Below are 144,179 nucleotides of genomic sequence, written 5' to 3' on the forward strand. Positions count from 1 at the left end.
TTATCCTGAGTCCCAGAACAAGAGGACATACAATCTCCATAGAATGAGAATAAGAAACTTTTACTGTAAACCACCGAGAATTGGGGGTTGTTCGTTATTGCATAGAAATAGATTGATAGCGATGGAAGAGAGAAATTTCATTTTACTGGCAGATCTTCAGTAATTATTCTGGGAGCATGTGTAATTTTGAGGCATAATTAAGATTTCAGTGGACAGAAAAAGCAGAGGAGAGAGTATATGAATGTATGCAAAGAAATAGATGTGGAAAAATTCAGGCAATTCGGGGCATAGGATAGAGAACAACAAGTAATCTGATCTAGAAAATATGGTATGAATGGAGGGAAGTGGAAGATAAGGTTGGGAAAATGTCAACCATATTTACAGGGACTTGAACATCATGCTCAGAGGTTCAACAATTCTTGAAGTAGACATTGAAGTAGGTCTCTGGAGAAGATAGCAGTCAATGGAGATGTTTCTAGATTTAAGAATATATGTAGGATGAGGGGAAAGGGCCAATTCAGAGGTAATGTTTGAAGATACAAGACAGAAGAAATTGAGATCAAAGATGGAGACTTGGAAAGTTTTTCTGAAGCCAGGAAAGAAAAACAACAACAAATACAAGTGAAGATAATGAGAAATTGGGTGGGGGAGTGAGTCACAGAAGACAGCTCTGACCTCAGTGAAGGGAGGGGAGATTGTTGAAGGTGAGGGAGGGGAGTTGGTGAACAAGCTTTGGGAGGGAGAGCCATTGCCCCAGATGAGGAGACAGGCTCAGAGGCATCAAATGACTTGCCATGAGGGTGGTGCAAAGTACATGGACCAACAAGTAAGGTACCTAGAAAGATTCCTGGCACACACTTAACTGGTGTTCAGTAAATGTGTAACTCCTCTTTTATTTTTCCTTACATAATTTACCAGGTCCTTGAATAGGGACTGTTTTCAGGCCAGAGCCCACAGGTCAGTGGCTGCTCTGCCAATGTGTTCTCTCTCCTTGGCCCACCACTTTCCACTGTGAGATCTTGTAGGCACCACCCCATCCCAGAAAATCTCATGGTTCGCAGGCTGGCATCCCTCTATAAATCCCAATCTCAGAGTCTGTGATGTCAGTTTTGAGTAAATTTCATGTATACTTTATCTCAGCCCTTTTACATGCTTGTTGACTCATTGTGGCTTCTTGAAAATCTATTTACAGAATTAGACATTTGAGAAGTGGCAAATCGGTTTGCATGTAGACACTGAATCAAAGATTTATCTCAAACCCAACAAAATAAATGAAGCCAGAATGAAGCTTCGGCTTGGCATTTAGCAGAGCTGGCAGAGATTTCTGCAGTATAGCACATGGAGGAGCAAGTGAACAGCACTCCCTGAAGTACTACCAGGAGCTCTAAGCTACAGAGTCAAGCCAAATCAGGCTGCTAACCCGATGGAGAAAACTTGGTGTGAATATACACATATATGTTATATATCTCTGTGAGCACATAATGTGTATCTATATATAGTCAGCTAAGGCTGGCACTGAAAACAAAACTCTGTACTTTCTTGGTTTATTGGACTGCATAAAAATAGAGAACAATGTGCATGCCACTGCTACTTAAAGGGTGTGTGCACATCCCTTGAAAGAATCTCTTAAGAATTTTGAAGTCTGACTGCCTGCTTGGTTTGGAAACTAGAGGCCAGCTCTTTGTCCTGTTCTGTGCTAATTTAACAGGGATGACTTCAAGGAGGGCTTTATGCTCAGGCACGATTTATGTGGCAGAGAAGAAGAGTTTTCTCTAAGCTAGTCCAAGTTAGATTATGTCTCCGAGTAAAGAGCCGAACAAATATGTAAGTGCTGGTGAGATGGATGCAGGGACTCTGGGGTGAGTGAATGCACAAAAAATGTGTGTATACATTTGCATGATTAAATGTATATGCAGATAGAGAAGTACTGCCATCTGTTATGTGCATTTTTGAGAATTCATAGAGTTTGAGGCACTGGACAAACCTTTCTGATGATTATAAATATAAATTATATTATAATTTAATATTATTTGACATCTGTACCCTCTAAGAAATAATTTATTCCACAACATATTGAGTATCATGTGCCAGGTACCATATTTGGCACTAGGCATACTAAGATGAATGAAGCAGAGTTCCTGCTTTGGGGGAGCTCACAATCCAGTGAGTGGGACAAATAAAAATCATTATTCTGCAATGTTATTGAGTACTATAATATTAGTATATACAAAGTCTTTTGGAATCATAGAAAATTGTTCCAGTTACTTTGTGTAATAAATTAGCTCAGGACTTAGTGGCATAAAGCAATGATTTTATTATTCTCACAGATTCAGTGGGTTAGGAATTTGGAGAGGGCACAGAAGAGATAGAGATGGCTTGCCTGTATTCCATAATGTCTGGGACTTTCTCTGGGAAGACATGGTGACTAGGACTGCCAACCAGAGCGCATCCACATGGCCCTTCCATAGAGCCAGGTTTCCTCACAGCATGGCAGCCTCAGGCTCCAAGCGCCTGTGTTCCAGCAAACAAGGTGGAAGCCACATCACCTTTTATGACCCAGCCTCATGAGACACCAGGGTCACTTCTGCCACATACTCTATTGGATGAAGCAGCTACAAACCCACCCAGAAGCAAGGGGAAGGGCCTTAGACCCTAACTGTTATGAAAGGAATGCTAAAGAATCTTGTGGTCATTTAAGAAAACTGTTGTGAAAAGAGAGTGCCCTACCAGCTTAGGGAGTCAGGGGAAGCTTCACAGAACAGGAGTTATTGAAAGAGGAGAGAAAGTTTGCCAGGAGAAGTGGAGTGGGTGAGAAGTGATTCTTCAGAGGGAACAACATCTTTCAGGCTCACACATACACAGGGAATACAGAAATACAAGAAGGAATACGAGGGGTGACTATGAAGCGGATCAAGCATCGAAGGAACATTAGTCTCTTTGCTGTCAGACAACTTGAAGGCATCAACGTGTCTGCACTTGTAACTCAACTCAACTATTATCCATTGATTCTTTTTTTTTCTTCTTCTTTTTTAGGCAATGAAAGTAAACTACAGTGGGAGAAGGCGTAAGAATTCCTTTTTTTTTTTAAAGATGTGCACCTGCGCTAAGATCTGTTGCCAACCTTTTTTCTTCTTCTTCCTCTTCTTCTTCTTCTTCTCCCCAAAGCCCCCAGTACATAGTTGTATATTTCTAGTTGTGAGTGCCTCTGGTTGTGCTATGTGGAATGCCGCCTCAGCACCGGCCGATGAGCGGTGCCATGTCCGCGCCCCCCCAGGATCCCAACCGACGAAACCCTGCGCCGCTGAAGCGGAGCCGCGAACTTCACCTCTTGGCCACGGGGATGGCGCTGTCCCCTGATTCTTAAACCATGCATTTATTTGGGAAAGTATTGTGGAGCAGATGGGTTTCAAGTCAGGGTTTAAAGTGAAGGGACCACTTTTTCTTTGACAAACACATAGCACTTACTGTTTGTCAGGTACCATACTAAAGACATGATAGTTTCGACTCACAAAATCCTTACCACAGCCCTACAAGGTAGCTGTTGTTATTATCTCTCATTTACAGATCAGGAAATTGAGTCCCAGAGAGATTAAGTAACTTGCCTAGGGTCACACAGCTGGCCAGTGGCAGACCTAGGATTCAAAGCAGGTAGTCTGGTTGCAGAGTCTGGACACCTTACCAGGACACGAGGTCACTCCTCAAACAGTTTGAGAACAGTGACTGAAATTGAAGCCCACAGTAGCACCTTGAATTTCGTCTGTGTGGCAACTGGTAGCTACCTAGGGCATCTAAAATGGCAATAAATGTGATCAAAATTGGGTTCACATAGCTAGTTATTGGCTGAGCCAGATAAGAAAACAAGTCTCTTGCTTCTTAGTTCAATGTTCTTTGCTATTCCCTGAAGTTCTTGTGCCTGGAGAGAGTATTTTATGGTTCAGTACCACTTCTGAATCTCTTAAATGTTTATTTCAGAGCCTAGACTCTTAGAGAAGCAAGCAATGAGAGTAACTGATGCCTCGGCATTCAGGATTTGTCTGCAGGATGCTCCCCAGATTACGTCAAATCAGTTGACTTACATGAGACGTTTTAAGACGAATCTACAACACTGCAAAGCATATTTCTGTAGTTTGACTCTCAAAGATAAAACACAATATGTAATTAGCAGCAGTTTAATTTCTCCATCAATTCAGCACTGTTTTTTACTGCCATAGCTGTGGCTCACCTAATATTTTGCTGCTCAGTGTGGTGCCATTTAAACATACACGCTGACGTCAGGACAGACAGCATTAATGTAGGCAATACATCTGAATAAAAACACCATTATATTATCAAACTGAAAAGTGGCTATCTCAGCAAAGTATTAGGGATGGAGGCTGAGTAAAAGAACATTAACCTTGCACTCAGTTTTAGTCTCACATCTCTGACTCTCTTGTGTACTTATTAGAGAACCTAAGATGCATAATGGTTAAAAAAAGTGGGAGGAGGCACGCTATAATGGCTACCTCAGAAAAATGGTAAGAGCAGTTGGCAGCTTAATTTTGGGTTTTGTGCAGTGATTTTTAAATGGACATTGTGCTAATCATTTTGTATAAAAAGTTTAAGCCTTTTACTTTGTGATGACTTTATACTTTCAGTGGAATAAATTAGAAAGTGATACGAACAACAAAAACAATGAAAACCATAACATCAAGCCCCTGTCTCAAAAATACCCGCCAAGCAGACTCTTGAAAAAAGACTAGACTGGGTTAAATTGATCATTTTGAAATTGAAGGTAGTTTAAAAGAGCAAAGCAACAGTGCTGGAAGTTGTATGTAGAGTCTATAAGGACATGACATGGGAGAAAAGTCAGGCTCATCTTGGTGGGAGGGGAGGAATCACTGGGATGGGACTTGGTGGGACCAAAGTCACGTGGCCTTAATCTTACAAATCATCTCTGGTGAGTTTAAGTGGACACACAAAATGTCTATTTTTGGTGAGTTTTCTAAAAAGCGGTTAATCAAATAAACAACTCTAAAAACTATGCTTACTGCACGTATATATGTGTGTATGCATGGATGTATGCATTTCACTCCATGTCTTTTTCTCCAGTGAAATGATCTGCATGGTTCCCTACGCTGACTCTCTATACCCACCTCCAGCTGACACGGAAATGGAGAAATCAGAGTATCCAGTACGGGTTTGTCAATCAGACCAATGGCCAGCATAAGGACCTCCTTTGTTTCTTTCTTGAGCATATTATATATATATTTTTTGTACAGAGTAAAAGAGAGCTGAGAATACACATTTATATGCCACAAGCCTTCTCTACAGACTGTTATTTAAAAAGGACATTCACACACACTGTACTCAACTCTTGGAAAAGCTAGTGAGAATTTTCACTGATTTCTAAGCTGTCATTTCAGACACAGTAGTGGGAAAATTGGTCTACAAGTATTAAGGAGTTCTTGGTTTTGTGTCATTTAGGTGACCTGAAAAAGATCACATATTCTCTTCTAGACTAGAATCTATTAAGTACTTATTTGGATCTATTATAGAAATTTTCATTTCTCTTGAGGAAATCTTTCATGCAGACAAAATTAGGGTGTCATAACAATGGACTGTCAAAAGTTCCACTTAGACTGCAGATAGAAAAGGGAATATTGAGCATTTCTTTTTATTTGTAAGTTATCTTGATAACCAGGGGTTGAAGAAGGGTGTATCACACGACCAGGCATTTAAATCATCACTGTTGTCAGCTCTTACACTCCAAGTTTTTCATACATATAAAACTTGGCTACTAGCATGGTTTTTCGACACCGAGATCACACATGGGATGTTTGGAAACAGATTACTATTTAATAGGTTGAGTTTTGGGAAGGAGTTTGTTTTACCTTCCAGACTGAATTGCTTGTAAGAAAATGAGGCTATTTTTGGATTCCTTTTTATTCTATAAATGTCAGCTCTCTTGAAGCTCTTTGATTCTTCTACGCTGTTGCTTAGAAACATTTTATTAAATATTGTCAATGCTTCAATCTGATCTGATCTAAAATGTTACTTTTATTTGTCACTGTAGAATGAGCTCTTAGCTTTGCCATGTTTTTCAGTAACAGCATTCTAAGTTACTTTTCGTTACTAATATTTTATTGACAGAAGAATGATAGGTCAGAGTGAGCCAGTGTCTCTGGCTTGTCTGTCTTAAGGGCATTGGTGGGGGGTTGGTCTGGTGAAAGTTTGTGACAAGCAAAAACGGGAATGATGGGGTGTTCTTAACATTCTTCATCTCTGACCTTCAGAACCTAAGAGTAGGCAGATGGGAGATTCAAAATCCCCGTTCCAAATTCCTTGCAACCACTCCTCCTGGGTCCAACTGCCTATCACCATCTGCCTGAAATTCCACAATTCGTGATATTTCTTTGATCTTGTTTAAAAAGCTATCAGGTTCAAACTTACTTGGAGATTGGCCGAATAGCTGGATGAGCATAAACCTAGTAGAAATGGGTATAAGACAGGAAGTTAGTGGAAGCAGGGGCATTAGGAACGAGGGGAAAAATGAAAGGGAAAATGGGAAAGTGACAAGACCAAGATTACATATTTTACCTCCCCCCCATACACACACACACACACACACACATGAATGCACATGCACACACACACACATGTTTAATTTGGCCTGATTTCCTCAAACAGCTACTTCATAAAAGGATTAATTGGGCCAGTGACTCATGTTAACTCTGAACTGCTAGTCTGGGAAAACACCAAATATTGTCTTTAAGATTTACACACTAACCCAGACCTTCTAAATAATGAAACACTATTTATTATTACAGGTACATTTCAAATTAATATATTTACATTATGTCCACAAATAGAAAGGATTTTAGGTGGTTTAGAATTATTACCTTAAGACTTGAAGCTTATTTAAAACCAAGTGAAACAAAACTTCCAAAATGATCACTCCAATTAAATACATGCACACACTTCACATTTATATAGTGATCCCTGTACTTTATGCTCTCTGTTAGATAAAGGGCATTGTCATGTTATGCCAAAGATTTGACCATTCTGATTGTAATACTCAGTACAATATGTAATTCTAACTGTTTCAGAATCTCTTATCCTGCTGGGTAATTGGCTTCCACTTTAGAGCTTTAGACATAAAATAATAGTAGCCACATCTCATACCAATGTTTTATAATTAAAAAGCTTGTTACTGTAACATACCCAGTAGGTCAGACTTCCCTAACGGTTCAAGTTTTATTGGTAAACTGATAATGCTTAAGAAAGGCTACTTTGTTCATTTGTGAGAGAATTTCTAACTGAGAGTTGCTAATAGGGGTACAAGCTAGGAAGAAAATATTCAAATTGGCTGTAATTTGATTATGTCAATATCACTTGTAAAAACGAATAGATCTTAGCTATGATTCAGGCAGCACAAGCTAATAATAACTTGGTGTGGAATTACTATTTTTGCTCATATGCGTCTGGGTGGTTGAAGCAAATCTGATTGTATGATTAGGCACAAGTCCAATCTGGAGAAATACTACGGTCTAAAATAGTTATGTGGGAAACCATTGGAAACATGTCTCAGTCTCTGAGAGATTTCAACTTGGTGAATCAGTACATTATTTCCCTGATATTTGACATTTATACTTCACTGGCAAACACACAAAGAAACAGAGAAAGCATGTTTTCCATCATTTTATATTAATGGCCACCATCGTGGCTGATAATATTATATACCTCTAATATTCTGGGGAGCTCATCATGTTTGACAGTTATGTTTACTCACTGATTCTTAAGACAGCTGGAAAGTACAAGGTAATGGCAAGATGCTATTTCCAGACAAAACTTAGGCCATCTAAGTGGAAAGCTATTCATAAATAATAAATCTATAGCTAGATGGGATTTAAAAACCTGAGGCTCCCTATAAAATTTTGTTTGTATATGATAACTTCAGCTTTTAAATTTCATGAATAGTCAAGACATACAGCATGTATTCTTAGTTTCCTTTTTTTCTTTTTTTTTCTGTTGTTTTAACTGATTGCCAGTTTCAGTGCCCTTAGACATAGTAGACTGAAAAATAACCGTCCCTTGACAGCTCTAGAGAGGTGGCTTGCTTGTGTAGCCTGACATACTGAAAATGGATGAAGGTTTCAAATCCGGCAGGGACTTCTGGAATTTTTTTCTCTTTAGCAGCAATTGAGGCAGTCAAAATGCTAAATCAGAGAAAAGAAAAAGAAATGAATATAATTTTTACAGACTCAAGGTTCTATGGTTATTGACTTGTCTGGGGGGATAAGTATTCAGGTGAGGGTGGTGTTTGTGCCAGAGCTGGTAGAGGCTAGCAAATAAAACGAACTCTGGATAATTTAACCAGAGAAAGAATTTATTAGAGGATATTGGGTAGCTCATAGAATTTCTGAGAATGCCTAAATACCCAGGCTTAGGGACTGCACAGCCAGGAAAAACCTCATGGCACATGGTTTAATAGACACCTGTAGTGATTTTTAAATATGGCTGCAAGTTCTTTGACATTCTTCTCATCAACAGATGGATTCTATGCCTCTTCCTCTTGAATCTTGGTAGGTTTGTGACTGCTTTGAAAATTAGAGTATGGCAGAAGTGATGCTATGTGACTTCCTAGGCTAGATCATTTGCTCTTGGAGGCCTGAGCCACCATTTACAAAGTCCGACTTCCCCAAGGTTTTGTAGAGAGACCGTAAGGCGAGGTCTCCATATGACTACAGACAGAAGGAGATGGTCAATAAATTCATAGTTGTTTGAGTCATATCAGCCAAACACCAAACATGTGAGTGAAGAAGTCACCAGATGATTCCCACCCCCAGACATTAGAGTCACTCCCAGATATTTTGGTTCTCCCATTCCATGGGGCCAGGTATCATGGAACGAGAACAAGCCATCCCCATTGTGCTTTGTCCAATTCCTGACTCACGGAATCTTTGCCTATAGTCAAATAGTTGTTAAGGGGTGGTTTTTTGTGCAGCAATAGATAACCAAAACAACACACTGCCTCTGTTTCTGGGTACAGACCCCGCCACTTGTACCACTACAATCGTATGGGCCACCATGGAGAGGATGACAGAACCTCTGCCACTGCTGGCTCTGGAGGAAGAAAGGATAGAGGGTGCATGTCTTCTGCTTCCAGTGGTCACTACCCTCCTATTCAACATCTAGGGAGGGTATGTCTTATTTGTAGAGCCATGTCCTAGCTATGAGGGAAGCTGGTAGGGTATTAGGCATTTTGAGCTTCTAAAGTGAGAGCTAGGCTTTGTCTCAAGGGGTAGGGGGTTCTTCAAACACACGAAGGGGGGTTAGATACTGAGCTGTCTAAAAGAATGGCACACGACCACCACAGGCTGCACTGCCAAAGCCAGAGCGGGAATGGTCAGCGTGAGCTACTCCAGGCCTGATGCCACAGACAGCACAGGCTCAGTACCGTAGAAGAGCGGTACAAGGGGATGGGACTCCGAGATGAGGTGCTGTGTCTACTGAAGCCAAGACTTTAGCGTCACTACACCACACAATTTCGTTTTAATCCTTGGACTTTAAGTTAGTACTTACGTTACTTCCTCATTTTGCAGATTCCCTAGAGCATGCCATTCCTGTGATCAAAGTCCTCCAATGGCATCCCATCTCAAATTAAAGTCACGGTTCTTAAAATTACTGACAAGGGCCTGCGTGATCTGCTTCTCCTCCCTGGTCTTACCTCCTGCTGCTCCCACACAACTAACTCATGCGGGATCCTTGTGGTTCCTGGAACACACCAAGCACTCTCCTCGCCAGGGATTTTGCACTTCTTCTTCCCTCTGCTTAGAAAGTTCCTTCTTCAGATATCCATTTTAGCTTGCTCCCTCACTTCCCTCAGGGTTCTGCTCAAATGTTACCATATTATTGAGGCCTTCATATAAAGATCACTATGTATGGAACAGGGATCTGTCCCCACCTATCATGCTTCTTTTTCTCTTTACACTGCGTTATTTTTCACCTTAGCACTTATCACCATCTGATAGACTACATATTTGTCTATTTGTGTATTGTCTGTTTCCTCCCCCTAGAACATTAGCTACATGAGGGAAGGGACATGATTTTGTCAGCTGCTGAATCTCCAGTGCCCAGCACCATGCCTGCCTGGTACATAGCAGGTGCTCATGAAATATTTGTTGGATAAGTTAAAGAATTGTTAGGTTTGATGCCTTTGGTCTGATGCAACTTGTTATTGTTGTAAAATATAGTCTTGGACTTTGGCCAACTAAGAGAGGTCTCTGAGTGGACGCGTGTACATCTATAACAAGACTTTTAGTAATAATTTCTGAAAAAGTGTGTGTGTGTGTGTGAGAGAGAGAGACATATACACATATAACAAGTTGTGTTTATACTATAACTTTATACACAAATATACTGATTTATTTTCTTCATAGCACTTAAATTTCTAAAATTATTTTATTCAATTGGTTGCATGTCTGTGCTCTAAGATTGCAAGCCCCATCAGGGCAGGGACTTCGTCTTGTTCTCTGCTGCATTCCCAACACCTAGAATAGTACCTGACATAGGCATTAGTAGGCAGTTACTAACATTTGTTAAATGAACGATAATTGTCATCATCATCACCATCATTATTATTTGCTGTGATACCATATGTTGATTTTGGTATTTTGATACATATTCTTCATATTGATTGATAAGAACCTGAGTAGAGGAGAATGGAAAACGGTCCAGCCAACAAATAGGCCAGGGTGTGCTTGCTCACCTGGCTGTGGTTGTTTGTAGACGAGCCAGTGAGTTGAGACAGGGTGGTCTATTACTTGCTGGTAAGAATTGGCGTCCGGTCAGTTGGATTTGGACACTTAGGAATGAATTTTTCAAGGCTTTCTTATTGCCTAGTGATGGAAAATGCACGAATCTATCAACTTGACCTGCTATAAGTACCACATGCGCTGACATGAAGATACCAAGAGCTCAGCTGTGTATGCAATATTTATCTTACCCAAACTTTAGATGGGTATCAACCATCCCTAATCAAGTAAGAAAAGTCCCAGAGGCACAACAACTGGAAATGAAAATTGGATTCATGGGTAAATACTTTCATGAATCTGAGATGGATGAGTTTAAATAAACCCAACAGTCCAATTTATTGGGATGCTTTTATCAAGCGAGTGTAAATGGAACATCACAGGAGATAGGTCTGCTGGTTCTTTAGGTTGCAGAACTTGTATTTCAATTCTAAACCACACCACAATGATTATTAGTCATTCATGGTAGAAATCAATGCTTCCACTCTTTGAACAGCGTTTTTTGCTGTTCCCAGGAACTGCCTTCTCTCTTCTCTCAAGAGGGCATTTGGAAGTTGAAGCTCTTTCCCTCGGCTTGTTTATTGTGTTCTGTTCATTCGCAGAGTGGCGATGGCATCCCGTGCCAGTTTGGCAGCATGAGGAGGGTTCACTCTCACATTCTCCCAAGAATAAGCAGTAGCTCTCTGGTGACTTAGAATTCCCTTCCAAATGAGGGCTGCGGCTGGAGAGGCCAAGAACTTTATTCCAATCAGTCCTAGTTTCTATGGCTACAGAAGTCCCCTGAAACAGCGACAGAAAATAAGGGCAGATTGTTTTCAATTTCTGAATTCATTGATATTAAATATTTTTAAAAATCCACCCTCTGAATCCTCTCTCAAGTCGATTCTTCTCTCTCTGTGTCTTCCTCTCTCCACCTCTCCCCTTCTCTTTCTCTCTCTTCTACCATTGGGATTATAGCAAATTCCACTGGTTGCCCCCCAACCACCATTCATCTGTACTGTCTTCCTTTCCAATATAACCCTGATTTTGTTCAGCCCTTTTAACAGTTGTGGATTTCAGGGGAGACTGGCCCTATTGACAGGGTGTTTATTATGATTGATATAAACCAGTGACTGATTTAGGGATGGGCATTTCACTCAGCCCTGGACAATGAGACATGAGAGGAAGCCTGCTCAGTGTACTTATGAGAAAGATTTCCCTTCTTTAAAACAAAACAAATAAACCAACAAAAGAGAATAAGAAGAAATAGCCCTTTCGTATTTTCTGTTTCCAGATGACAAGTGTGAACAGACAATGCCTGCAGTTGCCACCTGAAGACCATGAGGGAACCCACTGACGGTCCAAGGAGAAAATGGGACTGTTGAAGTCTGGAGAAAACCTTGGTACGCAATCATGTGGATGATTTAATCTATATGGGAAACTCCCCACCTTTGGAGTTCTTATTATGTAAGAAAAAAAAATCCTAATGTTGTTTAAGTCATTCTGAATTGAGTTTTCTCCCACCGGCAGCCAAAAGCATCCTAACTAAGCCATTTCATTTCTAATTGTTTGCACAACATGTCTTTATAATTCCCTTCTCTTCACTGGTTTGGGGACTTTAAGACTTTCTGGTAATTAATAAGTCATGATACCAAATATTATGAGCCTGTATTCCCAACAAAAGATAAATTATTGATTCTAATTTTAAGTGCTAGAAAATTCAGTTATTTGCATTTTAGTTTCAATATACAAGATGCCATTATATATTTTCATATCACAACAGGCTTTTAAAGTCCTATCGTGTGAAGGAGTCCAAGGACAAGAAGATATTCAATAATTCCAAACATCCTGGAGAAAACATCTTTGTTAATTTACATGTTTATATAGATAAATATGTCAATCTTAAGGAGCTAAAATGGACTTTAAAAAATCACAATATTAACAATTATAATTGTTCTAAACATCCTATTTTCTTTATGTTCTCCTCCCTATTTCTGCTAATGGCACTATAATTCTCTTAGTCATCTGGACTTAAAATCTCTGATTTATTTTTGGTTCCTCCTACTCTAAAAGGGATCTGTCGCCAAGCCCTCAATGATGCCATCTTAGAAATATCTCTTACATCCCTTCCATTTGCTCTGTCCTCACTGCCACTAACACAGTTCAGACCCTCATGAAAAGCCTTCTGAATTGCTTTATGGAGAACTTCCACTTTCTCCCCATTCATCTTTCTAAAGAAGAAGTCTGCCATGCCACTCTGTCCTTAGTGAGTCTGCACTGTCCAAGGAGAAAGCCTGAACGCTGTATACTGGCATTCAAGGTCCCAAGAGCGGGCTCCAACCAACTTCTCAACCTTCCTTCTCACTGCCACCAACCTCACATTCTCTATACTAGCCCAATAGAAAGTCCTTTGTTTTCGTTTATTGCCTCGACCCGTCATCTCACATTGAGTGTCTTCCTTGGAAATATCCTCCCTTATCTTCCTGTGTTCGAATCCTAACAACCTTCCACAGATTATCTGAAATTATTCTTTTCTTCACAAAGTTTTCCTGATTTCTCCCAGCCAAAAGTATATTATTCCTCCTTTGAATTTTACTATGATTACGTCTCTCTATTAATGAAGGCATTTGTTACTTTTTTTTTTACCCTCTATTACAGTTATTTACTACGTATCTTATGCACTTTCTAAAAAGATGAAGTTCTTGAGGACAGGAACCAGGTCTTGTTCATTTTTATGTTCTTTATGGAGCCTAATATTTCTGTGACTGTTACAAACACCCAATAAATAAAGTTGAATTATTAAAGAGTGAATGGTTTTCTGTTGAATCCTGTTTTGCATGTCCAAATCTTATCATTATCTGATTAATTAAAATATAATAAAATTTTGAAAGAAAAGGGAAATTATTTGCTTCTGCTGGTTAGTAATTGACTACAAGAGGGAGAATTCTTTAATGAATGATGATTCACAATCATATTAACTACAAAACAGGATATATACTTTTGTTTTCTATTTCAGAGATATTCTTAATCTGAAAGAAAGTTTGAATAACATATATACTTCAGGATTATTCTCCAAATTTATAAGTACTTTTTGGCCTTTCATCTGAAAATTATCATTTGACCTTTACAAAAGAGTGTTTTGCTTTATTGAAAAACACCACTTTTCAATGAGTCAAGAGATCATATGCATCAATATCAAGAAGAAGGATACTTTTATTTAAAAAAATGGCTATTTCTTCCCTGGGTAGACTTCTCTACTTATCAAGGTTGGTTCACTGCTGTTCCTTGTAGGCATTATGATGAGATGCACAATTACCTAGTTACCGATTAACACAAGGACATCCTGTTGAACATCAGGAATCTCTAATCAGCTGGTCTGAAGAGAAACAACGTAACACACACCAATGCATGGGGAATTCTGAGAAATACCTAGGATTACTCTTCACACTTTCTTACTCTTAATTTTTTTTCCTGCTATTTAGCTTAAATTTAATACACAGTGTAAAACAGAAGTAGATCCAGAGATTATTAGGTCAGGAAAACTGTATAGTAAATACACTCTACTCATTTTCATGAACTTATTGCTTATTGGGTAATAAGATAAGGTAACTCAATACCATAATAAGAATTGTTTTGGCACAGTTAGTTTAAGAACAGATTACAAAGTAAGCACTTGATAACTGGTAAAATTAAATTCCTGAGTATTTAGCAAGAACAATTAAGATTTTCACAGTATTCTCAGAAAAGTAAAAACCCACTGGGCCCACCTTCGATCTTTACCTGGATCTAACAGTGCCTTTATCAGGTGGTGATAGAGAGGTCAAGTGGAGTTCAGAGAGACACAGCAAATAAGTAGAGAAGTGATTTACAAAGAGGGTCAAAAGGCTTTCTACCCTGTAGTTAAATAATACCTAGGGTCCAACCTCTCCTGACTCTGCAAATGCTAGAAAAGAGGATTTACAATGAGATTGGGCAGGGCTGATGTTACATAAGAAAGCAGCAGCTGAGCCACTGCCAGATGCCAGGTCAATGGAGAGCTCTGAGATTCAAGACCCTTCTTAGATTCATGTAGCAGCGATTATGAAACTAGGTCATTCAGGGGAGTGCAACAGAGTGGCCGCAAGTGGACTCTGGCAGGAAAAAGTCTGGAATCTGGCTCTGAATTCCACCTTCACCACTATCTCTAGAATATTATTAAACTTTAGGATGGGAGGGTCATATTATTACCAAGACAAAGAACTGGTTGATGTGGTTACGAGTGTGTTTCTGTCTGTATGGGGTGTCGTGGAGGATGTGAGACGGGCTAGGTTCATGGTTGCAGTTATTAGTCCCACTATTGCAAGATCACATGTATGTCATGTTGTGATGTGGTTCTGCTATTATAAGACCTGTCCTCTTGATTTTCCATACTTACTATTTCTGAGAATGATCAGAATGGCTCACAACCCTGTAGCACTTTTTCCTCCTCGTCTGCCTCTGGTAGCCAGTGGCGTGCTGGGTTGTGTGTATGTGTGTGTGCATGCACATGTGAATACATGTGCAGTTGTGACAGGGGGAGCAGTTCAGGGCCCAACAGCTCGAGGCTTCTAAGACGAGTTTGCTCAGTGTCTTGGAGAGCAAGGATGAACAATGATGATGATGTTCTGATGGTGGTGACAACATCAGAGGGCAGGTCAGTGGAGGGTAGATTCAAGAAGAGGAGAATGTGAGTGAGTTTATGAGGTCCAGGGATCAGGACAGTAAGGAGGAGTCAGCCTAGTGGAGATAAATTAGGCCTGACCAGTTGTGAAGTTTGGAAAGAGAGGTGGAATCAAGGAAGCATGCAGTCTTACCTTTCAAAGGCCCTTGTAAAATATGAGGGGAAAGTTAACCCACAGCATTGAAAGCAATTAATATTTGGACATTTTTATGCATCTTAGTGGATGCACACCATGGCCAAGAATGGCTGGAAGGAGCAAGAGATAATTATGGTGAAAATGTGACAACCAATAAAGTCCAGTATCTCCTGGGGTGTATTGAGTAGTTGCCTGTGCGAATTTGAGCGCCAGGCTACCTGTGGAGCATCTGGCTAACTTCAAGATAGGAGGAAAACAAAGGTATTCATTACCCGCTGGGGGCTGAGGCCAAGGCGAGATAATGGTCCAGCCTGCCCCATAACAAGACCAAGATGGAGAGGAAAAAGACAAGGGGAAAGTGGATTCCTCTGAGGAAGGAGGAAGGGGTAGGGGAGAAAATGGTGAGTCCTTGAGAAAATGAAGCAGCAGCAAGCTGCAGAAGCCCTTTACCTCCCCAGGAATGGTGTGAATGGCAGCCCTTCACAAACAAAGGCACTGGCTGTGCAAAGCGCAACACATATGGGCAACACCAGAATGTGCAGGTGCAGGATTGTGGAGTCAATAAACGTTCAAGTTGGTATATTGTGCCAGTTATGTTTCTCTCGCTCCCTTCTCAATCTTGGAATAATTCCCTCACTTAAGGAGTTGCATTTTCCTGCTCCTACGAAGAGAGGTCCATGGGCAGTGCTGCCCTGTTTGTGCCCTGAAAACAAGTCAGAGAAGAGAAACACCCTATCACTTAGGAAATAAAAATTTAAACTCATCAGCTCTTTGTGGATTAATTTTCCATTGGAGGCAGTCTGCCTTGGTGAAGATTAAGGAGAAGGCAGCACAGGCTCCAGAAACCAGATTCTCCAGTCCCACTTGTCACTCGAATGTTGTTTTGTTTCTTCCGCAGTAAAAGAAACCCAGAACAAAGGCAAGGCCATCTCAACAGTTATTGTATTAACCTATGACTGGGATGCCCTGTCCCCACCAATATCTGTGCTGCAGAAAGGATGTGGTTTTATTCTTCTCCATCTTCCACTGACTGTAAAGTGCTCGCAGAGAACAGGACACATAATGGCATGGAAGTAATTTCAATGTCACAATTCATTTTTCTTGAATTCACTGATGATTTCTAATTGTAGAAAATTGTCTCAGCAGGACACCACTAGAGTGGACAAAAGACTTTTAAAGAGCTCTTTCAAATATTAGGTGAAAGTGTGAAAGAAGAGAAAATGGGAAGAAATGTAAAGTTATATTTTATTCCAGAAAAAAGAAATCCATCCAGAAAAACTGTCCAGAGAATGGAGGAGTCTGTACAAGTATGGTTTTAGGTTCAAAAAGATTCTTCAACATGTCCTTTTTACCCTTCACTGAGCCCTATGAATGAACACATTTAATCCAATTCCAATAAATTCTAATTAGCTAGAAGACATATTTGTTTTCATTTAATTAACACTTACTAAAGGCCAGTAACCTTTAAGGTTCTGCGGGAAGCACTGTAGTGAAATGGATGTCCTTCCTGTCTGTATGGAGCTCACAGTGCAGTAGCTGAGGAATCTATTATGGTCTTGGGAAAATTACTTAACTTTCTGTTCTTTAGAACATGGGATCATCTATGAGGCTAAAGTGCCTGGAAGACAGAGAGGAAGAGGGTGTGTATGGTTACAGAGCGGAAACCAAGGAAAAGACTTAAGGGTTTACTCGGCTTTATCTAAATACTTTTTGATACGAAAAAATGACAGGAAATGTTACATCCCACTGTTGATAATCAACTATAAACAATTTTGTAAGACTCTGAGATACAGCATGTGCAAAGAAAACAGAGCAAAACTATTGAATTAAAGAATTATAGAATAAAATGAAAGATTATAGTTAGAGTACAGTGTATAGATTTTGTGCTTTAGTCTTGAGTTTTGAGTGGAAAATACAGAACTTCAATGTTACCAAAGCGGCAGTTAAAGAACAGTTTTGAACTTGATGGAAATAAAGTATCCTAATTAATGTAACACATTTTAAACAAACAGGTATTTGAAAGATGCTTTAATGTTGCTACTTTACTGAAAGTCTGCCCTCCACTATCACTGGGAATCATTTCTTAGGAATGATTTAATAACTTGATTTTTGTAACGGGACACTGCTGATTAGCTTAGACCAAAATGCTTTAAGCATTGTGGTTCATGTCAGTGAGAAGACAACCAGGACTAAAACGGGAGGGATTTCTCAACTAGCAATTAGATAATGAGTAGACTTTCCTATGACTTGAATAACTGACTCACACAAGCTAACACACACTACTTACCATATTTTTAAAATTCACTGATATCTGGGCATGGCTGGTCTTGGGTAACAGGACGAGGTAGAAGTTATTTTTCAGTTTTCTCATGCTTGCCTTAGGCAAGTCCTCTTATGCTTCCAAGATGTCAGTAGGCATGAGATGCTTTCTGGACGCTCAGGACCTCCACGCAGGCCTGCCCTCCTGGAAGTCGCCTTGGAGTCAACATCACTCTTCTCCACCCTCTTCGACACTTCTGCCCCATAGGTGCTCAGATTTCAGCTGGATGTTAGGTAGAGTCATAGAGTTAAACCAGTTCATGCTATGCATTCATAATACCTGACAGAGGCTAAATGTAGTTACAAGTCTAGCGTATTTGCATAGTGTGAAAAAAATGTTACTCTGAAGGAATGACTCTTTCTTGGTGGCAATTCAGCGGCTTTGAATGAGGACTCAAGACTCCTCCAGTGACCCTGTTCAGGAATGTGCCTCCTGCACTTTCTGTTGAGTTGGGCAGAATTGCTTTTCCCTCAACACTGTGGCCGGTTGTCTTAATTTTAATACTTGAGATCGTATAACCGGTATTAGGTTTTTACTAAGGCCCTTAATACTTTAATACAACGTCAGAACTGATAGATATTTCCTTATGGCCTTGGTGCTGGGCACTAAATTCTAAGTCGCATCTTACCCAAGGGAGAAAAATGCAAGGCTCACAAGGTCACCAGTATCAGAGGTTGTTTGGGTCTTTACTCATTATTTTTTACCACTTTGTGCCCTTAGTTTTGGAACTTCTGGAGTGGTAGTGAGTCCTAGGCATTCTAGACACTGGATGGAGTACTTTCTCTTTCCTTGAGACCTTTAAAGGCCTGTAGAAATCATGCCTTTGTTCTCTGTTCTGCATCTTTAGGCTGCAAGAGCACTGTGGGGTGTGAATTGAATGTCCAAGAGTTCCTCCACCAAGACACTGACTTATTCCTGCCTCAGATCCCCTGCTTCTCAAGGATTTTCTAGGATTTCAAAAATATGGCTGTACTTCCTTTCTGTTTCAGAAAACATCTGTCTTCATTGTGTAAGTCCTTCTAAAGCGACAGGAAATCACACATTAAGAAACTGATGGTTTGAACATATTTCCATGGAAAAACCCACTTACTACAATTAGTTCCAGATAAGCTTCACTTCTTTTACTCTAATTGAGTTTACTGATTTAAAAAATATGTTCTAGGGCGAGAGGTGGTTATAAAAGAGCAACATGGAGGATCCTTGTGGTGATCCTTGTGGTTCTGTATCTTGACTATCGTGGTGGATATAAAAACTTGGATATGATAAAATCGTGTAGAATGAAATACACGCAAATGAGTACATATAAAACTGGAGAAATCTGATTAAGATTGGGAATTGTATCAATGTTGGTACCCTGATTGTGAAAGTATACTATAGTTTTGCAAAATCTTACTATTGAAGGGAACTGGGTAAAGGGTACATGAGATCTCTCTGTACTACTTTTTACCACTTCAAGTGAATCTACAATTATCTCAAAATAAAAAGTCTAATTAAAGATGTATTTTATGTTCTAGGCTCAGAGCATTTAGAAAGATAAAATTCATACATGCAACATATAACCAAACACACATGTTCACAAACAGCAGTCAAGGTTCAGCCCACCATAGTGGGTACATAGACATTTTTGGTACCAGTTGGAGCAAGACAACTTCATGTTTAGGTAATGGACTGAATCTAAATTTGGTGTCATAAAGCATAGCCATCCTCTTTAGATCTCACACAAACAGGACAGTCAGGACTATAATTTTTCTATGATGGTGAATGTAAATATTAAATGAAGAAGGAAAATAATCTGAAAGTTTAGAATTCTCTATTTGTATTGATTTTTATATTGAGGTGTTTAAAAAAATCTTGTAAGGAAAATCTTGAAAAAGACAATCCAAATACATATGTAAGAAATTGGAAGAAACGTGTTACCTGTTTTATGTGTTCTTGCACTATTTTCCACTATGCACTCTGTCTTCATCCATTTGGGCTGCTACGACAAAAATACCATAGACTGCGTGGCTTGAACAATGAAGATTTCTTTCTTAATGTTCTGGAGGCTGGGAAGTCAAAGATCAAGGTATTGAAAGATTTAGTGTCTGGTGAGAGTCCACTTCCCGGTTTATAGACCAGGTTCTTCTTCTTGCTAGGTCCTCGCATGGCAGAAGAGGTGAGGGAGCTTTGTGGGGTCTTTTTTATAAGGGCACTAATCCCATTCACGAGGGGTCCACTCTTCAAGACCCTAATCACCTACCAAAGGCCCCACCTCCAAATACCATCACACTGGGGATTAGGATTTCAACACAGGAATTTTGGGTGGACACAAACATTTAGTCTGTGAGCATAACAACAGAAAGTCTTCCATTTTTAGCTATAAAGAAAAACATAGATCATCCAGCTGTTCTGCTTTATACTCATATACATACATAATCATACAATCATACCTACTTTACATAAATCTCTCATTGATTCAAAATATTGGGAGTAAAATGTTTGATTAATAAAGTAGTCCGTTTATTGAGAGTTAGTGAGCTTGAATGAAATCCAATTTCAAAGGATTCACAGAAAGTAAAATACATTTAACTCAATCACCTCAAATCCATTATGGAATGAGAGAAGGTAACATAAGATATTTAACATGATACAAGAAAAATACATATATATTTTAAAATTTGGCTTAAATTTGGGTTTTCTTTTTTTCAGGATCTGGCAGAGTTTCAGAAATATTATTAATGTATCTCAATAATTACCGTGATGACAAAAAAATTAGGAAAGTTATATTCTGCACATTGAAAACTTTAATGCTTACAGATTCCTCATATCAGCTGTCATCTTTCTTCTTTCCTACAAATAGAATGTATTTAAATTTTCTGCAATTCCTGAGGTCTTAACACTTTCAATTTCCTTCTTCATTAGACAAACACATTTCTACAAACATGATGCCAGGTCATAATTTTTGTAATGTTTCAGTTTTAAAATAATTTCAAACATACCATTAAAATTTACCGCTTTTATGTTAAACTGATAAAATGTCTACTACATGGCAGATGAGTTTTCTACTACAATCTATCCCATAATCAAGCATTTTACTTCATGCATAATAACCTGGTCTGCTGGCTGAACAGCTGAGGTAACGCTGGCAGGGAAGAGAGTAAGAAACGTCATCTGACAACAAGGGCAATCTGTATAGCTGGTACAGAGAATTTTACCGCTTTCTTCAGACAAACTTATTTTTTCCCCTTCATGCAAAAGCCTTGATGTTTAGAATGAAGAACCTTCTTAAAGCTTTGGGACAACTTTGTCCTCCTCATCAGAAGCCTACGTGGAAGAACTGTGCAGCACCCAGAGACACAATAATCAATCAGACTTAAAACCAGAGGCACCCATCACTGCAGGGGTCTCTGATACACATCAGCTGCACATGAATCATGAAAATTTTCAGAAAATAGATGCTATACAGCATTTACACTGAACAACAAAAAGTCCCTAATTTTGTTAGAGTTTTATGTGCAGGTATTTTTTGCATTATTCCCTAGGATTCCTATTCCATATTAAATTTTAAAACATGAGTCAATTACAAGAAAACCCACTCCATTGGTAGTGAGAAATTTGTGTTTTGAAAAATTCATATTGCTGTATCAACCATCATCCATATTTTTTAGCTTAACATTTATTAGTTATTTAGTATGAGGAAGAGAGTTATTTTACCCCTGGTATCTTCATTTTACCTAAGAGTGTAAATGCAATTGGTGCCTAATTCAATTGCTATTTAAAAATACCTCAATAGGCCATGTAATGCATACATATACTTCTTTCAGTATGTCAATTCTAACGGTCCTTGAAAAACATACTAATCTACTGAGGCAATTAATCTGCAACTTCATTTTTTTTTTTTCTGGCGGTTGAACCATCCTTGATTTAATGAGCTGTAGCCTTAAGGCATCTGAGGGGCTGGGAGGAGCACCTGATTCACCTGACTTCTACCTCTAACACCCTGTTGGCAGAACCTATTCCCTCTAAAGGGTCTGTGCCACATGGTGTGTAATCAATGCAGTAGTATCAGGAGCACCCCAAATTTTTGTAATCCTCTCTTTTACAGAAATGTGTTTATAGTTTTAGTTTTGTGTTGGCAGTAAAAAGACAATTTTATTGTGGCAGGACTAACTCATGTTTTTAGCTTGAGAGAGCCTAAGGACCAGTGTGCTACTACTTTTAAGATTTTGACTCAGCACTCACAACCTGTCAACAAGAGAACACGTGGCTGCGTAAGGTAATGAGCTCCCTATTTTTCAGAGATCTGCAAGCAGAGCTGATACGAATTAGGCACTTTGTAGAAAAAGACACATAAAGCAGATAACCTCACACTTTCTTCCAACTCTATGACTATACATGTCTTTGACAATCACTCAGATTAATATTAAGTCTTACTTAGCTCCTTTGATTAAGGCCCATGAAGAACACGGCATTCCAAAACCTGCAAAGAAATCTAGCAATTGTTTGTTCTGGGTCTGAAAAAAGGCACCAGTCAAAATTACCTCGTTAGGATGGAAGTTTCCCACTTCCTCTTTCATGATGATACAATTGTTAATTTTTCCATTAATGGCAGTATAATTCTCTTAAGCCCTTTTTTGCTTGAGAGAACCTATGGATGGTTAATTATACGCATAGTTCATTGGATAACTCACTCAGTTATTTTGCTTGGCTCTTTAGTCTACAGTAAAATACTGACTTTCTGCCTTGTTTGTTCCTCTTACTTTCCCATTTGGTAGTCTCCTTTCTCATTTGGTAGTCTCCTTTCTCATTTGGTAGTTTTGCTTACACACCCCACATTTTATCTTATCTGAGAGGAATTCAGCTTTCGAAGTTCACTTACTCATTGTCAAAGGAACCTACTTAGCCTGTTTTGGGATTTGGCCTAGATTTGGTGTTGTTGAGGTGTATTGTGGCAGATTACTATGCATGCCTTCTCCCATGGAATGTTCTTGGTATGTGAGTTTCCTGGTCTTTTTGAATTATCTACAGTAAGCTTGATATTATGTGTTAAAAATTATTTCTTGATATAGGTAAAAATATTGCTATAATGTTTGTCAGGACAGAGTTCAGGTGTCTGCATTTGGATAAATTTGTAGTTTTACATAAAAATTATTTCATTTTTCCCAAGATATGCTACAGATGCAAAAACGTAGGGATAAGCATTGACCACAGATTTCTTATCAATGGAACGAGTAAATAAGGCCACAATCATGCACCCATCAGGTGGGACATAACACACATTCCACATACCAGCGCAAACCCTTTATTAAAGCAATAATCAAAATACAGGATGGATCACGTTTTTTGTGTTTTTTTGCTACTATAACATCAACTTAAATATTAGTTATTTGTTTACATTTTTATTTTTTTAAAAAAGTGAACAATTATAGTTCAAAGAATCATCAGTTTCACATTTCCGCCCAGATAAACTTTTTCATCTTATTTTCTGATTTTAACAAAGGACATCCAGAACCAGAGATACAGCAAACCAAACATGAGTGCAAGCATCTTCTTTGACCCTAACTCACTCTAGTCACTCTATGGCGACTGAGAGATACATTTGAAGTCTTTTATTACTGGTTAAATAAAAATAATTTATGCCAGAATATTCTTTGAACTACTTGCTTTCTAATTTTGCATTCTCTAAGAGCTTCAATTTTGATTGTGGTATTCTAAGTATTAGTCCCCTTAAAAACGAAATCTCTAAAAAAATCTCAAAGATCATTATCACCTTCATATGATATTTTCTTGTATAACTGATCATTGGAAAAGATAATAAGCAATTCTGTTTTGTTTGATTTTTTCCCACCACTGATTCATTTAATCTCAATCTTATTTATCACTGTAGAAACCCTAAAAAAGTCATTAGGAAAATGAACTTTGTTATCTACTGAAGGATTTTTATATGAATAGGTAGGTGAATGTAAAAATGACCAAGATCTTGAAGCTTATCAGGTGCTCGAAATATGTGCATGAATATACAATGAGATTTGGTAGATATTTAAAGAGTAGCAATAAATTAGTTTAAAAAGCAAGAATAGAAACATGGATTTTAATCTTAAGGGACTGCCAAAAGGATATGTGAAGACAGGTAGAGGACAGTAGTTGAACTGTGCTGAGTATAAAATAGGGTTTTGGAAAGATAAGTTAAACGCTCCAATTTCTTACCAAATGAAACACTGAGAGGAAATATCCCATTAACAGAACCATAGGGGCTGCTGTTGAAGAGTTTTAGCACTGATATAACACTCTATTTCAATTTGCAAATAAAGGCGTCAGCTCTGCCTTCTGAAACGGTTCCTTCAGTGGCTGGGGTTGGTGTTCCTAAGCTGATCTGTGTTGGCTGCACTACATTTGGAGTGTGTCTGTTCAAAACATGCATATATTCTTTGTGCCTTACATTTTCTTCCTGTGCTAAAGAGCTGAGCAGATCCTAGATTACCAATAAGTAACAATCCAAGCATTAGAACATGTTATCAGTCGACTGAATAATTTACAGAGCCACAGTTCAGTTCAGTCTTTCCATCAAGTTGCTTTCTTATCTCACATTTGCCCTTCAAACAGAAGTTTAGACAACATAGACTTCTACAATTAAAAATGAAACCAACAACAAAAAGATAAAGAAGGAAAGAAGATTCAGAATCGATTGTGCATGATGTCAGATCTTTTAGCCTTAGTTTTGAAATAAGGGATGCTCATAAGCATCTGAGACAAATCATTCTGGACGTAACTGACGGCACAATGATGCTTGGGACAGGTAAGAACATTCAGAGATTTTAGAGTGATTTCTATGCGTTATGTATCACATTTGGTTCCTAGAGATTTTAGTCAAGTATTAGTAGTTCTTTTGCCAAGTATGATATACAAAAAGATGAGAAGAGCAGATGTGCCCTAAAGATATGAAAATATAATATATAAAACAAAGCCATTATAAATTACATAGATTTTCAGTATAAAATTTTTTTCCATTTAGAATAAATACCATCCAAGTTTACAGATCATCTAAGTGAATTAAATATGTACACGTATCTGAATCATTTTCAGAATTTCAAGGAAAAAACTGCTAGAGATATGACCAGATGACTCAGAAACCAGAAATGGTCTAATTTTGAGAATGCTTACATAAGACCCAAAGGACATGGCTTGGGATTTAGTGTTAAGCTTTTAAAACTTCCCAAATGAGTCTGACGTGCATGTGCGCACACACACACAGCCATACTTCTATGAATTTCTAAGAAGCTGAACAGTTTATCTTTGAAAAATCAGCCGAAAGTCACAAGGTCTTCCACATTTCATATTCTAGCAGGAAAGCCTTTCTCATTTCATAAAGACGCTGTAGGATAGGGAGAGTGTAGAATTTCTGGAAGGAAAAATTTCCATCATGAGCCAACCTCCTTTTAGGTTGGCATTTTATCAAGAGTTTTTTGATGCCTTAAAGAGGGGTAAAGTTTTGAAAATCTATATGATCTCCCCAGTATAAAGAAGTTAAAACCAACCTGGAAACATTCTTTGGTCACAAATTTCTGCTCCTGCTTCAAAAAAACTCTGCTCATTTTAAACTTTTTACCCCTCGTCAACATCTAGATGGAACAGATGCCTTCTCTTATAGTTTCCATGTGGAAATATGCACAACGGTTTATGTGGAAGGACAACTGAATAGAATGGGAAAAAGTTCACACAATATCACAAAATGAGCTTAAGTCTCTGTTGTTGTTTTGGGCGTATAGATCCATGGTAAGAATTTGCTGACCTCCATAACAAGTGGAAAATATCTATATTCTAAGAGTTGGAGATAAAACTTTTCTGTAACTCAAATACATAAAATCCTAGTCCAGACAGCCCAAACAGGAGTCATGGTTTCTCTTGATTGCTCACTACTAATTTCTTTACGTGACCACCAAAGACACTTCAAACTAGATGCCAACAGTTCATCCTGGCCAAGAGATGTTTGATCAAACTCCATGTCTTGTCAGATTGTCTTCCACACCAGTTATTTATGAATAAAGAAACTGTCAGGGGCACCCCGGAAGCCAAACCCTCTGCCCTCAGCTACAGAGCCAGACCCATTTGCTGTAAAGTTTCAACAGCAAAAGCATCCGATCTCATGCACCCATTTTTGCTCCCAATGTTGCCTGTCTCTTGCAACGGGGACCAACATGGATGATTACAAACTTTCCATAAAACTATAAATGTCTGAGCTAGAAGGGATCTTGTGGCCCATCAAGTACAACCCCATATTTTGTAGATGCAAAAGATTAAACCCCAGAGAGGGGAAGAGAGTTGTCCAAGGTCACTTATCCAGATAGTGACAGAGTAAGAACTAAGCATCTGGGTCTGCTGTCTCATGACTAACATGGTCCATGTAACCTCCAATGTCATGACCCCATCACTTGATGTGACCATGACCCTTAGAATTTCTTTAAGCTTAGTGTCTCCCCTGTTCCTAAGTGAAAATGAAATAACAACACTCATTCTCACCACAATTCAATCTACACTGTGGAAGGGGTCCTAAGGAAGTCTTGGGGGAGAAGATCCACAACTTGCTTAAAATGCTATGATTATTTGAAACTGATCCACTTTGTCTGAATAAGTAATATGTATAAAAAATGTTAGGTGAACCCAGAGACGAAAGTGAAAATCTTGAACGTAACTCAGAAAAAGAGCAAGGGTGATAATATTGGTTTGGATCTGTGAGAGAGTGAGACCATTTAAATGGTGCTCAGAGCTCATCTAGTCTGCCACCTCTGCCAGATAAGGAAACTGAGACCCAGACTTGCCCAAAGCCAGGCAGCTGGTTATTGGCACAGTCAGGTAAGGTGTTGGCCTTTGGATGCCTAGCTTTGTCTTCTTTCCACAGCATCATTCTGCCTCACGTATAACTCCTTTCTTGTGAGACTACAAACTAATTCAATACTTTGGCATCAAATGTGATGGTACAGTTATGCCACTATTCTAACCTTTCACTCTCCCCTTCAAGGACCAACAAGTCAGCTACGCAGTTTACAAAAGCAGACCTGGTCACACAACTTCACAGATCCCGACATTTGCTGCCCCAAATCAAGCTGGAGTCACCTGATGGCATCTGGTCCTTGCAAACCCTTCTGGGAAGCCAATATTCTACAACCTGCAGGCATTCAACGAATGCCCCCGTCTTTGGAAGCAACAAATTTCCCAGATAAAGCATCAGTCTCTGTTTGGAGGGTGATGGTCCTTAAATGTAAAAACAGCAATTTTCATGGGTAGAATGGGTATATTCAACCTTTCACAATCTCCCTCCAACCTCGGTTGAGCTCACCAAAATGCTCTCAGAAATGGACACGTAAACACATTTTTATTTGGCTATTAAAGTGCTATTCCTGGGCAAAGCTTTTCTCAGTTTCACAACAGCAGCTTCATTGGAAACAAAAATAGCAGTGTACGGAGAGAGGCCTGGGAAATGACAAAAAGAACGAGCCTACTAACTACTTTGGAACATTATAAATGACTTGTAGATATCAGTCCTCGTACGGGTGACTGACACCAAAGCCTCTGAGGTAAATGTTCTAGGGAGAAATAAGGACAAAGGGGCAAAGAGGACTAAACCAGAAAAACAATTAATATTAATACAACAAGTACTCCAACATAAAGGGACCATGAAAGGAACAAAAACTGAGAAGAAAGTGCAACAAACCCACGTACGTGCATTTACTATTGTAGCAGACCTATAATTTTTCAAAGGAAAAGCAATGCAGTGTGCATTGGAGAGGGCTCTTGAACTCGGAATATCTTACAGTAGTGTACTCTTTGCCAAAAGGGCATCGCCAATTAAGGTATTTGGCAGAGAAGAGCCTCTAAAATTCGTATCACATGGACACTTTCTGTCCAGTAGTATCAATTCTGCACCCTGATGTTCCCCGCATCCTTTTCTACTGGGGAAATTCCAGTCACAGAAACTGCACACAAGTGCTTCCCCTTTTGAAATGGCATGTCTCCTACCTAAGGGATGAGCGTCTCCTGGTAAGGCTTAGCGGCAAGTGCGTACTACATCGGTACTACAAGGAGCAGCCCCTGATTTTCTTGATATGCATAGCTTTTTGGAGTTGATATTAGACATGGCTTTCGTAAATTATGCAGGTGTTTCTGTCACGTGCCATTACTGGCTCTGTAGTTTCCAGGTGAGCTGGCGGCAGGACTCTATCTGATACCTCAACAGGTGTCGGCTCTTCCGACGTTAGCTCCGTGGATGTTACATCTGTAGAAGGCTCCGCAGTTTCTGGAGAACGTTCAGCGGACGGTTCTGTTTCCTCTTCATCTTTGACTTCAAATGGTATACCCTCTTGGTCGTCCATGTGATCTTTTTTGGACTGCGGGTGAATGGACACCTTGATGGCAATCTGCTGAGGCTGTTCATGCAGCGATGAGCCGTCTGAGTCGGCAGTGGGGGAGTCACTTCTCTTCAGGGAGTTTGGGATCGTGTACACCTCATCCCTGTCGGCGGCCTCCTGGCCTTCTGGAGTGTGCCGCACAAAATTCTGCCCTTGCTCCTCCAGCCCAACCACTTCCATGATCTCTTCCATGATAGTTCTGCAGTTCATAATGAGGGGAGGCAGAGGCACACTCCTGGCAAGCTCTTCAATATAGCGGGCAAACTCCATGGTTTTGAACTGGGTGACTTTGGCAAGCTCTAGAGTTTTGGCTGAGGTGATGATGGGGATCCGCTTGGCGATCTCAAATGCCTTTTGCAGCTTCTCCGCGCCTTCTGTCCTAAAGAACTCGTTGATGGCTTTCTCGGTCTTCTTCAGGTGGCTGCTCATCATGCACAGGCGAGTGATGTTGAGAATCATGACGATGGTGAAAGCCACGAGGCAAACGACCATGTAGTAGACTCCCATGTCTCCAGAGGTAAAGATGACTCTCAGGGTCACTGTGTTGTTCACAGTGCCATAGGCATTAGAAGCAACACATGTGTATTTACCTCGGTCTGAAAAAGACACCTTGGTGATGTTCAGGAGGCCACTGTCGTGCATCTGCCATTTTCCTGCTGGAAGGGAGAGGAGAGAATTCAGACAACTTCCTATTGAAGTGACTACAAACTCGCACATTACTATTACTACTGTTACTACTCATACTAATGATAACGACAGCAAACATTTACTTAATGTGCTTGCTATGTGCTAGACAATGGCGTGTATTACCTCACTGAATCTTCACAACAACTCTGTGAGGTAGGCACTAATACTAGCCCTATTTTACAGGGTGAAGAAACTGAGGCAGAGTTAGATTAAACCACCTTCCCAGCATCATCAGTTTGGGAGCAGTAGAGCTACAAGATGACCTTAAGTCAAGAGGCTGTATTCTTAACTACCGAACTACACTGTGTAATTCCACATCCTAGTGAAAAATATAGAAAACCAACCACCTGGAAAATACTGTGCTCTTACTAGAGAATTCCTTGACTGTAGCATGTGATTTTCTAAGCTGCCTGTGAGCACGCCTCTACTGCATATACGTTTGCTGAGGAGCTTAATGCTTCTCAGAATATAAAGTATTTTAGGATCAACACAGAATCTGGAATAAATCAATTAAATTATAATTGTTTATCTGGGTTTCTCACATTTGCGATGGAAGTTATCCTTGTACGACCTCAGTTAATTAAAACATAACTTCTATCATTAATTTTGAGACTCCACAATGAACTGTCTATACTACCTCAAGTTACAACCTAACAATGTGCAGATTCAGAGGCTGGATATGAATTCATATCAATTTGTTTTAGCCTTGCAAATAAATTACAGACCCATTAGGTTGAAAATAAGCCTCAGACGATGGAGAATGCATGTTGATAAGCGCAATTCTTCTTTCCCCTTCTGGCCTGGAAAGGATCTAGCTTTGCCCTGGAAATAAGGTTCTAAATCGGGCGAAACTCTCGAATTGGGATTAATTCTCGGTCTGCCTGTGCACCTGCAGGTCAGAGGAATCTTGGGAAGCTTAATACTGGATTTGGCTTCTGGATCTTGGGTCTGAGCCTTTATGAAATCCTACCACCTTCCTAGACTGTCCTATAGAGAAAGGAGGGTCCAGCTCAGGCCTCTTGGGAGCTCTAAGGAGCAGGCAGATATTTCTCTAGTAGTTCCGTAAGCCAAATTAGAGGAACCTCTCCTGAGAGATGGGGCAACTTAACATGTAGTCTCCTTTTAAGTATCTATGATTGCATTGTATCTTTACTTGTTTCTTCCCCTTCTGGCAGTGACCTTTAATTCTAATTAAGAGTCTGATATTTCCCAAGAACAACAAGGAACATTTTCTTTTTTTTTTTTTTTTCAAACTTGAGAGCACATAAGTGACCAAGATTTCAAGGGCCTGTGGAATGAGGTAACAGAGGGCCTTCTTTATTCCAGCATCCTCTGCTCCAAGGAACATTCTTAAGGCAGCTAGATGGAGCAGGGAGGTGCCTTCTGGGGGCCCACAGGCCCTCCTACTTGCTAGCCACGGTGAATCTGGCAGGATGCGTCTCGTAGATGCTGTCACATTACTTTGCTTTCTGAAAGAACATCTGTGAAGAGTGGTTCTTGGTGTCCCTGGGTAACCCTTTTCCAACAATTCAGCCAGTGTGTTTTCCCTAAGAGTAGAAAACACTGGTTCGGGGAATCTAGTGAATTCTCAGTCTCTTGTGAATGTCCATGAACAGATCAACCTAGCAGCTGATCTATGAAGTTTCCTCCCATTCAGACGGTTCAGGGGCAAGCCTTCTACCCCTTTCATTCCCTGAACATGAATTTTGATACTTCAGCTGCAGATTTATAATACATACATAAATCTGAATACATAATGACCTGAGGCAAGGGAAACTGTCAACTTATTTTCTTAAAATTTGCATGTTTCATAAAAGTAGACTACAGCAGGTAAAAAAAAAAAAAAACCTTCTATTTGACTGAAAGCTTATTATATAGAGAAGGTATTGGGTTCCAGAGAATTATAAACTATACTTATAATAGTTTCTCATATTTACCTTCCTTCCTTTGTTGGAGAAATATAACAAGAAACAGGGTGGAAGAGGGTGAGAAGGTGAGGTTATTTGTATGGGGAATAGTTAGAATCAATTTGTTCACCCCCTCACCCCCCACCACTCCTTTTATGGAGGAATTATCTGTAAACACAAGGCTAGGGTAGTCTGAACCTGGGTGTAGAAGAAGAAAAGCAGACAAGCACATTAGATTAAGAAGGCAGGCATCTGATAGCTATATAAACAGCTTTCTCCCCACACCTAAATAACAGTTTCAGTCATAATGGTATTCTAATTGTTATAGAAAAAAGAAACGTGAAAATACATACTTTCCTCTGCTGACTATTTAAAAACATTTCTAAACTTGAACTTTACAGTTATTTCCAGACACACTTTTAATTGTCTATTGACATGTATTTATGTATCCTGGACCCAAATGATTCAACTCAGATAACAACTTAGACACTTCAAAAGTTTCTTGTCACATTGTCAAGAGATATTGTTTGGAATCAAATATAACATTATTAGGTGACACGTGGTTCATTTTGGGGAAACTTGTGTGATGTTCAGCAGATCAATCATTACTTAGGAGGATATTCTGCTTCTTCGCCCAGGATAGTGGGTCCTTAGAGTAACATCTTTTACATATTGTATCCAATAATTAATCTCACTTGTTCTTAAAGTCTGAAGCCCAGCCCATGTATCTGCAAGGTGACTCTATCTGCTTAACTATCAACCACGACAAATATGAATCTATATATTATGATCCTAAAACAGTTGGGTTATTATCTATAATCTGAGCTACAACACCCTAGTTAAGTGATTGTGATCACATTTCTCTCTGCCAGCAATTTCCTGTTTCCAATTTACGACAAGGACACCAAGACATCTCTGTAGTTTTCAGTCCTTTTCTAGATTCCTCTTATAACAAATATCATATTTATTTACGGATTAAGGTAATATTAATGCCACTTAGGCTTCCTCTCAGATTTGATATGATAAAATGAATATGTGACCTGGATTAAACATTCTATTACCAGATCACAAGTCTTTGGAACTCAAGACATACCCACATATCTACCCAAGTCAGAAGGGCTAAGATTCACATCTCCAGGTGATCTATGTCTATATCGCTTCTTTTTAAAAGGCTGACACATTCATTCCTTCCCAGAAACTAAGATTCTAAATATTTCCTCTCATCCTCAGCTTGACATTTCTTTTGAGGAAGATTAGCCCTGAGCTAACATCTGCTGCCAATCCTCCTCTTTTTGCTGAGGAAGACTGGCCCTGAGCTAACATCCATGCCCATCTTCCTCTACTTTATATGTGGGACACCTGCCCCAGCATGGCTTGATAAGTGGTGCCATGTCCATACCCGGGATCTGAACTGGTGAACCCTGGGCCGCCGAAGTGGAACGCGTGCACTTAACTGCTGCACCACCGGGCCGGCCCCTCAGCTTGACTTTTGATTAGGGGAAAATAAAGATTTCTGCATTTTCTACTACCATATGCAGCCCTGAAAACCATGAAGATGGCACAAATTCCACTCTGGGGGTCTCTTCTCACATCAGGTTTGGGCCCAGGCTCACGAAGAATCTCCTTATGGTACCCGCCCAGCCGGGATCATCTTGAGAACATTTTCTGTGCTGCGTGTTGCCCTTCACCTCAGTCTGTAAATACCTTGCCCCAAGACTCGTTCTGGTATGGTCCTGACTTGAGCTGTCAGAAAGTTAAAGAAGTAAAAACCACCACCACTGACTGTCACAGGAAACCTTCAGTGACATATACACAAAGCGGTATACGCGGTGCTGTCCCTGTGTATTTTAAACTGTAACTGAGTGGGAATGTCAAAGGTATGTGTTGAATTTTCATTAAGCTGCATCATTTTGGCACAAATAACCATCTAACATGTCAGCAGCTGATGCCAAGTCAGTTCTACACGCAATGATTTCGGAGGAGATCAAAGAGGCAGATGTTTAACGACGACTTTCTGAATATATATGAAAGATTATGTGTAAAATATTTCCCTAAGACTCTTGATGCTCGTTCACTTATTCCAATTCTGTCCTGGCTCAGACTGTAGCTCCGCCCTTGGGATGCCCTCCCCATGTCCTCTCTTCCCACTCTGGTCCTGTAAGGTGACACACACCTGCAGGTTTCAGGCTAAAACACGGACACACGCAGGAGGAGGAGATCTCTTCTGGAGACTAGAGTTTGCCCAGGAATCTGTCACAGTCTTCCCCAAGAAACTCAAGGTGCAAGAATCACACGTGAGCATCTCTCATGTGTGAATGGAAGTGTTGTGGTGACAGCCTCTCCTTTGCAAAGAGAAAAGCTAACAGATGTTATTTCTTAGCTGTACCGCAGCGTGTACGCTACGCTCTACAACAAGCTGACGTTTTTAGAACGGCAGTGATCTTTTTTAATCTTGTTCATGTGTTCAGTCAACAAATATTATTGAATAAATTGTCTACATACCAGGCTCCATGCTGCACTATGTCAATACAAAGCTGAGTAAGACATGACCCCCGACTGTAAGAACCATCCAGCCCAAGGAGGGACACAGACTCCAAGAAACAACCGAAGGATCATGTGGCAAACACACTGGCAGGGGGCAGTGGGCGGGAATGGGGAACAGCGAGGATGGGCTTCTTAGAGTGCTGAGCAGTACTAAGCCAGGGTGGGCTGGCATGGTGCTGGTGGGAAGAGGCATGGAAGTACAAGGAAAGGACTGTTAAGGCCACAGGAGGATGGGGAAGGGGAGAGCATTTGAGCAAAAGAGGTAAGCCAGTGTGTGCTGCTGCAGTTGACAGACCATGTTTAAAACAAGAAGGGCTTGAGTGGAGACAGTGCTTGAGAGGAATGCAGGGCCAGAAGGTTCAAGAGCTTGACATTTACCCTGTGGGAGAACAGGAGTCCCTCACTTTACAGGACTTTTCCCCTGACGGATCCACATTACTTCACGTCTTACAGGTGTCCCAGGACCTATGCACATGCCTCCTCTGCCTGGAAAGCTCTCCTTCCTCCGTACTCCAAGCCCCCTATCTCACACATGCTTAGCCCAGTTAAGACACCACCCTTGCATCTCCCCTCCTTCCCTGAGAAAGCCTTCTCTGACCCTTGATAAAATCACGGGAGGAAACCTGAACATCCAGAAGCAGAGGCTAGTAAGCGTGGGAATTTTAAAAATAAATAAGTCATTTCAAATCAGTGGAGAAAGCATATTGAGATAATTGACTATTCATGTGAAAGAAAATAAAGTTCAATTCTTACTTTATGTGATACATAAAAATAAATTCCAGGTAATCTGAAGATCTAAATGTAAAATTAAAAGTATAAAATTAGTAGAGAATATAAAAACATTTCATAGCCTTGGGAGGAAGGCCTTTTTAAGTATTTCTAGAATTCCAGAAACTGTAAAGGATAACATTGACGGATCGGATTTCTCCCAAACTAAAATTTCTTACACTATAAAATATGCCACACTAAAGTTAAAAGCAACTGACAGAGTGGGAGAAAATTCAAGAATATTTGACAAACAATAACTATAAAACATAAAGAACTCCTATAAATCAAGAGAAATAACCCAAAAGAAAAACACGGGAAAAATATATGAATGGATAAATTACAGAAAAAAGGAATACAAATGACATCTATGTGTACAACTAACGATTGTATTATAATACACTAACGATTAAATTTTAATTAAATTTTAAAGTAGTTTTAAAAGACTTAACTTTTTCACTGTTCAGAGCGCTAAAGAAAGGGGAAGGCATTGATTATATGCTATGTTGCTACAAGAGCCCATGAAGGGACACTCCCACACACTGAAGTGGGAATTGGGTTGGTAAAACACTTGGAAGGTTGACTTGGAGGCATCTATCAAAATTTAAAGTGAATATAATCTATGACCCACTTTTAGAAATCTTGAACCTCTTCAAAATGGGCAAGCCTAGGCTGACTGGAAAAATACTAATGAACATAAGAAAATCAAGGTAATGAAAACGATCTCCTTTTCAGAATAGTTTTTCTCCTCAGGGATGTGGTTCTAGAGCTTTCTTCCCCTGCCAACATTCTCTGGGAGAAGCCATAACCTTGGTCCCATGCCAGGAAGGTGGCTGACCCGGTGCCAGTGTGCCCACCATGGGCCATGCACACATGGAAGAGGAAGTCACTCAAGGCAGCACGATGTCATGTCAATAGGCCAGTGTCAGGTAGACTGTCTAACAATTAGGGATGCAGATCAACAGCATCGTACGGCTACAGTTAAACCTGTAAACATCAAGAAATTCTATGGTACAGGGGTTACTATGACTCAATGTGAAACCAGCATATGGCACCAGATCAGAACTATTGCTCATGCAAACATCTTTTGACAAATTATTGCTATCTAGGAAGGAGCAGCATCAACACCCTCTGGAACTGAACCACAGGAAAGTGAGAGCACAAAGTACAATGATTCTGCAACTACAGCTTTTCTCCAAACACCATCTCTACTGAAACCCTAAATCCTTCTTGCTTTTCCTGAGGATCACTAAGCATTAAAAATTAACATTAGACCCAAACGCTAAGCTCTCAGAATTTCCCTCAAATTATTTATAAGCAGAAAAGGATTTCCTTTTCCTTGGTGATATCTTCCTGTGAATGTGTAAACAAACTGATGTATGGTTTGTCTATATCTCCAATGAATAGGGTAAAAAGATTAAAACTCTGTTCACAAACCTGTTTAGATACTTAGGCTCTTAAGCTCCACGGTGTTCAAGGAGGAGGGTTCAATCTGCCAAAACAAATAGGTTCTTTTCTTGAAACCAACTTAAAAGTTTTCAGGTGGTGAGAGTTCCAATCAACGTTTATGCAAATGTAAACGAAGTACAACATCCACTTGAATGGGTGTCGCATTGAATCGACACTCTCTAAATAATAACCAAATGTGCATGTGCGTGTGTCTATAAATGTGGTGCTTATCTTCCAATATGGGAAATACAGGCTACTGAAGAGAAAGGATCCATGCCTTTTTACAAAACATAATTGAAAACAAAACGAGCCCTGCATGGCTGCACCTGTTACCGGGCTTATGCAGTAGACGACAGCTCCTTGAAGCCAAGGCAAAGAGTCAGGTTATAAACCTCTCACACTGCTGCAAGGGCCCTTGTGCAGCCCCTCCCCTATCCTCCCAAGAGACCTCTTCAGAGAGTACCAGGGCAGCCCTAACAAGCGATTTCCTACAACACGTGGAGCAAAGGTGGCCTGGGATAACACAGGCTTAGCACCGCTTTCAGCTCAGGAAGGTGGGGGTGGAAGGGCTGCGCTGTTCGGAGCCTGCAGCTCTGCTCTGCTTCAAGGTATAAATAATATCCAAAAAGAACCCACTGTCTTCCCATTTCCTGGTAAAGGAAACATCTGACCCTCCAGCTAATTTGATTTGGTAATCTTAATTTTTTAAAAAGTGCCAAGCATGTAATTCCATGTGGGCTAGCAATAGCGATAGTCTTTTCTGACAGTAGCACAGGTGGTCTTTCAAGACAAGAGAACCCTACACTCAGTTAATATAAATAACTTCCACTTTGGGAATCTCAGCTGTCACCCTTATCTGAGATGGATCTAGAAGGGTCTTTTCACTGCTAAGATTAAAGTATTCTGGGCTCACATCCCAAATGGAGCACAACTCATTAAAGAAACACTACAAATGGTGGTTTGTTACCAAGTTGGCCCTTAATCTGACTCGCTTTGGAAAATGAACCAAAGTACCATAAATTAACCACGTTTATGGGAAAATACCTTATGGATGCAAACAACCGACTTGAAGACCTACTTTGGAATGATTCTTTAGGTAGCTGAGGGGTGCTTCTCTGGGTTAGACCAGGATTTCTCAGCTTTGGCACTACTGACATTTTGCACCAAATAACTCCCTGTAGGGGTCTCTCGTGGGTGTTGTAGGATGTTTAGCAGCATCCCTGGCCTCTTCCCACTCGATGCCAGCAGCATAATCTCTCTTTTCCTTCTCCTCCTCCTCTCCATTATGACAACCAAAAATGTCTCCAGATTTTGCCAAATGTCCTCTGGGGGGAAAATAGGCCCCCGTTGAGAATGACAGGGTTAGGCAAATGTAAAGTTCATCCTGTGCATAATATACTTTGCAATTTCCACATACACTGCTTTTTCAGAGGTAGAAGCATATTGGATATCAATGGACCCTCTGTACACAAAAGTGATGTGCTGGGGAAGGAGATGCCTCTGATGGAGGACAGGATTCCAAACTTGCTATTATATAGCAGGCACACATTATTTTGAAATTTCAAACAACACTTAAGGGATACAAATTTTTTTGTACTTCTGAAATGTCTTTTTAAAAAGGTGGAGAAATTGAGACAGAGAATAAGATACTGCCCAGAAAATTATTTCCTTTCTTTAAAAAATGCCATGTATTATGAAACAGAGATTTAAGCACTTGGAATCTATGATTGTGACAATATAGGACGTTGGCAATATGACCAATAACAATGACAGCGGTTGCTGTTTCCTGATGGGTTGTGGCATGTTCCAGGTACTATACTAAGCATTTAATACACAAGAGTTTAAGACTCACAACCCCACCTCATAGTAAAAAAGGACTGTCTCTATTTTACAGATAGGAAAACTGTGGCTCAGAAAAGTCTAAGGAACTTACTCAAAGAAAGAATATTGTGGGAGTCTTCTGAATTTCCAAGAATATATTCATAATTACATAAACTTTCTTTAATGCTCTTTTGATAAGTTGATTTTTTTAATCTCAAATACTGAATGTACTAAAAGAGGAATTCAGTACAGTAGTTTTATAAGTTAATGCACTACTGCACGCTGATCTTAGAGGCAACGGATAAGTTACATGCAGTGCTGTGGGAACGGACGTCCCCCTAAGTATACAGATTAGGGAGGCGACGCACTACGGTCTTAGAACTTGGCTGCCACAGCTTGTTGTTGTCCCTTGCAGAAGTAGTTAAGGGGCATTTCACAGTCTACTCAAAAAATTTGCAAAAGCAGAGTGATGAAAACAAGAGAGCAATGTAAACTAAATTTGCAAAAAATCATAATAATGAATTCCACGAAGCTAGAGTAGTAGTTGTGACAATTGCGAACTTTGTGCAATTCAGTTCCGTTTACTCTGTGCATGTTTATGTTCAAAGAGAATTCTTAATTGTTTTCGGTGACAGGACGCTACAAGAGTTTGGAAAACAAATTGACAGAAAAGTCTAAAACCTACCTTTAAGGGAGAATTTCAAAGTTAATCACTAACAAGCCAGATGTGTTTACAAAGGGCTATACTGGCTGACTTTCTTGAAATGCTTGTTATTTATCATCTGATAAAAGGACTAATGTACATTCAAATGGTTTAAAGTCAGAGTAAGAAGCCACAGCAAATATACACTGGATAATAAGTACTTGAAATAACTGGGACTTTTTCATAATACTTTCTGGCAACTCTATATTTCTACTTACTTTTAGCAAAAGGAAAATTGAAACAGTACATTTCACAGCCATTTGTGGCTATTCACGTTGTTTGTATTCTGAGTTATTTCTGTAACATGGTTGGTGGACCACCCCAAACATGTCCTTTGGTGAACTACCAAAAAAAGTCTTCCTCCAGAAATAGATTACACGTTAGCCTCTCCTGATCTTGTGGAATTGAAGTGACAAGAATCAGGGAAGCAAAGCGAAGGAGCTGCTGCTCCTGCCCCTGACAGGAAATAGCCCCATTCTTTCTAGGACCGGCAGGGCTGACATGAACAACAGCTGCCTCACTTTTTCAGCACAAACAAGAAATGAAATTGTTCCTTTCCAGGCTTATCACAAAGTGATTGGTAGTGTGCTCCCGGAGAAACTCCCCAGATGATTTTTGAATACATTTGTTTGTGTGTTCGTGCCATGTACACACATCACAGCACACATCCTAATGCCATTGAACTGTGACGGTGGTTACAACACCTTTTCCATCCAGGAAGTCTTCTCTCATTCACTCAGTCTGGGGTAGATGCTTATCAAGTTTTTACCCACAGACACCTGAAGATGAGCAGATGCTGGTTGGGTGCAGAGGGAGAATAAACACCAGCTTGGCCGCTCTCTGTGTAATATCCTCTCCATTATACCTGGTTTCTCATCTGAATACATGAGGATTAATAATACCTAACTATCGTGCTTATTCTAAGGATTAGAAATAATATCTGTAACTTGCTACAGGGGCTTAATCAATGGTAGTGGTTGTTAATGAAAATTACCTTATTAGTTTGGTTTTAACAGTAGTCTACTGTATCTAGGTAATGCCAGGATATTAGCATCATTTTTCATATTATATTCAGTCACCTCTTTGTTGGGTTATAAATGAAACACAGCTCCATTTATACTTCTAGCCTTTTAGCCTAAAAACTGAAATCTATGTCTGTGCTTATAATATGGGCATTTTCCCCATCAGAAATGAAGAGTTAAAGATTATGGGTCCTCGAATAGGCCATTCTAACACTAAAATTCTAATATTTTATGATGAGGAGTCTCATCTCTGCAATTTCCTATGTCTTGCTGGGCTGTTAGGTATAGTGTTTTGTACACTACCCTGTGTTACTTATGTGCTGAAATTACTATTATTATGCACGGCAATTACAAAAGCTGAGCTGGAACATCAAGTACCAGTATCACGAGTTCTTTTTGAAAATCTACAGTGCATCTTCCTTGAGAGATTTAAAAACAGCTAACTGATTTACCAGCAAGGCTGCTGGCTACACATATGAGAGTGCTGAGTTCTGATGGAGCAGTTCTCTGTGCCAAAGGCTTTCCATTGCCTACCACAGACCACCAGGGCACCCACAAAACCAAAGAAAACTCAGCCAAATGTGACTTCCATCTAGTCTAACTTCCCAATAAACAGATGAAGAAGGCAAGGTACAGAGCCTGCTTGCCAAGACTGAGTCAATAGTTACAAGGACTTTTTCAATTAAGACATCATGTGGGCTAGCCCCGGTGGCCTAGGAGTTAAGTTCAGTGCACTCTGCATCAGTGGCCCAAGTTGGGTTCCTAGGTGCAGATCTATACCATTCTGTTAGCGGCCATGCTGTGCTGGTGGCCCACATACTAAAAAATAGAGGAAGATTGGCATGGATGTTAGCTCAGGGCAAATTTTCCTCAGCAAAAAAAAACCCAACAAAACAAACCAGACAGACATCACATGATCTCTTTGAAGCAGCAAGGACAGTGCTCAAAATGCTGCGACTGAAACTCAGGCCCTGATACTATGCTGTTTCTACGGTTTTCTTCCTCTCTAGGACTCAGGGGTTCAGTGCCCCAGCCCCAACTCTTTAATACCCAGGATAACCTTTGCTTCAGGGTCCATGCGAAAGGTAGATTCAGGTCTAGAGTCCTTGTTCCCTTCAAATTCAGTCACCTTGATATTCCTTGCAGGGGCCCAGCCCTGTAGAAAGACCTAATGAATTACAGGAACCTGAGAGTGTCTATGTTCCCATGGTTACTGGCCCCCTTCACAAGTGTGATGTCACTTCCTTTTGACTTGTAGTCTGGGAGGAAGGAACTGTAGGAATGGAAACCAATTGTGGGCTAGTGGTGGTCGTGTCTCATCTTTCCACTGTCGATAGTGAAGGTTCTAGTCACGGCCACTTAATAACATCAGGACCTTGGGAAAAGGTGAAAAAAAGAGGGATTTGGATTACCTTGTCTCTAAGGTCCCTTCTAATTTAAAAATTCTGGGGTCCCATGAGTTTACTCGGTAGGGGAAGGGTTCCACTCTACCAGGTTAAACAAATACACATATGATACATAATATATACTATTTTCATTAAAGGGCAGAAACTTTATTATGGTGTGCCTCCTTGAACGGCTAAATAAGAGCAATGTAAGTGGTAGCGCCCCAGTGAAATCCTACATCCCAGGTGGTTAGACTTCCAGCAGCCTTCACCAAGAGGAACACAGCTGTGAACCAGAAGTATGTAATTGCAAGAAAACTCCATTCACTCAGCTCCTAAGGAGACATAGGGCATTAGCTTCTATTGGTTTTCTCAGCAATTAAGATAAATGAGAGAAAGAGATTAAAAACGCAGGTTTTCTTGGAGCAGAAACTCTACTGGGGATTGCTCATTGGTTAAAGGGCTGTGGACGGGGAAGGGCAAGATGAATGAAAGAGTGACAGAAATTAATAAGCTGCTACTTCAGAACAATGGTCTTTTTACTCCCCTGCCCCCAATCCCCTATTCATCACACAGTAAATTCTTAGGAAAGTACATTAACTCCTTCAGGTCAATTGGATCAGGCTTGGGTTTTCAGACAATTACTTCTTACATCTAAAACAAGAAATGTACTGATTCCCAGTGACCCAGTCAATCCTCTCTCTGGCTGGAGTCTTTCCTGGAGTAAACTCAGGGCTCAGGTAGGTGACTCACACTTTTTGGCCAGAAACTCATTCATTAGAAACCAAGCATTCCCCCATTGCCACATGTTATTTCTTGCTAGTGCGTCCTCCCTCCCTCTTGGCCTCAGCTGCAACAGTCTATAAACTTCAGCCAGGTGTCCAGGAGCACAGAATGATCTCTAGTTGGTGGCTGAGAACTTAACACAGAGACTTCTTTTAAGAAGTGTGGTCTTTGAATCCACAGTCAATGAACTAAACTGGTATTTTAGGATAAACTGCTATATTGTTTATTCGAGTTAGTTCCATGAAACATGGCAAAACTTCCTTATAAATGGACTATATACTTAAGGAAAATCCATTTTATATTCATTCCTATAACATTTTGGATGCATTATATTACAAAATTCCAAGACATCTTCTGAAAGAATCTAATGTTTGCCCTTTGTCTTCTGAGTCAGAGTGGAAAGAACTGAATAATTACTGCTTTGAATCCTTAAGTATATATGTTTCTCTCTCTTGCCTTAGAAAAAGAAGACAAAATGAGATCTTTAAATGAAAAAGGCCAACCAACATTCAGGGTGCTGGCTCCAAGTCGGCGTTTATATTTTATGACATTCGACACAACTTTACAGCCTACCTCCTCCTCTCGCCTTCTCCTCCTCCTCTTCTTTCAGCAGCTTGCCAATGGAATTATACCACTTGAATTGTGGATCAGGGGTGCCATAAACACTACAATTAATCAAGGCACTGTTTCCTTCCTTGACTATGATATGGTCAGTTCTGGCAATGATTACAGGCACAGAGCCCAAGACCATGTCAGTGCCATTTAAAGTGCTGTTAGTCGCACTCTTAGCAGTTGCTAGAGTGGATGCTATGATTAAAAAGGGCACAGAAGGTAGAAAGCACACAGGCAGATGGCTCTTCAATCGCTCCATCTTCTTTGCTTGCTCTGTAAGGCAAGAGAGATGGTTTGCCAACGGAATCTTTTATCAGACAACTCGCTGTTCAGAGCAGGCCTTGGGACAAACCCGTCCTGGATCCACAGAGTTGGTTCTTGATTAAGAACCTGTCAAAAAGACACAAAACCATACACACATAAATACTAGCCTTCAGACTTTAAAAACATTATTTATGAAATGTTAGAAACCCAGCTAAAATACAAACCTATGCAATTTTTAACCAAGACACAAATTCAGAAGACGTTCCAAATATTAAGTTACATTTTTCAAAGAAATCATAACAATATAATTGTGTTACTTTTGCTATCGAAACATATAGCTCTTAGCAGGAACAAATAAATATTTCTTATGTTAAAGTTGTATCACATTACTTCAGAGAGTTCAAAAACCAGTTCAGGCTTCTTTCATTTAGCATTACAAGCTCTCCTCCTACTCCATTCGCCTGTCTTCCTCATGGATGACCTGACTGTTCATCCAGCGTGTCTTAACCTCTTCTCTTCCAGTGAACACGACTTCCAGTCTATGCCAGTGCTCACGGTTTGGGCTCTGTCAGCATTTGAAAAGGGCTCCACCAGAATCAGTCCAGCCTTCTCCTAACACCCCATAATGGCTTCCAAGATACTCCTTCCACTCTTTCATGCAATTGCCCATGCTACTCTGAGCTTCACACCATCTAGCTCTCTCTGCTCCATGTAATTGTTATCTACTAACTCCTGCTCACTCACTCAATTCCTTGGTTTCCATCTTCACCAGCCTCCCAGAGGCTAGGGAACATCAGTATGTATGGGGTGATGTTATAGGCGTCTGCACTTCCATGTCCAAAGATCTAACCGTCACCTACACCTCTATCCTCCATTTCACCCACTAATCTGGATGGCCACATCCTGCCCTTTTTGTCTCTCTGAATTCTAAGTTCTGAAGTTCCAAGTAATTCTGAAGTTCTAAACAACCATCTTTAATGCACCCTATCATTCTTCTAGATCTCATACTCCTCTCACTGGACTTTCTAGTGCTTCAAGTTTTCTCAGTTTCTATTTTCCTCCCTATCCTCACCGGCATGCTCCATTTCTGTTTCAGTCTAGACCCAATCATGTAGACCACAATCCCCAAAATCCTTACCCCTAGTCCTCGGCCACCATTCCTCCGCCAGTATTGGAATCACAATTGTGATCAAGCCTATCACTTGTCCTGGCTCCTACATCCAGGAGGCTGGAGCATGGTTGGAGAGAATCACACAGACATGTAATTATTGCCAAAATAAAGGAACCACCTCCAAACCTAGCCAGACCCTTGGCAACCTGTTTATAGGTGCTTCATTGGTTCAGTATCCTCTTTTCACAATGCTTATACACACCTTTAGCTTTCACATCAAGCATCTTAGCCCAATGGTATTCCCACCTTTCTCAAAAGACACCTTTCTCCTACTAGGGCTTGCAGGCATGAATTCCACTTTCCCACCTTTTGGAAAGAATCCTGAATCTTATCCTAAATTCCTCCCCTGCCATTTACTCCTCAAACTACCACATTCTGTATTTTTTTTTTAAAGATTTTTTATTATTTTTTCCTTTTTCTCCCCAAAGCCCCCCAGTACACAGTTGTGTATTCTTCGTTGTGGGTTCCTCTAGTTGTGGCATGTGGGACGCCGCCTCAGCGTGGTCCGACGAGCAGTGCCATGTCCGCGCCCAGGATTCGAACCGACGAAACACTGGGCCGCCTGCAGCGGAGCGCGCGAACTCAACCACTCGGCCACGGGGGCAGCCACTACCACATTCTGTATTTTGCCTGCTCTTTATTGAAACAGCTCTCGCACACGTCACCAGTCACTCTTAGTTGCCAAGTTTTCAGTCTTTCTCTGTGGCAACTGCCACTATTAACTGTTCTTTGTCAAAACTCTCTCTGTCCATGGCTTCTGCACTCTGCTCCTCCTAACTGCTCTCACTATTCTTTACTAATTCTTCTTCTTCTTCCCAGTCCTTAAAAGTTAGTTAACTCTTAGAGCTTCATCATTGGCCCTCTTTTCTCCTTTTACCCATAGCTCTTTCTAATGCTTCATTTTCATGCCTTTATTAGCACCTACAACCTAATAAGTCTCAAATGCATGTTCTCAGTCCTGACTCTTTCCTGAGTTTCAGACTGGTATTACCAAATGTCCACTGGACATCTCTACCAGGATATTCTGCAGGTAACTCAAAGTTAACATTTCCAAACCAAACTCATCTGCTAACCATCCTACATTTCCTGGATCCCTTACTCCAGTTCAGGGTAGCACCATCTATGCAGATATGCATGGGTATAATTCTCAGTTTGACTATTGCCCTCATCCCCTCAGAACATCAGTACCTATATGTTGTTGATTCCACCTCTTCAATGTTGCTTGGATCGTTCCATCCTTTCCGTCTCCTCTGAGTGAGCCTCAGTTAAGGCCTCCCTCTCTTCTTACCGGAAGTGGTGTGGTACCCTTCTCCATGATCTGCCTGCCTTCCATCTTTCCCCAATTCCCAGTCCAATCCCTATAATCATTCTACAACACAAATTATATGGTGCCATTTCTTTACTTAGCAGCCTTCAATGTTTCTGCATTGTCTACATTACAGAATCTGAATTCTTTACCCTTTTTATTCACTTAAAAAATAATTATTGAACATCTATTATTAGGAAGACATTATTCTAGGTCCTAGAGATAGAAGAGTAAACAAGACAGATCTTTCCTCTTATTTGGAGATTATATTCTCAAGGGGAAAAGCAGACAGTAAGTAAATACCATGTAAATAAGAATTTCAGCTAACGATGCATGCTTTGAAAAACACACCATGATGTGCTTGAGTGCTCAGTTAGGCAATCAGGGAGGAGTCTACTGAGGAGGAGGCCCAGATCACATGGGGCTTTGTAGGACAGGGTAAGGAATCTGGACTGTATCTAACGTTCACTGGAAAAGTTTAAGCCAGGGAGTGATAGGATATGATTTCTTTTTTAAAATCAACTTTACTGTGGCATAACTTACAAACAATAAGATGTGCCCATTTTAGGTGGTATATATTTTCATGGGTTTTGACAAATTTCTACACCCATGGAACCACCACAATAAACAAGATATGGAATGTTTCCATCACCACCAAAAGTTCCCTTGTGCCCCTTCCGATTAGTAGCTTTTACACTGATTCACTCCAGTTCCTTTTGTGTACAGCAAGAGGTAAGGACTGCGGTGCATTTTTTCCCATATGGATATCCAGTTGTTTCAGCACTGTTTGTAGAAAACACTGTCCTTTCCCCAATGGATTATCTTGCCTTCTTGTCAAATACAATGAACTATATGAGTCTATTTTTAAACTTTTTATTCTGTTCCACTGATCTTTATGTCTATCCTTATGCCAGCACCATACTGACCATACTGTCTGCCTCATTTATCTTTGTATTTGCCGTGTCTAAACTTGTCCCTGACCCTTTAGATACTCAATGAATTGCTGAAGGAATCTCTCTCCAAAGGCAGACATTTGTATTCCAATTCTTTAGACCATGAAACTGAAGAGCTACCCTGGGGTAATAACTTAGTTGTAGACCACATATTTCCTCAGTGGCAAAGACGACAGTTTTCTTAGTGCCATAGACTTCCAAACTGCCCCCTGGACTTGACTGCTTTCCTGCCCACAGAGGCCAACATGTTACTCCACCAACAGGAATCACTGGCTAAGGGAGATAGCATAGGCTGCAACCACATGACAGACACCGTGCTATGACTTTGTAAATGTTTCTCCTTACTCGGCTAAACTTGTGGTTTCTTTTAACAGAGAAGTTGTAAAGCTGATCTCTTCAATAGAGAATGGTTGTTAAGAGCACAGCCCCGGGTTTTAGACAGACTGGGCCAGGATCCTGGATCTCACCACCTTAATCACTGTGTGTTTCTGGCCAAGTACTTACCAAGTACAGGACAAGTATAAGGATTCGTGATCAAATATACATAATGTATTTACACACTGCTCAGTGTGATGTATAAGAATTATTAACATAAGATATAAAGTACCTTTTACTGAAATCATGCTTCTCTGGTTGATTTTAACTTAGATCATTTAAAAGCCATACCTTGTTTTTGGTTTTAAGACATTATTGATTGCCATCCCATCACCAGAAATAATTACAAATGATTTTCAGACTGGGTCCTTTTGCAGGGACTCAGGTCTGAAAATACACGAGCTGCTCCTCCAGACAGACACTGGGCTCAGGGGCTGGGGTGTCTCATCTGACTCCCTGATGCCTACAGCAGAGCAGACACCTGACGAAATGGTTGGGAGAGAATCAGAGACAAGACAAAGTGGGACATAGGTTCTAATAAATATGTGTAATAAATATACTGTAACTTTTTTTTCACAATTAGAGAGACTGAAGCAAATAGAAGATACAACTGAGTTTTAAAATGCATAACTCGAGAGCTGTTTTCTAACAAAGGCGAGCCAAACTGGTTTCCCACTTTCAAACACATTGTGTTAGCAAGAATAAAGAGGAGGGAGGGGATACTGCTGTTCTCTTATATTCTAATAATGTCAGTAGGTGCTTTGGGCTAGAAACTTAGCAACTGTTCTGAAACTGTATCTAGTTCCCTTAGAGACCTTAAGATGCACAGAGGCAGAGATTTTCATTTTAATGCAGGAATGGCAGTTAGCAAACCCATTCTTCCCTCCCCCCATTCTCACTCCCATCCTTTCCCATTTCGAAAAGTTACTAAGGTACAGAAAACATAAGGTGTAAATATAAAAAATTTATAGGTTGCTTCAATCAAAGCATTTTCACTCTAAAACACCGTGAACATTTATTTTTGAAAATGAATCACTGAACTGATTAACATTAATCAATTAATAGCTTTTAGTAAGAATTCACCACATCTCATATCATGCCCTTTCAGTTCAGATTTTTTAAAAAAGTATTTATTATGTGCTGGGTGCACTGCCAGGGGTTTGGGGTAGACTGGGAATGCCACAAAATCCATTTATAATCTAGTAGGGAAGAGAGAGACGGCTAATTTCCATATGTTCTGCAGGTGCTATGAGCTTAGGGTCCGGTAAATAGAAGGAGAACCAGCCGGTCTGGGTGACACTAGGAGATGTTTGTTGATTGCCTATCCAGCATCCATTCCCAATTCCACCTTTGGCTTCCCACGAGTCCCAGAGCTCAGAGACTCCAGTCCTTCTAAACTTCCCACAGCACTTGCAGCTTTTACCAAACTTTTTTTTTTTTGAGAATGATTACTCCTGAGCTAACATCCGTGCCCATCTTCCTCTACTTTATATGTGGGACACCTACCACAGCATGGCTTGCCAAGCGGTGCCATATCTGCACCTGGGATCGGGACCGGTGAACCCCCGGCTGCCGAAGCGGAACATGCGCACTTAACCGCTGCGCCACCGGGGCGGCCCACTAAACTTCTGACACTCCTCCCTGGCCTATGATCTTGCATTTTTCTCAGTTTTGTGTTGAGAAAACTTCTCAACTACAAAGAGAGCTCCATGATGCAGGAACTCTGGCATACAGTTCCGTAGAATTTCCTTAATGCTGGGCCCCCACAGCAATGCTTACACACTTGCTGTTAGGAGCCGTCCTCACGTGGACTCCAATGGCAATCGTTTAAGAATAAACTCACAGTGAGCTGCCGGAAGAACATAAAGACGTCGTGTCACTTTAGTCATTGGGGAAAAATTCTACCAATCTACTTTGCTCAGCTTGTCAGATTTTACCGAGAGCATCATGAAAAGTTCAGTTAATAACACTATAACATTGTGAAAGACATTTTAGCCCCTAAAGAATAAACCGCCAGTACTATAATCCAGCAGCTTAAAATGCAGTCCTTCAAAACAGAAGAACAAAGGCCACAGATTCCCAAACCAGGGTTTAACAAAAGCTACAATGGACAAATTGTTAAGCTTCATGTGTTTGCTCACGGCCTTTGGGAAAACGGTCATAGAATACTTTTTTTCTATAAAGAAAGGGAAAATATTTAGCAAACATCAAATGTCCTTTCTTTAACTTGATCCCTTCCCTAACTCCCAACAACTGTATTAAATGTTTAATAAAATGCCTTGTTGAGTGTTATCTTTTGTTTTTCCATCTATAATAAGACATGACTATGGACCACGTATTTCTGGAGATGGGAGGAAAAGAGCCTCCTGTTTAAGGGCGTTTTGAACTAAATGAATATACATTATTGTTGTTTCTTGGCAGTGTTCATGCTGGCATTTTCCCACCAACTATGATGAATAATTTTAGAGTTACACAACTGGATTTTATAACAACATCTGCTGACAGCTACTACTATTTTCATTTGTGCATAAATGATGCCACTGGCACAAAGGCTGCCTTTCAGTGTAAGCCACATTCTTGATAGGTTTCTACTCAGGAAGCAAGGTGGGGAAATCTTCACTTCACGTGAAATGGAGACAGGCACTGAAACACTCATTACATCATAAAGGCTAACTTCTCCAAACTGGTGGCCTGCTGTGGCCATTTTAGTTATGGATATATTTCTGCAACTTCCTCTCCCATATGTCATAATTAATGAAAAATATCCATACTAGTCTCTTTTTTAAAACAGTATTTTAAAATGAGTTTCCTTTGCAATTTTTAAGAAAAAGTATAACAACAAAATTCTCACTAGCCCATTCTTTCTCCCCTAACTTCTTTCAAAATCAACGTACACTGGTTTTTAGGGAGTCAAGGTGAGGCCTGAATATGGACTATGGGAATCCAAAGTCAAAGGCCCAGAAATCTGTGGAACAAGAATTTCCCATAGCAATTACTGCTGTCCAGAATCAAATCATTTAAGTGCTAAATCAGCTAAGTGTTATCTCGATGTCCAGTCATAATACAGAAAGAGATTTATGCTGTCCTTCTTTCTTCCCAATACATGTTCTGGGAATTCATGTATCAATTGTCTGGGATTCTGGATGCCTCTAATCACACAAAAGTAATTCCTGACTCAGATGGCAAATGGGATCATTACATGAAATTATGGAAGAGCATCGCTTTTAGGTTACTTTTAGAAGCATCCAGACAGATCAATTCAAGTCAATACACATTAACGGAGAAATATCTCTGTGCCAAGCACAGAGGAGTGCCAAGGGTGAGGAATACAAAGGTAAGACACAGTCTCTCTTATCCAAGCGTCTAGTAGGGAGAGAGAGAAAAGTAAATCAACAATTAAAGACAGTGTGTAATTGCCCCATCAGAAAGGTGTCAAGGATCCTCTGTGATACAGGATAGGAGACCCAAGCAGTCTGGAAGGGCCAGGAAGAACTTTCTAGAAGAAGTGACCCTTAGTTTAATTATAAAGGAGTTCACCAGGTAGACCAGGGGAGAGAAGCTGACTCCAAAAGAGGAAGAGCATATTCAAAGACATGGCGATTAGAGAGAACCTACCAAAATTGGGGAAATGTATGTAATTAGGCACCACTGGGTGGTGTGTAGAAGAAAGGAGGAGGAAGTAGGCTGGTCCAGATAATGAAGGGAATGGTATGGAATATTGAGGAGGGGGTACACCCACAGGCTCTGGAAGTGGGAAGTGACACTTCCAGTTTTGTGTTTAGAAAGATCACCTTGCTCACAGTGTGACTGATGATGGAGAGGTGGCTAGGAACCTACTACAATATCCAGGAGGGAAAGAAAGAACAGGGGCCTGAACTAAAAGCAGTGGGGAAGGCAAGAAGTGGGCAGATCCAAAAGAGGTACAGGAATTAGAATGTAGAGGATTTAATGATTGACCATACAGCAGGCTAAAGTAACACCAGACCTGAGCAGTGGTGCCTCGGGTTATAGCGACAGTTCTCTGAGGAGAGGAGTGTCTCATTCGCCGAGAACCAGCGCCTGGCACTGTGAGTGGAATACACATGAATACATGAATTAGGAATTTCAACTAACAACTCCCTTGGGCAGCACTGCCTTCTTGCTGCTGCACTTGAATAAAGGCCTGTCTGCTGGCAGTGGCAGAGCAGAATCCATGGTGGCCCCTGCCTGGTCCCCTCACCTCTTCTAGCTTCGCTCTCTCCTCTCTGCAACTCCTGGCTGATGGAAGGAGTTGTGATGACAAGCAGGAGCAGTGCCACTTAAATTTATGAATTGTCACAAGTTGAGAGCTCTATGGCAGCATGTCATGGAAAGAATTAGGCCTGTCTTATGAAAGCAGTCGGCCCCTAGAAGGATAAATAGACCAAGGGAAGGTGACCTCATGGCATTCTTGGTACATCGTTTGTTTATTAACTATGTGGTATTAGGATAATTTCCAGCTACTTAATGGGTAGAACGAAATACATATCCTGACTTGCTGGACTGCTGTGAATGATTACCAGATGAGCTCTTTCAGCTCACTGAACAATTTAGAAGGAACTAGAACAAAAAGTCTCATTCCTACTCTATCAACTACACTAATGCGGAGGCCTCTACAAAATTTTATGCTCTGTTATTTTTTTGATCCACAAAAGGCACATACTTTTCAAAAACTGATCTGTTTAAAATCACTGTTTTTCAAACCTAAAAATGAACTATAGGCCCAGAGATGCCATCTTTGTAATACTTTATTTTTGATGGTGTATAACATTAAGAAACCATTCTTGGATCTTCATTACATTTTTTCCACATGGTACGTTTTTCTGATTAAAACTAAGAATGATACAAAATAAAGGTCTCAGAAATATAATGATTCATAAAGGAGGAAGAGAAAAAGAATTATATTAAAGGCTTTCCTGTATAGATATAATGATTATCTAATTAGGCAAGATAAAAACAGGTCTACCACACATATTGGTTCACAGAACTAGAATATCAGATCTGGAAAAACTTGGATGTCTTTTCATAAAGTTTTTTCTTCATATAACATGAGAAAGGGAGGCCCACAGAAGGTAAGTGATTGCCCAGTCATACAATTTAGTGGCTCAGAACCAGGATAAAAAGCTCAACGCCCAGATCAGGCCTGACATTATATGAAAATCTCTTGGTTCCATAAAGGCAATTTTTAAGTTGTTCCAGTAGTCTGAGACATGCAACAAGGGTTATTCTAAGTGCAGGTCTATCTTTTAGAAGAGTTTATTGATGTTTTTGTGTGTATTTAATTTCTTCAAATTCTCATTCTAAACGAACAGTCTAAAATAGTTTTGGGCCCAATTAATGTAAAACCTTAATTGATCAGAGAGACATTTCCTCAGAAATCTGATGATCTAGGGAATAATCAAAATCTGGTAACTGAATACCAATGAGGTAGTTGCTCTGGTGGATGGTGCCTTCATGATACCACGCCAATCCCCAAAACACACCATGATGCAGACAAAAGGGTTAGGATGCTGTCTTGGCATTTTTCTTTCATCTTTGACACCATCATTATCAGATTCCATATTGAACCTAAGGCTGGTTCAGAAGCTGTTTCTGTCTTTCTCTGCCTGTCTCCACCACTAGATATTTTTTCCAGCATCTCTCCTTTAAAAAATTATGTCCTTTCAAAACATTCTCCCTACTCATTTACAGGGTGTATATAGTGAGATTAAATTTTCATTCTAGTCCAATTAATTTATGTTACCTGCTAATCTACAGCACTACTTCTGCCAATTTTCAATGTGCCTTATTTTAATTTCATCTCAAACCCATTTCCAGAGAAGTTCCTGATGTATTTAGTATACAAGCTCCTATACTCAGAGTGAAGCCAGGCAGGAGCAGATGGATATGTGGAAGCCTGGACACATCAGTGAGTCAGAACTCTCCTCTGGCCAGAGGATCCCATGTATCGGGGAGGTGTTTTGTGAGGTGCTGACCCCTAGCTGCCTGCCTGCAAGTCCAGGTCGGCCGGCACTCTGCCTGGATGGAGGAGGCAAACACATGTGCCCTGTGCAGCCTGCAGAACACACTGGTCAATAAGTCAGAGGGCAATATTCTTAATTTCCTAAATATGATTCATGGTTGGAAGCAATTGTGAATTTACACTTTCTTGCTGTTTCTGGCATACTTCGTCAACTCTTACGGCTTTGATAGTGAAAGGACCTTTCTCAATTCCCCCATCTGATCGTACTCAGATGGGTTCCCAACTGGCCATGTATAATGCCCCTGTCTGGAACTGGAGGGCAATTTTCCACAGAAACAATTTTATAAAGGTTGGTCGATTATTTTGTGGTCAGACAGTCCACGATAAAACTACTTCATTATGAGTGTGAAGGACAGCATTAATGGTACCCAAGCAAGACACAGAGGAACATCTAAGAGGAATACATCCAGTATTCCAAGTGACAACCAGTGTGAAGAGGAACTTGCTACGGGTCTCCTTGTAGCCAGGGAGCAGAGATCCTATTACAGCAAAGGTTCCTGGGATAAGAAATGGCATGGGCCCTGAGGTTAAGGTCATGAACAAAAATTTTGGGGTGGAGTGTGAAGAGGAGACCCGTTTAGCATTTTAGCATTAAGTCCCACAAACTGGGAGTGAGGATACTAGCTCCTTTCCTCAGTTTTGCCATTTACTAGTAGGTGACCTCTGGGAGTCAGCTGATCCCTCTGAGCTGCAGACCCTTCCAAATCTGGCATGCTATGACCACAACAACCTGGGGTGTGATGGGGCAGATGAACGGAAGAAACGGTGAGGGGTAGAGAGAAGAGAGAAAGAGCAAGGAAGTTTTTCATGTACACATGAAGATCTCATTGCAGGAAATTCAACCAGGGTAAAGCACTGCGATCACCAAGCCATTTGTGATATGGCAGATGGTCCAGGAACTGGCTTATGCACCATAAAGCACATGGTAACTTGTTCTCCATAGGGAATGCAACCTCTTTTGTGTTCCTTCCATCCTGGACAACATTATGAAGGAGAAAATTGACTCATGCTACCAAAGCCTTTGGACCCCCCCATCCAAACCCTCCAGATACCCTCACTGCAGTGCAGAGGTGAGTCAGCTCAGATTCCTGTAGGGCTCCTGTAGAGCTGGGCAGGATGGGTCAGCGGGGAGGCTGCCAGGCAGGGATGCTCCTCAGGGCTACAGCTGCAGGCTTCTCCCCTCTCCTCAACCCTGCTCCAGGGGCAGCTCAGAGCAAGGACAGAGCCTCACTGCTCTCACCTTGCTACCTGGACTAAGAGCAGGTGATTACCTTAGTGCCTGTGGCCACACCACTGACCCAATCTTTCCTCTTCAGAACAAGCACCACTGGCTGGGTAAAGCTTTGCTGTACCACTGACAGGCTGACCAAGGCGCACCATCACCCCTGTTAAAATCTTCATTTCACTTGATTATTCATTACAGATTGGTCTGCTCTTGCAATTTGAGGGTATAATTTTTATCATTAACAAATTTCCACTATACAAAAATGTGCTTGGTGCTCAAATATCTGTTGACTGTCTAGGCACCAGGCATTCATTACTTATTGTTTCAAATGACTAGTAACAATCTGTGCATGGGGAAGCCTCAAAGGAAATTAAAATAAAGCAATTACGCTCTTCAGTTATTACAATGTATACTTCCAGGGGTTCCTCATTCAGGGGTAAAAGCCGGAGAATGCCTTCCCATGGCCTCTATGATGTCCGGCCCCTGGCTGCGTCGCAGTCTTCATTTCTGACCTCTCAACCCCTTGCCCACTCCCCACCAGGCACCCTGGGCTCCGCTAATCCTGGAAGGTGCCAGGTACACTGGAACCCTTGCACTTACAATTCCATCTGTCTGGTATGAGTTCCTGGATACCTGCAAGGCTCACTCCCACGCTTCCTTTCTCTCAGGCCTCTGCTCAAATGTCACCGCATCAGCAAGGCCCTCTCTAGTCATCTTACATAAAATATGTGTCCCACGGCCCATCACTCTCTGTCCATCTTTACCCTGCCTTTTCCTTCACAGCATTAACTACCATGTCTATACACGTGTCTGCCCCTATCAAGCTGTGAGCTCCTGGAGGGCTGGGCCTCTGTAGACATTGTTCATTGCCATATCCTCCATGTCTGGAAACATGCTTCACTCAGAGCAAGCACTTGGATATCTGCCAGGTAAATTTATACTACTTCTACATCCTTTAATTTAGACAGGTTTCTAATTCACTGGGCATTTGCAAATTCCACCCATTTCTTAGAAGTCCTAGGTAAATATGTCTATTCTTTACCAAAACTAACTTTAAAATATTAAACAAGATTTCTTTGAGAGTGAGTCTTTAGAAATGCATCCTGCGGCCGGCCCCGTGGCTGAGTGGTTGAGTTCATGTGCTCTGCTCTGGTGGCCCAGGGTTTCTGCGGTTCGGATCCTGGGCGCAGACATGGCACCACTCGTCAGGCCATGCTGAGGTGGTGTCCCACATAGCACAACCAGAGGCACTCACAACTAGAATATACAACTATGTACTGGGGGGCTTTGGGGAAAAGAAGAAGAAAAAAAAGAGAAGATTGGCAACGGATGTTAGCTCAGGTGCCCATCTTTATTAAAAAAAAAAAAAAAAGAAACGCATCCTTTCCATACAGTGAGCCCTGAGAGGCTCCGAATATGGCCCTGGGAGAAGAGGCTTTGGAAATCTGGTCTGTCAGAGGACTCGGGGCTGTTGGTGGAAATGAGTAAAGTTTATGGGGACTATTTTCGATGCCTGAAATATACATTCTTATTATTGTTGAAATGAAAAGCAACTGCCTACTTAACTAATACTTCAAAATGTCGAAATCATCCCGCAGTCTTCATCTCTCTGGCTGTTTGATTGAGGCCATTCAGATTCACAGCATAGGAATGGGATCGCCTGGGCCTTCTTCTTTCACCAGAATAAGATTTCATCTATTTGAAAAAATATGCTCAATAACTGGAGAGGGTAGTTTAAAAAGCTTCTCCTCCTTCCTCCTTTACCAGCCCATTATCACAAAGTGGAATTGCATAACGAACAGTTCTCTGAATCACACATGCCAAGTGTTTTTAATAGACTCTCACTAAGGACCGGATCTTAGTGAAAAACAGGTCAGAAGAGATCCTGTAATTCAAACTCTACTTGGTTTACTTCTTATTAAGAGCATGACAACGATGTCTCTTAGGCTTACCTAGCATTTATGGTTTAGAAAACACTCTCACAGATGTTATCCCATCTGAGCCCCAAAGTCATCCTCTGACATGGGCAGGCCTGTGCGGTTCTGTCCACATGGACAGTGAAAGAAGCGGAGGCCAAGCCAGAGACCCAGGAGAAGCCCCTCGAGAGCCACGTCCTCTGACTCTCACTCCAGGGCTCTTGTAACCTGTACACAGCGATCAATGAGCGAATACCACAGCTTAGGCGAAGTGTCTAGATGCCATGGATGTCCAAAGTGTCACACTTATCATTTTAAAGCAATAATTTAAAAATATTGTTATTATTTAAAAATTTTGTACATAAGAGCAATACTTTTCAAAATTTGGTTGGATCTAGACAATCTTCTGGGTGGCTTTAGTGCATATCCCAAGATTAATCTTCCCCTAAAGTTAAATCGTTTTCAATAAATTATCTTAACAAAACACCAGAAGGAAGTTGAAAATATGGGTTCAACGCTTTCCACACAGAATTTTTTTTTTTTTTTTGAGGAAGATTAGCCCTGAGCTAACTGCCAATCCTCCTCTTTTTGTTGAGGAAGACTGGCCCTGAGCTAACACCCATGCCCATCTTCCTCTACTTTATACGTGGGACGCCTACCACAGCATGGCTTTTGCCAAGCGGTGCCATGTCCGTACCTGGGATCCGAACCAGTGAACCCCGGGCTGCCGAGAAGTGGAACGTGTGCGCTTAACCGCTGTACCACCGGGCCAGCCCCTCCACACAGAATTTTTGAAGGAAGCTTTGCTTTTCTTTTGGCTTTGATGGGAGAAAGCCCTGCTAGGCTGAGCATACTCTCTAGGTGTTCTCAATGATTTCTCAGCTGGGCAGTCAGATTCATCTAAGTGATAAAAACAGTTAGGAGCCAGTCATATCAATTAAGCAGAACTCAAAGTATTTCTGAGGCTACTATCATCAGTTTAGTACCAATTGCCGCGGGGATTAAAAAAAATTTAGACCAGATCTTTCCCCTACAGGTGCTTAGAATCTTGATGATACCTGCATACAAAGCAAAACATAATTAAGCACTAAACTGGGTAAATACCACAAAAATTCAGAGGAGGCCCAGCTGGAAAGGTCACAGAATGTTCCCTGGGGTTGGCCAAGTCTTGAAGGATGAATAAAGGAGAAAGGACAGTTTCCCCAGCAGGAGTAAAGGCTTCGTTTAGACAAGCAGAGGTGGAAATAAACACGGCATGCCAATTAAAAACAAAAATCTCTGTGACAGTGTGTTTTAGCAAGACTTATGCAGTGGATCCGCTGGGCATGCCCATCTCAAGAAGTCTGGGATAGTAGGACACTCCTCCAGAAATTCTATTTAATAAGAAGGCCCCTAGGGCTTTTTAGGACAAATGATAAAGAGGACTCTGGGACAGATGATCCATTACTTAGGAAGTAAAAACTAACACCCCAGTGAAAGAAGGGAGACAGGCATAACCTGGAGGTAGAGATGACACGCCCTACAAAGAAAGGAGGGAATCAAAAGCCCACTGTAGGTCCTGGGTTCTGATACTCAAGGAGAAATGCTCAGCCCTCAGTAAAGCAAAGGACTGGTAATACTCAAACGTTTTCTGGAAATTAATTTCAAGTTCCTCGACAGTGTTTTAAAATGGAGAAAAACATGTTACCTTTGGGACGTCTAACAAGGACTAGACTCACTCAGAGACCAAGTAATCTAATGTGAAGGAAAAAACCTTGTCTCCAACTTGGGACTGTCAACAGGAAGGACAAAAAGGTGTGCTGGGAGAGGGCAAGAGCAGAAGTGCAGCCATGGCCAGTAAGGAGGCAATGTAGCCCAGGGCCCGCTTTAGCAAGGAGGCAGAAATTTACAAAGTGAAATTAACAAGAGCAGCTGAGAAGCAAGAAAGTTCAATGGTTTATAGATGTTTAAGGCACCCCCCCCCCCCCCCCGACGTGTAAAGACCTAGAAGGAAGTTCTGGGTGAAGCTTGGAACCAAGCACTAATGCAGTCTTCACTCATGACCTTCCCCTGCTGAGGACCAGGGAACGTGGGTTTTGCATCTTCAAGAGAGCACAGTCACTGTACATCTACCTACTTCTTTACAGGTGAGCCAGGCCTCTGGGAAGAAAGGAGTTAGCTGGTCAACTTGGGACGGTTCCCAATGCCACAGATATTAAAGAGCTCTCGCTAGAGGGGACAGAAAGTACATACTTGGGAATAGATGCATCCCATCTCGTCTAGGGGAGGTACTGCATGAACTGATGAGAATGATGTGAATTAGCCCCAGCCTGGGCCCTCCACCCTGTCTGAACTGGGTGGGCCCTATCGATGGGTAATTCTGGAGCACTTCATCCCAACCCATTTACTTTCTTAAGGAGAAAAACCTTCCCTTACACTTTTTTTTCCCCTCAATGGATGGAAAGAGTGGGACTATATTTAAGCATCTGCTCAGCAAGCTTCTTTTCCACTGATCACAAAGAGTCAACTTCAGCCCAGTTTCTACACGAGTTACCTTCTAATCTGGAATTAGGGAAGTCCACCCGACACCAATATCATTTCAGTCTCACTAACAAGCCCTGAACACCTCTGTCCAGAAGCTGGAGAACCATCAGGGAATTAATTCTTCTTTCTTTCTTTGATGCCTCCTTTACAAGGTACGTGCCCTGTGACGATGAACTTCTGACTTCTTCCCTCACACACAGCTCTGCATTTGGGCTTTCCTCCTCCTCTGCTGCTTTAGCTCCCTCTGGTTAAGCACAAGCAGAGGAAGTTAGTGTCTCTGGTACTGCAAAGCCTTGTGCTCGGTAGGAGAGCCCTCGAGAGCTGCTCTAAGGTTGTGATTCTTTTGGTAGGGTGTGCCTTCCACCCTTCTGCGGACCTGAGAGAGATAATCCAGTTACATGGGAGTTGTTTAAGATGCCTCCTTGCCTTCCGTGCCCACATGTCTACCACGTCCCTGGTCTGTCCATGGTTTATGTGCTCATCATCGCTGACCGGCATCACTCTAACAGACTCTTTCCTCACTGACCTGCCTCTAGTCTTGCCTGCCTCTAATCCACATACCATGTTGTTGCTGACGTTAGCTGACTCTAAAAGATCTGATTTAAAACATATTCCATGTCTTCATTTTGTCACTAGCATAAAACTAAAGTCCTTGGCCGGACATATATGATGCTTCATGGTCTGACTCCCATGCACCTCTTTAACCTCATCTCTGGAGCTTCCCCCCACCCCCATCATGTACCCTTTCCTGAGCTCCCTGTAGCCCCCACAACACCTTTGTGCCTCCAGCTGGCCATCCTGCCGTTCTTAACCTTGCACATCTGGCAAACCCCTACTTAGCGGTTAGCAAGTCTTGGTTTAAAAGCTCCCTAAGATTCCCCAGGTAGCCCCAGACACTCCTTTTCTCACTGACCTTTACCCATAACTTCATATTTTCACTGTAACTGATTTTTGGCACATCTATCCCTCCAATAGATTATAAGCTTGCAGGTTATCAATATTTGTTGAATTAATTGATGAATTAATGAATGGCTGATAGAGACTTATCTGAAGACACAGATTTGGAGACATTGGTGTATGGGCTATTGATGCAGTCAGGAAAAAAAACTCACCCAGAAGGAACGCAGTAGGCCACAAGATGAGAAGACTAAGGTTAGAACCCAGAAAAAAGAGAGTGAAAACCCTCAAAGACAGAGGGGAAAAAAAAAAAGCAAGCCTGGAGAGAACTAGGGGCATGTATCCCAGAGATCAAGATTCAAGAAAAAGGGAATGGTTTACACTAAGCCGGTCCCTTACAGTGGAAAACAACAGTTATTACATGATTATATATGGAAGTTTGGGTAAAAATCTTAGTTATGCAAATAGAGCTACACAATATAGGTACACTGTTTTGTTTTTATTAAGATAAATCTTAATCAAGTCTTACTGTTGTTTCCAGTATCAGACTTTGCCAGCCCAGGGCTTCATTTACCATGTCGTCTGAAAAATGTATTTTCCTCCTCCTAATTTTTTTCTCACATATAGTTTAGTTTCAATTCAGAGCCACTCCTGTATCACTAAGGTAGAAGATGTCTTTCTTTTTTAAGGATTGGCACCTGAGCTAACAACTGCTGCCAATCTTCTTTTTTTTTTTTCTGCTTTTATCTCCCCAAATTCCCCACGGCACATAGTTGTGTATTTTTAGTTGTGAGTACTTCTAGTTGTGCCATGTAGGATGCCTCCTCAACGTGGCCTGATGAGCAGTGCCATGTCCGCGCCCAGGATCCGAAGCAGCGAAACTCTGGGCCACCGAAGCGGAGCGCGCAAACTTAACCACTCGGCGACGGGGCCGGCCCCAAGAAGATTTCTTCAGTTTAGATTTTCCAGACATACAGAGATGTCAACTCATCCAGACTATAAGTTTTTACAGGATAGACATTAAGCCTTTGTACATAAAAGAGACTGAAGAAATGTTTGGAAAGAATGACTGAATTTCTTATATTTAAACGCAGCAGTTAGGTCATCTGGTATCATAGCTGTCACCCATCCCCGCCAAATATGGAGCTCATGGCAAACACTGCTACTGGATTGTGACCATTTCCTAGTGGAGCCTGTACAAGCCCACAATATTACAACCAACTGGTCAGAGTTGGCCTAGGTGACATCGCATCATTCTCAAGTTAACTATGTTAAATTTGAGCTTTCACAGCTCTCTGCTAACGTCTGCATGAGCAGCAGAGCAGCTGCCGGCTAAGAGGACAACGAGCAGAAAAAAAGCAGTCAAAATGTGACTTGGCCCTTGTGTTTTACTGTCTATGACGTTCTTAAACTGTAAATAAAAATTTTCTTATGCTATTATTTCACACATGCACTCAAATGTTATTTCAGATCAATTCAGAGAACTGAATTATATAACATGCTGGTTCCAGATCTCTATCCATCACTGACCACCTCTGGTGAGACACCCTTTCTCAAACTGCCCTGTGAAACTTGGGGTTCAGCTCTACACGGCTTTCTTAGGAAGACAAATCAATCTGGCAGCGGTCTGTTCATTACATATTCCTGTTTAAAAATCCTTAGCTGGTTTCCCAGAGTTGATCCATAACAGGATAAAGTCCTTGCATAATATGAGTTCATCACAACGAAAGGAGTACTTCATACCCCTTCTCCTGCCCCTGTCCATCTTTCCATAATACAAAATCTTTCTTTGCATATGGTCGTATTAGCTTCCTACGGCTCCTTTCTATGGCACCAAGTCACAAACTTAGTGACTTACAAATTTGCTTATGAGCTTTCAGTTCTGTGGGTTAAAAGTTCAACATGGGTCATGATGGGCTAATCAAGGAGTTGGCAGGGCTGGTTCCTTCTGTAAGCTCTAGGGGAACATCTGTTTCCAAGCCTTTGCCAGCTTCTATCGGCTGCCCACACTCCTTGGTTTGTGGCCCCCTTCCTTGCCCAAAGTCAGCAATGGCCAGACAAGTCTTTCTCACATGACAACACTGTGACACTGACCTCTGCCTCCCTCTTTCATTTATAAAGACTCTCATGATTACATCTCATGGGTCCACTGGATAATTCAGAATAATCTATTTCAAGATCCTCAACTTAATCGCATCTGCAAAGTCGCAGAGGGGATATTATTTTTGGGGGGCATTATTCTAACTACCATAATGGTGTTTCTTCTGCCTGGAGAGTCCACTTCTATGCTTAAAAGACTCCTAACCAATTCCTTAGGCATTCCTTAAGATTCTATGTTAATATCACGGTGTTCATGAGGCCCCCTCCTCCTCCAACCCAAGAAGCTCATTCCTATGTCTCCTTAGTCGTGTACATACACCTCTCCTGGAGCACTTATTTTGTACCGTAGTTTATTTGTCCTCAAGCACGTCTCTGACTAGATTATGAGTCACCAGTTTTATTTGTTTTTGCAGCCTCAAGGGCCTAACCAGAAAAGATTGGGGAAGAAAAATGAACGTGATACTTAATGAGTAAAGACCTCAGGTGTAGGCACAGGCACAACCAATGAATTCACAGGACTTCTGTTTTGAGTATAACTTAGAAACTAGCTGTGACAGCTCTTAACTGGTTATCACATAATCAGCCAGCCCCCCCAATCCTTTAACCATTCCAGGGAGGTATAATAGTATGGGGGATCAGAATTTACCATCCCCAAATGTGTTTCTTTCACTTCACTATTTTTAAGAACTAAAGAATCAGAAAGAAACTTTGACCTTCTCTCTAACTGCCTAAAAGAATTTAAGATAGAAGGCCTGTTTCAGGAAGGAGTTATCACCACAGATAACTATAATGGTAGATAGGGAGGAACCAAGCAAGGCCCATTTGGTCAAAGTCTTCCCCAGGTCCCATTGTCTTTGCAAGGTTTGGCAAACATTTGTTTACCAAACATTTGCTTTTCTATCTCCATGTGAATTACCTTTTGCTCCTTTGAATTCCAAAACCACATCCTCCTTTGTCTTTAGCCAAAGAAGGTATATAAGTGGTGGCTTCAGGCATTTTAATGAGTTTCTCAGTTTTCCTGGGTTTCCCCCATGTACTCAGGTTATCAAATTTGTTTGATTTTCTCCTGTTATTCTGTCTCATGTCAATTAATTCTTAGACCAGCCAGAAACACCTAGAGGACAGAGGACTATTTCTTCCTCCCCTACAACACCAAAATTAAAAATTAAAACACCAAAAATAAAACTGTTTGCATCTAAGGCTATTTCTAACTTTAATGCCATTTGCCATGGATCACAAAATGTCAAAGTTTTAAGTGTCCTCTTGGGCTTGGCTAGAAAAGGGCAAGCCACACCCCAAGTGCTTGGTTAGATGTCAAGTTAGGGAAGTGATATTATCCGCATGATTCTGAATTCCAAAAAAATGACACTCATGTAACAAATCTGAACTGTACCATGTTGGAGGTTGAAAGCAACTTTACCACAATACTTACTGGGTATTTCAGTATCTGGAAGTTCTTGCATTGAAAAAATAGACCCAAAAGTTCAAATTAAACAAATTTTAAATAGCCTCAAGTATTTAAATTGCAAGCCAAACAAGGAGTTGAATAAATTAAGGTCAGGTGAACGGGGGAGGGGCAAGATCTATTTTTAAAGGCAACAGTTTCCTATAAATATCTAATGTCACTAACACCATCATACAGTATAGAATCTAAAGACATGGAAATCAAACTAAAAATTATGGGCCCAGCAGTTGAATTGCAAGAACCCAACAGTTAGGTACAAAAAAGCAGAAATCATCACCTATTTCCTAATTCGAATACAAAGTCAACTTTGCTATTTTTTTCTTCATCAGGAATAATAAAACCCCTCTTCAACCTAAATCCTGTTGGTTTTGTTAGTTTCTGGTTAGCAGACTCCCTTCTCTCGTGGAAGTCTTGAAGCTATGAGTGGTGTTTAAAAATGCCTTTTGTTAAATTTCATTCTTTCCTAACACTGAAAAAATAGTTAGGATTTTTAGATCCAAAAGAGGGCCCTTTTATCTGTATTAAACCTCACCATTCACAAAGGGGAAACTAAGGCCTTGCTGCTCCCTCTAGGTCAGGAAAAACCCGAGGCTGAGTGGAGAGCGTACTGACTTCCACTTGGGAATGCAGCCTGAGAACACGAGAGCTGCTGCACAGATAAGTTGGCATACATGCAGTACTTCATGGCAGATTTTAAACGTGATGTGTTTTTATAGAAAAGGGAAGCACAATTTCTTAATATTTGTGTTGGGATTTCTCAAGTTTCTAAACTTTTCTAGAAACATATTTACAAATACATTTAGGAGCAATGAACACCACCAACCAAACTATTTGGTTAAAATGGAGGACTGCAGGTCTAAACTGTAGAAAGAGTAAGCATGTTGTTGCTATTGCTGTTGTCATCTTGACATTTCAAGCCTTTCCTGCTATTAAATCTCTGTTATGTACAGGCATAGTACAGAGACCACCTGGGTACCCAGAGTATCTGGGATCAGAGCTGGAGCTACCTCAGGCAAGAACAAACATTAAAAGTTATTCATAACCCAATGAAAAGTCAGTGCACCTCAAAAGTCTACTAAGCTCTACCAAGAACCCAAACAAGAAGTTTCGTAATAAGCTTAATAAAAAAAAGTGACTGAACCCACTAAGTGGTGCTTATGAAAACAGGCTTGAAAATTTAGCTTTACTTAGAGGTGGAACTCACTCCCACTAAAAAAAGGATTGTTTCCCTTGCTCCTATGAGATCCAATAATCCTACGAGTGGGAATGGTAGTAATGTTTTAGGAAAACCAACACTGGAAATCGCAGTGGGACCTACAAGTTGCATTTTCTGTGCGAGTAAAATACCAGTAGAACTACATTGTTCTAACTTACTCTCTCCTGAAAATGAATTTCCTTCCATCTTGCATTTCGTCCTGAAAAATTTTACTATGTTCAGCATAGTAGCAACTGAAAAAAAATGTGTTTCATCTAGAAACAAATGTGAGAACACTTTACCAGAAACATTGCGCTTCTACAACGTTTGGTTTCCAAGTTCCTAATAGAAAGCTAAGATAACGCAAAATAAAGATTGCCACAGTAACCAAACTTTTCTGTTAACAAGTATCCTTAAAAACAAAGACAGTTCAACCGTAATGATTATTTTCTACAGAGTGAGCAGATAATGGAGCTGCAAACATTCTTCATTTTTTGCTAGCTTGCTTAATACATCTTGCAAATTGCAAGCTCAAGTTTTTGGAGGCGAAGGCAGGTTAACGGTCGAGCTTAAAATAAACCAGCTCTGCAATTATTTTGTTTTTTAAGCCGTGAAGCACGTTTCCCCATTTCACGCCATGAAGCAATTCGATGTCAACTTGCTTTGGAGTCAAATGCGACAAACTCTGCGAGCTCCAGTCGCGAGGCGGCGGCTCGCGGCGCCCACAGCTTCCCGCACTCCTGCAGCATCAGGACGCGTGTTCTCCCGGCTCCTGACGCGGAACCCGCACTCAGGGCTTTCGGGGCCCGGGACAGCACACCCTCCCCTCCGTCCCGGGGAAACTGAGTCACGGTGACTCGAACGATCTGGAGTCTGCGAAGGCCCCCGCCGCTCCTTGGCTCCCCTTCCTCCCGGAGACCCGGGAATCTCCTCGGCAGCGCGCGGTAGACACTGCGCTCCTCGCCATAGGAAGGTTATGGCACAAGGCTGAGACGCGCTAGCCCCAACCCGCCGATCCCCAAGTCCCGCCCCGCAAGCATCTCGAAACATCCTACGACCCCCAGGAACCCGCTGCTGGGACCTCGCGGCGCAGCCTCCGCCAGCCCAAGCGCCCGAAAGTTCCGCGGCCCCGGCGGCGGCAGCCACTCGGCCGCCCACCCCGTGCGGGGCTCCCTGCCACCTGCGCCCCTCCGCCCCAGCTCGCCGGCGCCCCCGCCAACCTGACGCCGCCTCGCCACTCAGGTGGCCGCCGTGCGCCCCTCGCCATGGCCAGCCTGTGAGCTGCCGCTGCGCCGCGCTCCACACCCGACACGCGGCAGCGCCTACTGCGGGCGAGCCGCCTTCGCCCGCGCCTCGCAGCGATGCGGGCTGCGCCGCGGGAAGCCGGGAGTGCGGAGCTTCCCACCTACTGGAGCCGGAGCCGGCCGGTGCCGAGCATGCCCAGTGCGGCGCGCCGGGCGGCGCGCAGGCTGGGGCCGGGCGGTGTGTCGCCGCCGGGTTTTCGCGGCAGCCACGGGCGGGGGGCGGAGCGGCGGCGCGGGCGAACCCGTGGGCGCGGCGGCTCCGCCCGCGGAGGAGAGGGGCGGGCCGAGCGTGCCGGGATGCCCCCCGGGCAGTCCGCGCAGCCTCTGGGCGGGACTCCGCGGGCCCCGGGGCTCCGGTGCGGCACGCCGCGGCTGTTACTGGAGCGCAGGGCGCCTACTTCCGACGCGGTCGCGCTTGGGCAGCGTGACTGATAATTGTCGGGGGCGGGGCGCTCCCGGGGCTTCCACTGCAACTTTTCTGAGCGTCGCGTCCCATGAGTGTTCAGGGACACCCAGGAACAGGCTTCTCCGGATCCCATCCTGGGACACGAGGGAGAACCAACCAACCGACCTCCGAACCTACCCCGTCTCCAAGGCCGTCTGTCAAGCCGCGTTGCAATCAAAAGCTTCGCAGGCCTCCCCGGGTGTCTCTGCTGTCTAGTCTAAAGCCCACACACAAGAGACTGGAAGAAAACACGGCAGGACGTTCACTGGTGGCTTCTGACTGGGAGGTTTCCAGGGATTCTTAAGTTGTCTTCTTTTTTGATTATTTGTAGTTTCTAAGTTTTCTCTAATGAACAACAGGATGCTTTTTTAATAGGAAACATAGGTTATTCTAAATTTATAAAGAACGCCTGCAGAACAGAAGTTTGGCAGCACTACCCTGCAATGTAAGCAGCCTTTTTTTCCTTTTTTAAGACTTGCGAGAGACAGTCAATTTCGGGGACCGAGACCGGTCTCCTCCTCCCTGGCTCCTCTCGTCCCGCCCCTTGGCCACGCCCACTTCGACCCTTTTACTCCGGTACCTCCCCTTCTCCTTCGGTTGCTGCAAAACCCGGAAAGGTGGACCTTACACACGAACGCTCCTGGTGGCTCGTGCAGCCAGACTGGGCATGTTCCGCCGCCGGGTCAGGGATTGCTGTCAAGGAGAGAGGAGGCTTTCAACGACTCCCAGTTTCTCTTCTCCTTCTCTCTATCCCTGGCAAACAAAACAAAGTAGCGCTTGCGACCTCCTGCCCCGAGCGCAGACCTGCAGAAGTGGGTCAGGACGGGACTGAGCATGCTCGGGGCAGTGCCAGGCTGCCGCACGCGGCTGCATCTCGTTGCCCAAGGTTGATGGAGCTGCACTCGCTCATCACGACATCGAAGGTCAGGAGACGGGCTCTGGTGGTGCAGGATAGCCTCGACACGTGGACAGGTTGCCGCTGCCTAGGCCCTCCTTGGGAGGAGGAGTGCGTGGGATCTGGCTTACAAGTGAATCAAATCTTGATTTTGCCCTGAAAGATTGAAATTAGAAATCATATTTTAACAGTAGTTTTATGGCATCTCGAATTTTAGCTCTAAGAACTTTTCAGTCCGTCGTTCTTTCAGGAAACCTAAATCTTCTTTCTTTTCAAGTACTTAATAAGCGTTCTTTGCAATTGCACTAGAACGTTAAATTTTCACCTGTTTTATCAAAGATTAAATCTTTATGTTCACTCTGAAATAATTCTGCAGTTATATTCTCTTTTTTCTTAAGGCAATTCTGCATTCGTTCTGCTCTCTTTCCTTCTGCCTCCCTTTTCCAATTCTCAGAGAACCTGCAGAATGCTCTCATGCCATCTTCGATCCACTTCAGGCAGGTGTGGGGAATTGCTTTTAATTTTCTGTTACAGAAGAGAAGACTGAAATGGAGAAATATTACAGGAAAGAGATTTTACAGTCTCAAGATGGATAAACTTAAGAACCCAGAGAGAGCTTTTCATTGAGCCCAGGCAAGTGAGTGGGATGGTTGTCTGTTTTCTGTATAAAGAGGAGGAAGATGGGCAGGCAGTTCAGCTGCCCTGTGAGGCTTGGTTGATAGTGGGAAATACCCTCAGGGAGGTTGGCTTCATTTCAAACCCAGGCTCCCCCCACCTTCAGCTTCAGGACAGTGGGAGACACCATCTTTAGGTATCACTCCTGGGAAGAATAAATTTACTTAAGTACTTCCTCCTAGAATCCTAACTTGTGCTGGAGTCGCTCTTATCCCTCTTCTGAGCTTTGAAACTCCATTGTTACTGGTACCACCTGGGCATTGCTCTTAAACTTGCCCTGGTCCTGGTAGACACCCACACCACAAATAGTCCAGCCTGGGAGAGGATGGGTAAGACATCTCTTCAATAGTCCATTCTGCCACTCCTCCCCATCTGATGCTTTCTGCTCCCCAGTCTTTCGTGACATGAACCTTTCTTAGTTCTCTGACCTCTCTGACTATTCCTTCTCATCTTCCTTCTCCAGGTTCTTTTCCTTGGCACCACTCCATTGTGGGTGTTCGGTCCTGTGGCCTCTTCCCTTCTCATTTCCCTCTGGACTCTCAGCCACTCCAGTGCTTGTCAGTACCAAGGCGGTGTTCAGTTGGCGTGTGCACATGGGTTACACTAGTTGTTTATTGCTGTGATCTTTTCTGGTGGATCAGGCACCTATTATGATTGGTATCTATGCCTAACCATTTGTTCATACCACTTGTTAGTATTTGGAATATTATCTTTGCCTCAAACTACAACTTCTAAGTATCTCCCTGAGTTCAGACCCTTATATGTAATCTACTAAATAAGTGCTGTGACCCTCAGGAAACTTGAGCCCAGTATGTCCCCAACAGAACTCACGAGCCGTAGTTATTCTTCTGCCTGTACATGCTAGCTTGGTTACTGGTGCCCCCATCTTCTCTGCACACCACAAATATGGATGTTATCCCAGCTTCGTCCATCTGCCTTTCCCCTACCATCCAGCTGGTGACTGACACTGTCCACCCTGCCCTTAGATATCTCTCAATATGGACCCTTTACCTGCACTGCCCTCTTCAGGCCCCATCATCTTTCCCAGAAGGATCTTCTTTCTGCGTTCCCTCCAATCTAGCCTCTATGCCTCCTCAGACTTTTCTTTTTACGCAAATTATATTTCAACACATCCTTAAATGCTTCAGAGTGCCTACAGGATAAAGTCTCAGTTTCAGGCTTGAACTGGCTGTTTCCCTCTCCACATTAGCCTCCAGCTAGTGCCTCCTAGCTTCCCATATCCTAGCCAATCCGAATTACTTATCATATGAATTCACGCCTCCATGTTCCCTTGGTTCTTTGTCTCTCCTCTCCCCTTGCCCACGCCTTGGGGAACTGTTACCTCTTCAAGACCCAGTTCAGGCTGGGTCTCCTCTGACCTCCCCAAGGTGACTTCCTCCTGAATACTTCACCTGTACCATACACCTTTTCTCCATTTTGACACCTAACCTTGATTTATTTTCCTGCATCTCCTCCACTACATTGTAGGCGACATGACAACAAGGGCTTGTCTCAACCATCTTTGTATCTTTGTTCTCAGTGCTCAATAAAATTTTACTTAATAAATGAATGATAGACATGTGTGCCCATATAATATTTAAAGTTCATTAATTTTTAAAATTCCTCTTGAGAATTGTAAATAGAGTGCAAAGAAAAAATACCAGAACAAAGTCACCTCTATACAGCCTGCTGCATGGTTATGCTCTTTTGACAGAAGCGAGATTTCAGAGTTCGCCTTAAACCCAGTGAATTTTCTTCAGCTTCAGAAATCAGGAAGTGTTTTTGAGCCCGTCTGATGTACTTGTTTTATCAGTCTGTAACTGCACAAGGCCCAGCACTGTGTTGCTAATTAATCCACAGATTCTATTGTTCTCTATCATTGTGTTTCCTTCCACAGGGTAGGTGTAACCTTCTAATTATATGGTTACTCCTTAGAATAGATTTTAGTTTTTCTGTTGAAGGTGTGGCACCCTGGGAGGGCAGATTAACCATTTAGGAATGAACATAATTTTTGCAGTTCTACCAGCTCCATTGTCTGCTGAGAGCCCTAGAGCTAACTATGGAGTCACAGACTGCCTGCTTCAGAATCCCCTGGGGGAATGATGAACCCATTCCAGACCTCCTGGATAGAGTGGTCCAGGGGGAAGCGATTTTAACAAGCCCTCCACAGGATTTTGCATACTGTATTTGAGAAATGCAGTTCTAAGTCATATAGATAAAAGGGAAAATGATAGCTGTTAGTCCAAAACTTCAAGTAGTCCCAAATCGGTTTTCTCTGGCAGAGAGATGTAAGTGGATAGGAAGGGAATCCATCCATTTTTGAAAGTGTCATCCTTGTTTGTGCTTATTGAATAGCCTTGACTCATGTTAGAGAGTCTGGAGAATGTGGCGGAATATGTAGTAAAGTAGCCGCTTGTTTTTCTATGTGTTGAACCACACGGCGTTTTGCTGGTGACCCATTCAGGCCAGGTGTCATTCTCCAGCACCTCTTTCCTAAATCCAGCCTCCTCTGACAGAGGGTGAGTGGGACAGTGGAAGTTCTGACCTTACCCCTTCCTGGAAGAGGACAATAAGTGGTGTGTAACCCTACGTTAGGCTTTTTCCTTGTTCTGGGTGTCTAAAAGGGCACAATTAGAAAGGGGGATTTTGGGGGGTGGAAATGAAAGGGAGCAAATACTTCCACATATTGCAACTTGCTGGCCACCGAGTACGAAGCTTCTCGAAAAGTCTGAGTCAGCATTAGGAAAATATTCCCTTCCTCATTATGGGTTTAGACTGAGCATCGATGTTGGTCCTTTGGAGGTATATGTGCACGAGTGTGGTCTAACCAGTTAGCCAGCTGCCAAAATCAGGAGAGCAGATGGCATGCCTGCCACTCACTTGGGGCAGATGACCCAGCTTGAAGGGTCACACCCTTTCTGGACCTCCCTTTGAGACCACATCAGAGCCCTGCCCTCCTGGACAGTTTGCCGGCCTTCAGCATTAATGCCCATCGCAGCTGAGCCTGTCGCTCCCCGGGGTTTCATTCCAGACAATGACTCAGATTTAGGGACGTGAATTATTGACAGGAGAAGGGATGAATCCAAGAATCACCTCCAGTGTGTAGGGGCTTTTTGAAAGGTGGGTGGATGTATGCATGGGAAGGTTAGAAGAGGGAACCTCTGGTGAGGGAGGTTTGAGAAGAGCCCCCGAGAGGCTGACTGGGGAGATGAGGTGAGGCCTAGAGGGGACCCCTCTGTAAAACTTGACTACTCAGGTGCTTTTCCCTTGGATTCTGGAAAAGTTCTGTCTTGTACACGGCTTGAAGTTTCGTTCTTTTAGTTTATATTTTCCTCGGGAAGGAGGGAAGGCCAAACATCCATTTTCCCACCATAGGCTGGAGGAGGTCGAAGCTGGGTGACCCAGGTAATCAAACTAACAAACAAATCACGGTTGACAAGTGGGAAAACAAACCCCCAGAGAAGCCAGGATGTTCTCCAGGAATGTGGCCCCAAGGACAATCCCTTGCCCCAACCCTTGGCAGGGATGCTCGACACCCACTGTGGAAAGCTGCTCGGAACCAGGGGCTCTCAGGCCCAGGTGAGCTTCCGCAGCTTCACGGTGACCTCAGCAGGAATTACCTGAGAAACCTGCACAGGGAGAGGTCCAGAGTGAACTCCGAAAGTCGGATTGTCATTTTGTGTGCTGGTGATTTTCGTGCATCTCTCTTTTTTGAGTAGTTGTTTACTAGAATTAAGAAGGAAGGAAAGGAAATTCTGCATTTTATCTTTTTATGTTGTGGATAAATGTGACACTAAAAGTCTTGGTATGGACACAAGGCTCTTGCCAGGGGAAGGCTGGGAAGAAGCCCTGAGGGGTGGCAGAGGCAGGGAGGGCAGAGGCCAAGGTGGATGACGGGAGTACAAGTCCTTTCAGCGGTTCAGGGGACTTACAGTGGCAAGAATTGGGAGAATACCATGCTGGCCTGGCAGAAGGGGGAAGGAGCTGGTTTTCATTTGGTAGGATTTGAAGGACACTGGGAAGCTAAGAAGGCCTGTGTTAGGTGGGTATCTGGCTGCACTTCTTGGTCCTTTCCCTCTGCTAAGTGAGGTTTGGATAGAGCAGGAAGCCTGCTGTCGGAAGCCTAGGCTCTTCTCTAATGGGCTTCCCTGATGGGCTGCATTGTAGGGAGCATGGAGGCTCTGGACATCTACAAGTAAATTGTCACCATGGGAAAGGACTGAAGTGGGGACTAAAATTTACTTTTGATTCTGTTACAAGTGTGGCTTGAGCCAACCCTGGGAATGAAGTTTTCTGACAAAGTGAAACACTTCTTCCCCGTCAATATAGACACAGTCCAAATGTGCTAACCTTCGGTGTGATCCCCGCCTTCCATCTCCCGAGTGATGAATAGTTTCTACCTGTAATTACAGGAACAATTGTGTTTGGTTTGTTCTCCATCATGGATGAGTGTGCTTATGAGTAGTTTTTCTCACATGTGGACCATGCTATGGCTATGATAGAACTGCAATTATCCAGCTGAGGGAATAGGTTGCTTCATTTGGACCACACCTGCTTTTCAGGCGTATATAAACTCTGCAGCTTCTCTTTAGTAGTCTTTTCAATTTAATCTAGTATATCTTCTGGCACATATTAGATGCCAGTAAATTTTGTTGTATTACATGCTGGAAATTGGTGTTAGAACGACATATTGGAATATCTTGGAGGCAGGCATTTTAAAATACAAAAAGCATCAGCCACTTGGTTGGTCTGAAACACCATTCGGACTTTGGCCTCAGTCGGTATGATATTGATTCCACTTTTCTTTCAGATGAAATGTTTCAGATCTGCTGCAAGTGCGTTTCTTCCTGATTTGGGTCAAATGGCAAAGCTGCTAATAAATCGTGGATGAATGTATGGCCGAATGCATGAAAAATTTTGAAGGAGAAGATACTAAGGAATAGTTAGTGGCTATTTTTTCAGGATCATGGTTCATGAGGTCTCTGTTGTAATAAGTAGGCATTTCCGCTGTTAATTTCAATGAGTCTTCTCTTTTGCTTTCATAGGAATTTTAAAGGTAACTTGAAATTAATCATCCCTAAAACTTGAGAAGCGTTGTAATTGTATTTATGAACTAAATGGGCCTGTTTCCTTAAACTGAATAGAAATTAGGATTTGCTGCTCCCAATTATGGAATGTAGGGTAAGGTGGCTCAGAAGTGCAGCTAAGAATTGCTAATAAGCATAATGACATAGGCCAGCAGTGACCAGGAGAAAACAGCGTGAATATAAAAGGACTTCGCAGATCTGTCTTGATGTGATTGATTTCAAGTGATTTATAATTCTGTGTGTGTGCTTTGGCCTGTAGGACTAATTACTGAAAATGGACTAAGCTTGAAAAGGAAATCCCCAGCCCATCTTCAAGAATCTTTGACTGTTACATGAATATTACATTTAATTACTTTAAAAGTCCGCTATTGCTTATTGCCCATAGGAGGCAGTAGGTATGAATTCCCTCGGAGGAGAACTGCCTGTCATCTTTTAGCTGTTTACCAACCTAACTTGCCTAGCGCTGGACCCCATTCCTGGGGGCACCAGAAAAGGAGGAGAACCAAAGACAACTCTGGAGGTGTTAGTATTACAAAAGGGCACCAAAATAGTCATTCATGGGACCATCACTCTCCCTCGTTTGACAACTCGGAGTTGTTGGCATTTGGAAGTTCCTATGTACTCTTTCCCATACTTGGTGCTTTTGATTCTAATGGTCTTCATCTGGTTTTCTCTCTGTCTCTTATTTTGGCTCATATATACTCTAACGCTGTTTATTTTTCTTGAGAGTATAATTTGCTTTCCTTTCATAATGTTATGAGAAGACTAATGGGGAAATGAGGAACCAGACTCATTACTGGAAGAATCCGAGAGACTTCTCAGATGCAAGCCAGGCCGTGGCCCTCTGACAGCATTCTTCAAAGACAGTTCCCAAAGACACATGCTTAAATGGTTGAATTGATTTATTTCTTATAAGATTCTGGCTTAGGCACACGTTTCCTTTAAATAGTAGTTGTTATCTAACTTAAAGTATTAAAAATGTGATATGACAGGCAAGTCAGGAACATAGAGGTTACATAATTCAAGCATTGCCAACTTTTGACCCACATTAAATAGACTTTTTTGGTATTGTGACATCTACTTACAAATTCATTTAATGGTTAAGAAATCACGTTGAGAATGCAGTACTACCAGCTTCAAAGAGGCTGCTGTATCATCAGATTCCTTCTTAAGCTTCCCTTGTTCGTCTCCCCAGCGTTCCCCAGGTCCCCAGCCCGTTCCTCCACCGGGGTCTCACTTCCTCTTGGAGAAGACCATGGTCTAAGTGGACCTCTCTGCAGGCAGTTCCTGGGGGCCAGGAGACCGAAAGCTGAAAGCACAGGACGATGGGGACCTTCAGGGTGCTCAAGGTTACCCTGGATCAGGAGTGTCCTGTCCTGCTTCATACTCTAGCTGTTTCCTGGTCCTTGTCTTCTGTCATCGGGGTTGAGGGTGATGGAAGAATGTAGTGGTCATTCGCCACTGCCCTTAACTACCCCCCAACCTCCCAACCCTTTAAGGCAGCACAAGGTTGGAGCCTGGTGTTGGGGCTGAAATGGCTCTTCCACCATCCTCTTATTGTCCCTGCTTCACCAAGCAAGGGCTGATGACCCGCTAGTTTCTAGTGCTGAGGCACTGTTACACTTGGCCTAGTCCTATTAAAGATGCCTGGTGTAGGACTATTTCCTGTTAGAAAAAAATGTGTTGGATGAGCCAAACACCACCAGTGTGGATGTTTATAATTAGTAGACTCTACCTTAATAATGATTGCTTGTATATATACACTCTTAATAAACAATAGCTCCTTGGGAAAAAAAAAAGATACCTGGTGTCTGTGGATAACTCTTGGGGATTTCCTTAGGCCCCTCAAAAGCCAGTGGGCCTCTCAGAGATGCATTTCTATCTGGAGTTGTGGTTAGAGCTATAAGTTCCTCGAGAGCAGCCTAGAGATGGGACCATGGAGTGGCAGGGGACAGGAATTTAAGAAGGGGGTATATATTTCTTCACTTCATACTCTTGTCCACTGAATGTAACTTTTTAAAAATTGAGATATAATTGACATATATTAGTTTCATGTGTACAACATAATGATTCTATATATGTATATATTTCAAAATGATCACCACAGATGTCTAAGTAATATCCATCACCAAACAGTTAAAATTGTTTTTTCTTGTGATGAAAACTTTGAAGATCTTTTCTCTAAGAGTGTAACTTTTTAATGGCATCAATACCTTTAATATCAATAAATGCATATTGATGGTTTTGGGGTGAGAATATTTTTCATTTGTTACATTAACTGTCAGGGTGCATCATCCTAAACATTCAGATGACTCTAGCTCACCAGCAGTGCCTAAAAGGAAGTGGGAAATTGGGCAGTGTTGTATGAGCTTGAGTACGATTTGTTCTCACTGTCATCGTAAGAAATTAGCCATATAATTCATAAGTTTGAGAATGGATTAGATGCAATATTTTGGACCAGTGAAACTAATATTGCAAATAAGTGGGAAAATGAAGTCTAATGCATATGTTTTAATTTATTATAAAACAAATATGCCAGATTTGTCTAACAATTTAGGAACATTGCATAATTTATAGTGACAGTTCATTTACAAAAGAACTAAGATGCCTTTTTTTTTCAAGCTATAAAGCAAATTGGAGAGTGGCTCTTACCCCATGAGTTATTTATGGTGGAAGATTAATAAAAACATTAAGCATGATAAATGAATTTTCAGTGACAGGATTGCAGCAAGAATAAATATCAGCAACAATAAAAATATAATGAATTTTACGTTTTAAATCAGTCTAAAGAATTTTACTAAACAGCAAATTAAGTGATTTTATTTTTATCTGGTACAACATTAAAATTGTTTTATTCTGAAAACTACATTTAACATACATTTCCTATCTTCCCAAACTAGGTAAAACTCCAGAGGATGAAGGCCCCGTCTCATGGTCTTGCAGCCTGTGCATGAGGATCTTATCCTTCCTATAGTAGGTACTTGCTAAATGTCTTTTGAATAAAATATGAACTTAATTTATACAGTTTTCAAATAAATTAGTCTATATTAGGAAAGAAGGTATGTGAAAGAATGGCAATGACTTCATTTTGAATTGTTATTTACCTAAAAAAAAAAGAAAGATGATTTGGTTAGAAACAAGTTGGTATTTGGGAAAGTGGCTTCTCATGTAGGGTTAGGTTCTTAAAATTAGTATACAGTAAAAATTAATCTAGAAAATCCTTTATATTGACCATAAAATTTAATATACTTGTTTGAGTATATAATCTATTTCCAAAGAGAGGAATGAAAGGAAATTCTCCAGGCAAATGTCTGGGCAGTCAGATCCATCTGTCTTGAAGATATCTGTGAAATTCCCAGATGAATGGAGAGATCCAAGGGTTTCTGCTTGCCCACAGGATTTCCTCCATCCTGTCTTAATATGTAATCTTTATTACTTTAATACATATTACTATGAGGATTAAACATAATAAGGGGTCACATTTTCTGAATCTTATATAGGGAAAGGTCAGATCTGAAGTCAGAGACTCAAGTGGCTTTTGTCTTATAAATAAGGTTTTTTGTGGTGTGAGGAGAAATTGGAAGTCCACAGCAATTCTTTGATTCAGTTAAATTATTGGAGAGTTGCTGTAGCTCCGTGCTGTAGCCATCTGGAGTGGGGTTGGTGCAGAGTGGGTTTTTCTTATTTTTATTTTTTTGAGGAAGATTAGCTCCTAGCTAACATCTGTCACCAATCTACCTCTTTTTGCTGAGGAAGATTGGCCCTGAGCTGACATCCATACCCATCTTCCTCTACTTTATATATGGTACGCCTGCCACAGCATGGCTTGATAAACAGCACATAGGTCCGTGCCCAGGATCCGAACCAGCGAATCCTGGGCCACCGAATTGGAATGTGTGAACTTAACCACTGTGCCACCAGACTGGCCCCAGTACAGAGTGGGTTTTGATCCAGCTTCACCCATTTGATGCAGGCCTGTCCAGTTGGTTACTGTTTTCAGATCACAATACACTGCAGCGTGACGGTAAACCAAGATACCATTTATGTTTGGAATTTAATCTCACTTTGTTCTGGTTTTGGGAAGACTATCCACCTGTTATAAGATGGTCACTAGGGAAATTGCATAAGGCATAGAGGAGTAATGCAACCTGTCACCATTATTAGCAAAAATGTAAAATCGGGTGGGCAGTCCAAAGTTGATTCTATGTCTGAAGTTCATCATTAGTAATGTTTTTGGACAGTATTCTGTTCCATTTGTGTGAGTGCATTGTACATTTCTCAGCCTTTCCTTTAATGATATCCTTACTAATTTAAGTGCCATCCAAGGCCCTGTTTGTAACCTGCTTAAGGAACCTGGATGATCAAAGCCGATGCCAGATTTATCCTGAAACAACTTGGCGGTTTAGATGCCAGGAGCGCTGACTTAACTTTAGCCTCCAAACATCCGTGGCCATGATGGCTTCTCTTAGCAACGAGATTTATTCCTGATGATACGGTAGAGAGCTTCAGCTACAGAGTGGTTTTCTGGGGGTCGCAAGAGCGCTGATACTTGCCATATTGTTGAGTAAAAACTGATGGATGGAGAGCGTGCGTTCCATGAGCTCCAGGAATTTTTGTGCTCTTCTCATTTAATTACACTTAATATTTCCAACCTAGAGTGGAGTATAACAAGCCCCTTTCCAACAGGCCTGGTGTTCCAGGGGGGCCCGTGTAGCTGGACCTCCACATGCTGACTTACTCAGGGGTAAGAGTCTTCTACATACTGCTTGTCCTGCCAGCATCCTCTGGCTAGCCTGCTGTGGATGCTTCTCTCCTCCCACCAGTGTATTCCTACCATGTGAGTTGCTCTTCATTACAAAATGGGCTGATTGATTGGTCCTTCCCTCGGTGCTATTGGTCTTGTGTATGAAAGTGCTGATTGGTGTATGAGTGTTCATGGTAAAGCTCTGTACACAAATGCACACAACATACCATCACTTTTGAGGTGATGTGGGCAGCACCATCTTAGCCCGAGGTGCAGATTCAAAACCGATTGGTTTGAGTCCTGTTGGGTTTGTGTGCCAACTGTACACTTGTGAGTAATTTATATGGGAGAGGGACCTTGAAAGATGGGCAAAACTGGATAAATCCAGTGTTGTGCTATGGACTGAGTTGCGTCCTCCCAAAATTCATGTTGAAGGCCTGACCCCCAAAGTGGTGGTATTAGGAGGTGTGGAGTGGGAATTAATTAGGTCTTGAAGGTAGAGCCCTCATAGGGGAAGTAGTGCCTTTACACTAAGAGACATGAGAAGATCTCTCTCTCTCCCCACCAGGTGAGGATACAGCCAGAAGGCAGCCTCCTGCAAGCCAGGAAGAGAGCTCTCACCAGAACCCAGCCATGCTGGCACCCTGATCTTTGACTTCCCAGCCTGTAGAACTGTAAGTGATAAATGTGTGTTGTTTAAACCACTCAGTTTATTGTATTTGGTTATAGCAGCCCAAGCTGACTGAGGCAGTATGCTTCCAGAAAGCATTTGGCTAGAACATGGTGTTATTCTTCAGGGTAATAGTCTTACCTGACTCATGTCTCCCAGTAGAGAGGAATCGGTTTACAGCAGGAGAACTGATTAACAATTTAAGAAGGGGCCGACGTTGGTGTCACGTTAGTGGGATGTGCTGCCGTGATGAGGGACTGGGATCTTTTCCTTTCGTAGGGATGCAGTTTAATGAAGCTTTCAGAACAGAGCATGGTGTGTTGCCATGGAGTAGTTTGTACATGGTATATATGCAGTTGTGGTTCGACAGTAACCATAGCATGTGTATGTCTTTTGAAGAAATGGTTCTGGTTTTTCCTGTTTGTTTGGGGATACTGTAGGATAATTCAGAAAATCTCTTACAGAAAAGGCCTGTGTTCATTTTTTCTCACTAAACTTCTTAGATGCTGATTTTTTTCTTTTAAAATTTTCTTAAAAATGAATTTGTTGGGGTTGGCCCGGTGGCACAGTGGTTAAGTTTGCACGTTCCGCTTCTCAGCGGCCTGGGGTTCACTGGTTCGGATCCTGGGTGCAGACATGGCACCGCTTGGCAAAAGCCATGCTGTGGTAGGCGTCCCACGTATTCTTCAGCAAAAAGAGGAAGACCGGCAGTAGTTAGCTCGGGCTAATCTTCCTCAAAAAAAAAAAAAACCCAAACAACAACAACAGAAATGAATTTGTTAAAAATTTTAAATTTTGTGAGTCCTTCCCTGTTCCTGCTTCTTTTCTTGTACTGCATTTCTCTGTGTAAAAAACTTGTAAGGAGTTTTGTGCTTGAATTTCTCTAGAAAAATTTATTCACTCAGTTGATTTTTGTTTCTCTTATTTTTGGTACCCCTTGTTTTCCTGTCATATGTTTGGCTCTTATCATAGTTTTTTCTGTCTCTTTTATTTTTTCAGAAGTTCTGTCACCTTTAGAGATTACACAAGCACAAGATAGAAACACAGAAAAGAAAAAAATGTTTTCCACCAAGTGAGTTTTCCTGCAGAGGGAGTTATATTGTCAGGGAGCCTGCCTCAGGGACAAGTGGTCAGCAGATAATGAGTGACAAATGAGAACTTTTCCCCTCCTTTTCTCTGCCATTTACACTGATCAGTTTACCTTTGATGATCTGCTATATGTAAAGGGTAATGTTGTGGCAGATGAAGCGTTTCAGAGTTTGAAAGCACATGTCGTTCAAGCACAAGCAAGCAGCATTTCCACCACGCATCTGAGACCTTACAATTCCATAAAAGTAGACTTTATGGAAGGTGCAACTGTCCACACAGTTTGTAATATACATGTTGGCCAGGTCGTTTTGTTTTGTCACCTCAAGTCCTTTTTGGAAATAGGGGTGTCAAGTAAGTAAGTTACCAAATAAACAAAGAGATATGGGTGGTTTTTCAGATCAGCATAGTACTGTCACTGAAGATGGAGAGTCGTGGTTGTGAGGATCAGGGTCAGGAACATTCTGGATCATCTTTCAGGTTGGCGGTCAGAGCTGAAAGCCCAGTTCTGTCACACAAGGTGGTCCGTATGCCAACTGATGCACTGTTTGGCTAAGAACAAGAAGAGACTCAAGGAAGACAGTGTGAATACCTAGAGTCGGGCTGATGTTCCAGATCAGCTGATGACTGACAGAGCAGTGGTGCAACGAGCCCTCCACGTGAGGTGGATCCTGGAGAGGAGCTTCATCTGGCCCCTTTTGCTGTTTCACGGGCCTCCACCAGCAGCCACACTTCATTTTAAATTGGCAAAAGAGGATTTACCCAGGGTCCTTGAATTTATACAGCCTCTGCATGAAACAGTTTTTTCCTCCTCATCTGCAATTCTAATGGACTGACTACATCTGAATACTTATGTTGGATTTCACTGTATGTGTTTATACATACAGAATATTGAGATGACGGTAGTGAATTTTGGTTGATGGATGTTAAGTTTGCTAGGGTTGCCTTCACACAAACTGAGTGGCTTAAACAGAAACTTATCTCGTAGTTCTGGAGGCTAGAAGTCCAACATCAAAGTGTCAGCAGGGCCATTCTCCCTCTGAAGGCACTAGGGAAGCATCCGATCCAGGCTTCTCTCCTGGCTTCTGGCAGTTACCTGGCTTGTGACAGCGTAACTCCAGGCTTCACGTGGCATTCTCCCTGTGTGCGGGTCTGTATCTAAATTTCCTCTTTTTATAAGGACATTAGCCATATTGGGTTAGTGGCCCTAGGACCGTACTCCAGTGTAACCTCATCTTAACTAATTACACGTACAATAACCCTATTTCCACATGAGGTCAAGTTCCACATGAGGTCACTTAAACATATGAATTTGGGGGTAACACAATTCAGCCTATATCAGTGTAATTGGCATGAAGAAAATCAAGTTATGGAGGGTTAGCACCAGTAGGGTCCTGGAAGATCTTTGGGTGCAACCTTATTATTTTGCATATGAGCTCAGTGGACAGTAAAAATGTATTATTTTAAAAATTAAATTAGGTAAAGCTTCCTCCAAATGTTCCATAATAATTAAAGCTCCTTTATGTTTTCTTCTCTCTCTCTCCCACCTGAAATGGCCCCTGTCTTCTTTCTCTCTCTGAATCCCCCTCATCATCCCAGCTCCAGCTCACCTTCATCACCGTTAGGAGATCTTCCTTAGCTGCTCTCACTGGCGGAGACCTTGCCCAACTCTGCACCTGTATTCTGCACCACCAACCTTTAGGAACTTGGTCCATTCTGTCTCCTGATTTTTTCTAAGTGACATTTGAAATGTATACACCATCTTTTGTTATTTATCATGCCATGCATTTACTAGACTCCTGGCACTTGGAGATTAAAAATTTTCTGGTTCTGTTATTAAAAGGATCTCTGATACTTAGGCACATGAAACTTTTCTGAGATACAGGTTTTATTCATCTGAATCTTGGAGAGTGGATGTGTGCATCTGGAGGTTGGGCTGTGGAGTGAGGTGGTAATGAGTAACTGAGTTATTGAGTGCCTCGCTGACCACTAGTTACCCCAAAATCAAACTAGCTGCCATTTTCCCCTTTGATAATGTAAGCCTTCTGTTGGGAATGTATGTGCAATTATGTATTCAGAAATTTTAGGAAGTTTCTAAAGACATAAGAGTCTTTCTCACTTCTCTGTAACAAGGTCATGTGCTCCCAAAAGGCAGGAACCCTCTCTTTCCTTCTTAGTGCCCAACCTGCTGTGGGGCAAGGCATGCTTGTTAATTTGTTACAGTAGGAAGTGAAGCCAGAGATTGTCTGAATGTAAGTAAAGTGAATAAAGAAAAATGTGTTATCTTAGCATAATAGACTTAGCAAATATTTTGAGAGTAAACATAAATTTTCCATCATTATCCGATGGAGTTTGCCATTTTAATTTTGACTAGTATATGAAATATTTTGAATATTATAAAAATTGCAACCACAGATTAACTTTTCTAAAAACTTGAAAGTAAATGTAATATTTCTCTAGAATGAATGGAAACTTAAACATTTTTAAGAAATTAAGTGAGACTTACAGGACTATACAATGTAAAATTATATGGATCTCCCATAAGAAGGCAAAATATATTACGTGTCTTCATGGGAAAATCAAAATTTAGATATATTACTTTCCCCCATTATGACTTAGAATGGTCTATATATTATACTTTATATCTAGTATGCAGAAATATGTCTTGGTGATGAATTCACTTAATACCTACATGTATTATCTTGTATTCTTATAGTTGAATGAATAGTTTTAGTCAACATTAGTCGTGAAATTCTAGGTTATGGAATGATTAAATAATATTGTCTTCACAATTCTTGCTAACTATGAGATATATTTGGATTTTGTAATAATATCCCTCAGAATCAAAATTTTACTGTAATTCATTCTGCAAGCCTTTAAATAAATCATTATGAGGTAAGCCTGCCACCTGCTGGTCAAGATGTGTTACTTCCTTTTACGTTTCAAAAAGCTTGGCATTTTTCATTACAGCATAGGAATGGAACACAATTTGAAGCAATCCTACATACAGACTTTTTAAGACTTCCTCAGTTGTCACAAATTATTGAAACTTGAACATTCTAACAATTGGAATTCCCACAAGCCTTTCATGTTTATTCTTCCCTGTTGATGACCATCAGTTAACAAATCTACGGCTGTATATTTCTGAGTCTTTGATACAGAGCCTGGGTTCGGTTCAGGGTTCTTTCTCTTGAGCGATTGTGAACCAAGAATCTGTCTGTGTTACTACACAAAGATGAGGTTCTCTGCCCAAAGCACAAAAACAGCCAAATATTACGGCATCAGCTTTTGAGAAAAGAAGAAAGCTTCATTGAGAGGTCAATCCTCAAGGAGACAGGAAGTAAAAGCTCTCAATCTGTCTCCCCAATCTAGGGCTTGGGGCAAAATTTATGAGACAAAGGGCTGGGCTGTCTGAAGTGTGGAGAGAGATGCTTGGAGGTGAGGAGAAGTGAGGTAATTGATGATCTGCTCAAGCATAGTCAAGCTTCGTGGCTCTTCATAGGCTTCATGTTCACAAAATGGTGGGGGTAACATGACCTGAGGGTGGAGTTTTTGGCCCCTTGACATCAAAAGGGCCACTTATTTGGCATGTGTAGCTGGCCCAGTTGATGGGTTGGTGCTCTCAACCAGCCTGAACTCGACAAGGAGTCGACTCTCAGTTCCTGAAAAACAACTCTCAGTTACTCTGTTGATAAGATGGGGCCAGTTGAACTGCTCCTAGAAGGCAGGTGGTTACATTTAAAGGCGAGAGGTCCCTGAGTGCTGCTGGGCCTGCTGCAGAACTGTACTCCTCTGCCTTTTCTTTTTCTGACCACTATTTCACAAACACGCCGGTAATGCTGCTGTGCCCGCTTCTGAAACCCCCGCCTGCGGCCGCCTCCCACTCCTCTCGCTGGCCCTCAACCTAGCCCTGGGGTCATCCATTACTCAGGTCATGCCAGGACCTCATAATCCTGCCTCCAGTTGTTTTGAGCATTAAATTAGGTAATGCATGGAAAGCACTTAGCTTCATTATTGTTATTCATTAGCCTTCTAAGATTCTACTATCTGTGTCTGTCATCAGTAGTTAGAATATTCGCTGAGGTATAACAATGTGACTTTTCCCTCAGCTGTATTGCCAAATCCATTTGTAATCCTTGTTTTCTTCCCTTTTGTACCTCGAAGTCTCCCTTCACTGGCAGACAGACTTTGCAATCACAGAGACTGGGAATTTAGCCCATCACCATTAACAGGGCAGCAATCATCTGGAGGCTGGACAGAAATGCCCCTGTGGGTCCTGCGAACATTTGAAGCTTCTCCAGCTTCACTGGTTAATTATTCCGCACTCATTAAACCTAACTTGGTATTTGCTAGAAAGAGGGGATAATCATTATGACTATTTCAGTAAAGAAGAGCAAGTGAGGTAATTAGTTCAATAAATGTTAATTAAGTGTTAACCATATACAGCTACTGGGAGAGGTGCTGGGAATACAAGATCAGGAAAACGGTCCTGGCCAGAAGCAGTTCCCCAAAATCTCTTAACTGCTTTAATCCCAATGACAAGGAACAAAGTAATTTCCCTGGCTATTATATAAAGCACATTTGGATTTCCCAAGGTTTCTTTTTTACCTTTTTAGGTCTTTTAAGCTTCAAGTGCTTGAAATTTCTCATGTTCACCTTCTCTCCTCAGTAGAGTTGACAGGTATGTCTGCTGGATGGGCCCTTGGCTATCCTGGATAAACAGCGTTCACAGTGTAAATTAAGCATTTGGCAATCACAGTCATCTTTTTAAACGTGTTATTTAGCAAGTGCTTGCTACGTGAAAAGTGTTCCCTAATTACTGAAGATAATTTTTAAGTTGTCAGGGTATCATTTAATTTCAAAATAGTAATTGCAATTTGGGAAGAGTAGATAGGATGTGCATCGTTTGGTATTCTTGGGAATAGGAGAAGGTGGAGCAATGTCTGGGGACTGAGGCTGATACCTAAGAACTTTCTATTTCTTAGATCTGAGCCCCTTGGAACTCAGAGTGAGCCTCGGGCCGGGCCATGTCGGTGGCTGAATCATTAGAGAGGGATGCTGATAACTATTTTTACTTATAGAAGGAATGCACGTTCTTTTCAGCTAATCAATAAAAAGATACAGGGGACAAACCCTCACCTGTAATATCATGACACAGAGATATTGCCTGTTCACATTTTCGTGTATGTCACCAGGCTTTTTACAATGAACACAGCTGTGTGCAAGTCTTTTCCTCCCATTTTCTCTTAAACTCATTCCAATCAGCTTTTCAAACCCCCTCTGCTGCACAAAACTGCTTTTGTGCAGGTCACCAATGACCTGTGCTTTGTGTAATCCGGTGGGTCAGTTCTCAGCCCTCGGTTAATCGACTGATCAGCAGCACCCGGCCTACCTGGTCATTCTCCCCTACTTGGTGCCCTTTCTTCTCTGGCTTCCAGAGAGCTACACTGGCCTGGCTTTTTCTGCCTCGTTGGTTCCTCTTCAACCCACTTGGTCTCTTCTTTCCTGCAGCCTGTGCATGTTGGTTTGCTCCAGGCTCAGTTCTTGAACTTTTCTCTCTCCATGTTTGGTGGTCATTCAAGCTCAAGGTTTAAATGCTGTTGTTTGCTGATGACTCCCCTCCAGTCTCACTGCCAGCCCTGACCTCTCTCCTAAACTGCAGATGGATGTTTCCAACTGCCTACTCCGCATCTCCATTTGGATGTTTTATCCAGACGACAGAAGACATTCTATGCATTCTGAGTACGAAGGGTTTGAATAAAGGAAATTGGAAGTTTAAACAATGCTGCGAAGGCCTGGGGGAGGGGCAGTTTAACAAGTTGTCTCTTCTGTTTCAGCTGCAGCAAGCATGCGTCTGGAAGCCACCGCAGATTTCAGGTTCTTCCCACCAACTCTCTTAGGCTACAGTAGTAAAGTCCTGAAGATGCTGTGAATAACAAGCACCCACCACCCACCACTAACTATCCCAGACGTGGGCAGTTTTCACAAAGCTCACTCAGAAGCTCCTTCCAACCTCACTTTGGCTACAACTACTTCCAGAGATTAAGGGCCTCAAATCTCAGATCTTTCATTGGCTGACCCTGATGCAGAAGGGAATTCTGGGAAATGTAGTTCCCTGCCTCTTCTCAGCAGATCTTTTACAAGGGGGTGCCACTAATAGTGAGTTGAAAACAATCTAGCTCAGACAGCTGGTTAACACATCCAAAACTATAGTCCAGTTCTTTTTTGTTTTTGCTTTTTTTTTTCAGGAAAATTGACCCTGAGGTAACATCTGTTGCCAATCTTCCTCTTTGAGGAAGATTGTTGCTGAGCTAACATCTGTGCCAATCTTCCTCTATGTGGGACGCCATCACAGCATGGCTCGATGAGCAGAACTGGGTCTGCCCCTGGGATCCAGGCTGGGAACCCAGGTCACCAAAGGGGAGTCCCTGAACTCAACCACTATGCCACCAGGCTGGCCCGTCCAGTTCTCTCTTTCTAAACTGACTTCATCCTCTGCCTTCATCTTTGTTATGGTCAACTCCATCCCCTAGTTGCTTTGACCAAAAACCTTGGTTTTCAATTCTTCCCTTTCTTTCACACCTCATATTCAACCTATTAGGAAATCCTATTGGCTCTATTTTTTAAAATCTGAACACCACCCTCTCCTAACCGCTTGTTCTTGGGTCTCAGCTGCCATCCTCTCTTGCCTGGATTAACCTTTGAACAGGCCTCCTTGCTTCTCCTCCTGTTGCCCTCAGTTCAGCAGCCAGTGCCATCCTCTCAAACAGGAGATCATCTCTCTCCTGGTCAGTGTAGCCGCCTCTGACACAGGAAGGGTTAATAATCACTGGAAAAAGCTTGCCAACAAAATGTGACCCGGAGGTGAGAAGGCCGGTTAGCCAATGACGGGTAAGACCTCGGGGACGGGGTGGGGGGGCGACCTAAGACAGGTGGCGGCCACCCGGGGGCACAGATGGAGAAACGATATCGATATTGGGAGCAGGAGGGGCCGTTGCCTAAGAGACCTTGCCCGCTCCGAGATAAAAATATACGAGCACAGCAATAACATGATAACATCAAAACAGACGCCGAGGGAGGGCTCCTTGAGAAATCACTAAGAATTCTTGGCATTCACTAATTATTTCATCCAGAACACCTGTGTATGTCTAACAGATGTAAGCTATGTATATATTGAAACGCTGGTTACAATAAACTCAGAGTGGCCATCAGCCCTCTCCGCATCTATCCTGATGTGTACATTGGATTGCAACACTGACAGTCAGAATCCCACGAGGGCTGCCCACCCCTCATAGAGTGAAAGCCAAAGTCCTTACAATGGCAACAAGAGGCTCTCTAGCTGTACCACTCTCCTCTCCTAAAGCACTCCCTCTTGTTGGCTCTCCTGCAGCCATATTGGTCTTGGCTATTTCTTGAAGAGGAGAAGCTCAAAACTCCCTTGGGGCCTTGCTCCTCCCAGATGCTTGCTCGGCTAACTCCCTCGCTTGAGTCTTTGCTCACCATCCGAGAGGACTAGGCCAACCTCCCTTTTTAGAACTGCAACATGCTCCTCAGCACTTCCAAACCCTTTTCTGCCAATCCCTCTCCGCCTACCCTCCATCACCTTTTTTACCTTCTAGCATACTATATAATGTTCTTACTTATTATGTTTCTTACTTATGGTCAGTCTCCTGTGCTTGAATGTAAGCTCCACAATAAAGAATAAGGATCTTTATTCACTGATGTATCACAAACACTTAGCACTGTGCCTGGAAATGTAGGCTTTCAATAAATATTGCTTAAATATATGGATATATGTTTTTGTTAGGCAAAAAATTTTGACATCATATTGCATAAACAGATTTATAAAAACTCTTTTGTCTAATATTTCTTGAATATTTTCCCATGTCAATAGACATACAACTCAGATATTTTTTTAAGCCATGTTGTATGCCACTGTATGGTAATTTTCATTAGTTTAATGTTTAATTACTTGATTAATTAAGTAATCTGTTTACGTTTTAATGGTAATATCTTTTTTTAACAGCTTTATTGAGATGTAATTCACATACCATAAAATTCACTCATTTAAAGTGTACAATCCAATAGCAACATGTATTGAGAGCCTGATGTCTGTCAAACACTGTCATAGCCTCCAAGGATACAGCTGTGGAGAAAACGGACACAGTTCCTGTCGTGATGGGGATTATGGTTTGGGGGAGAAGGAGACAGGTAAACATTAACTAATAATTGTACAAATAATTACTTATTATTGTGGTAAGTGCTACAAAGGAAAAGAGCTAGGGTGCTATGGAAGTAACTAACAGAAGGCCTTACCTGGTCTTGGGGCCCCGGGCAGGGGTCCCTCAGAAAGCGAAATTTGAATGAGCCCTACAGGATGTATAGGAAGTAGGAGCACGTTGGGACACTGGAAGGAAGGTGGCTGTGCCTGGACATCTGGGTTGTTTCATTCTTTCACTAATATGTGCTGTCATGAAGGTCCTTAAATTGTTTCATTAAGATAAATTCTTGGAACTAAAATTGCCAGGTCCAAATGTATGCAGGTCCACCCTCCTTTCCTCTTTTCCTTCTCTTCTTTCTTAAATTTTTGCTGTGTATTTTATTTGTAGCACTTAACACTATGTAAAACACTTTAATTAAGTAATTTCTTTATTGTCTGTCTTCCCTCACCAGTCCTTGCCCCAAACGTAAGCTCTGTGAGGTCAAGAATTTCCCTGTTTTGTTTACTGCTATATGTTAAGTGCCTAAAATAGGCACTCAATAAATATTGCCTGACTGAATGAATAAAATGAGTAAGTGGAATTTTAAATCCTGAAGCTTAAAAGTAGGGTACCTGTAAAGGCATGCTAATTGATACATACGTTTTAAAAATGACATTCTTCAGGTTACCAGTGGGTTCCAGAGAAAGGAGTTATGGTTCTTGACTTCAGGGAACTTAAAATCTTAATAAACACACATCACCAGTTTAAAATTAGATGTTTAGTTGATATTTGATTTTCATTAGGCTTGAATCTCCAAAGATTTTAATTAAACCTACTTTTGATACAGTTAATAATGGTCACCCACTGAAGATTTAATTAGCATTTGAAAAGGAATATGAGGATATACCTTGCTATATGAGTATTGTAGGGGAAGCATTAAAGACTTTCTTACATGCAGTGGAGGAGATTCCTAAAGGAGACAAATAAATATTCAAACTTAATCCAAAGAAAACTATGCCAAGTGACAACTGTTCCATTTTAGGCCAACTTGAAATAACCATATTGAATACCAGGACCAAATGCTCCGGCTGCTTCAGCTCACTGTGTGCCATGAATGGTGACACCATGGCTGCCACACAGAAGCTATGTAAACTAACAGGAGGAAAATTAAACCTATGTAATTGACCAGATCCAAGTTGACTATGGTTGTGCGGATACGACTTAGTTTGAGTTTCCATTACACGGTAGTTGCTCCCTTGCTGTCCCTAGATATTTTAATTTCTTTTTAGGAACCTCTGCTTATCCAACTGAAAAAAGTGTGACTAGTTTGTGTAAGGTATTAAAAAAAAATGTATTTTTAAATTATGAACGTAAAGAGCCATGTTATAGAATATTTTGAAAGTAAGAAAACATTACCCAATTGTAGTCTTTTTGGTAGATATCGTCTTACTTTTGTACATAGTTGTAATTAGAGTATATGTATACTTTTATACCCTGATTTTTCATTCCATATTATAATCACTTTAACGTAATGCTTCATAAAATGAATGATACTGCTTCATAATGGTGATTTAGTGGTGGCCTAAAACTTAGTTTTAAGTGGATGAACCATAATGACATAACTATTTTCCTATTGTGAGAACTTTAGTCACAAAACCTCTACCCAACCCTCACCCCCAGCTTTTTGCTGTTTTAAATTACAATGACTATCTTCATATTTTTTAGTTCCTTCCCTATTTTGGGTAACTGTTTACTATAAATGTCTAGAAGTCAGATTCCTGGTGGGTGGGAAAGGATAACTCAGCAGATCTCGGTCACTCAGACCATGCACTTGCCCCAAACAGGGCTTTTTTCATGACTGGCCCTTGCCTGGCTACTGGGAATTGAGCTCTTGGAATATTCTGACTAAGAGAGTTCTGCTTCCCTGGGGTCTTGAGCCATGCTATGAGACTTTTTCCAGATAGTTTCTACTAAAAATGTGATTCACGGTGAACACCTGCTTTCCCTTTGTGGGTGTGGAGCTTCAGTAACTGAGGTCAGCCCTGCAGACACTGTAGGTGTCTGTGCCTGATGCCCAGTAAAAGCCCTGGACAGCCAGGCACTGGTTGACAACACTTTGCATGTGTTGTCACATATGGCTGAAGGAATTGAGGGCATCCTGTGTGATTGCTGGGAGGGGACTCTTGGAAGCTTGAGCCTGGTTTCCTCCAGACTTTGCCCCATGCACCTTTTCCTTTTGAAATTTGACTCTGTCCTTTTGCTGTAATAAACTGCAACTGTGAATACAGCTTCTGGGTCCTCTGAGTCGTTTTAGCAAATCCTCAAGCCAGAGGGTGGTCTTAGAGACCCTGACACACCTGGCCTGTTGGCATTCAGTTGCAGATAGTGGAAACTACTCTAGCTGGCTTAAGCAAAAAGTGTGATTATTATGTACTCTGTGGTTTCCAAAATTGTTGGAATGGCTGAAAAAGGAGATGGAGCTTCCAGGAACAATTTCTATCCAGCAGTTCACTGCTTCTGCCAGAATCAGAAACTCCCAAACCAAGAAGCTGCTTAGTATAAAAGCACAGTGCCTGGCATCTTGCCTTGCTCCCCTCTTAACTCAGTTCTGAATGCAGGTATCTGAATGACAGAACTTAAATCGTACCTGGAACTGTAGCTGCAAGAGCATCTGGAAATGTAGCATTTCATTTCTACAGTGCTCAGAGACACTAGAAGGAAATTCGAATTTGTGCTGAGTGAGCCAATCCATAGTGTCTAACACATTGTGTTAAAGGGTGTAAACATTTTAATACTTCTTGATACACACTGCCAAATTGCTTTCCCAAAAGGTTGAAAAAATTCACAATGGCAACAGCAACAAGTGAGGCTCCAGTTTTCTATGCTTTGCAGTACGAGGTGAAGGTAATCTTACTTGGATGAGATGAACATCGAGTAATAAAGGACAGCCTAATCATCTTGAGTGTTCTCTCGCTCTGTTTTTCTTGGTAGAAACAGATTTCTATGGATTGTGGTTAGGGGTAATCCACTCTTGAAAGATGGGGATTATAAATCAACTTACTCTATGTTGGTCACTTAAAAACAAGGCACTCATTTATACAGTGCTGGCTAAGCAATTCTGGTTATCATTGAGAACTACTGAATAAAGTAAGTGGAAGGCTTATTTTACTTTTGCTTTTATAAATCTCTCCAATTTACACTTTCCTCTTCTCACGATTGATGGATTGTCAAGTTCCTCATCTCAGCCTTCCTCCAGGCCCTGCGTCTCTCCAATCTCTCCTTAAGAACTACCACTGGTTGCCTTAGAAATAGGGATTTGGGTTTGGTGCTGGCTGATTTGAGTTGAGCTATGAGGTGAGATTTTTGCTCAAGAATTTGAACTGCTGGAAAATGCGGCATCTCATCCAGATGCCAGGAAGATAATAACTATGATGGAGATGTTTATATACACAAAAGGATGACCTAAATGACAATGGCATAAACTTCCAAATTCCTTAAAGGAATTTATAACTTTATAATTACTGGATCTTGGAACACTGTGGTAATTTGTTACACAGCCATAGGAAACTAATACAGGGTATTTATGACAACGCTGTCATAACGAGATCCTGTTCTACTACATATAACATGTATACGCACAGAAAAACATCTAAAGGTTGGATGATAAATGCTGACAGCAGTTATCACTGGGGGGTCAGATAGAGAGTGATTTTGACTTTATTCCTTACGCTTTCAGGGTTGTTTGAAAATTTTAAAATGAGCATATATTACTTCAATAATCTGATGGGAAAAATAAAGATCTGAAAAGGTGGGAGAGAAAAGTCATTAAAAAAGTATATCCTAAGTACCTCAAAGGGGTTTGGATTTAGACTACATAACTAATAAGAATGTTTTTGTAAGTTGTGTAGTAGTATGAAAATACAATGTAGCAAATTTTTCTAAGTCTTTTAATTCTCCTACTTACATAGAATTAATAGATCTGGAGCCTCTAGGTATATTTAATTTCAGAATTTTATTTTAAAGGGATTTCTATGGTATAACATAATGTCTGTGGTGCTCTTACTGAAATCATTTATAACCGCCAAATTCTAACAATTTTTGCAACAAGCTCTCATTGAATTTTCCTGAAAATAGAAAAACTTCACATTTTATACCATTTTGAACTTGGTTTTCTTACATTTTCAAGATAATTTACTGTAAAATGTTAGTTTCAAAAAATTTATGGGAAATTATTAAGTAATTATAGAGTTCTTTACAATAAAATCCAGGATAAAAATAATCTTTTGTAGGTTAAAAATTTATCAAAAGGTATAAGTGGATTACAAGTATATTTTGGCAATCTGATGGATTAAGGACACTTTAAAAGTTATCTAGTTAAATTACTACAGATATGGCACGTTGGATGAAATTTATTCTGAAAGTCTAACACCAATAATCATTTCTTCCTGTTAAAATGTAAAAATAATTTATCTGAAAAATCTATGAAAACTATGATGAGTTTGATTTCTTCATAAAGATTCTCTTATAACTTGGGCTAATCTCTGCAAAGCCTAAAATAGAAAAGAGATAAGAATGAATGAAATTAGGATGTTACTCAGGAAAAGTCTGTCATAACTTTAAAAATTCAAATAAAAAGTATCCATCTTAGGTTGAAATAAAGCAATTAGAAGTCATGTTTAACATTGGCTTCATCTGGGGAGGATGCTATCAATATCCATTAGTAGCATATGCAGATATAAGCATGTCAGATTCCTAGGATTTTGTTTTTATTCTTATAGCCCTCAAGATCATCATTTTCTGTTTTCCCCACCACACAAATTATTTTATTCTTCAAATAATTTCTCACCTGCATATGTATTCTATATAATTGCCCAATTCTACTCATGTGTAAAAGCAGAGAGAGCTTATGAAAAGCATGTTGAATGACATGAGAAAGCAGTAAATAAAGAACATACCAAGAACCAATCCATCTGCCAGGATAAGTATAGACTTTCCTCGATGGCATTGTTCCATGTATGGCTTTTCTATTTGGATTCTCAGGCTCACAGTCCTTAGGAACTTTTTTGTTTTTGCTTCTTATTTTTGGTTAAACCTAGACTATGTGATTATTTTAAGAATATTATTCTATTTGACCCTTGCTGATATTTTTTTCTTCAGAGAAAGAGACTAATGGCTATCATGAATTTGTACTTTTGGCTCCTATTAATTCCATGAAGGAAGGAAAGAGGTTTTCTTCATAACATGTTGGTAATCTACCTAACACCCTTCAGTAGGTCTGAAAACTATTCATGAAGACAATAAAATTTAATTCCAACTTGGTCTCATGCATTTGTCTATTTGCTACCATTAAAATGTATCTTTTAGTGGTAATTTGTGACTTTTTAACAAATATTTATTTTTCAGAAACCCAAGAAGACATTAATTAATGTTGTAACTTATTTTGAACACATGCACCAAAAAATAGAATTGATATCTAGCGTTACTCTGAAGAAAATATTGTACTCACCACATCCATCTCTTCAGGAGAAGCCAGCGAGTAGGACACTCTAAAGTAAGGGCAAGGAGCTGAACTATCAATGAAGAAAACATTTCCAGGAGTTACTAATACCTAAGAGAGTTTATGGAAAAAAGTGGATTACCATTAAAGAAAAACTGAAAAAAAAAAGGTAAATCTAATCTCAGAGTGGGGGAGGACTTTTTAAGTTTAAAAGCAATTAAAGAAATAACAAGGGCAAAATCAGTTTATATAAAAATTGTGTATGTCATACAATAAAGAAAACATAGAAACTCGAAAATGTTTACAATAAATATGGCTACCTCTTCTCCATATATAAAGAATGCACAGAAACTTAGGAAAAAACCTCACTAAAATTCTAACTTTAATGGGCAAAGAGGAGCTTACAAAAGAAATAGAAATGATAATAAACATGAATAAATGTTTAATCTAACTAGAAAAGTCACGTAAGTTCAAACAATGAGACACCATTTTTAAGTTATCAAATTTGGAAGTGATTTTTAAGCTGGGACCTGAAAGATAAGTAGGTGTTAGCCAAGAAGAAAGTAGAGGAAGAGTATTTTAGAGAGGAAGATACTGAGTGTAAAGGCCCTGAGATGGGAAGAAAATTGGTCCCATCAAAGAACTGAAAGAAAGTAAAAAATTTAATACATAAACTGAAGGAAAAACAATGTTAAGTAAATGTGTCAAGACGGAGTGGGAATGACTGCTATTCGTGATGACCACTGTGGCAGACAGCTCACTGTTACAAAGGACATTTCCTCTGCTTCCTGGCATACAAATATATTCTATTCCCCAGTCTCTTTCTAGTTATATGTGACCACGTGACTGAATGCTAGCCAACAGATGTGAAGTCATGTGTGCGAACTTCTAGGCCTGGCCCATAAAAATCTTCCCATGTGTGATCCACCATGCTCTTTCCATTTTGTAACCATCCTGGAATCTGTGTTAAGGTTGAAGAGCAAGAAGATGGAAGGAACCAGGGTCTCTGAATGACTGCTTGGAGTAGAGTTGCCTGCAGATCACATCTTTGAAAATTTTATGTAAGTCAGAAATAAACTGATTATGTTAGTCTTTGAGACTACTATCTAGTACAATTGTGATATTTAAAAGCATTAAGTAACTGCTTGTTGATTCATAGTATAAATCTGGGTACTGTCTGCTAAGATAAGGTGAGTTGCAGTGAAATGATTTGGGATACTCTGGGGAGAAGATTTCAAGGCAGAAGATGGGTTTCTGTGTCCTGATTAACAATCAAATGAAAATCATCATTTCTCCCAATATAGTGGGAAAGTTTGGGGATGTGCTAGAAGCAAGTTGCTATAAGAGAAGGGAGTGGTTATTACTACTCTTTGCAAGAGTGGTTATTACATCTCTTTGCAAGATGACCAAAATCTGGGCCAAGGCAGTGGTGACAAAGTTGGAGGTTAGAAAAAGTAAAGGTATATGCAACAGGATGTTTGGAATAAATGAAGAGGCTGAAAGAACTCCAATAAAATCTGAAGTCTATATCCTTAGCACCCACCTCAGAGATATACACAAATAGCCACTTATGAAATGTTTTTGGTGATAATGGCATTGATAGAAAAGCAAAGAAAATATTAAATGATTGATTTATTAGACTAAAATGTATTTCTTTGAAATGTCAGTTACGTATTTACTAAGTACCTACTATGTGCTGTTAGTAGGATTAGAACAATTAATAGAGCATGAGTCCTGTCTTCAGGTGAGAAGATTAGAGAAGATGAGTGACTTTCCCAGGGAAGTGGAGCTAGCACAGAGGTCCACTCAGTCGGTTCCCAGGTTTAACCTCGAGACCACCTTGTCTCTTATGGATAAGCATCATGCCTTGCCAACATCAACACAATCTCCTCCTTTGTACTTATTGCTTCAAGACAAAAGTGATCCTAGAAACAGATCTTAGTGCTTACAGAGACAGACAAACATGATAAAGGTATTAATTAATGGAGAAAGGATAATTTATTTGGTAAATTGGAAAGCTACACAGAAAAATATTTAGATTTCTTAGCTTAATCAATGCCCTTGAAAGAAATCTAAGAATTACGATTTAAGTACAAAAGGAGAAAAAAATAACCCAGAAGAAATCCTCTTGGGCTAATTTTAAGTGAAAGAAGCAGGGTACGAACTTATCTGTGTAGTTTTAACCATGCAAAATAATTGCATAGCCCAAATACCAGGTATCTACAAGCTCTTCAAGAAAATACAACACAAATGGTCACAAAATCTGGGTGGTGAAATTATGGCCTATTTAAAAATTTTTCATTATACTTTTATGCGTTTTCCAAGTTTGCTGCCATGAGTATGCTTTATTTTCATAATCAGGAAAAGAAAGTCCTTCTATTCTAAGTACTAATGACTACTATTTATTGAGCAGTTACTATGTGCCAGGTATTAGTCTAAGTGCTTTATACATATTAACTCATTGCATATTAACTCATCATAGCAACCCTATGAGGGAGGGATTCTTATTATCTCTATTTTACAGACAAAACTCAGAGAGGATAACTTACTCAAAGCCATGCATCCAGTAGGAGGTAAAGCTAGGATTCAAACCCAAGGACTTGTGGCGCAGACGCTGTTCTCTTAGACTCTAAGCCAATCAGTAGCTGAGAAGACTGACTCTATTTCCATTAATTTAGACCAGAAGAATAATTATGTAACCCCCAAATCTATTGTGATTTTAATAATGAGATAACATATCTGACATTAAAACATTATGAGTTGGGGTGGTGGGCCACGATAAACATTTCTTGCCGTTTTTATTTAAGTAAGAAATTAAAGAAAAAGTATAACTTTTCCTCCTGTTTTACCTCATTCTTAAGGGCTTTTTCTTCAATCAGATGTGTTACATCATTAATGCCCTTAATCTTAATCCATAAAAATATTCCACCAGTAGGAACATGCCATTCCGCCAAACCTACAAACAAAAGAAGAGAATAAATATCTTCCAAAGGTGTTTTTGATGATATCGAATATATCACTTAATGACATAATTGCAGTTAATCGAAACTAGGATTTCCAAAAAAGTTTCTTCAGTGATACGCTTTTTTAAAAATATAATTTTAAGAGCCCTTAAAATAGATGTTGTGAGTTTTATTTCAAAAAGCGAGTGAGTGAGAGGGTGTGAGGGAGGGAGGGAGACTCGTGTGTATGTTTATAATTTCAGTCAGTCTCGGGACTGCAAGAAATCAAGCGCTGATGTCTACCTTCCTTAGTTAGAACCAGGCTTAAGACAAATACGGCTCTTTCAGTTTTAGAAGCGGATTCTTCAACTCTTTCTAGATTCTTCCAGTGTTTCAATAAATGCTATCATTTATGTCATAGTTTAGAAGGCCAATGGATTAGAGTTTTTACCAGAATGTAATTAATTATGAAAAGAAGTACTTAAAATTCAAGAACTCCAGGTGCAGTTGTAGGCTTTATATTTCATTGAGTATCAGGATAGAGAAATCAAGAAGGAAGGATAATTATTTTGATTTTAGTTGTCTTTTTTAAAAAAACTTGCTGTTGATTAAAATCTTTTCTTCAACTCCACTATACAAAGTGGTAGAATAGCAGTCTTATAAAAAAAGATAATATTATGTTTTTACCAAGACTTTATAGGGAATAAGATATGACAGAAATAAGGAACTGATATTTTTTATTTACTATTATTCATACCAAAGAAACTTTTAATGATATAATGAAAGCCATGTAATCCATTTGACGTTCTTCCTTAATAGAAAAATTAAATCTAAATGATCCGGCAATCAAATTAGCAATAGATAATATTAGACACATATATGAAGTTAATGATTAGAAGGCAAATAATCTGTAGTGAGAAACCTGCCTTAGATTGTACTATTTGTCTTTATACAGTCTAGTTAGAAAAGGAGTATGTTGTTTGTTTGACAATTCCTCTTTTATTTGGGGCAAAACTTTGAAATAACTAAAACCTTTTGAGTATAGATGTTATATAACTTTAAGTAAGTTCTCGCTGGTTGATTTTTAGACTAGTTTTTCTTTTTGTAACCACAAATTCTTTGCAGCAGACAGTAGAGATAGGTAGAATTGTGTCAGGGTTTGCAGACTGCTACTTCTGAGATGATTTACAGGGTAACATTTTTCTTGACAAGAATACTCCCGGATCCTTGTTTCTTTCCCCCCAGGATTATTAACAATCCTTTCGACTGTTTATCACCCACTCGTGTAGGTGCTACTGCTCATCCCAGGATGGGATGTACATTCTGCTCACCACTTAACCACTTGTCTGCAGCTGCCAACAAGGCATCCTTCTGGTTTCTGTAGAATTGAGCAACCCTAGAAGAAGAAAACAACGAAAAGGATGTATTTAGTTTATTGATTGCAGAAACTAAAAGGCTCTAGAGTCCAGTCTTTAAAAATCTGTTTTCTGTCTTGACTCAAATGTTGAATGCTTGATAAGGGGATACAGCATATTTATTTGACCTGTCTGATGGTATACTTGTTACCATTGTGTTCTTTCTTTCATTGTGGAACAATTAAAAAATGAAAATTAGTAAAGTCAAGTCTACTTCTCTGTAAAATATGGAACCTAAAATACAATACCTCTCAACATGAGCCAGGAAGCCCTCTTCTCCCCATTGGCATAGAAGATGTGATATCAAAAACTAAAAAAGATGACAATAACAAGTGTCATGGTTCATCCTCTAAAATGTGTTTTTTGCCAAGTGTAAAAGTGAGTCACTCTTGGTTATGTATAAACTACCATAAGGAAATATAATAAGCTGAACCAAGCTTTATACAGTCAGTGATTTATAATAAATGTTAATAACAACGACAAGAATGAAAAAGACAACAAATATTTATATAGTACTTGCTATGTGCCAGAAACTATTATAACATGTTAATATATTTTAGCTAATTTAATCTTCATAATAACCTGATTAGGCAGGTTACTATTTCTATTTTACCGATGAGGAAACCAAGGCACAAGGGTTAATTTAACTTTCTTGAGGTCGCACAACTAGTCACAGAGCCTAGATTTCAAGTCAGAATATCCAGCTCCAGATCCATGCCATTAATTACCATACTGTACTGCCTCTCTAAATATAAAAAATATATAGTAGATGTATAAAGTTATGTAATGTATTTGGAGATTATTCTATCTAAAATGGAAGTTCTAAATTTTACCAATGGATAGTGAAGTTTTGTTGATAACAGATACAAGAAATATGGAAAAGTCCCCAACTTGATAAAAGACAGGGACTTCTGCACTTTATGGAATGTACCATATCAAACAAATGTGCTGTTCTACATAAGTTTTTCTATGCATTTTGAGTTGTTAGGAAGCAATTCTATTCTCTCTCTTGATTCTCAAGACTGCATTTGGGATGGATCCATTAATGTCTCAAAGCTTGTGAGGAATTTTTACATTCTCCAGAATTAATTTTACTTTATTTTAATTAAAATACAATCCAACTAATGCTTTTAGGGGAGGTTAGCACATGTGCAATGAAAGCACAGTAAGTCACTGGACTGGTTTGGAATTCTTGTTCCGGTTATAGATCCCAAGACAATGAAGCTCAAGTTTTATCACTTCACCAAACCCAGTTCCATTTTGCTCAGTTCAATAGTTTTTATGGAGTTCCTGGGCTAGATGCTATGGACACAAGACGAATAAGATAGCCCGATTCTCAAGGAGTTTTGTCTATGTCGGAGAATAACACCAGGTTAATTCAATTCTCATTTGTCTTAGAGTAAACCTCTGCAGTGTCGAGTTTTTTAATTCAGTCTGTGTTGGAAACTAGAGATTCAGTATCACTGCTTTCCCTCCCTGCTACCTTAACTCAATCTTACTTGCCAACATCTATTTTCTATCTTACCTGATTAAAAAAAAATCCTATTTCCTAAATTGTCCTTACCTGTGCAAAAGTGTTAGGATGCAACGATGAAACTTGTGTGTGTAAAACAATTCTCTCTATCAAGCGTTTTGGACCAGTTATAAACCCTATTCTCAACCTACACAAAAGAGAAAAGGAACAACACCAATCTTTTATTAACAATTAATACATGTCACTTTCCTGAATTCATTAGGAAGAGAGTTGTAACCTGGGGGCAAATGGACCTAGACAATTAAAACATTCCCATAAAACTAACTACTACTTCTTTAAAATACAAATTTAAATTTAACTGTACATTTAAAATGTAACCCAAGTCTGACCAAGTATTTCTAAATGTGCTCTTTCATGTATGAAACCAAAACCTGACCTGTCCATCTACAACTTTACATTAATGGCCAAGTTCCTGTGACTACTGGAGATCAATAGAGAGAAAAGGTCAATATTCATATTCATAATTAAACTGGCATTTTAAGACAAGTGGAATACAAGCATCTTAAATGAAAAGAATTGTTTGGACTAGAAGATACTGAGGTACAGTCTCTATCTCTCTTACATCTAGTCGAAGGTAGAGAAACAGGGCCTTACCCAGAGGACAGGACTTTTGAAAAAGAGTCAGCTCTGATGACACGCCCATCAACGTCCATGGAAAGAAATGATGGTACCCAGGGCTTGAAATGGAAAAAAAATTACTGTTGCTTTGAGAAGTCTGTTAATGACTGTGTAACCACTTCATGTAGAGAATAGAGAGGGCACAGATTTGAATCACAGTAGCACAACCACCTTTTCTGTTACCTTTATCTCAACTCTTTAAAATGGAATAAGAGACAGAGATTCATGTTCTTTTTATTAGTACCTGCCTGTCTTCGTGGCTTGTCTGCCAAAACCACATACAAAGATTTACTCATTTGTTCAAGATGCCATTATTATGAATTTAGGAAAACCTTAACCAGGTCCTCCTTGCCCCAAGGATAGAAATCCAGGATTAACAGATTTAGAGGAAGGATTCAAGAAAAACTAATTTGGATAAGATCAAAACGAAGAGGGCCAGTGGCATTCAGGATTGTTTAGAGACAGAATACTGATCCTTAGAATAACTAGAAAGATTTAAAAAAATGAGAATGAAGATAAGAAATTTATTCAATATGTAATATTGACTTCAATAATAGATGCATACAAGAAAGCAGGCCATGTTCATGTTGAGGGTCGGGTGTAGGTAGGCAGACATGATATTTGGGCAAACCATATAGAAAAATCAAGAGTTTTTGTTTCTTTTCAGTAGGTTTAAAGCGGGAACCAAATCCAAGGATATATTCTCTGCAGTCTTGAGAGCAAATAAAGATAGCATTTGACTTTGAGGAATCAGGCATTGGGAGTCTGTACCACTACTATTGTCTATCAGGAAACAGTGATCATGAAAAGTGGTGTATATAGTGAGGAGGAAGCTAAAAACCCATTATTCTGCAGGTAAGATCCAGTACCTAAATGACAGGGATGGCAAATAGGTGGCATGCTGCTAGTAACACCTTTTCCTATGTCCATAATGGACATCACTAATTGAGCCCTCTTTCTCTTTCAGCTTGAACACAGATTCCAAATCCTTCTCAGACATCATTCCAGTCAGCCACTACCAAGAGACTGAAGTTGACACCCAAGAGGAAACCCAGTTCATCTTGGTATGATGTTTAAGGAGCCATGGACTAGGGTTTGGAGCTCAAGAAGACTATTAGTCCTGACTTACTCTGTTTGCCCAAATGCATGGTACAGAGAGCCAGCTACTATTTTAAAGGCAAATAATTTCTGGAAAAAGCAGCAATACCAGAAGTGAAAAGTACTATTTCCATGATAAAACTGACAGACTAAAAGTTAAAGCAGTGGCAATTTAACAATCATTTATTCAATTTCAATGTAAAAGTGGATTAGCAGCCAGGCTAAAATCAAATGCAGAGCAATACCTTATCTTCTAATTGTGAAATAAGTTCGCATTGTCACTTACCTTGTTGAACTGGAGAAAATAGTAAGGATCATCTTCTATTATGAGGAAATCATATTTTCTTGCAAGCTAAAAAAAGGTTAAAGTAGTATATTTATTTCTTAAGAGCTATTTAAAATTAAAATCATTTGGAATCATAATTCTTTGTCCTCATTCATTCAAGAAGCTACTGAGTTGAAGTGCCTATTGTCTAGACAATGAAGACAAAGAGATAAACAAGGCACTAAAGGCTCTTGTCCTCATGAACTTACATTCTAGTGGGAAAGACAGAACATACATCAGCCAATGGATAATGAACAGAAATATTAGATGGCATTTTAAGGGCGAGCCAGAACATTAAACAGGGTGATGTTTGAGAGAGAGAGACAAAGAGAAAAGAGAGAGAGAGAGAGGGAGAGAGAGAGAGACAGGGTAGCTATTTCAGGTTGAATCACTGGGAAGCTCTTCCTGACAAAGTAACAAGAGGGCTCAGAGGAACAGGAAGGAGCCGGTTGTGCAAATATCAGGAAGAAGATTCCAGACTGAGGGATGAGCAAGAGCAAAGGCCCTTGGGTGAGAAAAAAAACTTGATATGTTTCAGGGTAAAAAGTAGGCCAGTGGGGCTGCAGCAAGGGGGCTGCAGCCATGATAAGAGATGACAAGGCTTGAGAAGAGATGACCGGGTCGCCTAGCTTTGCAAGGCAGATAAAGGAATTTGGATTTTACTTTAATTCCAAAGGGGAAGCCACTGGAGGATTATAAACAGGAGGATCATGAGACTGGCTTTACACTTACATTTCCCCCGGGGAAGGACATGAGTGGATGCTGTGAGAAGAATGAATGGTTAGAGATCAAGAATGGAGTGCAGGAAGGGTCCATTGAGGAAACCGTAGTAGCAGAACAGGGAGGGATGGCGGTGTCTGAGAAGACCGTAATAGTAATGGCAGTAGAGAGAAACAAATGGATTTGGGTAAATTTGTGGGTAGAGTCCACAGAATAGACGGGATGTAGGGGGTTGGTGGGGAAGAGAAACGAAAGAGAGGACTAGAAGGTAATGTTCATGGTGGTACTATTTATAGAGATGGAGAATCTGAGGGGCTGTGGATTGGAGGTTTGAGGTGTGGCTAGATAAAATCAAGGGTTCTATTTGGCCATGTTAAGTCTGAAATGCCTATTAGACATTTAAGTTGGCTGTTGGATGCAGAAGTTGGATAGAGAAGTTGGATACAGAAGTCCGGAGTTCAGAGGGGAGGCATTTCCATCACAGAATGGAACTTACAGACATAGAACTGGATGAGGCTGTCTAGGGGGAGTGTGTAAATAAGAAAAGAACTCGGGGCAGAACTCAGGATGTGTGAAAAATTAAGAATAAGACAATATTTTGAACATGTATATATTCAGGAACTGTTTGAAATCTTTCTTATGATTCCAATACACAGGATTAAATTCTACATGGATTAACATGGGTTCGGTACTTATTTTAAAAAGCTATTTATAGTGAAGGCTAGGGGACACAGGGACATAAAAGAGACTTTACAAAAAGGCACATTTCTCTTATTTGTCAAAATTTCTGTATAGCTCAATATGTGTTGATACTTTTAAAAAATGTTTGTGGTGAGAAGCTTAGGCACTGCAGTCAGGTATGTAAAAGAGACTTTACAAAAGGAACATGCCTCTTATTTTTAAAGAATTTCTTTGTAACCTGAAATGACAATGAATAAGAAAGAGAAGAGACAAGTTGAAAATACAAAAATAAAATAACGAAAATCAAACCTGGGGTCAAATATTAAATAACCTCATAAAATTTAACATCAGGCCAAGAATGCTATTTCTTTTTATGAAAATATCAATTAAAGGGAAAGAAAAATCTCCTAGTTAACAAAGCATGTAGTAATTCCTTATGTTTACATTCTTAGGACCCGTGGCATAGATGACTTCTTTTTATTAAAAACTATCTTCCTTGAAAGCAACAGGCTACTAAGAAAGGGAACTTGGACAGTACACTTCTAAAAAGTCAAAAAGAAACAAGAACATAGTCACATAACACATTCTTTTAGAATACCTCATAGATTTCCTTTTTGCGGTTTGCTGTTAATGAGTCTCCAGTAGGATTACTGCCATTTGGGATAATATAAAGAAATTTGGGAGTGTTTTTCTTGGGGTCCTTTGAATCTTCTGGTTTCCATTTGGAAAGTATTTCTCTAAGGGAGTCTGGTATAATCCCATATTCATCACTGGAAACATTAATAATGTTGCAGCCCAGTGGTTGCAGCTGTTGAGCACACAGAGAAAAGAAAGCCCAAGATTCAGATATGATTACAAAATATCAGTGCCGTTGGCTCTTCTTATACTAAGAATGTTATTGTTATACCCTTAAACATACAAACCTGCACTCAGCTCTATGCTCCAGAGGGTTGAGGTTATGTATTCTAATTCTATTGTTGCCCTGGGGTAGATTTCATTATTGTTCAAAAATATCCTCTGTCAAATCCCAGAGGAAGGATTAAATTTCCTTGCTCATATATGTCAGGCTTGGCCATGTGTCTTGCTCTGGTCAATAAATTGTGAGAAATGATATGTGTTTCTTCCAAGCAGAAGCTTTAAAATCCAGCTCGTTTTCTCTATTTTTCTTTTCCCTCTGCTTTAAGACTGGCAAGGTTTCAGATAGAGGCTGCTTCTGTCAACTTGGGGCTTAGGATAAAGATGACATGCAACAGAGCTGCACTTGCTTTGTGGTGAACATGTAGTGGGAAAGAGAAATAGGTCTCTGTAGCCATAAGCCACTGAGATACTGGGGTCATTTGTTATGCAGCATAACCTAGCCTCTTCTGACTGAATTATCTTTATAGTTATAATTAGAACTGATTTATAGGGTAGGTGTTTATTAATGAATCCTTTTTGACAAAGTAAATTAATCATGTAAAGCATCTGTTATGCTAATACATAAAACAGTTGCAAGCAGAGGTGATATTCAAAATATTTAACAAGAGGCATAGCATGGGCACATCAGATATAGCCACGGGCTGGAATGGGGGCCTGGAGGCCCCCTGCCATGATATAGTATTAACTCTGCATCATGGCAGGTTCAGGGTGGTCCTAACAGAGGGCCCAAGGAAGCCAGGGTAGTGATGGGGCAGCTGAGGAGGATCAGGGCAGCAGCTCACCAAGCAATGTGGAAAGTATTTCAATACTTAACCAATTGATAAGGTTGAACTGGCAAGTAGTGGCCTTGCTTATAGACATAGTTTAATAAAAACCTTGTGGAATCTCATTTGTGGATGAACATAAAGAAAAAAAATCTGAACTTAAGAAATAATAATTGCGTGAAGTTCTCAGGAAAAAATTTCAAAGGATAAGCAAGCTTTCTAGCAGTCAAATAGACTTAAGCACTAAGTGGGAATAATCCAGACCCTACTTATGACATATTTAAAAGTTCGTAGACTTAAAAAGCACATCTATCATGAATAAAACAAATCAATATTGGGCCATGAAATAAACACATATTGCTTATTAGCATCTTTCCTCATAGCTTGGCACACAGTTTCTGTTTGGGGATGTGAAAACATTTGTGCGTGTGTGCATGCATGCTGTTTATGTAGTCTCTGGTTTTCTATTTATAGGCATTATGTAATCTTAAGCCTTAGGAGTTTAGGAAAATAGTTAATAATTAGTATCCAATCATTAAGAAAAAGCAATTATTTTACTTTAGTATTTTTACTGTGGTAAATAGATGTATAACAAAAAATTTGCCATTTTAGCGATTTTTAAGTGTACAATTCAGTGGCATTAATTACATTCGCTATGTGTGTATTCATCCTCACTATTGATTTCCAAAACTTTTTCATCACCCCAGAGAGAAACTCTGTACCCATTAAGTAGTAACTCCCCATTCTCCTCTACCCCAGACCCGAACCTCTAATCTACTTTCTGTCTCTAGGAATTTGCCTATTCTAGATACTTCATATAAGTGGATTAATAAAATATTTGTCCTTTTGTGACTGGCTTTTTTCAGTTGGCATGTTTTAAAGGTTCATCCATGTTGTAGCATGTATTAGAACTTTGTCTCTTTTAATGCCTGAATAATATTCTGTTGCATGTAAATATCACATTTTGTTTATCCATTCATCCATTAATGTACACTTGGCTTGCTTCTGCCTTTTGCCATTGTGAAAAGTGCTGCAATGAACACTTGTGTACAAGTATCTGTTTGATCTCCAGTTTTCAATTCTTTTTGGGTATATAGTAGGAGTGGAATTAACAAGTCACATGGTGATTCTATGTTTAATTTTTTAAGGAAGTGACAAACTGTTTTCTACAGCAGCTATACAATTTTACATTTCTACCAGCAAAGTACAAGTGTTCCAATTTCTCCACATATTCACCAATACTTGCTATTTTCCATTTTTTTAATAATAGCCATCCCAGTAGGTGTGAAGTATTATCACACTACGTTTTTAATTTGCAGTTCTGTAATGACTAATAATGTGGAGCATCTTTTCATGTGCTTATTGAGCATTTGTATATCTTCTTTGGAGAAATGTTTATTCAAGTCCTTTGTCCAGGTTGTTTGTCTTTTTGTTGTTGAGTTGTAGGTCTTTATAAAATACAGATATTAAGCCCTTACTAGCTATATGATTTGCAAATATTTTCTCCCATTCTGTAGGCTTTTTCACTTTCTTAATAATGTCCTTTGATGCACTAGTTTTAATTTTTTTTCTTTTGGTGGGGAAGATTGGCCATGAGTTAACATCTGGTGCCAATCTTTCTCTTTTTGCTTGAGGAAGATTGTCACTGAGCTAACATCTGTGCCAGTCTTCCTCTATTTTGTATGTGGGATGCTGCCACAGCATGGCTTGATGAGCGGTGTGTAGGTCTGTGCCTGGGATCCAAACCCATGAACCCTGGGCTGCTGAAGCAGAGCACCCAAACTTAACCACTACACCACTGGACCAGCCCCTAGTTTTTAATTTTTGATGAAGTCCAATTTATCTATTTTATTTTGTTGTTGTTTGTGTTTTTGGTGTCATATCTAAGAATTTAGTGGCAAATTCTAATTTTAAATTAGTGGCAAAGGCCATGAAGATTTGCCATTATGTTGTCTTCTAAGAGTTTATAGTTTTAGCTCTTACACTTATGTTTTTGATCCATTTTGAGTTAAATTTTTATATGATGTGAGGTGAGGGCCCAGTTTCTTTCTTTTGCATGTGGAAATCCAATTTTCCTAGCACCATTTGTTGAAGAGACTATATTCTTTCCCTACTGAATAGTTTTGGTACCCTTTTCGAAGTCAGTTGGCCACAGATGTATGGGTTTGTTTCTGGACTTTTAATTCTATTCCGTTAGTCTATATGTTTATCCTTATACCAGTACCCCACTGTTTTGATTACTGTAGCTTTGAAGTCAGTTTTGAAATTGGGAAGTTGGAGTCCTCAAACTTTGTTCTTCTTTTTCAAGATTGTTTTGGCTATTTGGGCCCCTTCCAATCCCATGTAGACTTGAGGATTGGCTTGTCTATTTCTGCAAAAAGGCTATTGGAATTTTGATAGGGATTGTGTTGAATCTGTAAATGGCTTTGAGAGTATTGACATCTTAACAATATTAAGCCTTCCAATCCATGAATAGGTTCCATGGACAGGTGATGTCATTCCACTTATTTGGGTCTTCTTTAATGTATTTCAGCAATGTTTTGTAGTTTTTAATAGACAACTCTTTCATTTCCTTTGTTAGATTTATTCCTAGATATTTTATTCTTTTGGATGCTGTTGTAAATGGAATTGTTTTCTTAATTTCCTTTTAAGATTGTTCATTGGAAAAAGAAATTTCTATAATATCAATTTTATCCCTACTTAGGAGTGTTGAGAAAATATGCCTTTCATTAAGACTAGCTAATTGCTTTATATGTTAATTCTTACAAAGATACTATTAAATTAAAAAAAAAGAATCCATGAGGCTAGAATCAATAGAACATAAAGGTCATCTGATTCAATTCCTCTACTCTAAGCTAGAATTACTTTCACAACATTTGTGTTTGGTGGCAGTTGAGAGTAACTTTGAGCACCTGCAATAATGGGCAATGCTTTACCTCCGTAGGAGTCAGGTAAGGCTGATGGTTAGAAAGTCCTCACATTGAGTTGAAATTGTTTCCCTGTAGTTTTCACTCTTTTGTTCTAATTCTGTCCACATAAGGGCATGTGCAAATAAATCCAATTCCTCTGTCCCATGGATAACTTTTATATGTTTGAAGACAATTCTCATGTCTCTGTTGAGTCTTCTCTTTTGGGCGAAAATAGCAGTTTCCATAACCATTCATCATATGATGTGGTTTCCCATTCCCTATTCACTCTGATTATTTTTGTCTAAGTGTGCTCCAGTTTATGTATATATCTATCCTAAAGTATTGTGACCTAAAGCAGCCTAATTTTCAGCACTGTGTTCTGAGCAGTGCACAGCAGAGCCAGAGGATCAGCTTCCTCATTCTGGATATTATAGTCATGTTAATTTAACACTGGAGTGGAAAGTCCTAATTATACTACATTGGTTTACAGTTATATTAAATTGACATATAACATGATTATACTTAGGCATATGGTAATAAAAGATGGTAATGAAAAAATAAGTTTCTGTAAATTGTCACATTTTAAGTGAAATAATAAGAAAACTGGACATGATTTTGCACAACTTAATTTTAGCACCTGTACACTTAGATTTTGTAAAAAGAAATGTATAAAGCAGAGGGTATATTTAACATATTTTGCATAGATCATTTAGGATTCTCCTGTTTACAGATGAAAGATGCTATTTTATTTTTCAGTGCACAGATAATTCTAAAGGTACATTGGTTTCTTCTTATTAGTTATAAGAGACAGAGTTGCTTTTTGTAAAAATGTATACTCACAGCTTGAAGTGTTCCTGGGTAAACAGGTTCACTTATGAGGATATTATCTCCAGGATTAATGATCATTTCAAATGCCTAACAAAAGAAGCATAGATTAGCTTGGATAGCATTGTTTCCATTATTAGAACTCTCTCTTTTTAAGTTTGAGCTCACTAAGATTCTAGAGAAGGAGTTAGCAAATTTTCTGTAAAGTGCCAGATGGTACCTATTTTGTGGGCCATAGTGTCGCTGTTGCATTGCTTAATGATGGAGATACATTCTGAGAAATGTGTCATTAGGCAATTTCATCCTTGTGTGAACACAACAGAGTGCACTTACACAACCCCAGAAAGTATAGCCTACTACACACCTAGGCCATGTGGTACTAATCTTATGGGACCACTGTCGAATATGTGGTCTGTCACTGACTGAGATGTAGTTCTGTGGCTCATTACTGTACTCATCTCTCCCTCTACAGTGAGAAAGCAGCTATAGACAATATGTAAACCAATGGGTGTGGCTGAGTTCCAATAAAACTCTATTTACAAAATCAGATGAGGCTGGATTTCATTCTCAAGCCATAGTTTGCCAACCTCTATTCTAGAGTAAGATGAAAAATAACATAACTGGTTTGGCTCCTAAAATTTATTTATTCCTTCTTTGAAAATTTATTAAGTATATACTATAAGCCAGGCCTGTGTAAGATGTGGAGATAAAATGATGAGCATTATGACATGGTTGTTACCTTCATGGAGCTACTAGTTCACTGGGAAAGCTAGATGCTAATCAAATAATTACTCAAATAAATGTATATTTAAAAACAATGATTAGTGCCATTAAATATAGATGCACAATGTTATAAGAGCTCATTGTAGGAGGACTTGGGCATTCAGGGAATTCAAGGCATTCAGGGAAAGCTTCCTTGAGGAAGTGATGAATTGGTTTGGGGGTAACAATAGGTACATTTTGAGAAACTGAAGGAATTCTGTGGCTTGAAGCAGAGTATCAAGAAGTGAGCAGGGTGAGATCAGAAGTGGGCAGAGACCATACCATGTAGGCATTTGGGTCAAGGGAGGCCAATAAGAATTTTAAGTACAGGGTGGGAAAGGGAGTCACATTATTTGACAAGCATTTTGAGAAAATCCTTCTGGCTGCAATATGAAAGTATAAAAGAGGAGTGAGACTCCATATGGAAAGTTTGGGAAATTTTTAGGATTATTTTGGAAGTTTTTGCTGCAGTCCTGGGGACAGATGAGGGTAGTCTGGTCATGGTGATGATGGTGAAATAGGAGGGGAGAACTGAGTGGCATTTAGGAAATCAAAACCAACAGAACATAATTTTGGACTATAGGGGAGTGAGGAAGGAGAGGTGCCAAGAATGATTCCTAGATTTCTGGCTATGGAAGTAGACAGATGGTGGGAGTGGTGCCGTTCACTGAAAAACAGAATCCAAAAGTTGTCCATTTCTGAGGGAGAAGATGATGAGTATGTTTTGGTTTGAGGTGCCTTTGAAACATCCTGTGATGGTGTCAGGTGGACAGATGGACAAATGGTTTTGGAAGGAGCTTGGAAGTTACTAGTATATGATTGAGCACATGGTTGTGAATGGAGCTACCCAGGGAGTATATAGATTAAGGGGAGAAGAAGTTTAAGGACTGAGCCTTGATAAACTCCAATAAATAAAGGCAGTGCAGAGGAGGACACTGTGAAGGAAGCAGGGCAGGTGGGCCGGAGGGGAGCTGCCCAAAGTGGTGCTGAGAGAGAGCCAGAGGAGGAGAGTGTTTCCAAAAGAATAGGAAGGTCAACAATGTTAAAGGATATTTAGAAGTCAGGTGAGACAAGGCTTGACAAAACCCAGGAAATTTTGCAGACAATATCACGCCCACTGACATCAAAAGAGCTGGACAATAGATTTTTCCAGCCTAAATCAAAGGGGTCTATTATGACTAAATCTTACGTAAGTCACAGAATAATCCTTTCTTACCTGTGATGGTTCACAATCCTCAGTTCAAGCCTCTCCTTCCTAGCATTTTAACAACCTACATCTCATGGCAAACAGTATGGCCATTATCAATTGAGATGGAAGATTTGACTTTTGTTTCCTGATTTGGCATAGGATGTTCCATTTGCCTTTTCCTTATGAGCTTTTGGTATTTTATGACGAAGAGTGTCCTCCCCTAAAGAGTTTATAATTGATTTGGGCTTTATAGGACCTCCTAGCACCAAACAAATTACTTGGGTGGCGTGTGCCTTATCAATAGACCAAATAAAAACCTAATTACACACATTTTCCATGTCAATTAGGGGACATGAGAATGTCAAATAGCCTAAATGAAAAGGGAGGGGTGTTTAATATCTGGTAGCACTGTTTAATAGATGTAGATAGAAACACAGGTGCCTAAAATAGCCATCCTGGAGAACAAAATGGAAGAAATATTAAACCAGATTCCCACTAATGCCTCTGTAATAAGCATGTCTATAATGAGTTATTGATTTATTTGGCCATCTATGCTATCTCCATTCTTTGATATAACTGATGTTGTGACAGATAAAGAAGAAACTGTCTTGAGCATCTTTCTGGGAAAAAAGTTCATAGTTTACCTTCCTAAGAAAAGAATTTCATTGAAAAAACTTTTTTCATATTAGTCTATGGAATCACAAATGTTTCTCTTCAAGCAAACTCTTGAATGGTAGCTAACCCTTTTATTTTTCCTAATTGAATACAAAAAGAGGAGGAAAAAATTACAAAGATTCTTATTACTTCAATACATTATTCTGTAGTAATAATGTAAGTAAAATTCATTAAAGCTAACCAGATTACAGCTTTCACATTTACATAAAAAAGAAAAACAAAGCTACTTTGGTTTAAGATAAGTAAGAGTAATATTTTAATCTAGATGTGAAGACTGGATATAGAGAATCTTCATCCAGGACTAATTATTAATGAAAAAGAAAAGAAAAAAACAGATAAAACTGAGAACCATAGGTGAAGTCTCTTTATTTTGGGAACCCCTGAGTTGTGGTTACATCTGTGGAGTTCCTGGAACCTAGGTGAGAGGCAGATGGAATAATTGGGAGAGGGGGAGAGGGAGGGAGAGAGAGAACACGAGAACCTAGAGAGAAGTCAGAGATAGTGACATATACATAGATATAGGGAAGCAGAGCCAAGAGCGAGACAAGGTATAATCAGTGGCGAGCACAGATGATTACATAAGCAGACATGCAAAAGTCTAACATTTCTTCTCAGGAGTATCAGGATCTGCCCTTTAAAGAATTTCAAAATCATATTGAAATGTCATAACTATAGGCATAAATCAAAATGTAACCTGAGTCTTTGAGCCAGATGAAATTAAGCAGTGCTCACTAAGCATCTGGTGGGAGTGGAGTACTCGAATCTTGTTTTAATGATTCACATCTCCAGGTCATTGACCACATGATCTATGTTTAAGAAAAGTCAGGTGGGTGAATGTCTTTAACCTATTTATAATTCTAGGTAAAGACAAGACAGACTACCAGGAACTCACAAAACACGATCCTCTTGTAGCTAAGTGAGAGATGACTGTTTTTGTGAACCTATTTGATTCTTAAGGTGGGGGTACCCTTTCTTTTCAGTCTTACCTTACAAAGACCGTCTTGGCTGCCAGATGTGACACATATCTCCATTTGTCCTTGGCTGGATGGATAATGGATGGTGGGAGGATTATGCAATCTTATTTGTAACTGTTTCAGCCAGGACAACAGCTCTGGGATTCTAAAGCATAAAATGTATTTTCAAATTTATAGTAGTAAAAAATCATAATAGTAGACAGGAATTAAATGGTAGCTTTATACAAGAAACTTTATAATTCAATTTAAAAATCCTCAAATGCTTTTTGACAATATTAATATTGCTATTTAAAAAAGAAGGAAACAGACTTAGAGATTAAGAAATTCACATAGGGGCTGGCCCGGTGGTGTAGCAGTTAAGTTCATGTGCTTCGGCGGCCCAGGATTAGCTTGTTTGGATCCTGGGTGTGGACCTATACACTGCTCATCAAGCCATGCTGTAGTGAGCATCCCACATAAAAGAACTAGAAGGACTTACAAATAGGATATACAACTATGTACTGGGACTTTGGGGAGAAAAAAAAAAAGAGGCAGATTGGCAACCAATGTTAGCTCAGGGCCAAACTTCCTGAAAAAAAAAAAGAAAAAAAAAGAAATTCACATAAAGTCAATCAGCCAGTGATTAAATAGGCTGAGACTGGACTCTGTATCTTTCTTATTCCAAAGCCTACACTCTTTCTTTTCCACCAGAACATTTACTGCATAATCGATTCTTAGTTCTCCTTAGGAAAATTTCCATAGGCCACCTAGAAGTTCAGGTTCAATAAGTTCTTTCTATCATGGAAAGAAAAGCCTATGTATGTATTACATATAATTCATATATACATAACATGTATTATATTTCAATATACTTTTCAATCACAGAACCAAGAAGCCTTTAATAATTTACAGACACTCCATAAATTATCCTTTATCATTGGAAGAAGACCAGCTAAGGAAAGTCTTAAGGTATGTGTTCCAGCTTGCTTTTAAGAAATTAAAGGCATCTGCACTGAGGCCAAATAGCTGCCTGCAACTATTAAGGGAACACAATTATTAGACAATTGCCCTGGGACTTAAAATTGCTGCTTCCTGGATCATCTGTTTCCTCCTCTCTACTAATCTGCTTCTTTACCTAGCTGTCTCATTTTTTCCAGTCTCAGCTCCAATGGTACTTCCTTCTAGAAGCCTTCTCTGACTAGCCCAGTAGTTTAAGATCTACAAGCAGTTACTGAGGAGTGTTACATATTTAATATCCCTGTTGCTCTCAATTATTCTTTGAAAACTCTCCCCCAAACCTTCCTACCTGTTGAACATGCAGTTAAAAGAGACACAAGTCACTTTGTCACTTTATCAATGGGCCTTAGAATATTGCTTATGAAAATGAACTAACAAAATGATCTGTTGATAACTACCCAGAACTTGGAGAATACTGAAGTGCTTTCTTCATCATCTCTTCATCAAATTCGATGGTCTTTCCATCTTCTAGGGTGACAGCAACAGTCTTAAAAGGGAACACGTTTGGATTTGGTGCTCCAGGAGCCAAAGAGATGGTGGATTTCGGTATCTTTCCCAATAGCTCAGCTGCAATAAATATGTAAGAGAAGAAGAAATACTTTCATTGAAGACTTTCATAAACAGAGATGGTTCAGTATGTTGTATTATAGTCCATAACACTGTAGAGTTTAACAATTTCTAGTGATAGACTGCTAGTCTAAAATAAACATATAAAATAACTTTTTCTGGACCTACCTCACTGGTGGAGGAATGAGGAGCACAGATGTCCAACTAGGTAGGCAGAGTGATCAGGAAGATAAGCAAAGGACCATAACAGAACCCCTCCTTCATTTAGCCCCTACCTGCTTGTCAAGCTTGATGGCTCGCCCTTTTCTCTCTCATTTGCACACTGTGCCGAACCCCCACTCATCTTCCCAGGAAGAGCCTTTCTAGACAGCACGCCCTCTCTCTTCCAAGGATACAACAGCCTGTGTCTCTCTCTATTGCTGCTCCTACTACCCTGAGCAGAGAGACCCAATTCCCCGCCTTCCGTTCCAGCCCGAGTGCTGTGCGAACAAGGACTCGGGCTCTTTTATGTCTGCTTGCAGAGCCTGCAACCCAGGGTGCTCTCACAGGTGAATGAACGACTGCAGCCAGGCGGCAGGAGTCGGCACCGTACTCAGCGGCTCTGGGAGGACACCCACACCTGGGAGGGAGGCGCCGGCCCCGGGACTCACTCAGGAGTCGGATGGCAGAAGGCTTTCTTGCTGCACTCTGTGCCGTGAGGAACCGTGAGTAATTCATGTCTCGGATACCCAGGCACCAAGCACCGTCTTCAGTAGTTGAAAATTAGAAAAACTAAATGGCTGCGTCTAGTACTACCTCCGAACTCTAGAAAAGCCACCTGCGTTGTCCCCTCGCTGCGTCTGGGTGCTCGGGCGCGGTGCCGGGGGAGGGCAGCTGAGCCTCTGGCGCTCGGGCTCTGGACCCTGAAAAGGCCTGGGCGGTGGCAAGACTTGCAAAGTCCACCCTCGGAGGCAGGGTTTGCCTGCTCTCCCCAGCCCGCGTCCCGCCCCGCCCCGCAGCCTATCCGCCCATCCCAGCCCGGGTCAGTCCCCGTGCCTCGCGGGGGCGGGGAGGCCCTGGCCCCCCTGCAGGGCCGGGCTCAGATAAAAGCGAGGACTCTGGACCTCGCAGCGGGGAGTCGCAGCAAGAAAACGTCACGGTTGGCCTGAGCGCTGGCCTGGGCTCTTGCCCAGGGCTGGTGAAGGGGCCCGGAAGGACCCCGCGATGCCAATCCGTGGGTACCATCTGGCGGCGGCTCTGGTCCATTGCAGCCGGCTCGCTAGGCCTCCCGCGCTGGTGTTTACCTGGCCTCTTCTAGCCATGCAGACAGGGCGCTCTCCTCCCCCACCACTGCGGTGTTAAATACTGTCCTTTCGTAAATATAACTATAGGCACTATCTTGGAAGTCACCAAGGCGACCCACATGACTTCTAACATCGCTTTCTCCAAGATCTGAGCATTTTAGAGGGCAGAGTATTGATACAAATTTTTGAAGAATCACTCTGAGGGTCTCTTCAAATTTTAGCGTCTCGCCTCCCCGTGGATTTTCTGACCATTCATTAGGGACTTAGGTTGGAAATGTATCTCCAAAGAGACTCATCTTTTCTTACAGAATAATTCCTCCCATTTTTCTCTGTGATTTCTCCTTCCTGAATCACCAAAATGGAATGCACAGGGGGTTCCATGTGAGCACTTAATGAGAAGATTTTGAGATATCTTTTTTTATTCTTAAATGGGCATAAATGTGTCATTTACCTTAAACAAATTCCAAACTGGATTCATTCTGAACATTTCTTGAGTATTTCCTGGATGAGTAGTGACACACTGCCAAATGGCTCTCTAGACAGAAATAGATTGGTCAAGGAGACACTTCTGCTCTTATCAAAGTCCTGGCAACAAAAGGATGAGATAACCCAGTGATATCTTTTTACCAGCAGCTCTGGAAACCCAAGAGGCAATAGAATTCTGGATTCAGAGACTTCAAGTTGTTTAAATCCCATTTGGTGATTTACCAGCTGGGTGTCTTTGGAGGAATTACTTAATCTTTCTGTGCATCAGTTTTCTCACAGGGCTGTTGGCAGGATTAGACAAGAGAATCTCTGATAAGCTCCTCAGCACAGTGGCCTGCACATTGTGAAAGCCCTCCGTGAGTGTTAGCCATTATTATGAGTAGTAAGAATGCTTTCAGCAAACCTTAAGGACTCAGCCTCCAAATATTTTTGGCTAGAGAAACTATTTGGCAACTTTTAAGGCAAATTGTGTCCTTAGTTAATTCATATATGCAACTAAGGATCTTTCTGAGATTGTCTGTTTTAAAAAGGGTTACTCCTGAAAGTTTCTTGAAATTAGCTCAATAAGCTCTGAATACATTTAAATGAGGTATAGACCAGGTTGATTATGAAATGTAACTAGAAATCTGAATGTTACTGGTGACTTCAGCTTCTTTTTTGACTTTGGTTTATGCAATTCCCTCAGATACTTAACACAGACTTACACTTATTTCCTTTGGTGGTAGGAACTTATTTTGTGAAAGGAGTTTGAGTTCTGGGCCAAGGAAAACACTGAAGATGAGGCTTTGCAACCACATTCGTATACAGGTCTGTGATTCTTATAATATTTATTATATTCAGATATTAAAAAAATGCTGAACTAATTTTTGCTCCCTTTCCCATACGTGGTAACGAAAAATCAAGGAACCAAAACTAACGAGACTTAAAACCATTAAAGCATAGGATGTGGGACAGCGCTGAATTTTCTATTTGGCCTGCCCTGTAGTTGGGTAGGTGAGATGGTCGAGGATGCTGACTGATTATAAGGTACATGATGATTTAGGCCAGGTAGAGAGGCAGAGAAGTGGCCCATCAGGGCAGACTAATGGAACGCGGGGGACGTGAGGGTTGTGGCTAGAAAATGCAAGGCAGAAAATGGCCATTGTAGTGGGAAAGAGACAGGCAAGGGTTTAGTTGGGGAGAGCTTAGCTCACAATCAGAAGCTGAAAAGTAAAGATAAAACTGATTGCCAGAGAAATCAGACAGACTGGACTTTGAATTTGTCAGGAGAAGGAATTCTGCTGAGGGAGTAAGATGAATGAGCAAGGGTCACAGCTCAGTGCTGCCTTTTTAAAGGCTTGGCTGAGGACTGCCAGAAGATAGAATTAAAGACACCAGATTTTCTGGATTTAATCATTCCTGAACATTCGTAGAATACTTACTCTGCGCGACGAACTGTAATAAATTTAAAAAGATAACTAAGGCAAGTCACTGCTCTGGAAGAGCAAGTGTTTGTCTCTTGAGGGGTTAACAATTTCATGTAATTCAGCATCCAGAGCAGGAGGTACAAGCTGCTTAGGAAAGCAGAGAGAAGGTGCTGATTGTGTCCCACGGACAGAGTTCTCACTTGGGTTAGAAACATAAGCTTCTTGTCCTCTCATCTTCCTCTTATCATGCTGGCCATGCTCACAGTCTGAAATCAAACCGTCACATACACAGGCTAATTGTTGTTCTCTACTACTTTCACTTAAAACTTAGAGGTCACAGTAGGAATACGTTTTCCTCACCTGACAGATTTATCACAGAGCCTTTTCCATAATCTGTGAGGGAATCAAGCTTCAGAACACCAAATTTGTTCAAAGAAATTTTGCCAATGTTCCTAATTTTCATACTTTGGGGCTAGACTGTTGAGCCAGTTTTGAGTGGAAAATGGAGAAGGAAAATGTGTGTATTTATTGGGGAGTGGGTGAGAAAGTATGTTATTATCTCTTGTTGTGTGACAAGTTATCCTAAAACTTAGCGGCTGTGTTAGTCCGCTGGGGCCGCCATAACACAAAACTACAGACTGAGCGGCTTAAACAACAGGAATTTATTTTCTCACGGTTCTGGAAGTCCTAGGTTAAGGTGTTGGCAGGGTTGGTTTCTCCTGAGGCCTCTCTGCTTGGCTTGCAGATGGCTGCCTTCTCACTGTGCCCTCACGTGGCCTTTTCTCTGTGTGTGTGAATCCCTGGTGTTTCTCCTTTGCTTATAATGACACGAGTCGTACTGAATTAGGGCCCCATCCTAACAGCCTCATCTAACTTTAATGACCTCTTTAAAGGCTCTATCTCTAAATAAGTGACATCGGGGGTAACGGCTTCAACATAAGAATTTTGGGGGAGACACAATTTGGTCCATAACAGCAGTTAAAACATCAAACATTTATCTCATAATTTCTGTGGGTTGGGAATTCAGGAGCATCTTAGCTGGTGGTTCTGGCTCAGGTTGTCTCAAGAAGTGGCGGTCAAGGTAATGGTCAGGGCTGCAATGATCTCAAAGCTTGCGTGAAACTGGACGGTCTGCTTCCAAAGTGGTTCATTCACATGATGTATTAATTTCCTAGAGCGGCTGTAAAGAAGTATCAAAAACTGGCTGGCTTAGAACAACAGAAATTTATTGTCTCACAGTTCTGGAGGCTAGAAGAACAAGATCAAGGTGTTAGCAGGATTGGTTTTTTCTGAGAGCTCTGAGGCAAGATCTATTCCATGCCTTTCTCCTAGATTTTGGTGGTCTTCTGCCAATCTTTGACATGTCTTAGCTTGTAGTTACATCACCCTGACCTCTGCCTTTGTCTTCACAGGAAGTTCTCCCTGTGTGCATGTCTCTGTCTGAACTTCCCATTTTCATAAAGATACTAGTCATTATTGGACTGGGGCTTACCTTAAGGATCTCATTTTAACTTGATTACGTCTGTAAGGACTCCATCTTCGGATAAGGTCACACACATTATTAAGTACTTGGGGTTAAGACTAGCGTATCTTTTTTTGAGGAGACACAATTTAGCCCATAACACGTGACTATGGGCAGAAGACCTCTTGCTGGTTATTGGTAGGAGATCCAGTTCCCTTCCACATGTACCTCTCTGTAGAGTTGCTTGAATGTCCTCATGACATGGACAGCTGTCTTCCCTCAGGTTGAGTGACCCAAGAGAGAAAGGATAAGGTCTCGATGCCTTTTGTGACAGAAATCACACTGCCACTCTGCCATATTCTATTCATTAGAAGTGACTTTTTAACTCCAGTCCACTCACAATGGGAGGGGAATCAGGCTCTACCTTTTGAAGGAAGGAATGTCACATAATTTGGAAATATTTTAAAACCCATAGAAGGGAAGCAGGGTTAGGTCAAATTAGAAATATTGTTGAGGGTAGTGTAATAAGATTAAGGCAGTAATCAAATCATAGAGATCTTACCTATCGTAAATACTAGAGTTAGGCACTGAACACCCAAGAAAGGAGGAATCGAATAGTTTGATAGCTAGGGTTATTATCAGGGAAACTAAACAAAAGAGGTGATTATGTATGAAAAGAGAAACAATTCTTCTGAGGGAGAAAGTTGTACCAGGAAGGCTGACTTTTTAATTTCCAATATTGTATTTTTCAGTTCTATAATTGTCATTTGGTTCTTTATAAAGTTTCTGTTTTTTTCTGTTGAGATTAACTATCTTCATTCATTGTGAGCATGTTTTCCTGGAACATTCTAGGCCAAGGAAAACACTAAAGGATAGCTTTTGTGCTAGTTATAATAGTTGGTTTAGCATAATTGTAATAGTTGCTTTCGAATCCTTATCTGCTACTTCAAACATTTGGGTCATCTCAGAGTTAATTTCCTTTGTCTTTTTTTACTGAGACTAAGTCATATTTTCATGGTCCTTTATATGTTGAGTAATTCTGAATTTGCCTCAGCATTATGTATGCTGTAGAGACCCTGAATTCTGTTATATTCCTCCAAAGTGTGTTGAGGTTTTTGTTTTAGTAGGCAATCAGCTTTGTTGGAATCAAAGTGTAATTTCTACCTCTTGGGCAGCAGTTCAAATCTCAGTTCAGCTCTTTTATCTTTGGCTGGGGTGCTTTGAGTATTCTCTGTTCATGCACGGTTCAAAGATCAGCAAAAGATTTGAGTGAGTTTATACATAGAATTTAGGATGTCCCCTCTCAGCCTTTATTCTTTATTGGGTTTTGCCCTTCACTTTTCAGTGCCTGCTCTTGCCTTAAACTCTATCCTTTCATTCTTTAGACCAGAGAGACTACAGATTTTCCATTAGAGTTAACTGCCCCCATGAAGTATGGATTTTGGCCTGTTCTTGTGCTGGAAGCTGTAAAAATGGAATCTCTTCTTCCAAGTATAGATTCCCTCCAGATTCTGTGGGCTTTTGTTCACTCTCCAGAGACTTCAGTTTTTCTTTTTATCTTTTCCTTCCTCTTTCCCTCTCTTTCTTCTTCCCTCCCTCCTTCTCTTCCATTTTATATTTTGTGCAGAACTGTTATTTGTTATCTGCAGAAGATTTGGGTCCAGGAAGAGCATACCTGGTTATATCCGAAGCGGAAACCTATTGCTGTGGACTTTTTAAATGGTTGGGAAGTAGTGTAGTGTAGTGGGTGATTATAGCTTTGGAATCAGACCCCCTGGTTTCAGATCTTAGCCTTACTACCTCCACTCTGTGTGTCCTTGGACAAATTACTTAACCTCTTTATATCTAAGTCCCCAGCCTGTAAAATAGGATAAAAAGATGTTACCTATCTCACAGGATTATTTTGAAAATTAAATGCATATAGTTTGCTTTTCAGTGTCTAACATAATAAATGCCTAATAAATGTCAGCTGCTTTCATTCTTATTATCAACAATATTAATAATGATAAAAGGGGCAATTAGAATATTCTGAGAAATCCTACTTAAGAAGACTTTATCTCAAGAATTTCTCTCAAGCTCAAGGGGATTAAATTTACTATATTAAAAAGAATTATTAAATATTGATTTCACTCATATGTGGAAGATAAACAAAAACATGGATAAAGAGAACAGATTAGTGGTTACCAGAGGGGAAGGGAGCTGGGGGTGGGTGGGTGAGAGGGGTAAAGGGGCACATATGTATGGTGATGGATAAAAACTAGACTATTGATGGTGAGCATGAGGTAGTCTATACAGAAACTGATAAATAATAATGTACCTTTGAAATTGCACAATGTTATAAACTTTTATGACCTCAACAAAATAATTGATAAAAGAAAGACTTATTAAATGCTTACCAAGTGCAAACTGTGGGCTGAGTTTACTAAGAGAAATAACATATGTTCCTATTTTGGGTGAGCAAGTATATATGTGGGTATATTTGGTGGGTCCTAAAAGTCAACAAATAATGATAGAACAATGTGAAAAGTATAAAGCGTCGGAGCACAGTGCATATATAAAGCACAGAGATGAGAGTAATTAATTTTAAAGGAGACATTCGTCCCTCACTCAACACATTTACCACGGACTTTACCCATGATCTGAAAGAGATGTAAGTTTTATACGACCAAGTTTACTGGTAAGCGTTCTGAGTTTAAATTCTGTAGTAAAGAGAGATGCATATTTTTATCTTACCTACCCAGCTTTTAGATCTACCATATAGACATAAACTCAGAAAAGAAGTAGGAATTGTTGTCCTGTTGACTTTTTTTGGGCAAAAAGAAGTATGCAGGTGGCAGCTGAAACAAGGTTCAAACAGATTGTAAGGTATTGTTCTTTTTGGCAAGTTGAGGCCCCCAGGGCAAAGACAGATTTGACAAATATTTGTTTGGCATTTTCTGTGCACCACTGCTTTAACAGGCACTGGTAAGGGCTGAGAAGAAAGGCACAATGTGTCTGATAATATATACTGGCATAGTAATGTGGTCTTGGGGGTCCAAGGAAGATAGTCCTGCAAGGAGGTGATGTTTCCACTGAGATCTAAAGGCTGAGTGGAAGTAGGCAAAGATAGAGGAGATGAGGGGAGGGAGCACTCCCAGCAGCAGGAACAGAATTTGCAAAGGTTTCCTGGATGAAGGAAGCATGGTATATTGAAGGAAGTGAAAGGAGGCTAGAAATTGAAGAGTTGAGACGTAAGAGAAGAAACTAGGGAGATGGCCAGAGGTCACATCGTACTGGTCCTTGCAAGCTGTGGTCAAGGTTTTAGCCCTTATCCCAAGAGTAAGGGAAAACATTTGAGAGTTTAAGTTGGAGGATAGAGGTAGGGACAGAGGTGGTGTAGGAGGTACAGAGGGTTGGAGGGGGCAATATGATAAGTGCATTTCGTCTTCAACATACAGGATGGATTAGAGAAGACAAAAATAGATGAAGGGAGATCAATTAGGAGATTATTGTAATATTCCAGATGGAAGTTGACTTTATTTTGACGGAGAATTGGTTATGATGGTGGAAATTGAGAGAATTGGACAGATTAGAAAGTAAAATTGACAGTACTTGGTGGATTGGGAAAGGATTCAAGGGAGAAGGAAGTGACAAAAATGATTTCTAGGTTCCTGTTTGGCCGAGCTAAGTGGACAGGGGAATTATTTACTGTGTTAGGGATTACAGGAAGAGGTTAGATTTGGGTGGTTCTACTGTGAGTTTAGAAGGAATTACAATGCTCCTATTATTTTTCCAAATATCAGAATACCAGGGTAAAGAATGGTGGACATTGTAATCACAAATGTATTGAGTGGATTCGGTGAGAATGTAGAACAGGATTTGCATTAGTATTTCTTGCTGGTTTGGGCAAGTAATAGAATGGTGGCAATAAAGGAGAAAAGAAGAAACATGACCATATTTATTTTCAGAGATGAACTAAGCTACCAGCCGACATCAGTGTTTGTGGGGAGCACTTGACTGAATGGAAGGGGAAATGGAGTAATGTGATCCCCAGTCAGGCTGAGAAAATATTCACTTCATTTCCCTGTCTTTCTATTCTGTCTTCAAACTCTCTAGGGTAGTGGTACCCTCTCTCAGAAGGGGTTAAGACCTGTGGCTCCACTTGGAATTCCCAAAGCATATATCTGTGCATGTTTAGCCTGAAGACTTGGCTTGAGTGATAAGGTAAGGTGGTGATGATTAAATGAGCACACTTTGAGTAGAGAGAGTTCCTAATTTTCAAAGGGATGGTGGGCAAAAGTTAGGTTTTTGGCTGATTGTATGAAACTTAATATTTTGTCCCTCTAGAACCAATGTTATAAATAGTGATTGAATTTTGTAATTCAATTAAAATATATTCTGAGTTGAAACTTGGATTTGTGGGAAATATATCTGATCAGGTTTGATATAGTATAACCTGAGGAAATTTGATTGCATTCTGTGTCATTATTTCAAAAGGTGTTTAGTAAGCACTTTATATTTTCTAGGTACATGTTGGGCCCTGGGGATATACTAGTGAACATGACAGAGACAGTCCATGCTTTTGTGGAGTTTACATGTTAAACATAGAACTAAAAGTATGTTGAGAAGTAGAAGGTGAAAAAGAAGAGGTGAGAAAGTTGAGGAGCCTAACGATGTTTGTATGACTGGAGTTGAGAGAGTAATGAAGAAGGTGCTGAGCGTTGGCTTTGGGGAGGCAGGCTGGCTAGATGACAGAAGGGTTTGTTATCCATGTTGAAGATATGGACTTTATCCTAATTGCAATAGATGTGTTTTATTCAAGAGTGGCATGTTCATACTTGTGTTTTTAGAATCACTCTGGCTACTGAGTAGGAGATGGATTGGAGAAGCGCAAAAATAAGCACGTGTAGCCAGTTAGGTGTTTTTTATAGTAATGAGATGAGAGATGACAGAGGCTTGTATGAGACGGTGGGAGGGGGAATGGAGGCAACAAATGGATTTGAGAGACACTCAATGGATAGAATAAAGTTTTATGATAGATTGACGTGGAGAGGGAGAAGCCAAGGATAAGTAAGCGTATTAATTTCCTATGACTGCCATAACAAATTATCAGAAACTGAGTGGCTTAAAACAAGAGAAATTTATTCTCTCACAGTTCTGGAAGCTAGAGGTCCAAAATCAAGATTCAGCAGAGTCATGCACCCTCTAACGGCTTTGGGGAGAATCCTTCTTGCTCTTTCCAGCTTCTGGTGGTTGCTGGCATTCCTTGTCCTTCCTTAGCTTGGAGCTGTAGTACTATGATTTCTGTCTCTGTCTTCACGTGGCCTTCTTTCCTCTGTGTGTCCCTGTGTTTCCCCCTATATGGACACCAATCATTGAATTTAGAGCCCACTCTAATTCAGTATGACCTCATCTTAACTTGATTACATCTGCGAAGGCCCTATCTACAAATAAGATCACATTCACAGGTTCTGCATAGACATGAATTTTGGGGGATACTGTTCAACCCACTATGGTCAGTGACTAAAGGAGCTTAAAATATTATAGTTTGAGAGATAAGGGACAAAAAGAGGTTTACAGTGAGAAAGATGACAGAGGAAGAGATTGTTTTGAGAAGGACTGAATGTTACTGAGCGGACAAACTTACATCTCTAACCTCAGAACTCCAGGTCATATAGCTAATTGCCACTGAATGTCACCCCAGGATGCTTTCCAGGTCTCTCAATTTCAACATGTCCAAACATGAACCATGCTGCTTTCCCCAAACCTTTCTCCCAGTGTTTCTCATCTTAGGAAATCGTACCATTATGTAGCCAGTTGATCAAGCCAGAACATTCTAACAAGAACCCTCCTGAAATTATATCTTGAAAGTGTCTGCTTCTCTCTAGCTGCCGTTGACAGCCTACAAGTCACTCTCATATCTGTCTCTCGTAGCCTCTATACCAGCTTCCCCATATCTACTATAATCACACAGCAGCCAAAGTAAACTTTTTGAAATGCAAATTTGATTCTATTTCTTTTCACTTAAAGTCTTTCAGTGACTTCATTAGGAATCCAGAGTAAAATCTTAAGATCAACAGTAAAATGTTTAAAACGGCCTTTGAGCTTCTACATGATCTAGCTACTGTTGACCCCTCCAGGTTCTTCTCTCACTACTTTCTCTCCCACTCTCTTGCTCTAATACACTGGCCTTCTAACAGATCTTCCAATACACCAAGCTTCTTCCTCCATCATCACTTTGCACATGCTGTTTTCTCTCCTGGAAACTCCACTCTTTGCTGAACTTTCTAACTTTTCCTTTGGAGTGCTATTCCCAACTAGAATTTAGTAATTACCATTGAAATTATGTGTTATATTTATATTTCTTCTGCAAAACAGTAAAGCCCATGAGAGTAGGTATCATGTTTATTTTGCTAACCATTGAAAAGTGCTACTAATTTGCACAACGTTCTAGGTGAATGGAGCCTTCTGGAGTCATGCGATGGAGTGATTTTGCCCACTTGCATAGTGCCTGTCTCATAAGGAATGCTCATTAAATATTTTTTGGAATGACTGAGTCAATTAATGAATGAATCTGAAGATACTAGAAGTAATAGAATTGGTTGAGCTCCACCAGGGAGAAAAAGGCAGAGCCTTAAGGTGCTCTAAAATGTAAGGGTCATGTACAGTAGAAAAAGTTAGCAAAGGAAGCAGATATTGCCAGTGAGGAGGAAAACCATCAAGACAATGTGGTAGCCCAGATAGTAAAGGGAGAAAGAACTTAGAGGAGGGAGAGAGTAGTGGTCAAGATGTCAAATGCGCAGAGTGGTCAATCAAGATAAAACAGAGAAGTCTTTTTAATGATGAGAAGTCATTGCTGAACTTGACCTGGATAATTTTGTGGAGCATTTGGTGCAGAAGGAAGATTGGAGTAGGTTGAAAATGAGTAGGGTATTAGCAAATGAGACAGTAGCTCTTTCAAGGAGATTAATTAAGGAGGAAGAGAGAGATTGAGCAATAACTATAGGTTGATTTGGGGGTAGAAAGAGGTTTTTAGTTCAGAGCAAGATGGCCTTAGATGGAAGGTAGGATGATTTTTGTTGGGAAAGGCAATTATGCACAGCTTCTCACCCCTTACATGGCCGTAAGCGTGGCCTTGGCCTTAGAACATTTCCCTGCAAAGAGATTAATAGCTCTCTGAGCCTGGGCTGGGCTTATCACCTTGTGAGGGAGAATGTTTCCCTGTTCCGAGCTTAATGTATACTCCTTTGTTTTGCTTAAGCTTCAATGGCCCTCTAGCATGCCCCCAGCGTTCTGTGTTTCAGACCCTATGGGGGAGGACACCTTTCACTGCAGCATGAAGCGGGGTCTGTGCAGTCACTCCCCCTTTTGGGCTGCCAATTGGATGCGCTGGCCACCGGGACCAACGTGTTGCAAGGGACTGGATCTTGCGCACTCTCTCTCTCCTCCCACTGTAAGTCAATGCTGTACCGCTTGAGCCTGGTGTGCATGTTGTCTGTTCTCAGTGACCTTGAATCACAGACTGATCTCTTCTTTAGGTGGCACTTATCTGCCTTTTAAACTTCATTGCTCAGCCTGGACACCCAGTGAACACTGAAACACTTTTTCTTTTGTAAATGGGTGTGGAATTAGGAGGAAAATATTGCTTCAGATATAGGAGGGTTTATCTGTTGATTTTTCTAGAGAAGTAGGAAGTCCTATGCTGAGAGAGAAGGAAGAAGTGGAAGGATTGGGGTTTGATGAGAAGGAAGAATATTTAAATACTCGTTACAGAGACTAGAGAAACATTGTAGCATTGCTGGTCAGTGTTACAGGCCCATTTGAGGCTGGGAACTACAGGTGGAGATCAATCTACACTGTTAATGAAGTTTGTTTTTATCAACATTTAGCACTGAGGCTGCAGACAAAAGAATGATAGAGAAATCCATTCAGGGCTTGAGTTTTTGCATGTGGATGCAATGAGAGACCTGTACAGCAAGAGAGTTTAGAACATTAGAAAGAACAGAGTTGAGATTGTACCTGAGAAGCGTAAAGGGGGAAGCATTGAAATGAAGCAGGTGATCGATGAAGAGAAAGTAGAAAGCTCTATGGACTGGAGGTGCCCTGGAAGTTGAAGAACCCATGTGCTAAGAGTCATGTTAGTGTGCTGGAAAAATGAGAGATTGTGGGCAGAGAATGAGATGTCTGAATTAGTGATATCAGAGATAGAGTGCTTCCAGGTGATGACAAGGTTCAGAGAGTGTCTGTAGAGAGGTGGTTGAAGAGATGGAAGAGACGAAGTCAAGAATATGACAAGTCAGGGAACATGAGAAATCGTTTGTCCACATGGATAGTAAAGTCATCCAGGATGATAGCAGGACTTGGTGTGGAAGGAATACTTTGAGCTGGATGCCATTGTCAATGAAGGAGGTTGGTATATGACAGAGGCAGGAAAGGTGGAGGTAGAGTATGCATGGAGATAGAATACGTACCAGATTGCGTGAGTCTCAAGGGAGTGGGAGCTGTTGTAAGAAGGTGTAGGAGTAATGGTGTGGATGTGGTTTTGGGAGAAGGAAGATACAACCTCATTTTCCAATTGTGAGGTAAGTGGGATGTAGGAAGATTATCAGTTTTTACTTGAGAGAGCTACACAGAAACTCATGTCTTCAGTGGGTAGCCAGGTTTCAGTAAAGCCAGAGTTTGGTAAAGCCAGGAAGTGTGGAGCAGAGTTTAAAGATCTAAGGGAGTTAATGATGACCCAGTCATCCCAGAGTCTCGGGAAAGGGGAAGATGGGTTGTCTGAAGAAGTCATATAGAGTGTTTCAGTGATGAGAGTGTTGGAGAGAGTAAATAACCAAAATATTTTAATTTTGGACAGGAATCAAGGAAAACAATGATGTGTGTCTTGGTGGTTAGTACTTAGATATCCCCTGAAGCAGTGCTTCTCAGAGCATGGTCCATAGGCCACTTGCATCAGAATCACTTAGGGGCTTATTGAAAATCCAGATTCCTGGGCTCTGCCACTTACCAACTAAATTAGAATATGACAGCATTAGCGGGGTGAGAAGGGTTGGGGGAGTTGGTGGTGTGACGAGAAGATGCTAGGGAATCTATATTTTCTAAGCTTCTTTTTACAAGTGCTGTAAGAATGCCAAGACTCTGGAGAATAGTGGGCACATAATTCAAGAGAGGATGCTTGGACCACTGGGTGGTGGAGTGGAGTAGGGTAGTCACCAGTGGTGAGCCAGAGAGTACAATGAGTCAGTCCTGATATTAAATGACCATGGATTGGACAAGACTGGGGTTTTTAGTTATACTGGACTGAACATTTAATAGCTGAAAATGGTACTATCCTTAAAGCCAAAATGCCCAAAAAGCTTTGGGATCTGCCCCAGATATTATCATGAGGCAGAGGAGGGGTATCACACAGAATCTGTTTGAAGGCAGTAGAGGAGAAAAGCAAATCTGCTTCCTAAATGTAATCTCATCAGGTTTAGCTCCTTCAATAAACTTGCTATAATTTCGTTACTTCAAGGTCTCTCCCCTCCCCAATTAAGGTTTGACCAGTGGTTCTGTGGCCACTTGAAAGATTTCATCTGATTTATGACCTTTCCAGAAAATCAAATCCTAACCTTTTACATTCTATCCAGTTTCTAGAATTGATAGACTAATGTCAATCCAGTTGACTTGTGCTGGCTCTTGCCTGGTGGAAGGTGATTTTTGTGACTTCTGGCAACCTCCCATTACTGAACTTAGGGCACCAGCAATGAATATTTTGGTTGGAGCTCTAGAGGAGTTTGCTCTTTTTGCACCAATATCTCAGCTATTAATGGACCAGTAAGAGAGACATCTCTCTGTGGTTGTGTGTGGAAACCTATCCTTTATAATGCCCCAGGATATTTGTAAGACCAAAGCTTGGTGAGGGGGGAGGGACTCCTAGTCAGTGGTGGCTAGGAAAAAAATCCAGCTGTACTTGGGGTGCTAAGGCAGAGTTTACTGGACCGGAACACATATAGGTCACTATTATGTAACTGCTATGTAGTTATAATATAACTATTATATGTGAGCTCATCTAGGACACTAAAAGTTTGTGTCTTCGTAGTACAGTTGTGTGCCACATTGACAATGTTTTGGTCAATAACAGACCACATATATGACAGTGGTCCCATAAGATTAGTACCATATATTCTGGCTGTGTAGTAGGCTATACCATCTAGTTTTGTGTAAGTACACTCTGTGATGTTCACACAACAACAAAATTACCTAATCGTGCATTTCTCAGAACATACCCCTGTCGTTAAGAGACCCATGACTGTACTAACATTGCTTCCTGTGTATAGTATACTCTTAGACTATAGCAAGGAGTATTTCTCTAGTTTCTCTCTACATGGATATAGATTGTTAGAAGAATGGCACATGGTTATGGAGAACATTTCATTCACACAGCTGTGATCTCTTAACTGAGAAAATGGAAGAGACATTATTAAGGCAAATGTAGACCCAGGGAGCTGTAGAATTGAAGTAGTGGCTCTCAGGCAACTCTGCGTGAAGTATATCAGGCTACTGACCCTAATGAGGCTCCTAAGAACTCATCTTAGGGGTATGTAACTGACAACTATTTGTCACGATGTCCCCTTCTTCTGGAGCATATGGCCACCCAGCTTTGACTCTGTTTTTCAGCTTCCTTTGTGACTAAGTGTGGTCATGTGACCAAGTTCTTACCAATGGAAGGTGAACAAAAAGAGATGTGCTTAAAACAAAGTTGCTTACTCTGGACTGCCTTTTTTCCCATCACATGAGTTGGGTAATAGACATACCTGTGACTCAATTTCAACCATGTAGATGAGGACAACCCTGTCACACAAGGGTCCACAAACTGCACACCATGGGCCAAACTGGCCCTTGATCTGTTTTTGAACTATTTTTATGTTTTAAATGGTGGAAAAAACTGAGAAAGAAAGAGTACTATTTCATGACACATGAAAATTATATGAAATTAATTGCAGAAGGGTCCGCTAAACCACTCCCATTGAAAGGACACCCAGTAATCTCTTTTGCCCATTTCCAAGTTTTTCACAGATTTTCCTGACACTATGGAACTGTGACTCTTGTGTGTTTCCCAATCTTTCGTTTTGTGAATGGAAGTTTTATTTTTTTTTGTGTTTCTGATCCTGCTCCACCATTTATGAGAATGTGGAGGGACGATAACTTTTCTTTTGGTTTGTAGGTCTCTGGACTGTACATCACTTGGATATTCTGGACTTTGAGCTGGAGGTCCAGCTGGGATCCTGGATTGTGTCCTTAGGGGAGATATTCTGTGTGGAACAAGGGCACTGACAGAATTTAGATGGCCAGAGAAAAAGACAGTCACAAGCTTCTGACTTTTACCCTGTTCTTTTCTTTCCTTTATGATGGACGCATGGCAGCCAATTACAAACTTTATTACCCAACTTTCTTTGCAGCTAGATGTGGCTTGGTGACTAAATTCTCACCAGTGAAATGTGAATAAAGATGCATAAAACTTTGCTGTACTTTCTTAAAAGGAAATTGCTGGCCCTAGATTTCTTTCTTTTCTCTTTCCTCTGATTTAGGAATGGAGGTGCCTGCGAACCAGTGTCAGCCCTACAGATGAAGACAATTCTTGGAGTGTGTCAGAAAAACAATATGGAAGAAGTCATGTCCCTGAAGGATCCATGGAGCAGAGCTACACCACCCGCCTAGACTGGCTGAACTATTACATGAGAGAAAGATGAATATCTATTGTCTTTTTTTCCTTCTTAAAGATGTTATTACTGAAGATTAAACTTCTCCTTAAATTATATAGGAGAGCTTAGAAAGGGATGAAAAGTTCTGATCCCTTCTATGCAACGATCTTGAAAACAATAGCTTTTCTCTTGGAGGAAGAAGGCTATACCTTGTCTAAATGAGCAAGTCTATTCACTGAATTTATTTACTTCCTCACTGTGAGAAATCTCCTCTGACTTGCTCCAAAAGTGGCTTTCAACAGCAAGATACTATCATGGGAATCCTCATGAGGTGATTCTACATAATGTTTTGCAGTTATTTATTATGGGGATATGTTGAAGGACTATAATTCCCTAATTCTGTTCTTTTTCTCTGACAAATCAAGGTGACTGTGTAATTTATTCCCACAACTTTCCAACATTCTTCCATTGAAAGATGAAGGAAGAAGGATGTGAAGGACGAGCATTTTAGAATCTAGATGGAACTGACCCCATCTTGTTTGGCAGTGGATTAAGAGTCAAATAGCTGAGAGTTTAACTGGAGATGTTGGAACTTGCGTTCAGAGAACAATAAATCTCAGATACCATCCTGTGAAGCTCCCTCTCTGTCAACTACTACAAAGTGTTAATAAATTGAGCATCAAATTTAAATTTACATTAGGATCCTCAAATTGTCTCTAGGAGACATCTTTGAGCAGTTACGGTGTCATCTTGGGGAAGTTCCAAGCCGATGACACACTTTTGAGAAAATTATGCCCCTGATAAATGAAGTGTCAAAGATAAAACTAAGTCCAAAACAAAACTAATAAAGGCTGTTTATTCATAAACTTATGGCAAGGGAACCCATCTGATTCCACTTTTGTTTCAGCAAGAGTTCAAAGGTTTTAGAAAGGAGAGTAATTTTTGCACTGTAAAAAGAGGAAATTTTGAGAGAATGTTTGGCAAGTCTTCTGAGGTAAGGTTTTGGAACTGGAGAAGACTTTCTAATTGTAATTGTAAATCTTTGGGTACATTTGGAAGTCTTGGCTGGCTGCAAGGGGACAAAGGAGCAATTTTAGGACATTTCAAAAGAGGAAAGACTGTTCAATGTTAGGGGCAGAGGGTTTTCTGGGGCCAGCCATTTGTGGAATGAGTGAGGATTGGTGGAGTGCCTTTTTCACTGTAAAAATAAGCTGACTGCCATGGTAGACATTTCCTCAGAAGGAAATGATTATTGAAAGCTAAGGCTCTTTTCTGGAAATTATTCTCCGGCATAATGAAATGTTGCCTTTGGACTCCAGTTAGCAAGTATAATGAAGATGTTTCTGGAATGGCAGGCATCAGAGTGTGAGAAACATCAGAGGTTGTTGGGATGTCAGGATGTCGAGCTTTTGTGGTCACTCCTGTTCTCAAAGTGCACAACCCTTAAGTAGAGATGACAAAGTGCATATGTGTCTGTGATCAGGGTAAGTAGAGCTGGCGTAGTGCAGATCAACTTCTTGAGTCTGCAACAAGAAGATGGGTTAAAAGATTTGCACTGAGGCTAGAGATTTGGGTGCAAAGGTACTTGGCTAGGAGACTCTAGACTAAGGAAACGTGTCAGTCATACTCAGACCAAGTAAGGGCCAGGAAATTCTTCATCTACATTTATCTATGATTTAAGGTAATTCTTGTTATTGAAGTTGGTCAGGCAAAGGAAAGACGAGGAAGTAAAAGTCAGCCTTGTGGGCCAGTGATGCACTTTTTGAAGAAAGACTTGATTTTGGTGCTGGCCAAGGTCCCGGGAGCCAGAAGAGGAGCTCTCCAAACTCCTAAAGGTGTTAACAGAGACAGGTCACTGGAAAGCAGAGTGGGGATATTCTGTTGATAGCCTGAGCCAGTGATCAGGTGATGGAATGTTAGAACCCTATAAAGAGGGGAATTTACCTTTATTACCCTGCCATGATTCAGAGTATGTACTGTGGGACTTTGATAAGGAAGTGAATGTATGCCTAGCATCTTAAATGCCTGGGGCAGTGGAACAAATCTGGGAAAAAACAAAGTGTCCCAGGACAAAAGCTCCCCCTGAGTCCCACTAGAATTGGCACAGGGAAGGCTGCCCACCAGCTTCTGTTCTCCTGGGACTACTTGGGCTCCAGTTGGAAAAGGTGACAGAGATAGAGGAGGTTTGGATTTCAGTAGACCTAGAATTACAGACGGCTGCAGGTGACCACTGCCTCCAAATCATTCTGATTGAATCTGAGCCCCATCCCACCAGGGGATGGAAATGACATTGTGGATTGGGTACCAAAGCCTAACTTGAATGTATGAGTCTGAAAAGGTGCCGTCCTAAAGGAGCAATGGAGGTTAGTGAGGAGGTCAACGTTGCTGCTGTTGTGGGTGTATTAACCACAGCTTTTGTTGTCTGCATTCTGATATTTTGACATCTTGGAGCCTTGCTGACCCTGGAGGGACTTCCCCTCCCAGCATTAGCCAATTCCTAAAGATAGTAAACAACTAGTCCATGAGTGTGCCTTTCAAGTGCAAACCAGCCAGTCTAGAGCCCACGCTCCTTTATTGGGACCACCTCCTTTATTGGGCTTTCAGACTCTGGGCAATAATCACCCCAGGGCCAGGTACCAGATAGCTAGGGACAGCCCCTATGCCCAGAGTCTACTGAAATTATTCAGGCTAGCTAATCTTCAGCCTACTTACTCTGCTTTGCCTGTTCCTTCCCTCAGAAACCACAACAAAGGCTCTTGCCATAGTTTTTTCTCCTCTCCCTCTGCCTCCTGACTGACCCTGGTGCTTCCCCGTGTGGACCCATGCACATGGCAAGCCCCCTTCTCTTGGGATCTGTGAGTACAACAAACTATCTTTCCCTGGCAGTTGTCTCCTGATCTGTTGGCCTCACCATACATGAATAATAATAAAAGCTATATTTTAAAGCAGCGGACCCAAAGTAGGAAATAAGCAAGGAATTCTGAGGGGGCAAGATCTAAGTCGTTTAAAGTACTGTTGGCAGCAGGTGGTACCACTTACCTGGATGGCCAGCTTACTCACACTGTATATGCCAGTGCCTCCAGAAAGGTCAAGGCTGACCACAGGCGCCACTCACCAACCTTCACCCTCTTCCTTGGAGTTGTACCTTCTGAACCCCATAAATTAATATCAGAGAGATTTGCTTTTGGAGACTGTCCAAATTCCAAAGAGTGGAAGGAGAGATTAAGAAGGAATATTATAACATTATATAAATTTCAGTTGTACATCATTGTATTTCAACTTCTGTATAGACTGCATCATGTTCACCACCAAAAGTCTGGTTTCCATCTGTCAACATATACATGTCCTCTTTTACTTTTTACTTCTTTCACCCTCTCCCAACCCCCTTCCCCTCTGGTAACCACCAATCTGTTCTCTGTATTTATGTGTCTGTTTGTTTATCTTCCACAGTGAGAGAAATCATATGGTATTTGTCTTTCTTCGTCTGACTTATTTCACTTAGCATAATGCCCTCAAGGTCCATCCATGTTGTCGCAAATGGCAGGCATCTTTTTTTAATGGCTGAGTGGTATTCCATTGTGTGTGTGTGTGTGTGTATATATATATATATATATATATATATATACGCCATCTTCTTTGTCCACTCATCCATTGATTACTCTGCCATATTTAATCTTTTTCTGCTTGTATAGCAGCAGGAAGCAGGAAGCAAATCAGCCAGTTTGCTGCACAAAAATGTATCCAGCCAGAGAATTTGATCTGAGTCTCCTCTTTTGGCAGGTTCCTCCAGTCTCTAAGAACGGCTCTTTCAGAGCCCTCACCCTCAATGTGAAGTAAAGCAACTTCCATGGGAAGAGAGGGTAAAAGCCAAGTTCTTGGCCAGAGGCCCCAGCGAACTCTTAGAAATTTTAGTTTTGCCTTCATATAGTCTGGAGGTGGTGATGGGGTGGTGATGTCAGGACTGACTCCGCCACTTTTTCATATTGCCCAGAAGGTGTGCCTGACCGCACCTTACTTCTCTAAGAATACGGGATTATCTTAGTCAGTTCAAGCTGCCATAACAAGATACCACAGTCTGGGTGGCTGAAAAACAGAAATTTATTTTTCACATTTCTGGAGGCAAGAAGTCCGAGAACAGGATGCCAGCATGGTTGGTTTCTGGTGAGAGATCTCTTCCTGGCTTGTAGACAGCTGCCTTCTTGCTGTGGGCTCACCTAGCCTTTCCTAGGTGTGTGCATGTGGATGAGAGAGAGCAAGTGCCCTCGTATCTCTTCTTATAAGGACACTTCTTCCATCATGAGGGCCCCACCCTCATGACCTCATTTGACCCTCAAACTTCCCAAAGGCTCTGTCTCCAAATACCGCTGCGTTGAGGGTTAGGGCTTCAACATAGGAATTTGGGAGGACACAGGCCATAGCAGTTTCCCTGGATTTGTCCCTAACCTCCCTTCCCACCTCAACTTACACTCCCCTTCTTATGCAGCTAAGGGAACAACACTCAGACTTGCTGTGTGTTAAGTGCTTTTGTTCACATTGTTTCCTGGGCAGGAAGTGCCTGATTTTTTTCGTGGTGAAATTCTTCAGGAACCATTATCATCTCCTCCATGAAAGCTTTGAGACCCCTTCACCTATGTCTAGCTTCCATCTGCTTTTGCCCTTAAGCCATCATCTCATTTTCAATTCTTCTTCAAAAAGCCTTTTAGAGTCTATATTCCTTTTACTGTAGTTTCCTGCAGCCTAGCATCCTGTCTTACAACTCTATTGGAACTACTTTCATTACTGTTACCAGTGATCTCCTCATTACTAAATTCAGTGTCTTCTTGATTTCTATCCTTTTCAATCTCTTGACAAAATTTGGTACTATTAACAATATTCCATTTCTTAACGCTCTCTCTCACCTTACCTTCTCTCTTACCTCTCTGTTCCTTCTCTTCTTTGCTGTCTCCTGTTCTTCATTCACTCTTTAAACATTTGTATAGTCCAGAGTTCTTTTCTTGGAGCTTCTCTCTTCTCATTCTACTTTTTCTCTCTGGATAATCACTTCTATATCCAAACTTTCAAATGCTCATCTCCCATTAATATCCCCAAACTCCTGAAAGTAAAAATAACTCCCTATAACATCACCTTATACAACTATATAAACTCGGAATTGAAAGTCTCCTTCTTATGAAGTAGTTCTACTTCTAAAGATAATCATTGTTTACATTTTTGTACATATCACTCCTAAATTTTCCCTCTACTTTTGGAATAATTATAAATCTATTTCTCTATCTATCAATATAAATCTATCAGCATATTAAGGGAATTTGGTCAGTAATTTGCATTTTTCATATTTAACGGTATGTTAAGTACAATTTTCCCAGGCTGATATATATAGTTTGACATTACTACTTTCTTGCTAAGATATTTTAAAGCAGATTCAATGTCATTTCACTCTTATAAATTTTATTATGCATCTCTCAAAAGAAGGAGAGGTATTTATCTTAGCTAGCCTTATGACCATTAATTATTACACCTTCAAAATTAACAATTATTACTTGATATTGTCTAATACTCAGTCCATAGTCAAATCTTCCCAATTACACTATCTCCCAATTCCAGTACAGCCTTTCTATATCATCCAAACAAATTTTGCATATCACCATTAATTGTTATGTCTGATAGATCTCTTCACTATGGAGCAGTCCACCATTCCTTTTCTTCTTTCTTTTTCACATGACTGAATTGTTAAAAAAGTAGATCAAGGGGGCTGGCCCAGTGCTGTAGTGATTGGGTTCAACACATTCCGCTTTGGTGGCCTGGGTTTGTGAGTTTGGATCCTGGGTGTGGACCTACACTGCTTGTCAAGCCAGGTGGTGGTGGCAACCCACATACAAAATACAGGCAGATGGGCACAGATGTTAGCTCAGGGCCAGTCTTCCTCACACAGACACACACACACACGCGCGCACGTGCGCACAAAGTGGATCAATTTGTACTGTAGCAGGCCCCCCATTTTGGATTTATCTGTTTCTTTACTCATAACGTAATTTAGCTACTTCTTCATATTGTCTGCAGACTGGAAATTAGTTCTAAACATTTCATTAGACTTCCATGTTCCTTACTTTGGTGTTAATACCTTACATGGCCTCACATCAGGCACCTAATGTCTGATTGTCCAGATTTTAGTGAATCTGCAATCAATTACTGGATTCAGCTGGTGATAGCTTTATTTTTCCACTGTAAAGTTCCCCATCAACTTTCCAACTAGGACTTTCACCCAGTTTTGTCTGTTTCTGAAGTAAGGATTACATTAGAGATTGCAAAATAGTGATTTTTCTAATTCTATCATCTCTTTCCATTTATTACATTAAACTATTCTGTAATGAAGTCTACTTCATCAACTAGACATGTTTGGTTATCCTGAAATACAATTTGCAAAGGAATAACAAATCATTCTTTTCCTTTAATTGCCAATTTTCAGACTAAAGAGTTGATGCCTCAGTGAAAGATTCTTCCCCCCACCTTTGTGTGTTGAATATCATTATTGTGGACAGAATAATGGTTCCCTAAAGATGTCCATATCCTAATCCCCAGAACCTGTGGAAATGTTACCTTACATGGCAAAAGGTAATATTTTTGTGAGTAAGGTAACAATCTTGAGTTGAGGAGACTATCCTGATTATCTCGGGGGGCACAATGTTATCACAATGGTCCCTATAAGAGGAAGTAGGGCTGTTAGAGGCAGAGAAGGAGATGTGATGATGGAAGCAGAGGTCAGAGACAGAGTGAAATTTGGAGATGCTATGCGCTTGGCTTTGCAGATCTCTTTGAGCATCCTTTGAGGAAGGGACCATGAGCCAGAGTGCAGGCCTCCTCTAGAAGCTGGAAAAGGCAAGAGAATGGATTATCCCATAGAGCCTGCAGAAGGAACATAGCACTGTGACACTTTAGTTTTAGGACTTCTGATCTCCATAACCGCAAGATAATAAATTTGTGTTATTTTAGGCCACGAAGTTTGTGGTGATTTGTGGTAATACAGTAGTAATAGGAAATGAATACAGTTTTTACATATGCAATACTTTTAATCAGTTGCGGTCATTATTTTTCTTGTTGCTGTCACTGACCTTTCTTTGTCCAGTGGGAAACATTTCTAGATGGCTTCTGTGTCCTTTTTAACATGGCCTCATTTTGAGAGCATCTGTGCTTTCTGGTACCACAGAAGGGCCAAGACTCATCTTGAATATTTCCTGCCCCAGAACCAAAATGAGTAATTTCTCTAAGAGCCCTGGTTGCTTTTAATGGCAAATAGTGTTAGGAGACTAGAATTTGGGGACTAGTGGTGCTTATCGACACTGTGTTGTCATTGCTTCCAGGCTTATTCAGAGTACAGGGTACATAGTTGAAATTTTTTTCAGCAAATAATATTCTTTGTAGTTTATTATTAAATATATATGCTCTTTGAGAGTAGTTTGGACATACAGATAAGCATCAAGAATTTAAAAAAATCGATAATATTTGATAATTGGAAACAGGTATTTTGAAAAAAAAATGAGTTCATACTGGTATTTCTATGTTTAATTTACCACTATCTGTCTTTTACTTAAATTCTTTGATTTTATACTTGTAATTCTTTTCTTTTTACATGGAAAGTTTTGGTTCCTAGTAGTATTAGCAAAATTACTCATTTGCTGTATGCTATTGATTCCATGAAGGCTATTGGATGTAGTTTAAGGTATTTTTGCAGTTTTGCTGTTTTATTTGCCCTTAGAATATTCTACTAAGGTTGTATAATCAAAATACTGAAAGTTATGTCACCAACTTGGTATGAGTTAGGGTATATTCATTTCTGTTTTCAAATTTTAGGGATTCTCTTTATGTTATTATTCTGTGTTTTTAGTATATAAAACATCTGTATGACTTTAAAGTCCAAACTATAAACATGGAACATTCAGAGAAGCCTTATATCCATCTCTGTCTCCTCCTCCCAACTCCTCTTTCTCTCTGTAAGTGATCATTTATATTGGTTTATGATTCAGTATTTAATTTTGCAAATAGAGCAACCTTGTATTTATATTCATATTTTTACCTTTATTACAAAAAATGCATTATCTTATACATACTCTTCAACATCTTGCTTTTTTCATTAAAATATGTAATAAGGACCATTCTATGACATTATATGTAGCTTTTCCTCATTCCATTTTATAGCTGCACAGCTTCATTTGTGTGGATGTCTTATGGTTTATTCAATCAGTCCTCCTATTGATAGACAATTGGGTTATTTCCAATATTTTGCTAACACAAGTCATACTATCTTGATTAGCTTTGTGCTTAAACGTTTCATAATTTGGCCAATTTATCTCCTGGATAGGTTGATGGAAATGAGAGTGTTGGTCAAAAGATAAATACCTTTGTAATTCTGCTAGACATTGCTAAATTCTCCTCCACAGAGGTTATACTAGTTTGTATTATTAACAACAAAGTATGAAAGTGCCTGTTTTCTTGCAGCCTTGTCAGTGAAGTATATTGTCAAACTTTTGGAAATTTACCAATCTAATATGTAAGAAATGCTATCTCTTTATAGTTCTAATTTGCATTTCTCTTTAAATACCTCTTTAATATCAACGTATAATGTTACTAGCTTATTGTGATATTGAGAGAGCATCATGATGTTACTATATGAAAACAAGGAAGGTAGACCATGAATTAACCCATATGATAATCGAAACTGTGGAATCAACTAGGTGCCTTCAGTGAAATTACCTGTTTGTACTCAAAGTGTTTCTAGCAAAATTCCTTTTTACAGAACTGCAGTTCTGAAAATCAATGTTTTGAATTTTTTCTTATTATTTGCATTGTGAAAAGTTATAATTCCCATTTTTTCTGTGTAAACACAGAATAATTTTTAAAACAATTCATATAATATTTTAAATTTGACATTTTTATTGATCATTCTTAAATGGATTTTTAATCTTTATACTGCCACAATTATTTTGGCTTTGTCTTTGGCCTTATGGCAAGTAGTTCAAAAGATATTTTTATAATGTGTTTATCCACCTAAATTTGCATTTTAATATTTGAATTGAAGATTTGACAGAAATCTTTGCTTCTCATAGACAAGAAAAAAACCCTGCCATTTACTTGCCTTTCTGTGAATTAGTACTTACTCTAAAATACATTATTCAAATATCTCAGAAGGAATTATACATTACGAAAATGATGTCATATTTGCTTATATTTTATGACTAGACCTTATCATGAGAGGAAATATTTCTAATATTCCTAAGAATTTCTAGGTGTAGTAATAATTTTCATGGGAAATAAATCTTCAGTTTTGATTTGCTTGGGTTTCTACTCATGCTGATACAGCTAGGGGAGTATTTGTTTAGTCTGCTATTATTGATCACTTAGTTCATTCAGTTAATTAATGTTGGAAAATTTTAATCAAATCAAATTGTTTTTTTTTCTTCAAGTTACTGATACGTTAGTTCATGCAGACATTATTGACTAAAAGACATTCTAGTATTTGGGACTTTTAAAGAAGTAGCCATACTTTGAAACAGGTATTTAGGAGTCACAAAAGGGTTCACCCTATTACCATGTTATCATTTATTGCCTATCAGAATGGAAGACGGAGTCATGAAGAGGAAAGCAAAACCTGGTACTGAAATGGAATATGGGAACTTGCTCTCATTATCTATTGCTATTTAACAAACAAACAAACTCAAAACCTAGTGGCTTAAAATGCAGTTTATTATTATCTCTCATGGTCCTTTGGGATTGCTGGTCTTAGAGGGCAGGTCTTCCTTGGGTTCTCCTGGGTTGCAGTCTGATGGAGGCTTGGAATGGAGTCATCTGAAGGTTTCACTGGGCTGGACATCAAAAATAGCTCTCTAATGTGGCTGGCAGTGGATGCTGACTGTAGGCTGGGAGTCCCGCTGGGGCTGTGGAAAGGAGGACCTCTCCACGTGGCTTAGGCTTTCTGTGTATGGCAACTGCCAGGCCAATTAATAGTTACATCTGAAATTGGCACAGAATTATTTCTCCCAACTTCAATTAGTCAAAGCAGTCACAGGACACACTTAGATCCGACAAGATGGAGAAATAAACACCTCTTGATGGAGGAGTGCAAAGTCACATAGCAGAAGAGCATTTAGGATGGGGAATATAGTTGAGGCAAACTTTGGGAAATATAATCTGATACACTACTTTTCTTTTTAAAAAGTATGCTGTCAAACTAACACCATGAATTACCCATGTGAGGCTGAGGAAAGTCTAACAAGCATATTTAAATCCCTTTTACCCAAGTTATTCATACTCTTACAGATGGTGCATGTTTAATGTTTTATTGTTTCCACCTAAGGGTTAAAATAAAATTCTCTGCTAAGGACTATTTCTTTGGGTTCTGGCTCTTCCCGTTATTTTATGAAATCCATTATCTGACTTGTCCAATGTAATCAGCACAAATATTCAATTCTAGTGCATAAGATGAACTTTGCTGCCTTACTAGAGAATTTTGTGGTAGAATCTATATAAAATTGATCTCATGATCCTCACTTATTCTGAGATGGGTTTAAAGCATAAAAGAATTCCTTCAAGGCACTTCTTGTTCACTGCATCCATAATGTGAAAATCACTCCTTTAGGCCTGATTTTTGGGTTTACAGTTCTTGCTGGGTATTATAATAATGTAATAACAATAATTGCTGATATTTTTGGAGTGCTTACAGTATTCCAGGAGCTGTGCTCAATGCTTGAAATACATTTTATTTTATGATGTAGGTACTCTCATAGTTGAGGAAACTGAGGCTTAGCGAAGTGAAATATTTTGACCTGAAACACATAGCATGTAAATAACAGAGCTAGGATTAGAATCTAAATCTATTTCATATGAGAAGCTGATACCTTCATACTTAGTTCAGACTTTAGTTACTGAGTTAGAGTAGGCCAAAAATCTGGTCTGGATTTGAAAACTGGACAAATGACTTACTCAGTGCAAGGTTATTCTCACTTTGATTTAGTATAAAAATAGCAAACAGTACAGAGAACATATATCATATAACATAAAAGGAGGCCCTCAGAAGTCAAAGGTCAGTGTAGACCATGCAGAGGGGCCTAGAAGTACAGAGTTGCCATAGCGCTACGTCATCCCTCCAGAAAGAGTTCACCCTATCACCCTACAGTGCAATTTCTCACCCTGCCACAGACACTAACTCTGTGCTATAGAAAGTCTGGCCGTGGTTCACCATAGATCTGCTTCGGTCTCTAAAGAAATTGCATCTTTACTATTTGGGCTGCAGCTTCACTTATTTTGCTTTCTGATAACTTCTGGGAGAACATGACATCTAAGTACATGTGGGAACAAAATCACATACCTACAACTAAATGCAAATGACCAGTGTATCCTCTTCCCAGTGCTTGGCACATACCTACACACATCCCAAGAACTTGGCAGCTGCCCTTAATGACTAAGTTGGCACATCCACTCTGCCTTTGTAGTGGGGGAAATGGCTCAGGTGCTTGGCCTAAAGAGATGTCAGGGAAATATATGAGCATGAGATAAACAACTGGAATGGACTGTTCCACAAACTGTTTTTGTATTTATAATGTCAACTACCTGTCTATCATGTCGTTTGTAATATGACTCAGTGTTGCAAATGGAAGTAGCCAATGCTAGACTTTCCCTGCTGCCTAAAGTTTAGCCAAGAGCCAACTTTACTATTCCACATTCATACCCCTTGCAGCAATAAGAAGAGAATTCTATCACAAACTTGGAATGAGTAGTTAAAAAGTGACCAGTGCCTATCGTGGGCCTCAGTCCTGCAGAGACTTGAAAACTGACCTAAATAAGGAAACTATAGCAACTGCCTGGTCACCTCTCAATCAGATCACTGGTCTTTGTTTTTCCTTTCTTGGATGTAGTCATAGGATATTGACAGTTGTGTAGCAATGGCAGCAAAGGGATGTTCTTACAGTTCAGTACTCTGAGGCTACACCAACTGTAGGCCTATAGAGGTGAGGAGAGAGGGATTGTGTGGCAGGGCTGTTTGGCAGGGGCTATGACAGGTGGTAAAGGCTACCCGCCCACGGCCAATGTGCAGGGAGAGAGACCAATGCCTAACACACTGATCTCACTCTCTTCTCTTGACTTTTCTCTGAGGGCTCTCCATTGACTGAGACCAGCTGGAAGCCACGATGCAAGGGAGGCTGTAGATGAGTCCAAACAGATGAGCCTCTGTGGCCTCAGGCAGATTTGGAGAAGCAAGAGGAGAGCAGATCTGGAAGGGCAAATGGAAAATAAGCAGCACATTTACAGATTCCTATCATAATCTTGTCATATAAAATACATTTTTAATGAAAAGCAGTAAATCTCTTGTAAGCAGAGCATAATTGGGATTGTTACTTTCATTTTGGTAAACCCTTAAGTGGAAGAACCAACCCACACAATCAAGAGGGTTTTTTATTTTTAACTGTGGGGTCATGAACAGACACAAATTCTATCCTTTGATTGCAAGGTACAGATATTAACACTGGCTAAAGGTAAAACAAACAAAAACAAAAACAAAGGAATTTATCAGATGTATATTGAGAAGCGCTGAAGAACGTCTGAGAAAGGTTTAGAACCAAGTAGCTTCAGGGGCAGAACTATTCAATGGCTTTGTCCAGGAGTCACCAGTGGAATAAATGAATTCTGCCTGTCATTGTTCTTGCATCACTCCAATAAAAATGCAAAGCCCCAGGATTGAGTCTGATTGGTATAGCTTTGATCATAAACTGTGACATATGGGTCTGTATTCACTGCCCTCAAGGGAGGAGAAGACACTCCACAAAGGGTGAAACATTTACTAGAGGAATCAATGCTCAGACAAAACAAATGCAGCCCAAACTGGGGCTTGTGCAAAACAAGACTATGTGAGCAGAGAAGTACTGATCAAGTGAGCTCTGCCAAGAACACAGAGAGAATGAAAGCCTATAGCACTTGGTAGAGAATCATGTACCCATAGCTTTCAATAGCAATGACATTTGTTTTCCCATGCTCATTACCCCTTATTACTAGAAGATCATTACTAAGGAGTAAAAAAAGTATGGGCAAATAGAGACAGAGGCACGGTGATGCTACAAACAAGTTAAAATAAAAGGTTGGGGTGAGGTGGCTAGTGATAATTATTCCTAGTAAAACACAGATAATATGGCTGTGTTAGGTCAGAAAAAATTGTAGAAACATAAATTGACTTCACTGGGATACTGGAATTAATAGAAGCTTCAAATTCAGAAATTGACTTTTTCATTTCAATCTAAGGAAGAAGCAGTTTAAGCAAGATAAGAAAATCCCACAAGTAACTTTGCAAGTCATGGATTAAAGCCCAAAAAGTGAGAATCAGAGTAATGTTTCTTGGAATCTGTCACTGTAAAATATGCTTTTGTGCACGTGTATCTAATCTTCTTCTCCTTTTATTTGGGAATTTTATTTTTAGGATAAGAACTTGTATGTGTGGAAAAATTGAGATCCAGTTGGTTAAAAATCAGAGTTCAAGGCTCAATTCTGTGAGGTAGGTCTTATTGTTAGCCTCATTTTATAAATTAGGAAATTGAGACATAGAAGTTCATATAGTAGTATATAACAGAGCTGAGATTTGAACTCAGACAGTCTGATCCCAAATCGCATGGGGTTAACCACCCTGGTGGTGTATCTCTTGTCATATTATTTGCAGTGTTTCTCTAGGCAAATGCAAACTTTCCAATATGTAAACTTTCACAAAGATATCAATCTGAGTTGCTGCCATCAGGCCCGATCTAGCTTTTATGTAAGCCTGATGGTAACTACAAAGGAAAAACCTGTAGTAGACACAAAAAAGATTATGATAAAGGAGTCAAAGCATGCTGCCACACAAAGTCATCAAATCACAAAGGAAGACAGCAAGATAGGAAGCAGGAACAAAGGATCTATAAACAGTCTGAAAACAATGAAAAATATGGCACTAGTAAGTCTGTACCTATCAATAATTACTTTAAACCTAAATGGATTATTTTCTTCAATAAAAAGACATAGAGTGGCTGAATGTATAAAAGAAACGAGATCCAATGATATACTGTCTATAAGAGACTAACTTCAACTTTAAGGACACACTTAGGCGGAGAGTGAAGGAATGAAAAAAGATATTCTAAGCAAATGGTAAACAAAAGAAGCCGTGGGTAAATATACATATATCAGAAAAAAGAGACTTTAAGCAAAAAATGGTCACAAGAAACAATGAAGGTATAATGAAAAAGGAGTCAATCCAAGAAGATATAACAATTGTAAATATTTATACACCCAACATCAGAACATCTAAATCAAATCAAATATTAGCAGAACTAAAAGGAGAAAAAAACAGCAATACAATAAGTGTTGGGGACTTTAATATTCCACTCTTAATAATGGATAAATCATCCAGACAGAGAATCAATAAAGAAATATCAATATGAACAAAACTAAGGACCAAATGAACCTAGCAGACGTATACAGAACATTTTATCTAATGGCAACAGAATACACATTCCTCTCAGGCACACGTGAAGCTTTTTCTAGGATAGACAATATTTTATGCCAAAAAACAAGTCATGACAAATTCAAGAAGATAAAAATTATATCAAGTATCTTTTCCACCCACAATAAAATGAAACTGGAAATCAATAACAGGAGGATAACAGTAAAATTCACAAATATGTGGAAATTAAATAATTCACAACTGAACAACCCATGAGTCAAAGGATAAATGAAAAGGGATATAAAAATATGTCTTGAGACAAATGAAAATGGAAACAATATATCAAAACTTACAGGATGCAGCAAAAGTGGTTCTAAGAGCAAGGTTTATAGCTATAAATGCATACCTCAAGAAAAAAGAAAAATCTCAAATAAACAACCTAACATTACACTTCAAAGAACTAGAAAAAGCAGAACAAAGTAAGCCCAAAGTTAGCAGAAGGAAGGAAATAATAAAGATTATAGCAGAGATAAATGATACAGAAAATAAGAAAACAGTAAAAAAGATAAAGCTAAAAGTTGATTCTTTGAAAAGATAAACAAAATTGACAAATCTTTAGCTTGACTAAACAAGAAAAAAAGAGAGGGACTCACATAAATAAAATCAGAAATGAAAGAGGAGACTTTACAACAGACACAACTGAAATGCAAAGAATAATAAGTGACTTCTGTGAACAATTATATGCCCCCAAATTGGACAACCTAGAAGAAATGGGTAAATTCTTAGAAACATTCAACCTACCAAGACTGAATCATGAAGAAACAGAAAATCTGAACAGGCCAGTAAAGAGTAACGAGATTGAATCAGTAATCAAAAACCTCCCAACAAAGAAAAGCACACAGAGCCAGCCCTGATGGCCTAATGGTTCAAGTTCAGCACTCTCACCACTTCAGTGGCCCAGATTCGTTTCCCAGTCACGGAACCACACCGCCTATCTGTCAGTTTCCATGCTGTGGCAGCTGCTCAGGTGGAAGAGCTGGAAGGACTTACAACTAGGATATACAACTATGTACAGGGGATTTGCAAAGGAATGAAAAAAGAAAAGTCCATAATCAGATGGTTTCCCAGGTGAATTCTACCAGACATTTAAAGAAGGATTAATGTCAAAACTTCTCAAAACTTTTCCAAAATTGAAGAGGAGGGAACATTCCAAAATTTATTTTATGAGGTCAGCAATACCCTAATACTAAAGACAGATAAGGACATTACAAGAAAAGAAAACTACAGGCCAGTATCTCTGATGAATACAGGTGCAAAAATTCTTAACAAAATACTAGCAAACCGAATTCAACAGCACGTTAAAAGGATCTTACATTATGATCAAGTGGGATTTATCCCTGGGATGCAAGAATGGTTAAACATCCACAAATCAATAAGTGTGATGCTTTACATCAAAAGAAAGAAAGAGAAATCATATGATCATCTAAATAGATGCAG

At 40.4% G+C, this 144,179-nt stretch overlaps 2 protein-coding genes and 2 long non-coding RNA genes across 20 annotated transcripts; 2 read left to right on the top strand and 2 right to left on the bottom strand.

Moving 5' to 3' along the window:
- Positions 1–23,189: 23,189 nt before the first annotated feature.
- On the bottom strand, positions 23,190–65,411 carry MFAP3L (microfibril associated protein 3 like). 8 transcript variants are annotated; one of them, XM_046656059.1, is made up of 4 exons: positions 65,305–65,366; positions 43,390–43,479; positions 41,949–42,377; positions 23,190–28,962 (listed from the first exon to the last, which is right to left on the bottom strand). In XM_046656059.1, exons 3-4 carry the CDS (start codon positions 42,244–42,246, stop codon positions 28,028–28,030), a joined length of 1,233 nt encoding a protein of 410 aa, XP_046512015.1. In that variant the 5' UTR covers positions 42,247–42,377; positions 43,390–43,479; positions 65,305–65,366; the 3' UTR covers positions 23,190–28,027. The 8 variants fall into 8 exon arrangements, with proteins under 8 accessions (XP_046512015.1, XP_046512018.1, XP_046512012.1 ...); XM_046656062.1 differs by lacking the exon at positions 65,305–65,366 and adding an exon at positions 64,638–64,836 and having other exon boundaries at positions 23,190–28,959; XM_046656056.1 differs by lacking the exon at positions 65,305–65,366 and adding an exon at positions 64,638–64,834.
- Positions 65,412–65,555: 144 nt separating this feature from the next.
- On the top strand, positions 65,556–81,126 carry LOC124236995 (uncharacterized). 2 transcript variants are annotated; one of them, XR_006887901.1, is made up of 5 exons: positions 65,556–66,089; positions 74,724–74,800; positions 76,510–76,567; positions 77,136–77,241; positions 78,237–81,126. It is a non-coding gene; the product is annotated as an uncharacterized LOC124236995 (long non-coding RNA). The 2 variants fall into 2 exon arrangements; XR_006887902.1 differs by having other exon boundaries at positions 74,724–74,796.
- Positions 81,127–89,416: 8,290 nt separating this feature from the next.
- AADAT (aminoadipate aminotransferase) lies at positions 89,417–112,867 on the bottom strand. 7 transcript variants are annotated; one of them, XM_046656052.1, is made up of 14 exons: positions 112,729–112,867; positions 112,102–112,137; positions 111,765–111,933; positions 110,383–110,515; positions 106,786–106,860; positions 101,953–102,162; positions 99,915–99,980; positions 98,507–98,589; positions 97,943–98,039; positions 96,627–96,688; positions 96,295–96,359; positions 94,871–94,977; positions 92,031–92,132; positions 89,417–91,074 (listed from the first exon to the last, which is right to left on the bottom strand). In XM_046656052.1, the coding sequence occupies exons 3-14, from the start codon at positions 111,800–111,802 to the stop codon at positions 91,033–91,035; spliced, it is 1,080 nt and encodes a 359-aa protein (XP_046512008.1). In that variant the 5' UTR covers positions 111,803–111,933; positions 112,102–112,137; positions 112,729–112,867; the 3' UTR covers positions 89,417–91,032. The 7 variants fall into 7 exon arrangements, with proteins under 7 accessions (XP_046512008.1, XP_046512005.1, XP_046512010.1 ...); XM_046656049.1 differs by having other exon boundaries at positions 112,584–112,862; XM_046656054.1 differs by having other exon boundaries at positions 112,102–112,105; positions 112,729–112,861.
- Positions 92,078–99,895, top strand: LOC124236996 (uncharacterized). Of its 3 annotated transcripts, none has more exons than XR_006887904.1 (4): positions 92,078–92,190; positions 92,993–93,082; positions 99,198–99,385; positions 99,498–99,895. It is a non-coding gene; the product is annotated as an uncharacterized LOC124236996 (long non-coding RNA). The 3 variants fall into 3 exon arrangements; XR_006887903.1 differs by having other exon boundaries at positions 92,116–92,190; positions 92,839–93,082; XR_006887905.1 differs by lacking the exon at positions 92,078–92,190 and having other exon boundaries at positions 92,671–93,082.
- Positions 112,868–144,179: the final 31,312 nt, after the last annotated feature.

The sequence above is a fragment of the Equus quagga genome, chromosome 3, assembly GCF_021613505.1.
Source record: "Equus quagga isolate Etosha38 chromosome 3, UCLA_HA_Equagga_1.0, whole genome shotgun sequence".
Classification (NCBI taxonomy): domain Eukaryota; kingdom Metazoa; phylum Chordata; class Mammalia; order Perissodactyla; family Equidae; genus Equus; species Equus quagga.

Bases quoted from the DNA above. Each gene is read 5' to 3' on its own strand.
- MFAP3L (XM_046656061.1), bottom strand. From the start codon at position 42,246: ATGGAGCGATTGAAGAGCCATCTGCCTGTGTGCTTTCTACCTTCTGTG. The intron at 28,963-41,948 runs GTAGGCTGTAAA...TCTCCCTTCCAG, and splicing joins GGAGAAGGCGAGAGGAGGAG to CAGGAAAATGGCAGATGCAC.
- AADAT (XM_046656048.1), bottom strand. From the start codon at position 112,650: ATGAATTACTCACGGTTCCTCACGGCACAGAGTGCAGCAAGAAAGCCT. The intron at 99,981-101,952 runs GTATTCTAAAAG...ACCTTTTTTTAG, and splicing joins GCAAAAAGGAAATCTATGAG to CTTGCAAGAAAATATGATTT. The intron at 98,040-98,506 runs GTAAGGCCCTGT...TCTTTTGTGTAG, and splicing joins TCAAAAGTCCTGTCCTCTGG to GTTGAGAATAGGGTTTATAA.